Source organism: Euleptes europaea, chromosome 16 (genome assembly GCF_029931775.1).
Source record: "Euleptes europaea isolate rEulEur1 chromosome 16, rEulEur1.hap1, whole genome shotgun sequence".
NCBI lineage: Eukaryota > Metazoa > Chordata > Lepidosauria > Squamata > Sphaerodactylidae > Euleptes > Euleptes europaea.
Genome location: NC_079327.1, coordinates 33,436,712 through 33,580,890, shown reverse-complemented (window position 1 = coordinate 33,580,890; position 144,179 = coordinate 33,436,712). Strand labels below are relative to the sequence as shown.

At 43.7% G+C, this 144,179-nt stretch overlaps 3 protein-coding genes across 3 annotated transcripts; 1 reads left to right on the top strand and 2 right to left on the bottom strand.

Moving 5' to 3' along the window:
- Positions 1-7,764: 7,764 nt before the first annotated feature.
- LOC130488419 (cytochrome c oxidase assembly factor 5) lies at positions 7,765-11,992 on the bottom strand. The gene is made up of 3 exons (XM_056862093.1): positions 11,894-11,992; positions 9,429-9,512; positions 7,765-7,900 (listed from the first exon to the last, which is right to left on the bottom strand). The coding sequence occupies exons 1-3, from the start codon at positions 11,990-11,992 to the stop codon at positions 7,859-7,861; spliced, it is 225 nt and encodes a 74-aa protein (XP_056718071.1). The 3' UTR covers positions 7,765-7,858.
- A 5,305-nt stretch (positions 11,993-17,297) lies between these two features.
- UNC50 (unc-50 inner nuclear membrane RNA binding protein) lies at positions 17,298-25,861 on the top strand. The gene is made up of 5 exons (XM_056862092.1): positions 17,298-17,577; positions 20,831-20,951; positions 21,992-22,131; positions 22,224-22,325; positions 25,575-25,861. The coding sequence occupies exons 1-5, from the start codon at positions 17,298-17,300 to the stop codon at positions 25,709-25,711; spliced, it is 780 nt and encodes a 259-aa protein (XP_056718070.1). The 3' UTR covers positions 25,712-25,861.
- A 4,822-nt stretch (positions 25,862-30,683) lies between these two features.
- On the bottom strand, positions 30,684-122,385 carry MGAT4A (alpha-1,3-mannosyl-glycoprotein 4-beta-N-acetylglucosaminyltransferase A). The gene is made up of 15 exons (XM_056862091.1): positions 122,117-122,385; positions 72,918-73,085; positions 71,987-72,127; positions 62,742-62,875; positions 57,416-57,462; positions 56,617-56,730; positions 55,311-55,386; positions 52,930-53,044; positions 52,029-52,159; positions 50,919-51,026; positions 46,886-47,079; positions 35,508-35,586; positions 33,381-33,447; positions 32,508-32,620; positions 30,684-31,250 (listed from the first exon to the last, which is right to left on the bottom strand). Exons 1-15 carry the CDS (start codon positions 122,208-122,210, stop codon positions 31,224-31,226), a joined length of 1,608 nt encoding a protein of 535 aa, XP_056718069.1. The 5' UTR covers positions 122,211-122,385; the 3' UTR covers positions 30,684-31,223.
- Between the last annotated feature and the right edge of the window lie 21,794 nt (positions 122,386-144,179).

Sequence of the window (144,179 nt, the reverse complement as noted above, 5' to 3'; positions counted from 1 at the left end):
AAAGGTTCAATTGAAATTTTAGTTGCATACAGTAATAGTACTGGGACTTCTGTTATATTTTCAAGCTGCTAAAAGGCCATTAACCTTTTTAACGTATTGGACTTCATCAGGGGCCCACTTGCCATTGGGCAAGCTGGTGCCCTGGCCAATCCGCCTCTGCGGGCCCCCCCCCAGGTACATATTGAACATATGAAGCTGCCTTGTACTGAATCAGACCCTGGGTCCATCCAAGTCAGTCTTGCCTACTCAGACCAGCAGCGGCTCTCCAGGGTCTCAGGCAGAGGCCTTTCACATCCCCTACCTGCCTGGTCCCTTTCACTGGCGATGCTGGGGGTTGAACCTGGGGCCTTTTGCAGGCCGAGCAGAGGCTCCACCACTGAGCCACGGCCCCTCCCCAAAACAGGTGCAAAACAGAAAGGAAGCCTTCCTGACCAGTGGGGACACGGAGAGGCGTCGCCGCCGTCCGCCTCTTGCAGGGACGGCCCCGTGCAAGAGAGGGGAGGCCGCCTCTCCTGCCAGCCCGAGCCCACCCCCCGCCTCCCACCCCCCGCGCGCCTCTCCTGCTGGCCTGGTTCCGGCTGCAGGCCCGCTTGCTGCAGAGACGCCCCCCTTCACGCGCCGGCCCGCTTACCTGGCGGCTGCTGCTGCTGCGGGGTGCCGGCCAGCCCCTCCCCGCCTCACCAGGCTGGGCAGCGGCCGACCTGCCCTCCTCCTGCCCGGGGAGCCGCTGCAGCGCCGCCTTCCCGCTGCGGCTGCTCCCCACGCCCCAGGGCGAGGCTCCTCCTCCGCAGAAACCCCGGCGCCCCAACGCGCAGACGCTCCGCCGCCTATGACGCCACAAACCCCCCCCTCCCACTGCCCGGCTCCTCCCTGCAAGACGGCGGCCGGCCCTGCAGCCCCCTCCCCGGCTGCATCACGCCCATGGGACTTGGAGAGGCAGGTGCCGCACCGGTCGGATCTACCGATAAGCTAAACCGGCTGGGGCTTAGGGCCCCACTCTCTTGGGGGGGGGGGGGCATTTTTTTTTTTAAGGAAATAATAATTATTTCACTATTAATTTATGACCAATTACGATGGGATGAATATTTTATTAAGAGGCGGAGAGAGGTGATGGGGAAGCCATAAATTTTCCTCTAATTTGTTTTTTTTTTGTTATGAATTCAAGAAATTATAACAACATAGAGTTAGAATTTTGAATTTCATATTGCTTTTATTGTTATTTACTATCATGGAAAATTTGTATTATAAAAACCAATAAAATTATTATTAAAAATTTTTTTATGGTCGAAGGCTTTCACGGTCAGAGTTCATTGGTTCTTGTAGGTTATCCGGGGCTGTGTGACCGTGGTCTTGGTGTTTTCTTTCCTGACGTTTCGCCAGCAGCTGTGGCAGGCATCTTCCGAGGAGTAGCACTGAAGGACAGTGTCTCTCAGGGCGAAAATGCATGGTCACTTTATCCTCCCTTAATCCCTGTTTCAGCTAGGATTCAGCCTGGATCGAATGCATGCATTTCACTTAAGGTGCGTTCGATCCTGGCTAAAATGGGGATTAAAGGAGGATAAAGCGACCGTCCGTTTTCGACCTCAGTGTCAAGTGTGTAGGAAGAGTAATCTATAGTCAGAAAGGGGTTGGGTTTGAGCTGAATCGTTGTCCTGCCAAAAGTATCCAAGGTAATGTGCAGATCGTTGTCCTGTAAGTATCAAGATAATGTGCTAATGAGGGTGGGGTATGTTAATATGGAACCAACTGTTTTGTCCCATTGCACAGAGAAGCCGTTGAAATTCATAAACCTCAGCACAACTGTAACAGAAAAGAAGAGAGTTTAAGAATGAATAAGGCTTGGCTTCCTGTCCTGAAAACCTCCAGACTAACAAAGACTACAGTCCACAATAGCCATGCAGATTAGCTTTGGATTTCACACATTAACAGATCACTTCAGGATAAAATTGTAAGATAAAATCCAAGGAAGTACATGTGTGCAGCGCTATGCCTCCTTCCCATATTGACAAGAAACTGACAGTTTCTTTTACACATCTTTCCTATGATATTAAAAAAATCATTCAGAAACATTGGCATGTCATTGACCACATTTCAGGTTGTGACCAATTTCCAGTTCTAGGTTTAAGAAAGACTTCTGCTTTAAGAGACCATCTCATCAAAACTGACACTATGATGGCTAGACCTCGTATCACTGCACATGGGCATTTTAAATGCAATGGCTGTGCAGCTTGCCCATTGTTCCAGGAACGTTCCTTATTATGTTCCAGGAACGTTCTCAATATGAATCTCCCTCTTGGAAGAGAAAAATAATTTACAAAGCAGTGGGTAAGCTTTGGCATTCCACTTGGTCATCATCATTTTTTAAGCTAGTATAGTGATTTCTTTACTACAAGCCTCTGTTTATTATATTTAGATTCATTGCAACTTCAGTGAATGAATGGTGGTTCCTTTAATCCATTACGTGGTTGGCAAGCTGATGAAGGATTTCGAAATGCGTCCTTGCTTTGTACCCACCTGTTCATCCACCGGGTCAGGTTTTCTTTGTGTTGAATTATGGACTATGACTTTGAGCTTTTGAACCAATTATTTCATTTGTTCTTTATAATAACAGCCCGGTGAGGCTTCAGCCCGGTGAGACTTTTGTTTCCAGCTTTAAATACATTGTATATAAGCCTGGTGAGGCTTGTTTCAACTTTTCTTTACTGTATCCATTTTTTCAGTTTGTTTGAGGCATATACATTGTAACATTGTACACATTGTATCCTTATTCGCCTTGTTTGTAGTTTGAGGTTTCCATGTGCATTCCAACACAGATTATATGACCTCCCTCAAACTCCTGTGCATTATTTGATGTATGCTAATTATTCGATGTTGGTGTATTAATATTGTTTTGGTTTAGAATTAATCACCCTTGCAGTTCTTTTCATACATATATCCCAATTTGGGTTTACTTTAGTTTTATTATTGAGCCACGTGCTGCCTTCTCCAACAGTCTCCACTAGTTCCAGCATAGGTTATCCTCTTCTAGTTTACTAACCTCCAGGTAATAGCAGAAGATCTCCTGCTATTACAACTGATCTCCAGCCGATAGAGATCAGTTCGCCAGGAGAAAATGGCTGCTTTGGCAATTGGACTCTCTGGCATTGAAGTCCCTCCCCTACCCAAACCCCGCCCTCCTCAGGCTCCTCCCCAAAAATCTCCCGCAGATAGAGAAGAGAGACCTGGCAACCCTAGTTGTAATAGCAGGAGATCTCCAGCTATTACCTGGAGGCTGGCAACCCAATCCCCTTTAGATAGGCAGGGGGAATGACGGGTCACGCTCAGGGCCGGTGCCAGTTATTGTTGCATCCTAGGCACGGCTAACTACTTGTGCCGCCCCCATTGCTAACCAGTTTTTAAAAACAGATATCTTGTAGGGGGGAAAGCACAAAACTTTTTATAAGACGTTGTAATTAATTATATTCCATAACACTGTTGTGGTACTTATCTTAAAATAAAAATATAAATTGTCAATTGCATTTTTTCCAATAAACTAATATTTTTAAAACTGTGCCCATCAGGCCAGTTCTGCGCCCCTCTGAGGTCTGCGCCCTAGGCAAAAGCCTAGTTCGCCTAATGGTAGCACCTGGTCACGCTGTACCTCACTTACTCAAGGTGGGCTCTGAATTCACAAGAAGTTCCTTGTATACATCGTTGCAAGAGAGCCAGCGTGGTGTAGTGGTTAAGAGCGGTGGTTTGGAGCGGTGGACTCTGATCTGGAGAACTGGGTTTGATTCCCCACTCCTCCACATGAGCTGCGGAGGCTAATCTGGTGAACTGGATTTGTTTTCCCACTCCTCCACATGAAGCCAGCTGGGTGACCCTGGGCAAGTCACAGCTCTGTTAGAGCTCTCTCAGCCTCATCTACCTCACAGGGTGTCTGTTGTCGGGAGGGGAAGGTGATTGTAAGCCGATTTGATTCTCCCTTGAGTGGTAGAGAAAGTTGGCATATAAAAACAAACTCTTCCTCTTCTTCCCCCTTTTCTAGTTAGAAATGCTTCAAAAAGCAGGCATCAAGTGTCAGTTAAAAACTCTTCTTCACAAAAACAATACTGTTAATATGCCTCGCTTGGGCGAAGTTAGATCAGGATGGGTAGCCGTGTTAGTCTGTAAATAGCAGTATAAAGGGAGCAAGAGCCCAGTAGCACCTTAAAGACACAAAAATTTATGGCAGGATATGAGCTTTCGTGAGCCACAGCTTGCTTCTTCAGAGACAGCTAGAATGTGATTCCATCTATCCTTAAAGTAGATGGGGACACTGACTACCCCTCTGCATATCACACTTATTCCAATCTTGCCTGCTAATGTCATTTACTTGCTTTTGACATTTACATTGTCATTGTGTGTCTAGTTCACTCTTCTCTACTTAAGGATAGATGAAATCACATTTTAGCTGCATTGAAGAAGTGAGCTGTGGCTCACGAAAGCTCATACCCTGCCAGAAACTTTGTTAGTCTTTAAGGTGCTACTGGATTCTTGCTCCTTTCTATTGGGATAACTTAGCTTCCCTTTTACACCTAAGTGGGCACAGGCAGATGATCTGGTGAAGCTTTTTGTACTTACCTGTGAGTCTCTATTAAGGCCCAGAAAGAAAATGAGACTTTCTTTGGATTAAAAGATTGACAGTGACAACCTAAATACAGGTAAACTTTGCCATTTAAGTCAAAGGGTTTTGGCTTAGAATGTCACTGTAAGTTTCCAGCACTGACGCCACAAAAGACTAACAACTCAGATTCCATTAAAAACAAGCATGCAGAAATTCTTAACACTGATGTTTTGCAGTATCTACCACTAAGAAAGAAGAGCCCCGTGGCGCAGAGTGGTAAACTGCAGTACTGCAGTCCAAGCTCTGCTCATGACCTGAGTTCGACCCCAACAGAAGTTGGTTTCAGGTAGCCAGCTCAAGGTTGACTCAGCCTTCCATCGTTCCGAGGTCGGTAAAATGAGTACCCAGCTTGCTGGGGGTAAAGGGAAGATGACTGGGGAAGGCACTGGCAAACCACCCCATAAACAAAGTCTGCCCATGGGTCAGGAATGACCCGGTGCTTGCACAGGGGACCTTTACCTTACCACTAAGAAAAAACACTTTCAACTCCCTTCTTGCAAAGGTCAAAGGATCAAGGCTCCATAATTATCTCATATATAGAATAGGAATTCAAGAAGCTGTTGAGAGACATACTTCCACTGAGGCAGTACATGTAAGATTACATATTTATAGACCTATCACTAACCAGACTGGTTTGGGCTTTTAAAGGAGTACATTCCTTTTGTTTTCATAATTTTGCTCCCATTGATCAAAGGCTTGCTTTCAGGTAAATTTTTAAGAAACTGGAACTATGAGCCACCGTAGAACTTTATCTTGAGTAACAATTAGGAATTTTTTTAAAGCACATTACGAAACCTAAAATAGAAAGGCATCTCTGGAGTAAATAGGTACTTTGTGATAAAAACACAGGCTAATGAATGGCTTAAAAGAAAGCAAACTATAATAAAACACAACTAGCTCTATCCTTTAAAAGTAAGTAGAAATTAAGGTAACATCACCCAGTACGTTTATGAAGTAGCAGGAAAACTGGAACATCTGTTAAAATACCAGCTCTCTCTCTTACCACCTTAACTACATATGCAATCCAATGCAAATTTATCTGGGAGTAAATCCTACTGAACAAAGTGGAACTTATTCCTGAGTAATCACATAAGATAGCACTGAAAAGTCTTATAACATTAAGGTACATAGGAGAGCCTCAGTTCTGCTGCCTGGCGTGTGAAATAAACTTGATTAAAAGTTTACATTTATCCATACTATCCTAAATAAAATTCAGACTCAAGTAATTGCTCCCAATAAATCCTTAGGCCTGTATAAAGCCTTTGCTTGGTACTGAGGCAGTGCTAACAAATTCTCTTTGGAACCTCAGCAGACAGAAAGAATGGAAAATCACTACATCAAATAGCCAAGCTTGCCCCCTAAGTAGATAGCAAAACCCGCACATCGGGGGCAGCCATGGCTACCATATAGGGTTCCACCAACTTGAGGCTATCCCCAAGTTCACAGAAAAATCAAAAATGGTCTTCAATAAGGCACCACAGAAGAACTTCATTCTGATTCCTAACTCTAACTCTTACTATCAAAATCTGGATTCAAAAAGTATTGCAAAATTATCAGAATTTGAACAATTAAGGCATGGATTAATTAAAAAGCATACTTTTCTAACAGCTCAGAGGCAAAGACAACCAGGACAAACAGCAATAGAGGGGAGACTGTGGATTGTGAGGGATCTGCAATGACTCATGGGAGATTTGGCACAGGGCCTCAGAGGCAGAGACAACCAGGGCAAAGAGCAATGAAGGGGAGGCAAGAGGGCAAAAATAAGATTCCTCCTTTCCCATATGTGATCAGTTAAAAAAAAAAAAGACAGATTCTGAAAGACTAGCAAATTAATTATGACAACAGCTGCATTTATATTCACTTCTTTTCCAAGCAAAAAAAATTGCCTGAAAGGGCTTACCATAACATTTAAAAATAAAAAAAAACAATGGGAGGCCAAGGACTATTTCATTGGGTGCATACACATGTTTAGGAAGCTTACTTTGCCACTTCTAAAAAATCTTAAATCCCTTTTGTGAACATTTTAAAATTCCTAAGGTGTTTTGATTAAACTCTTGGTACTGCTCACGACCTGAGTTCGATCCCGACAGAAGTCGGTTTCAGGTAGCTGGCTCAAGGTTGACTCAGCCTTCTATCCTTCCAAGGTCAGTCAAATGAGTACCCAGCTTGCTGGGGGTAAAGGGAAGATGACTGGGGAAGGCACTGGCAAACCATCCCGCAAACAAAGTCTGCCTTGGAAACGTAGGGATGTGACATCACCCCATGGGTCAGGAATGAGCCGGTGCTTGCATAGGGGACTTTTACCTTTTTACTGCTCAGTTAATTAACTAGACATCAGAGCCACCCCAAACCCTGTAATCCAGGGGAGGGGCAGAGTATAAGTCTATAATAAAGCAAAGAAATAAAGTAAAGATGAGGGTTCAAATCCTAACTCAGTTGTCGTATGGTCTTCAGTAAGGCATTCGTTCTCAGCCTTAGGTCTCTGGGTAGTGACCTACCTCATAAGATGAATTAAAGAAAAACGTATGAATTACAGTGGATATGAATATAGCTAACAGGCAAATAATGCCTTAGAGCCCAAGGAAAGAATTTCCCCAATTCACTATTGGACAATGGCCACTTTTATTCTACCATAGCCACTGTACTCAAAGAGAATCATTCCAGTCAAGCATCAGTTGCGCATTACAATTAGGGGCCTTGAATGGCAATGTGCACCCCCTTCTGTATAAAACACACACAGCCAGCTTAACAGGGTCTAGATAAGTATGGTAATTGCCTTGTGTTGCCACACCAATCCCTTCCAGGTTTGAAGTGGCTCTTTCAGGAGCACAAACTACCTAAGAACTTCAGCATTTCAACAGCAACTATGGTGAGAATACTGTGTCACTTGGGAGGAAAGACCCATCCAAACATCAAACTCCAAAAAGAAATAACTTCAGGATGATGCAGTTCAACAGACAGCCACTATAATACCTATGCAGAAATATTTTATTAAGAAGTTATGACTACTACCACCACCACAAACTGTTAGTCTTGGTTTTCACTTCAGTGTTCCTGATAGTCAGCATGTTCAGTCATTCAGTGCTTAATCATCAGTCGTTTCCATGGGAATGAAGTTTGGGAAAGGCCAATAAGATAATTGGTCAGTCTTTTAACGTGGAGATATCAGAGCATCCAAGGTTGTTCATGCTTGCTGTTGCTTAATGAGTGGCTTCAGTATCCCTTTCTTCCTCTGAATCTTGCTCTGCTATCTAACTTTTAAGAAGAAACAAATAATTAAGTTAGAACTAAAGAATTCCAATACTAAAACCTTTAGTGGCATAAAATATACAGGTTAAACAATATAAATATTGCGTAAAAGATCAAATTAATGGCATAAAAATATAAATGAAAATATGAAAAAATGAAAATATTTCAAAAAAAGGTCAAATTAAATTCCAATTATAGAACAGCATTCATCTCTGGGTTTTGTCATATCGTACTTTTATGGCACTCTGAAAGAATTTGGCCAGTTTCTCCATTACAATGGAAGAATCATTGTTCAGAAGGAAGGACACCTTAGCAGAATCAGAGAGTCCTGTCTTGCCAAGATGGGAGTTAAAAGTTTGAATCAAATTTCTGCATAATAAGAACAGTAAAAAAGCATATGTGAAATTGTTTCAATACAACCCCCCCACCCCCGCAACAGGGACAATTCCTGGCTGAGTGACTGTGCAGCAAATAAAACTTGCTCGCCACTGTGCAGGTTTAATCTTTGCTATTTCATTATGACATCAGTTGTTAGCAGGGAGGGGAGTGAGGGGCCGCTTGCCAGGAGCTCTGCAGAAGGCAACAGCAGACCCAGCAGCATAATAAAGCTTCTCCTACTGGCCATGTGCTGTAACAGCAAGCATCTCCAAACAATTTTTTTTGCTTTTCAATAGGTGCAGCTACTTTGCTTTATTTCTGTTTTACCGTATATACTCGCGTATAAGCCGAGTTTTTCAGCCCAAAAGAAGGGCTGAAAAAGGTGGCCTCGGCTTATACGCGGGTCAATACGGTAGGGGAGGGGGGAGGAGGGAGCAGGGAGGAGGGAGTGGGCAACTTACCGCTGCCGCCATCGCCGCCGCCACCGGGCCCATGCGGCTCCCCCGGCCAGGAGCGCCCTGTGAGGGCCTCCTGCGGCCGCTGCAAGGCCGCGCGGCCACCGCCGCCGGGCGCGCCCGGCTCCCCCCGCCCTGGAAGGGCCGGGGGAAGCCTGCTGCCGGGCGCGCCTGGCTCCCCCCGCCCTGGAAGCCTCCTGCGGGGGGCCCACCGCCACCACCACCGCCGGGAGCCCTGTCAGGTAAGCCTGCGGGGGGGGGGGTTATAAGCCGACCCTCGGCTTATACGCGGGTTGGCTTATACATGGGTATATACGGTAATTTCATTTCTGTCCTATATCTTCAACAGTGAAGACAGATGAAAAGAATTCATCTAGTTTCTCAGCAATTGCTTTATCCTCCCTTAATGTTCCATTACTCTCATTGTCATCCAATGGTCCAACCACTTCCCTAGCTGGTTTCCTGGTCCTAATGTACTTATTTCTTATTGTTGGTCTTGATGTGTTTAGCAATATGTCCCTAAAAAAAAAAGTTTTTTTTGTGAATGGAAAGAAATCTTTAGATCCAAACCTGCAGTTTGCATCCAACTCATTAGTGCTATTTATACAAATATTTTAAAAATTTAACAAACCCAGTATACCATTTCTCCATAATCTTTCTCCTTTTAAAGGAATAATTTACAGTAGAATCTAGCTACTCACCAGTGACCTTTTGCATTCAAAAAATGAAACCCGTAAACCACTGCAGTATCCTTCCCTTAAGCAGTCTTTGACACTTTTCCCTTCCTGTCATAAAAAGACAGTAAAATAATCAGCCAACATATTTATTCAGTAGGCAAAGAGATTTTACAAGCATGTTCTTGTCAGAGAGGGTGTATTTGATACCATAGCTTCTACATTGTAAAAGAAAATAGTTTTAAGTTCTTTGCTACAGTGCAAGCACCAGGCAAACAGACAATACAGAAAAGTATTTATTTTCAAGTTGTAGAAAACAATTTCTAAAGTCAAAACCTTAATCACATCCCTAGAGAGCCAGTGTGGTGTAGTGGTTAGGAGCGGTGGACTTTAATCTGGAGAACCGGGTTTGATTCTCCACTCCTCCACTTGAGGCCTCTAATCTGGTGAACCGAATTGGTTTCCCCAGTCCTACACATGAAGCCAGCTGGGTGACCTTGGGCTAGTCACAGTTCTCTCTGAATTCTCTCAGCCCCACCTACCTCACAAGGTGTCTGTTGTGGGGAGAGGAAGGGAGGAAGACTGTAAACCAGTTTGATTCTCTTTAAAAGGTAGAGGAAGTCAGCATGTAAAAACCAACTTTTCTTCTTCTATGTGAAATAATATCTTATTGTATGCAAAATAACATTTTAAGGCAGATTGTCTTGTCACACTAGTGCAGAGTGACAACCTTCCTACTGCAATGGTGCAAAATGAAGACTCTATCCCATACTCTATAACTAGCCCATGGGCAGCCCATTCCTAAAGGAGGGGGGCAGATCCTCATAGGAGCCGGCGTGACTCCCCCATTGGCATCTGTGCCACTTGCACCTTGCAAACAGGCATGGATGAAGGTGGCATTTTCCTGGAGTAGCTTCCACACCAGCGTCTGGGGGGCATTACCAAGGGTGAGCTGCCTTTAGCCAGCTTTCTAACACCTTTTGGGCTAAAAGGCACCATTTTGCAGGCATCAAGATACGCCTGCAAAATTATGGCATAGCCCTGTGGAAATTTATGGGGAGTTCCATGGAGTTTTAAAAATAAAATCTTTTTTTCTGGCTTGCTGCACAGCCTTACCACCCCCACCCCGGAATGGACTCTTAGCTGATTCCGTGTACATTTGCTCCAAATTAAGCTGCAATTGTACACACAATTATTCGGGAGTGAGCCCTACCGAAGTCCACGGCAATAATTGCTTTGCAAGTATTATCACGATCAGGATACGGGCCTGTTATCCTAAATGCAATTACCAAGGACTGTCCCAGGCAGCTTAATGGGTCAGTTCTGAATAAATGATCACGCACCCCGATTCCACTGAGTTCAGCGGGATTCTGTCAGCAAGGGCAACCAGTCGGGTCCCGGATAAGCAAGCTCCGGGTTCTCCCCCAGCCCCCTCCCGGTCTCGTGGGAAAGTCTCTTCAGTTTGGAAGGAAGGGGCGAAGGCTGGAGGCACTAACACTTCCACGTCAAAGCCTTCCTATTGTAAATCAACTATCTGTTCTCAAGGTGTCAATTCGGCCAGAAACGTGGCACCTCTAGAAGCTTGAAAGAACACTGATGTTTTGCATTTCAAAGATTACATGTAATCAATTCTAGTGTGTTGGTTCTTGTAGATTATCCGGGCTGTATGACTGTGGTCTTGGTATTTTCTTTCCTGACCTTTCGCCAGCAGCTGTGGCAGGCATCTTCAGAGGAGTAACACTGAAGGACAGTGTCTCTCAGTGTCAAGTGTGTAGGTGCCTGCCACAGCTGAAGATGCCTGCCACAGCTGCTGGCGAAACGTCAGGAAAGAAAATACCAAGACCACGGTCACACAGCCCGGATAACCTACAAGAACCAACACACTAGAATTGATTACATGTAATCTTTGAAATGCAAAACATCAGTGTTCTTTCAAGCTTCTAGAGGTGCCACGTTTCTGGCCGAATTGACACCTTGAGAACAGATAGTTGATTTACAATAGGAAGGCTTTGACGTGGAAGTGTTAGTGCCTCCGGCCTTCGCCCCTTCCTTCCAAACTGAAGAGACTTTCCCACGAGACCGGGAGGGGGCGGGGGGAGAACCCGGAGCTTGCTTATCCGGGACCCGACTGGGTGCCCTTGCTGACAGAATCGATGAACTCGGACCGTGAAAGCCTTCGGCAATTCTAGCGTGTGTCCCCTATAAAGACAGCCTGTATTTTCCCCATCTGTATCCTGACCTTAAGTTTGTATAGAACTACTGACCCGTTTGCTTTCTTAATAAAAACTTTTAAAACTCTCTGCAACGTCTGGAGCGAAGCTTACTATTGCTGAAATAAATGCAACGAGGTCCTGAAGTCTGACAGATTCACTCACAAGTGCCCCAATGTTACAGGCACGGGAGCCCTACCCAGGTCAGGATTTAGCGATCCCTCCCCTAGCCGTGCTGTTTACACGACCCCTTGGATGCCCTCCTCCGCCGGATTTCCCCACCTGGATGCAGGGACAGTTGCACAAGCAATCCAGGAGGTCCTCGCGAACGCCCGCGCATGCGCGCTTGTCGGCCTCTTTTTCTTCGTAGTACTTGGGCATCGCGGCCGCGGACGTCCCCTTCCCGCCCTTCCCTCAAAGGCCCACCACCGCTCCACGCTGCGTCCAAGGCGAGCGATTCCCCTTCCGCTCCCCGCAGCCGGGCCCGGCCGCCATCTCCCACAACGCGACGCCCATCCGTGTCGTCATCACCGCGCGCAGATGGACTTACCCACCATGCACCGCTCTGGGACCGTGCCGGGGTTGCGCCTGCGCAGTGCCGCACTTCCGCCGGAAGTTGGGGACAGGGAGAAGCCGCTCGGCTGGGGTGAGCTGGCGCCGTCGGTCTGAGAGGCGTCGCGGAAGGGGGGGGGTTTCCCTATAGGCGCCCCTCTGGCCCGGAGGGGACCGAGGGGAAGACCAGAGGACGAGGGGCGGGGCGCCTCAGCCGTGCGTGAGTATAAGTGGGCGGGGCGTCCCGGGGGTTCTGTGCCTGAGTTCTAGAACGCGGGATCCTCTCGCAAGCCCCGCCCCCAATGCCTGGCACGCAGAAGGTCCCAGGTGCACTTCCTGGGATCTCCAGTTCAAGGGACTTGCCTGCCTATACCTATTATCTGACAACTCCTCGTCTCTGTAGAGCTTGCTGCTTGGCTAGCTTGAATGCTAACCCTTCTATGGTAATGCAGGGCAGAATTCTTTTTTTATTATTATTATTAATTTTTTATTAAATTTTTTATAACATAAAAAGAAAAATAATTGTTATAACAACAAGAAAAAAATAATCAAAGTAACAATAAGAAAAACCAGGAGTATCCATATATATTCACTAATACAAATAAAAGTATCATTATTAAATCTATTAAGATATCTATTAAGATATTCTGCAGGGCAGAATTCTGAATATACCCTACTCAGACAGGATCTGCCCTTGCTCTTCTGGCTCTATTGACTCCTTAGCTCCATCGAAGTGGTTATATGGAAGGTTTCAAAATATTCCCAAACATGAACGGAAATGCGAACGTGGCTCCAACTCTTTGGACTCAATCGAGCACATGTTGCTAGATTGCTCATGATACGCATCCGCTAGGAAGAAAGGGTTAAATGCTTGGATGCATTCTAAATATTATCTTCCTAACAAAATGTCAAATTTTATTGAACGATGCAGCAGCAGGGATCACTGTGGCGGTGGCCAATTTCTTAGTCGATATGTTAACAATGAAAAATTTGGGAAACTGTGTTATGATTTTATGTTTGTTTTAGCTGATAGTTGTATTTATACTGTTTTTTCCTCTTTGTAATATTGGATATGCCAATAAGGGATTATTGATTGATTGACTCATTAGCCCATGATCGCGCTATATTTCCCCCCTTTTAATATACAAATGCCTCTGTAGTAAAGCATCTGCTTGGCATGCAGAAGGTCCCAGGTTCACTTCCTGGGATCTCACCTGCGCAGTGTAGCGAATCTGGAACTGGGCCCATAGCCCTGAGGCGGATGCCAGCGGATTGGCAGTCAGTCCAGGATAACACCATCAGAAAAGTCCTCTGCTACTTAGAAAAAGTGTAGTTTATTTTCAGAAGAATACAGAAGCTTTATTGGCATTTACAGTAACAAAACAAACAGGTAAAGCAGCTAGATATGGATCTAAAAAAAGAATGAATACACACTTCATCAGTAAATTTTATAATAAACAATTAAATGAGGGTTCCCCTCCTCCTTTCTCCCTCCTTTAGGACCTTGGCCAGGAACTCGGCTGTAGTTTATTTTACAGTGCAAAGATATAATACAAATACTGGTCACACTCTCTCCGCTCATAGCATTCCACACTGAGCTTCAGTTTCACTCCATTATATACACTTGATGGTCGCAGCCACCAATCACAGCAGATGCCTAGTCATCATGACATTGGTTCTTGTGGGTTATCCGGGCTGTGTAACCGTGGTCTTGGTATTTTCTTTCTTGACGTTTCACCAGCAGCTGTGGCAGGCATAGTGTTACTCCTCTGAAGATGGCTGCCACAGCTGCTGGCGAAATGTCAGGAAAAAAAATACCAAGACCACGGTTACACAGCCCGGATAACCCACAAGAACCAATGAACTCTGACCATGAAAGCCTTCGACAATATTTCATCATGACATTGCTCATGCATTGCATCAGCCTACTGGTCATAACCGGATCAGGCCAGCTCCCTCTGGCTCTCCAGGGAGTTTCCAGGCTGATTGCATCATTTCAGATCCATCTGATCTACCATGCACCTGTCAAACTAATCTGATAGCCTTGCAATATCGACAGGGACTAGGCAAGTAGGTGATGTGAAAGACCCCTGCTTGAGACCCTGGAGAGCCGCTGCCGGTCTGAGTAGACAATACTGACTTCGATGGACCAAGGGTCTGGTTCAGTATAAGGCAGCTTCATGTGTTGCGTGGGTGGGGGGTCGGTTTGTGTGGCTGTATGGTTTATTAAGAAAATCTGTACGCCGCCTCTCTCAAGATCTCTGCAAGGCAGCTTTCAAGTGAAACTGTACAGTAAAGCCATATAAACGCCAGTGTGAAAACAAGCCCTAACAACCTTGGGGTTGAAGCCCCATGTGCCGTGACTTGGGATTAAGCCGCCTTGAACCCAGTGGGGCTTACTTGTGCAAGAACGTGCTTAGATTCTTTGCTAAAAGGCCCTTGCTTGGGCGTTTTCACAAGACTCAATTTGCTATGTCTCGCTTCACCTGGACATCTTGAATGCTGTAATCAAAGCACATCTGCGAGATAAAAATCCATTTTTTGCTTATAACATCTTAGATTGCCTTTATTGCTTGGTTGTTTGCCTGTCATTCTCCAAGTATTACAGCGTGGTGTCCATTTCCCTTTCATTGCATCTAGCGAGTGTGATTCCATGACAGTCTGTAAACTCCATGTGGTTGGGGCTTAGGCCTACCTTAGTGGCAATCTGTCCATAGCAGTCTTGGGAAAGGAGTGGAAAGTCTGTGAGCCAGTGTTGTGTAGTGGTTAGAGTGTTGAACTAGGATCTAGGAGATCTTGGTTTGAATCCCCACTCCACCATGGAAGCTTACTGGGTAGCCTTGGGCCAGTCCTGCACTCTCAGCCTAACCAGCCTCCCAGGGTTGTTGTGAGGATAAAATAGCAGTGAGGAGAATAATGTAAGATGCTAACTCAGGGGGTGTGGCTCAGTGGTAGAGCTTCTGCTTGGCATGCAGAAGGTCCCAGATTCAATCCCTAGCATCTCCAGTTAAAGGGACTAGGCAAATAGGTGATGTGAAAGACCTCTGCCTGAGAGCCGCTGCCGGTCTGAGTAGGCAGTACTGACTTTGATGGACCAAGGGTCTGGTTCAGTATATTGCAGCATCATGTGCTTGTGTGTGTGTTCATGCTTTGGGTTCCTATTGGGGAGAAAGGCAGGGTAGAAATGGAGTTAAATAAACATGCAAGAGGCATTCTTTGCCACTTAATTCTTCACCGTTTCATATTTTTGTTCTTGGTAGCCTTTATGCGGTGGTGAAGGTTGGCACTTTAGAAGGGCACTTAGGCATAGTGCAGTCAAAACTGGTAAATTGGCATCTGGGCAGTGCCACTGCAGCCTGTAGGTGAGCCCTTGTATAATTCAGTGCTTCTGCATATGAAAGAAAATGCTTTCACATCAAAGCTGGTATGCCAGGGAGAAGGTGAGATTAGAATCCTTTCCCATAACACCTCATTTCCTACACTGGAGGATTTTGTGTGTGTGTGGAGGAGTTTTCAAATCCCCACCTGCAGGCTGAAGTGGTACAGCCCAGATATGGGTTACTATATGAGTGAAAACAAGGCTCTTCTAAAAGTAAAAAAAACGTTTCCTGCCCCAGTAAAACAGAGGGAAGTAGTTGGTGTATCTGCATAAAACAACTATGATGTGTTTGTACAAAAGCTTCATGAGAATCACGATGAAATGTATATGGAGGGTAGAAAGCTGGGTTACAGAGACTTGGCTTCAACTCATTAGGTGGCCTTAGCAAGTTGTGTATCTCTCAATTTCACATGGCTTTGCAGAAGACAAAATGGGACAATCCCATCCATGCCCAACGGCAGCCAGTGTTTCTTAAAAGAAGGAGAGGCTCCAAATGTAGTAAAGATTTTTGGAAAAAAAACCCCACATAGATTGTGGTGCGTTAGGATTCAGTGCTTAGTCATCTAAAATCTTTGTGGACATGTTACTGAAGGTGCATAAATCAAGACAAGCAGAGGATAGTATTGCCAGTTGCTATTCCCCATCGCTTCCACTATGAAGGCAGAGGTCTGCTTAGTTAAGAAGCAAAAGCATACAAAAGAAAAGCAAACTATGGTATGCTAATAAATCGAGCATCCAATATTGCCAGAAACTAGTGGGCACATGTATTTATGTAACTAGGCGTGTGGCAGCCGTAGCTGTTGGCATTTGAAACAAAATTGGCTGCAATAGAACAAAGTTAACATAAACATAGGTTGCAATTCTAGGCACTTGTATACCACTGTCTTTAAACATGTTTACTGAGATATCTAGATTACAATACTTTTTTCAGGTATGACAGTTGAAAGTTTTACTGCAAATCCATGCCCTTTCTGCTCACTTGTTGATCCCTCCCCGCCATCCCACAGACTGCAGCCCTCTCGTACTCTCCATTGGCCTTTTATAGGTAGAAGAGGTAGTTCTGAGTCCGGTGTCCAATCCATTCAGTGCTATTTCTAGTTCTTGTGGCTAGTGGGCCCTGTCCCATTTCTGATTATGAAAGATTAGCAGCCCTCTGAAACTAGGGAAGGGAGAAGCACAGGAATGGTTCTGTACATGGTTCACTTTTGTCCTCTATAGAAGAGGAAGAGAGAAGAGTGCAGATGTTGCATGCCACTTGTATGTTCAGTGGGGTCACGTTTGAAGTGACATTCTCAAGCTTATGTGATTAATTGCAAGTTTCAGGTATGAAGTCTTGGCTCAGAAGGCTAAAACCATGCAATGACATTATATTGTTTTCAGGTAGGATTTTAAAAAAGAAATGGAGTCACATGGCAAAGTTCTACAATTTTATGCATAGTTATTTGGTCACAAGCTCAACTAGATGAAGTTACTTTCAAGTAAGCATGTTTAAGATTGGGTTCTAAGGGACCTCTAGTCTTATTGGCTAGTTTTGTTGCACAGGTAGTTATACTAATGTACATCTTGCGTCTTTTAAATGATAAGCTTAATGGTTCAGTTCTTCGCACTCTAAGCCCAGTGAAATCAATGGGCTTAGACTGTAGTAACTCTGTATAAGATTGCACTGTATATGTGATACATGCTCATGTGCAGCTGTGTTTTTTTTTTAAATCTCAAGTTTAAAATTATAATTCTGTTCTCTTTTCGTTTAGCAAAATGTTGCCTACAACATCCGTTAATTCCCGAAGTCAAGGCAATGGAGCTTTAAACTCCAGGGATGCGGGCAGGCACACAGCAGGGGCAAAACGCCACAAATACCTGAGAAGACTCTTCCGCTTTCAGCAGATGGATTTTGAATTTGCTGTGTGGCAGATGCTGTATCTCTTCACTTCGCCACAGAAGGTTTATAGGAACTTTCACTACAGAAAACAAACAAAAGACCAGTGGGCACGAGATGACCCTGCTTTTCTTGTATTGCTAAGTATCTGGCTGTGTGGTAGGTATCTGAGAACTTAGTTCCATAAGTGTTAATACTATTGAACATCTGTATTACGCCACCGAATTAGAGCCTCTAGAGCTTTGGGAAGGGGTGCTGTCAATATGTTGATGACACTCAGCTATACATCTCTTTAAGCGTCCAGATGTGGTTTTGTCCTGATTGTGGATCCTTCAGGTGGATAAGGGTAAATAACCTTCAGTTGAATGCAGATAAGGCAAAGTTTGATGGCAGTGGGGAAAGCTGAGGCTCTGGAAGGGACTGTCTACCTGTCTTGGATAGTGCCTGTTGTGTTCCTGTCTGAGCACGTGAAGTGTTTTGGAATGCTCCTGGACCCACCCTTGATTCTACAGAAGCAAGTTGGTATTGGTTGCAAGGAATACTTTCCTCCATTTACAGCTAACTCATAGGCTCCTCCCTTCTAGACTCAGCCAGCTGAGCATTGGTAATCTAATGGTCCTGTAGCTTCCAGGTTGATTTACTGTTGCATACTGTGTGCTTAGGTGTGTTTGCTTGCCTCAGGCAACAGCCTCTGGCCAATCTTTAAAGGATTTGGATGGTCAAAGTAGCTCATGGAAACAAGATATTTGCAATGGAAATGAGCTTTTTTTAAAAATCCACAAAATACACCAAGAGCACATCCCTTTTGATTGTTGGGAGCTTCCTACAGCAGCAGCTGTGCCCCTGAACCTGGTTCTACAGCACCTCCTGGTCTCTGATGAAAACCACTTGCTACCACTTCCTTTTTAATACTGTCTCCAGCCTGTTAGGTGCATCCTTCCAAGACCAGTAACACCCCCTGATCTGCTGAGCCATGCTGGCTTGGGGCTAATGCTTGCACCTGGAATTCCCTTTACTCATTATTGGTAATGCTGAATGACTAGGAGGAAGTAATCTTGTGACTACTTACAGCTGTGGAACTAGTTGTGAATATGCTTGAAGCCAGAATAAGTCACTTGACCACACCATCCCACATTCTCCTCAGGGCTTCTTCCATGTTGGCCCCAAAGACTGCCCTTGAAAACAGCTTGGTAGTTTGAGATGGTACATCATATAGCTACACATCTTTTAGGTGATGTTGGATTTCTTCTGTACTATACAACCATGATTTGCCTGACTCCCCTTTTAAAATAAGAGTAAAAGTTCTTAGCACTTTTTACAGTCGCTCACACCTTACACAAAAACACACTAAGGACCACAAATATCCAATTTCTTGCTATATGTATGTTTTTGTGAATATGATCCAGTTAAAAAAAGCCTCACATGACCACAAAGTTTTACAGATCCTATGGGTTCTAGTGACAAATGAATCTTCAAACATTTATGTAGATTTCCTATGGTGCTACATGAACCAATACAATATTAAAGGATTGGAAGGGAACAGTTGTGTGACTTCCCAGAAACTGCACACTGTTGTACATTCACGGTATATATGGACTGACTAGCTAGAGAACTTTATTTTTTAAAAGTAAATAAAGGCAATTAAATCCATTTCTGAAGTAGAATGTGGTAATTATAGAATCATAGAGTTGGAAGGGACCACCAGGGCCATCAAGTCCAACCCCATGCACAATGCAGGAAATTCACAACTACCTCCCCCCTCCACACCCCTAGTGACCAGAAGATGGCCAAGATGCCCTCCCTCTCATCATCTGCCTAAGGTCACAGAATCAGCATTGCTGACAGATGGCCATCTAACCTCTTCTTAAAAACCTCCAGGGAAGGAGAGCTTACCACCTCCCGAGGAAGCCTGTTCCACTGAGGAACCGCTCTAACTGTTAGAAAATTCTTCCTAATGTCTAGACAGAAACTCTTTTGATTTAATTTCAACCTGTTGGTTCTGGTTCGACCGTCTTGAGCAACAGAAAACAACTTGGCACCCTCCTCTATATGACAGCCCTTCAAGTACTTGAACATGGTTATCATATCCCCTCTCAGTCTTCTCCTCTTCAGGCTAAACATACCCAGCTCCTTCAACCTTTCCTCATAGGACTTGGTCTCCAGACCCCTCACCATCTTTGTTGCCCTTCTCTGGACACGTTTCAGCTTGTCTACATCTTAAATTGTGGTGCCCAAAACTGAACACAGTACTCTAGTTGAGGTCTAACCAGAGCAGAGTAAAGCGATACCATCACTTCGCGTGATCTGGACACTATACTTCTGTTGATACTGCATTTGCTTTTTTAGTTACAGCATCACACTGCTGACTCACGTTCAGTTTTTGGTCTACTAAGACCCCAAGATCCTTTTCACACACACTACTGCTCAAACAAGTCTCCCCCGTCCTATAATTATGCATTTGATTTTTCCTACCTAAATGCAGAACTTTACATTTGTCTTTGTTGGAGTGCATTTTATTAGTTCTAGTTATCTAGTTCTAGCCCATTTCTCCAGCCTGTCAAGATCATCCTGCATCTTGGCTCTGTCTTCTACCGTATTTGCTACCCCTCCCAATTTAGTATCATCTGCATATTTAATAAGCATCCCCTCTATTCCTTCACCAAATCATTTATAAAGATGTTGAACAACACAGGGCCCAGCACAGATCCCTGAGGAACTCCACTAGTCACTTCTCTCCAAGTGGACGAGGAACCATTAACTAGCACTCTTTGGGTACGATCTGTCAACCAGTTGCAGATCCATCTAACAATAATAGGATCTAACCCACATTTTCCCAATTTGTCCACTAGAATACTATGTGGAACCTTATCAAAAGCCTTACTGAAATCTAGATAAACTATGTCTACAGCATTTCCCTGATCCAGCAAGGTAGTAACTTTCTCAAAAAAGGAGATAAGATTAGTCTGACATGACTTATTCTTGAGAAACCCGTGCTGGCTCTTAGTGATCAGATCCATCCTTTCTAAATGCTCAAGGATTGAATGTTTGATGATTTGTTTGAACACTTTTCCTGGTATAGAAGTCAAGCTGATGGGTCGGTAGTTACCCGGATCCTCCTTTTTCCCCTTCTTGAAGATGGGGACAACATTTGCTCGCCTCCAATCTTCTGGCACCTCACCTGTTTGCCAAGACTTTTCAAAAATAATGGACAGAGGTTCCAAAATTACATCTGCAAGTTCTTTGATCTTGCAAATGTTTAAAAAGTATAACAGCTGTAATCTTTACATTGGTCAATGGTGTGACAGTAAAGCAATATAAAATAATGGATTGGAATGGAAATTAACAGCATCTGATGGTATGGCACTTTGTGTGCCTAGAATTAATGTCACTGTTTCTTGTGTTTCTCCTTCAGTATCCACGATAGGATTTGGCTTTGTATTGGACATGAGATTTGTCGAAACTATTAAGCTACTGCTTTGGGTTGTGTTCATAGACTGTGTGGGAGTTGGGCTCCTAATTGCAACTTTAATGTGGTAAGTCTCTCTAAACTAAAGTGATGCAGCATCTGTTTGAATTTTGTGGAATATGGTGTGGTGGTTACTAGAGAACCAAGACTTCGGGAATGCAGCCCTAAGCGTGCATAGTTATGAATATGCCCCATTGAAATCAATGGGGTTTACTCATAAGTATGCACACAGGGTCATGGTGCAGTACGTTTCTGAAGAAAAAATGTTTTTCAGGATGTGGATGATAAAATTGTGTATTCCCCATACACGGATTTTTGGAAAAACAAACATGGTACAATGAAAGAGAAGAATGATGTCCTGCACTCTGCTCCAAGCATTGGGACAAGAGAGTTCTCATTCTCATCCTGTGTTTGCTGGAACGTAACCTAATGTGTACCACAGACTCCCAAGCACATTTGTTCGTACCCATACTGTTGTCATAGGAACTTGCATGCTGTTTCTGTGATCTGTGTGCATATTGGCAAATGTTTTACTTTAGAAAGTAATATTAGCAGCAAAAGTCTGGTTGCTGTTAGAAGTTACTTTCCATCTTTGGCAGTTTGTACCAGTGGTAAAAGTACTACGTGTGGTTGATATCAGGCATCTCAGGCATTCAGAATACTTGGTTTATGTTCTCAGTTATCCTTAGAAAGCCTTTTATTGTGGGTCTGAGCCAAAAACACATTTGGCTTTGATATGAGTACTGCAAACTTCAGGTGAATGGAAATTAAACATAACTTTAAGTTTGATCCAAAGATGCCCTTCTATAAATGCAAGGAAGGATCAGTGATTTTTGAATATTCCCCACTCAGGCTGCAGCCAATGTGGTTTTTGACAATTCCCCAATTCTCAGAAGTAAATGGGGTGGGGAGTGGCACAGGGGCTGCAGAAGATAGGTGGAAGTGGGTAGGATCTATTCTAGTAGTGCAATTTCATTTGTGGTTCATGAGATCCTGTCCCCTGTCTGTGACTGTACTAAAAAGAATCAAGCTGCTATATATTAAAATTGCCTAGCTTAGTATGCAGTTGTTGGGTTTTTTTAAAATCTTTTTTTCTTCTTTCTGTAGGTTTATCTCAAATAAGTATTTGGTAAAGCACCAAAGCAGAGATCATGATGTGGAGTGGGGATATGCCTTTGATGTTCATTTGAATGCTTTCTATCCTCTTCTTGTCATCCTGCATTTCATACAGCTGTTCTTCATTAATTGTAAGTAAATCTTTCTTGCCCACCCAGATCTGAAGCAGTTTTGTTTTCATGCCATCTACTGATGGAACTCAACTGTCATTTTTCTCTTGCAGATGTAATTGTATTGAATTCATTTATTGGCTATTTTGTTGGAAATACTTTCTGGCTGATTGCTATTGGTTATTACGTCTATGTGACATTTCTAGGCTATAGTGGTAAGTAATGATTAAAGCCTTTATTACCTCAGTAATGTGACAAATTACTCATTTCCAGGAGTCCTTCCTAATACTCCTCTTGAAGCTGTTCAGTGTATGTAATTCATAATGTGCAATAAGTGTTTGGACAAAAGTATGTATCAAGTAGCCGTATGTAGTATAATGTGCATAAAACGTGTTAATATGTAATGCTAAGGTTTTGTTACTTTAGGTAAATCGCAGAGACAGTGTGAGTGTAGTTAACGTCTGATTGCAATCTAGGAGAAGCAGTTCAAATTTCCACTCCCATCGTAGAAGCTCACTGGGTTACCTTGGGTCAGTCATTCTTATCCTAATCTACCTCACTGGATTGTTGATGGGATAAAGGGAAAAGATGCAAACTGCAGTGGGGCCCCATTGGGGGGGAAATAGGTATAGTGTTTTTTTAAGTTATGTGTTGCCTTTGCAACAATATTTAAAGGAACTTTTCATGCTGTAAGCTGAGACTTGGAGCTAATAGACAGTGGATTCCTTTACTTAAAACTATACTTGCTATGTGAGCTAGGAGGAATGTCTATTGTAGACTTTTTCTTTTGCTGTCAAGTCACAGCTGACTTATGGTGACCCTGTGGGGTTTTCAGGGCAAGAGATGTTGGGAGGTGGTTTGCCATTGCCTGCCTCCACGTCACAACCCTGGTATTCCCTGGAGGTGTGCCACCCAACTACTAGCCAGGGCTGACCCTGCGTAGCTTCTGAGATCTGAGAAGATCAGGCTAGCCTGGGGCTATCCAGGTCATTTAACAAAATTAGTATAAGCAATTGTTTCAGGTCAAGAGTTCTCAAACTGGTCTAGTAAGCTTCGGTATAAATAATGAAGCTTCTAAGTATAATTAAGAGGACAGTTCACTAAATATTTACTGTGGAACATTTACTATGCTTAGTGCTACACAGAGCCTTTGTCATGGCTTCAGAAGGTGAACCATGCTGCTGCTCGTTTTACCTTCGTATACATTTTATGGACCAAGGGCTAAGCTCCCTTGCAATTCTCCCTGAATTGGACTGGCAAGCAGCAACTGCTGTAGCTTTTGCAGCTTGAAGACACTGTTGTAAGCCCATTGCTGTGTATATCTACTGTTCTTCTATGTAATGATCCTTAGTCTCATCTCTGCGAGAAGCAGATATAATGGAGGATAATGTAGAGGGAGCTATGGGTCTGAGGACAGCAGAATGCAAAAAGTACAAAGCCGATGGCACAAAGGCAGGCAGTAATCAGGCAGCTGTGTTACTGACTGGGAAGCTGACCCTTTAAACCCACTTCAGAAAGGAAGGAGCTTCTACGTAGTCTGCTAAATGGTGATTCTATACACATCCCTCCATAAGAGCCTGCAGTTACTATGATGAAACCTACGATCCAGTGAACTGGAGTATACTGCTAGTTTATCTTTTAAGGAGCAGCTTGTGACCACATGGTAGGGTGGGAAGGAATTCGGATCAGCAGATCCCTCACTTTAAAAAGTGTTTTTTCTACTGCAGACAGGGGAGAAGGTGGTAGGTGCTCTTCAGACAACACATGCTCAACAGCCTCTTTAAGTATGAGGAACTAGCTGTTTTCGGGATTCCCGAATTTTCCTGAACACTCATACTGGTATAGAGTTTGGGGGTGGGGGTTGGGGAATCTGAAAAAATTCAGCTCCATTATAACCTATGGGAATCTTTCTAGGGTTCTAAGGGGGCTGTGTTTTTTTAAGGAGAGGCAAAAAATTTTCAGCATAGCTGCTGGTGACTGTCCTTACAAGAACCCCCAAGTTTGGTAAAGATTGGGTCAAGGGTCCAATTTTATAGGCCCCCAATAGAGGAAAAATGGAGCCCATAAAATTGGACCCCCTGAACCAATCTTTACCAAACTTGGGAGTTCTTGTAAGGAGTCACCAGCAGCTGTGCTGAAAATTTGGTGCTTCTATGTTAAAAAACGGGCCTCCCAGAACCCTGAAAAGATTCCCCATAGACTATAATAGATAAAAAGGGAGGGGGGAGGTTAACCTTTAAAGCGCTTGGTGCGAATGTGCCGAAGCAGTTTTTCTTCCTTTTAAAAGGGGCTGTAGCCAGAGATCCTGAAATATCCCAAAAATGGATTTGCTGGCTACTGTTTAAAAGACTACCTTTTTGGGGTGTTCAGCTTTCTTGAATGCACACCCTTAGTAGTTGTAGAGTTTTGGATTAGGGTAAAGGTAGTCCCCTGTGCAAGCACCGGGTCATTCCTGACCCATGGGGTGACGTCACATCCCGACGTTTACTAGGCAGACTATGTTTATGGGGTGGTTTGCCAGTGCCTTCCCCAGTCGTCTTCCCTTTAACCCCAGCAAGCTGGGTACTCATTTGACTGACCTCGGAAGGATGGGAGGCAGAGTCAACCTTGAGCCAGCTACCTGAAACCGACTTCCATTGGGATCAAATTCAGGTCATGAGCAGAGCTTGGACTGCAGTACTTCAGCTTACGACTGCACCACGGGGTTCTTCAGAGTTTTGGATTACATATATTTTATTGGCCATAGCAGAGGGAAACAGCTGGCATTTTACAAGGTGTTCACTTAAGGCTCTTATGTAAAGAAGCCATGACCTTCCTAAAGAAGCAATTCTGGAAGTGTTGGAGGAAGAACAGTAGAAGATGCCATTGGCGGTATTGGAGGGAAGATATAAGAAGGTCCGAATAGAAGGCTTTGCCCTTGTGAGTCAGGGGATATAGAAACTTCAGAACATGTCTTGATCCACTGTTCATTCTATCAAGAAGTCCGCACAAGGGTTCTTTCCCCGATTCTTAACACTTGCCCTGACCAACCAGATGAGTTTCTGGCTAAGAAACTCCTAACTGATGAAAAATAACTGTTTACATTCTTGACTGCTAAATTCTGTGCTGCAGCTATTAAAATATGCCATACCCTGACAGGATTAGAGTAACAGAAATACTTTATTACTCAAAATATTAAGGGGGTCACACCAAGTTATACAATGTTTATATAAATTTTATTCATACTACAAATAATCTGAGCCTAAAAATTACATATTACATGTAACGGTAGTAGCTGTTATGGTTTTCTTATCTGTTGTGGCTTTCATTTGTTTTTGTTTTTGCTGGTCAATGACCGTATTAATAAATTATTATTATAGTAGAAGATGCAAATTGCTGTTATCCTCACCCTCAGCTTTTGGATAGCATTATCAGTGAAAATACAGGCTGCCTTGCGTTCTGACCTTGAACTCTTCTTCTTTCAGCATTGCCATTCTTGAAGAACACAGTCGTTCTCTTATATCCATTTGCACCACTTCTCCTTCTCTACTTGGTTTCATTAGCAATGGGATGGAACTTCACCCAAGCACTTTGTTCTTTCTACAAGTATAGAGTGAAATAAACCGGACTCTATAACAAAACGGGTTGCTTGTTCTTACCTCCTGTGGCAGTCTCAGAATAGGTAAGAGAGTAAGGCACTCTTGTAAATTTCTGTAAATACATGCTTTTCACTGTAGATCAGTGTGTAAAGTTTTTGGTTCTCTAAAAATTTATTTACAGCTTCAGATTTATAGTAATTCTGTATTCTTCTGTGGTATCTTCCTAATGGAAAACATTGTACATTTCTGTAATAAAGATTTTTTAAAAACTGTGCTGGGTGTTACTTTGAATATCTGATGCCTACCTCAGCAGATTGGTTTCATTGAGTGCATTCACAGTTTAAGATTTGAGTCCTGAAGTTGTTTTGGATAACTACTTGCATCTGACCAACAGACAACTTCTACCTTTCCTTACTCTTGTGTGCTAATGGCTTTAACAGAAAAGTGTAATATGAGAAAAAATACTTCAATAGTTTCTTTTCTGCTGGGGAGGGGGTAGGCGAAATCTAACCCTTCTCTCTTCCCCTCCTGTATATGAGATAAATGGAAATATATGTTACAATGATGAATCACACATTTTCAAGGAAAACCATACATTTGTGTGAGGAGCTGAGCGCTGTGTAATTTGGGTAGGTAGAGTTCAGAAGAGGTAAAGTGAAATGCTAATTCTGAAAGAAAAGAGATTTATCGGTTTCAGTACTTGTAGTTCTATTCTTTAACCAAATCAAGTACATACTTTTCTGCAGCAGCTGTGTGTCAGGGCACTAGTGAGCTGGAAGGTTAAGTATTTTGTTGCTCAATGAAAATTTTGTGCAGAAGGACAGACTAAAAACAAGCTGCAGTTTTTTTAAAATATTTATTTGAGATATTACATGGGCAGCTGTGGCACATAGAACATTGATGAAAGGCACAGTTAACATGACCCAATTAGGTTTTCAAATATAGCAGCAAAGTTAAAAAAAATCTCTAGCTCTTTAAAAAAAAGTATTACAGCAAGTAAATCTAGAATTGCTTAATGGAAGTATGTGTAATGTCCTAGGAAAAGATGATTCCAGGAACAAACTTGAAGATTCCACAAAAACAGGTACAAAGTGGGCAACCATGAAGCAGTCAGAATGAAAAAGGAAGAGCATCTTTTTAAGGAGAACATTATTTTATTATAGTAACGCAGTTACTAAAGAAAAATCTGTAAGCAGAAGCTATCAAACCTGCTGGTAATCATCTCACTCTGTTGGCCACTGTTAAGGCTTAAAAACATTCAGAATAGTATATTCAAACCTTAGCAAACAGCCATACACCATAGTTCAAGTAAAGCACATTGTTTGCTCTTTCAGGGAAAGGGGGTGACTGAATGGGAGGCCTGTTTAAACTTGGCTTTATATGCAGCCTTGTACACCTGCCTGGCCTACAAGCAATTCATGGATTAACACTTGCTGGGAAGAGAAGTGTGGGAGGGGATACAGAAGACCCTCCTTCTAACTTGTAACTTTAGCACCAAGGATGACCCAGCCAACACTGAATTAATTAGTAATTAAAAATTTACATTTGCCCCCTTCAAAAAGAACACATTTTCATGTATTTTAAATACTCAGTGACAAACCAGTGTGACTATTTGAGCCTGCAGTTAAACTGCACTTATATATCATCTACTCAAAGCATTTGAACTGTCTAGGGATTCCTTAATGCACCACAATTTTACCAAATTGTCATAGATCAGAAGGGGGAAGTAAGAGTTGACAGTTTTGTATAACAAATTCAGGCTTTGCTAAGCAGGCCAGATCTAACTTTCATGTAAGCCAAGGACTAGGTCAATACACACACACATTCACATCCCTGTGCTTGTTGACTAAAATTACTGCATTTGAGGAAATATGTTCCATTCAGCCAAACTATGCTTGAAGTATATTTTATTTACCTTTAACAAAAAATCTTCCAGAAGTCCCACATTTTCATAAGCTAAAGCTTTCCCTTTCCTGAGCTATAACTGCAGAAAAACTCAGTCTGAAAAATTACCTTCATCATTAATCCTTAAAAACAATTCTTTAGTACATCAGTAAATAGTTAACAAATATACATTCAGAATGCAGCCAAACCAATTATTCTCAATGAAGACAACTAATACCAAGGCAGGAAGGGGGGCTCATACACAGACACTGGTCATTGTCCCAGCCAAGAAAAATATGGATGTTTAGCATGGGACTTAAATTTCATGTTGTTCTACTGACTGATCAATCCAGACATCTTGCCAGCTTGCCAGTAGGGGCTGTTCAGTTCAGGTGTCAGCGCCTGATCTAAGCCTACCCCACAATCCTTGCTAAATCTATAATGTGGACAACAGCTAATTACAACTCCATTGAACACATGAAGCTGCCTTCTACTGAATCAGACCCTTGGTCCATCAAAGTCAGTATTATCTACTCAGACCGGCAGCAGCTCTCCGGGGTCTCAGACAGGGGGCTTTCACAACACCTACTTGCCTAGTCCCTTTAACTGGAGATGCCAGGGATTGAACCAGGGACCTTCTGCATGCCAAGCAGAAGCTCTACCACTGAGCCACGGCCCCTCCCCATGTAGCGCATGTTTCTTATTTGCAAGTATGCAATACAGAAGACTTCATTCTATGATCTTTGTCAAATGGAGTATAAACTGGAAGTGTTTTGGGTGGGAGGAACAATTTTGTCACTACAACTTTAAGCTGAGACGTTAGAAAGGAAGCCACATTGACTCCATTTGATCAACTGGCTAGCAAACCAAGGGGCGAAAGGTCGTGTATTCAAAAAGGGGAGAGATCTATCATGTCTCTGAGACTTGGCAAGAGAAGTGTCAATTCAAGTCTAAACAACAGAGCAGCAGAACATCAGATCAACTTAGAACTCACAGCACCAAAATACTGACCAGTTCCCACAGCCCCTATTAAAATTAGGAGTGGAGAGCAGGACTGTTAACGTGTGGTCTCAGGTTCTAATCCACTCTTAGGACCCAGCAGTTTTGCCTCCTGCCAGGGCTGCTTGTTCAGCTGTACAGCTTGTTCACATCAAGATAAAACCAAAACAATCCTTAAGGCATACCACCAAAGTAGCTTAGAAAAACTTTTAAGAACCATTTTCCCCCTCTCCAGGTCTTCAGACATCATGATGAAGGTCAGTCTGTGATTGGCAGGAAACAGCTTGTTGCTGTACTTGTGTGCTTTGCTCCCCTTCTTTGGATACAGAGCACAACTGAACGCTTACAGCTTAGCTCCTATTCACTAACATCCAAATGCAAACAGCTGGGCAAACTGGGGTTGGTTTAGAACTACTACTTGTAGGGAGGAAACAACCTGCAATATGCCAGTTCCTTGCATTTGGATGTCTTGATACTAAAGTCAGTTATTCCCAAACATTCCTAAATCTGTAATTATGTCTTCCTCCGCTGTTCAGTGTATGCTAATCTGGCACATTTAGTGAAAAACTATAATATTTGGGTGTTCAAAGCACTTCACATACATTATCTTAGTAATCATTACAACAACCCTGTAAAGTAGGTCAGTATTATCATCATTCCTCTATTGCTGATGGAGGACTAAGACAGAGATGATGGCTTGCCTAAGGCCACTCAGTTGTCTCATGGCAGGGAAGAGATTTGAACCTGGGACTTCCTAGTTAAAAACTCAGTGTCTTAACCACTAGGGTACACTAGCATACACGTGTGTATATTCCTATCCAAATAAGAAGGAACCACAGAATTTAAGCATAACGGTTTCATAAATGTAGAACAGACGTAACAAAAATGCAGTCATATTCTCTCTGTGTGAAAACATTCTCGTAAGTTGCTAAAAATATCACATGATGGTGGATTTTTTAAAAAGAAAAACAGCAGGCTTACAACAAACTCAAAAAAATAAAACAAGCAGACGACCCAATGGCATTGATATAATACATCGCATTCTCGAAAGAAGGCAAGACAACAGTTTTTGGCAAAAGCTTACATCCAAGACACAGAAGTATCTAAGAATTAGCTCACGACACAAGCTATACCATTTAAGTAAACTTTGTTTACCTGTATGAGTACCAGATGTGCAGTTGAGGTAAAAGCTCAGCTTCTCATATCTTGGCTGGGGTGTAACTAAGGGGAAATTTTTTGTTATAATATACTATTGCATGTTACTGTGCTGCAGAGCACAAAGTGCTTGAACGGCCTCTCTTCAAGGCTACTGACCAGGCAAGCATCTCTGATTTTCGTCCTTGAAGTACAAAAGACAACAAGCATTTAGATCTCACTTCAGTCAGCGGGAGTGCAATGCTTTGAGCGGCAGCTGTGCCCTCGCAAGGAAAAAGGAAGCCACGACAACAACGAATTAAATACTCTGACAAAGTCACATTTTAAAAGCTCAGCTGAGGTTACTGTGTATCTCTATTATTAATACTAATAAAATGGTAATCGGAGTCATTCCAAAAGACTGAACAGAGTCCATATAAAAGGAGATGCAAAAACAATTTTTTTAAAAAAATGCAGACACATCAGAATGCTCTTCTATCTTAAGGAATAACTTGGGTGTCTTCTGAAGACTCTACAAAGGTTAAAAAGGAATAGCCTATTATCAAAATTTCCCTTTAAGAGGAGATGAATCACACCTCAAGTCACCACGGATGTAACACCCCCTAATAGTACAAAATTTCCTCAACATGCTTTCTAGGATTACATGTTGTGGATTATGAACATGGGAAATGTTCTTCAAAATCATAGCATGTCATGGTTTTGCTTTTGAACAACATTACCTAGACTCTGGGCATAACCCACAGGGAAGAGCTCCTGTACAAGCCCTTTAATTTTAACAGGGCTCATGCAAGAGACGTTTCCCAGTAGATTTGGCCCATGGAATGGTACAAAAAGTGCTTCCTTTGCAAACTCAGTTTAGCTTTCCTAACCATGGCAGTATATTACAAAATATGGTTGCTTTATTTATCAAAGCAAAATGTAGCATTAACTCAAAGAAGTATGGTGATTTGTTTTTTTAAAAAACGGCATCAAGTTATTTCCTGCATAAAAATATGTACTTTTCAAATCATTTTAATAAATTAAATATCCCTAATGCTTTTGAATATATATCCCTGATAATCTATAAAAGAGGGTTTGCATTTAGCAAAATAAATGAACCTCCAAAAAGTACCCCCTTCACTAAATGTATTTTAACAACAGTTTTTCATCTTCAAGGAATGTAACAATATGTACAACTTTTACGTAGCATATCCTATCACCACTGATAGGTTCAAGAGATTAATATGATCCTTATGCAGCAAAGTCATGTTCAGATGGAGGAAATTGCGAATCTAGATAAATACAACCAGAACAGTATCAGTTTTAAGACTGTAATTAACCCTTATTGGGTTAGTCTTTCCATCTACAGTAGACTTCACAGGAGGTAGAGTTTCAGTGAGACAGAAGAGTTGGAAATAAGGTGCACGAGCAGTGTCTTCACTCTGTGATTTGAAGATTTAATAGAAAAGTTTACAAAAAGACCAATCTTTCTTCTTCTTCTTCTTTCCTCTTGACTGATCAATTGGGGAGCTTTTTAATATGAACCTGCAATGAAGAATTGAAAAGTGGCTAATTAAAAACATAGCCTGTGTTGACAGGGACTCTCCACCCACATCAGCAAAAGATGGTTCATTGTGATTTTTTTCACTGGGTCAGCTGCATCTTTTCTGTAACATTCGACATGCCCTTTCGAGAACCAGTCATTGTGACTTTTGGCCAGCCATTTACCGCATGTTCTTTAAAACAAAAATGCTGTATACAAAGAGATTATGTGTACCATAAATCAAAAGTGAAACATTCTGAATTAATCTAGCCTGTGGCTTTTCATACAGATTGATAAAGTAGATAAATAGAGATTGCAATGTGATACAGTTACTGCAGTCTAAACCCACTGATTTCAACAGGCTTAGACTGGAGAAAATCTGTATAGGATTTCACTGTTAGTTATTCTCAACCAACCTCCAAACAGCATGAGAATATTCTGAGTTAACATAGCATTGGGACATCATAGCACAGAATCTAGCAATGCAATTTTAAGCACACAAGCAGCATGCAAAAACTTGCTGTGTTTTTCACATGGAAACAGCATTCATGTGATATGCATGGCAACTGCAACTTGAAGCCACATACATGGACTCAAAATAAATTAAAAAAAATAACCTATGTGCCTGCACAGCCAATATGCACTAAGAAAATCATAACAGGAAATACAAAACTGCCTTATTCCAAGAAAGCTGGTCCACCTTGGAAAGTACTGCATACTCTGGCTGCACCCTTCCAAAGACTCAGGCAGAGGTTTTCCCAGATGTCTGTTCCCTGAGAAGCGTTAGTTGGAGATGCAGCAGTTTGTACCTGATATCTTCTGCATACATATGTCTTGGATCGACCAGAATGACTTTCTTGCCTCCCCCTTTCTACTGCAGTTCAAAATTGCTTCCCCAGATCCTGTTTCTGGGGGAACAGGCAAGCCCTCCCACCCCCAGGAAAAATATGAGAAAGAAGTGGGCAAAATCCACCTCCCCATTCTGCCCATGGAAATCCTCCACTGGATCCAACCCAAAGCCACGGCCCTCAATTTGCAAGACCTCAGCAAGACTGTTAAAGTTAGGATGTTTTGGAGGACACTGGTTCATAGGGCGGCACTTCACACACACACACACACACACAGAGAGAGAGAGAGAGAGAGAGCCCCTAATCCAATAAGGGCCATAGGATGTCTCACCATATTTCTGGTACTTAAAACAGAAATATCTGTAAGCTCAGTAGTCCTAATTAGAGAAGGGTTTTCTGTTTAAATCTTACCTCATTTAGAATTGCCCAGACAGAAGAATTCTGTATTACCACAAGTCGGACAGCTGCAATAGGATTTAGACTGGGATCAACTGTTCCTTCTGCTATACCATTTTCAAATTTGCCTTAAAAACAAACAAATATATTCTAACCAGGCATAAGAAAACGGAAGTGCAGTTACTGACAAATCTCAGTGAGCTTCCCTGTGTAACTCTACAGGAGCTCAGAGTCTTGTTTAAACCATGCTGCAACCAGTTCAAAGTCAATATATGTGCTTGCTTTGTATATCAGCACATCTGCAGGGACAACAGATCTCTGTAGTACACATTAAGCCAACACAAATCTGCTATTTAACAAACTAAACTCTTGTATATATCAAGTGGAATAAAACAAATAGTGTAAAAAGCTGATATGGCAAATAAAGTAACTTTCACACAAGTCCTAAACGCATTACTTTCAAATAATATATCAAAGGTGTCAAGAACTGCCAGAAAGGGGGAGGTTTATTTATTAAAGACTGATATATTCTCAATTCCAACTACGAAAAACAACATAATTGTATTCATTAAAAAATACCTTGCAACAAGGACACCTAGAGTCAGGTACCTAGAGTTGAAAGATGCTTTTGATGGGTTTTTTTTTCTTCTGCTTTTAACACCACATTATTTAGAGAAGTCTGGAATTTTAATCAGCCTGTAAAGTTGTTAGGGTGCCATATAGCACTTTTCTCTCCAGTAAGACAACTGTTGCACTACCATCTGATCTGTGACTGGCTCTGGTTCCTCTTGCCTGCACTTCCATGGGCCACTAACAAAACAGCAGCTAATAGGACTGACCAGAAGACTGAACTGCCATAGTTATTTCTTTAAAATGTACCAGCATTACCTATTCTGAAATACCCATCTTCTAATTGTTTCTCTTTGGTTTCTTTGCTTAATACCAAATCTTCACTCTGAAAAACAAGATGTACAATGTAATGACCAATCTACACAAGGTAGTAAGATACAAACAAGGAAACCCACTTTCTGCAGTATTTGGATGTTTATGAGCCTAATGACATGACACATTTTCTTAGGTCCCTGGCTCCAGTCAACAGATATGGTCTGGGAGTTCCAGGCTTCCCAGGTGTGCACAGACACAATTCAGATCAGGACCATAGCACGAGAGAAGAGGGGGTCTCAACCTCACAACCCAGTTCAGTTTTCCAGACCTGAAATGGTCCCAACAAGCTGCTATTTGCCTGCTTTGAAAACTTAACATGTAGTCCATCAGTAGATGTTAAATTTCTCCAATAAGGCAAATAGCAGCTGTGTCCTGGGATAATTTCAAGTCAGGAAAATGACATGGGTGGGGGGAGAAGACTGAAACTCCCTTTCTTTGTGCAGTACAGTCCTAATCCAAAACAGGGCCCCACAGGCCTGGGAAGCACAGAATTCCCAGACAGATGTGGGACCTAATTAGACCCTTAAGTGTTCTCAGATGGGTCTATTAAAAGATACTTATAAGATTTATTTTGCAGATTCTGCATATGTAAAGTGGCAGGGGGGACAGTGTTTTCTTTGGGGTCATGGCTAAGGGCACTGTTCTGAACTGCCTCAGAAAGTGTTTGTGCTCACTTATAGGATATGAATTTGAAGCAAGAAGAAGATTGGTACTACTCTGTACATTGCTCAGAAATTGAGCGCACGGCAACTGTTTTGTATTCTGCCCTGGTTCAGGGCAAAAAATCACCTCAGAGGGAAAAAATCACCTCAGAGAGACGACCGAAGTAAAAAGGAACGCTCAAAACTACAAATATGTCCTCCCTCCATGGCGGCAAAAAGAGAACTGAGGGGAGAGTGCTCCCCACCCCTCCATCACATGTCCTTTTGGGCAGCAAAAGCCATTAGGGCTTAGACACGTACAAAGGTGAGGGGGAGCGCTCTGTTCAGAACTGATCCTTCAATCTGTTCTCCACAGCTGTCCTGCGCATGCGCAGTTCCCATGTGGGACTGCACAGAAGCCATGACGATGAACTGTAATTTCATTTCAAGGTCAAGCTATGCAAAGCTAAGAAAGTAGTATACACCTGAAGATCTGTTCCCTTCATTGAATCTGTCCTTTCTCCCTTCCCACCCTTTATTCCTGAAACACTCTCCCAGAACACCATCATGATGCCACCTCTCCCACTTCCTTCAACATCATCTTCTAAACCCAGCTTTTCGTTTCACTCTCTTCCTTTATTTACACTAAGCTTCTCAACTGAAGACACATTCTGTCTTTTATTCTACTTTTTATCATCTCCATCCTCATTACTACCCTTTGTCAAGCATAAGTTTCTTTGTAATTGTTTACTCTAATGTTCAATGATGGCATTATGTAAACAACAGTAACTGTTAGGAATGTATAACATCAGAGTCCAGCTAGAAGTCCATGCGCAACAGAAGTGGAACCACTACCTTGAAAATATTTTCACATATTTAATTAAACACCAAGAAGGAAGCATCTGGCTCCAAGGACCAAGCAACAATAAGCAACTTTGAGGTAAAGGCACTGCAGTTTTGCAAAGCAGGACAGACAGCCAAGGTCCAAACACACAACTCAGAAAAATAGAGGTCCGATTTATAATTAGGGTTGTGGGTTCCTTGCACAAATACAAACAACATTGTGTGTCAAGAAACCAAATGCCACAACTTTAGTACGTATCCTTTAGTTATGTAAATTTGGCATCACTTAACCATGGAGTGGGGGTGTTAGGAGTTACATGGGGAGTAAAGAGATGGTGGGAACTTCTGAACAAGCTGTTATACACCTCTTCTGATTATCAGCAACTTTCCCCAAGCTTAGTTTGGATCAGGAGCTCTCGATTTCTGGAAATAAAATTTCTTATTTTGAACCATAACTTTTAAAAATAGTATTAGTAGGTTATCATTCCAGGAAAATAAGCAGCCATATTCTCATACAACAGTAAAAATGTCATGAACGTTCATGTTACTCTGATGAGGATTATAACATACTTCTCTGCAACCATACCTTGAAAGGCAAAACTTCTACTGATGTATTAACTAATATATCCCCTGGATGTTCTGGGTTACCACTGTGGAACAGGTATCTAGAAATACAAAAATACATAATATATGCACATCTGTCACAATTGAGAAATTAGGGGGTTTGGGGGAAGAACTGAAAGATATTCAAAGACATTTGAGATTTTAACAGTAAAACATGCAAACAGGCTGGGTGAACTATGAATGGATCAAGTTGATGAATGGCTCCCCCCACAGGACTTTGTACCTCCCCCGCTCCCAGGTCAGCCTCTTAAGAACAGAGTAGGATATGACACTGGGGCAGGGGGCTGAAGCAGGAATGGGAAATCAGTAGAAAGCATCACCTCCCATTTGTCAAGAGGTCAGGCAAAAGGGGGAAGTGGCTACTTCTGCCCCTTGAAGCCCTCCCATGTGGCATCCCACTCTCTCCCAGAGGGTCCCCTCATCCACAAGAGCAGCTTTCCATAAGGATACCGGGAATAAGGAAGAAAGGAGAAGAGATATTTCCATGAATCACTTTGCAGTTCATTGTATCAAACCCATTAAAACAGTAAATGTTCTTGCATACAGCTGTCAAAGTGATCATAACAGAATCTAACTGATCTAATTTTGAACAATGGCCCTAGAGTGCAGATCAAAAAATCCACACACAATGGCCATTAACGCATGGCCATTTTTGTCTTGCGAGTATCCTCCAAATGTAGCAAATGGAGCCTTGGCTTACCTGTGAGGGCTCCTTCTTCTCTGAATGAAGAGGACATCTTATGAGCGGGTGTTTCTCTTCCTATGCTCAGGGATAGGCAGGATCTTAAAACTTGCACTTCCTGTCCTGTGGTTGAAACGCCCCCGACTTCCAGTTCGAGGACTTCCAAAGCAGAAATTAGGCAGAAAGCACATATAACATATAACAGTAATAATTTTAAACAACATGAAAAAAACATGCAGCAACAAATGTAAACAACTGTGTAGCCATAACTAACTTGACAACAATCAAGGTGTTAGAACTTGGGAAAGCACACTTGGGATAGAGTGAATGGTGGCAAATACGTGCTTGTATCTTGGTGTTCAGCAGTGGTGTGCTTAGTATGTGCTGATCTTCACCCTGGGTGGGCAAGATGTCCTCTTCACTCAGAGAAGAAGGAGCTCTCACAGGTAAGCCAAAGCTCCGATCTCTTCTCTGAGACTCAGAGGACATCTTATGAGCGGGATTTTCAAGAGCTGTAACTTCTGGGTGGGATTAGTTATCCTCCATCACCTGCTGTAAAACTCTTCTCCCAAAGGACGCATCAGCGGAGGCATAGGCGTTGACGTAGTGCCTAACAAAGGTGGAGGGGCTTGCCCAAGTTGCCGCTCTGCAGATCTCTTCTACCGAGGCGTGTTTATCAAAGGCCGCCGAGGTCGCCGCACTGCGGACTGAGTGCGCGGTGATCCCCTGTGGGCAGGGGATATTGGAGTGACGGTAACATAACTGTATACATTGTTTAATGCATTTGCTGATCGTTGAAGGTGTCATTCTGAGTCCCTTATTTGGTGGATTGATCGATATGAAAAGGGCCTCCGCCCTCCTGAATGGCTTGGTTCATTTTAGTTAGATTTTGAGAGCTCTCCTTACGTCCAAGGTGTGCCAGTTTTTCTCTCTGGGATGTCCCGGGTGTGGACAGAATGATGGTAGAATCAACTCTTGCTGTTTGTGAAAAGTTGAGTTTGCTTTGGGGATAAAGGTTGGATCGGGGCGAAGGATGACTTTGTCTGCATGGAATATGCAGAGACTGTCTCTAGATGAAAGGGCACCTAACTCCGACACCCTTCTTGCTGATGTAATCGCAACTAGGGCAATGACCTTCATACGCAGGAATGAAAGCAACACCTCTCTTAGGGGTTCGAACGGTGGTTTCGTCAGTGCATTGAGCACAACGTTCAATCTCCAGGTGGGGAACCTGTGAACTGTCGGAGGAGTTAAGTATGAAACTCCCTTCAGGAAGGTGATTACATGAGGATGCCACGTGGTAGGATATTCATCCAGGTGGGTGACCACGGTAGCTATAGCCGCCACCTGCCTGCGAAGGGTGGCGGACCTCAGGTTAAGTAGTAGGCCACCCTGTAAGAAATTGAGAAGGTTAGCCGTAGAGATATTAAGAGGATCTAGGTGTTTTCTACCGCACCAACGGACAAAAGCCTTCCAGGTAAAGCTGTAGATGAGCATTGTTGATAACTTTCTGGCTTCCAACATGGTGGATACTACTTCAGCAGAATAACCTAAGTTCAGCATCCTCTGCCTTTGAAGGCCCAGGCGGTCAGTTTTAACCACACTGGGTCCGGATGCAGGATGGGTCCCCTGATGTAGAAGGTCCCTGGTTTTCGGCAGCTCCCACGGGTCTTGAGTGGATAGCTCCCTCAGCGCGGGAAACCACAGTCTTCGAGGCCAGTAGGGGGCGATTAGGATGACGTACGCCTTTTCCCTCCGAATCTTCCTGATTACTCTGGGGATTAACGGAAGGGGTGGGAAGGCATACAGCATCTCCCAAGGCTATGGTGTCTCCAATGCATCCACCCCTTCTGCCTCTGGGTGCACGAACCTTGTGAAGAACCTGCTTAGTTGTCGGTTCTCGGCTGAGGCAAAGAGGTCGACCGCTGGACAGTCGAATCTCGCGCATAGGAGTTGAAAGACTTCTTTGTTCAGGGTCCACTCCCCTCCGTCCAGCTGCTGCCTGCCTAGCCAGTCCGCTTGTGAATTTAGTGTGCCCTTGATGTGTTCTGCCCGTATGGAGGAAAGATGTTTTTCCGCCCAGTTTAGGATGAGTAGTGACTCTGCATGGAGAGATGAGGAACGTCTCGAGACCCTCCTTGCCTGCTCAGATGCGCTTTGGCGGACACGTTGTCCGTCCTGATCAGGATGTGTTGTTTCTTCAGCAGAGGCTGGAATTGTAGGAGGGCTTTGTGTATGGCCCTCAACTTTAATTTGTTGATATGCAGATGGGATTCTGTTGTAGTCCACTGACCCTGGGCAATGTGATTTGTAGGGTAGCTCCCCACCCCTGTAGGCTCACATCTGTAAAGATCTGAGTCGTGGCTTCTTGAATGTATGAGAGGCCCTTGGTTAGGTTGGATTTCTTGGTCCAACCTTGCAGGCTGGCTCTGACTTGCGTCGTTAAGGTAAGGCGAGGGTTCCGCTTCTGAGATATCTGGGTTTGATATGGTTTTAGGAACCATTGAAGAGTCCTCATGTGCAATCGTGCCCACGGTACTGCGCTGATGCACGCTACAATGAGCCCTTGAAGCCTCACTAGGGACAATAGTCCGGTTGATGTCGAAGTCATGGTGGTTCTGGCTAGAGCCTGTAACATGGATACTTTGTCTTGAGGTAGGAACATTTTGTTCTGAATTGTGTCTTTATGGCCCCCAGGTGATGTATTGATTGTGTTGGCGACAGGAGGCTCTTGGACATGTTGACCAGGAACCCATGTTGTTGTAGGGTTCGAATGACAGTCTCTGTGTGGAGTATCGATGTTCGTTCCGAGGGGGCGCTCACCAGAATGTCGTCGAGATAGGGGAAGATGTGGATCCCCTGCTCTCTTAAGACCACCACGATGTTGACTAGGACTTTGGTGAAGACCCTTGGGGCAGATGTAAGGCCGAAGGGTAGGGCTCGGAACTGCAGATGTAGCTGTCCGTGCATGAATCGAAGAAATCTGCGATGTGCTGGGTGTATCATGATGTGCAGATACGCCTCTGTGAGGTCTATTGATGTTAAATAAGCTTGAGGTCACAGCGCCTCTACTATGCACCTGAGGATTTCCATCCTAAAGTGCTTTTTGCGAACAAACCAGTTGAGGAATTTTAAATCTAGAATGGCCCTCCAGTCTCTGTTCCTTTTTGGCACAGTAAAGAAATAGGAGTAAACTCCAGTGCACTACTCTGAGACTGGAACGTGTTCTATCGCCCGAATGTCCAGGAGGTGTTGAATGGCTCCTTGTGTTCTGAGGGCCTTGTCTGGATTTTGGGAGACTGGAGAGACCAAGTAACGATTTAGAGGAAATTTTAGAAAGTCGATGGTGTAGCCTTGGGATATCAGCCGATGTACCCAGGCGTCTGCTGTTGAGGAGGTCCAGGTTTTTACGAAGAACTTTAACCTTCCCCCCACCAGTGCCAGATTGGAGTCATTGTTTGGACTGCTTGTCAGCAAATCTGCTCGCTTTGTCTGCCCCTTGGTTGTTGAACTGGGGGCCTTTTCCAAATCTGGATCCTCTCCTGAAGGCTCCTCTTCCGGAATTCCAAGAGTTTCGCCTCCCATCTGATCTGGGGCGTGTCATGTAGTGTGATGTCCTGAAGGGACTAAAGGAATGAGAGAAAGATGGTTTCCCATCCTTTTTGAGGTATTTTGGCAAGGGTTTTTTCTTATCCTTGTTTTCCACAAGGATGTCGTCCAGCTTTGGGCCAAACAATTTTCCCCCTTCAAACGGGTACCCCAGTAGGATGGACTTAGACCCGCAATCTGCCGACCAAGATCTAATCCAGGTGGCTCGCCTACCTGACCAGGATGCCGCCAATGATCTAGCGGTGAAGGACATAGAGTCCAATGTTGCATCGGCCATGAAGTTGGAGGCCTTTAAGAGACGTGAGAGACCGTCCAAGACTCTTTTGTTGTCCTGTGGGAGCAAATCAATGATTTTTCGAATCCACATTATGCTAGCCCTTGCCACCAGGGCGGCGGTGGCTGACGCTTGGATAAACAGTGCTGCGGCCTCATGTCCCTTCTTGGCTGCATAATCAATTTTCCTATCCAGGGGATCATGTATATTGCCTGCCCCATCCTCTGAGATTAGGCCTGAGGATTGGAGGTCTGTTACTGGTGCCTCTACCAGTGGTACCTGCAGCAGAGTCATGGCTCTAAGCTCCAGTGTATATAGCTTTTTTATGGAGGCTGGAATTTGCTTATTAGACATGGGTTTCTGCCATTCAGCCTTAACCAGATCCTCAAAATACTCTGGGAAGGTCACTGATCTTGTTTTGGTTTGGAGTCTAGTGAAGAACTCCTTGGATCCCCTAAATTTTGCCTTACTCTTGATGGCCTCAGTGTCCTCATCCTCATGAAGGTCGAGGGCTGCCATGACTTTGCAGAGGAAAGACTGATAGTCCTCCCCTGCGAATAAACGTGGGTGGGGGTCTTGGCCCTGGGTTCCCCCTTCTTGCTCCTCTTCTGAGGAGAACTCCCCTTCTTCTCTCTCTTCTTCAGAATAAAGATTTCCCTGAGACTGTACATCTTGGGATTGCCTGGGAGGATTGGCTGGATGAGCCTTTTGGGCTGCTTTAGTAGGCCAGGCAGTACTGGGACCTTGTGCTGCAGGCTCAGAAATCATTAAGCGCTCTGATCTTACTGAGCTTCTAGAGGGAGAAGAGGCTCTGGAGCTCACTGGCCCCCTAGAGGATGATTCTCCAAGGAGTGCAAACTCTTCCCTGAAGGCCCTTCGCATTAAAGTAATCATGCTTTGTTCACTCCCCACACCCGCCATAAGTTGGGAAAGAGGGGTTCTTACTGTTCTGGGTCCGTCACCCGTAGCAGGGTCTCCCGCAGGATCAGCATTACAGGCTGGTTGAGAGCACTCACCCTCGTCACCTTGCAGGGACAAACGGGGAGGTTCGATGGCTGTTTCCTCAGCGCGCGCCTTTTTCGCGCCATTTTTGGCTTCCCTGGCCGCCTTCGCATCTTCGGCCGGCTGCCTTCGTTTTGATTTCCCGGCGGCCGCCTCAGGCTCGTTGCACCGCTTACTCTTTCCCCCACCAGCCTCTGTCGTTTTTTGCCGGCAGGGGGGTAAGAGTCCCGTGTCCACGGCCTCGTCCACGGAGAGGAGTTCGTCTCCGGATCGCTCTTCCATTGCCGCCATTTTCCTCCGTGAGGGGAAAAAATGAGCAGGCTCGGGTCGGGAAGGCGATGGGGGCACAAGCGGGACAACAAGGCACAGACTTGACAAGGAGGACACAAAAGGACAGACCTTAGGTTTTAGTAGGGAAAAAGGGTAGGTTGAAATGGTAGCTCAGCTCAAAGCTTAGCAGTAGCTTGCTTTGATGATGCTTATCCCTCTGAGGCAGGATTAGAACTGGAAGTCGGGGGGCATTTCAACCACAGGACAGGAAGTGAAAGTTTTAATATCCTGCCTCTCCCTGAGCATAGGAAGAGAAACACCCGCTCATAAGATGTCCTCTGAGTCTCAGAGAAGAGAATCTGAGTTTTGCAAACGCATGCCCGCCTGCCTCCCACGGGATCAACCCCCCTCCCTCTGAAACTTACCAAGGTTTCCCCATCCGTGGCTTGTTGCGGCTTAAAAGAAATAATCGCTGCAACTCTGAGAGTTACCCGGTGCGTTTAAGCGCACGGGCTGACTCCCATGCTTGACACTTCCTTCCGACACCCCTCCCACCCCAAGAGAAACGGCAAGAGAGGAGCCGCCACCGAAGCAGGAGGAGGCTAGGCATTGGGCTGAGGCGGACTGGCCGCTACTGCAGCTGCTGCCACCAGAGCACAGAGAGGCAAGGCAGAGGGCAGAGAGAGGTGGACCAGCCGCCGCTGCAGCTGCCGCCACCGCCGAAGCACAGGAAGGCAAGGCGGAGGGCAGAGAGAGGCAGGCCAGTCGAAGTCGGAGCAGGGTAAGGCAGAGGGATGAGAGAGGTGGCGGCGGACACTTGGGGGAAACGGCCTGGCCAACAGCTGCCTGATGGCCTTCCCCGGCAGCCAGGCCCTCTACTGCCTGTCCGACGACTGAAGTCTCTCTCATGCATTCAGTTTTTTGCTCCCACATTAGAGGAGTGTGAGACTATCTAGCCATGCATTAACAGCCAATGAGGGCCTATTCAGATAGGGGAAAGAGTTTCTTGCGTGGAGAAAAGCACATTGTGCAGGCAGAAGGTGCTACCATTAATGCATCAAATCCATGGGATCCAACCCAGTAACAGACTGCACTGAAAAATCATTATGTTCACCAGCTGGTTTCTGATTGTTGTGATCTTTAATGTCAGGTTTATGTTTGTGTACTATTTTGCATAAGGACTTACCTGTTTGTTTAGTGTACAGATATAGAATTTCCAACCTCCTGCAAATATTATTACTCAAGCTATATTTCTGTAACTTCCCGTAGTATCTGCTTATCTCACTTCATGCTGCACTAGATTTCACATTTTTACCATCTAACAACAGTTGGAAGCATTTCACACCCACGCTGAGGTAACCAAATTCCCTTTGGATTGCATCTTGTTTCGAATCGTCCTTGTAACATCCCTCCTCCCACTTTTCTGTTGTGTAAATAAGCCAGGTCTGATGGATTTACAATTCTACACATCTAAATAAGAGAGCTCTGACTCACAAAATCTTATGATGGGATAAATATTGTGTCTTTAAGGTGCCCCTTGACTTGCACTCAGTTTAAGCAGCCATCAACTTCTAGCATGACCACTGCTTTATAACTGCCAGAAGTACAAGAATAATGATCAATGATTGCAGTTTCTCACATTAAGGTTATCAAGTGGTAACTACAAGTAACAGTGTGAACTCACTTTACATTGACAGTTTAACATGTCTATAATGTCGAAATACTTGCTCCAAAACAAAAGCCATATAACACCTTTCCTTAAGACCAACTAAAACAACACCCAACATCTCACAAGTTTTTTAGTTCTCCAGAATTCTTTGTCAAGCTGGGGGAGGGGAGAGAAAAAAGACATGTCAGGCCATGATCTTAAGGCTTCTTGCCTGCACCCTGTGTAAAATGCCAGGCAGATTTCAATAGACAGTGGTTCTGAGTGGAGCTGGTATGACCTTGCATCTTTGACCTTCTGGGAAGAAGGGGCAATGACAGCCTTCAATTGTAAAGATAAAAAGCAGTGGTAAAGATAAAAAGCAGTGGTTAATCCAATCTCTAACATGTTACAGGAAACACAAAGGTCCCTTAAAAGGCTAAGAACAGAGAGAAAATACAGAAGGCGTTATATTAATAATACTGGAGATTCGACGTAGATGATGCCCTAGTTAAACAGTTCACGGAAGCTAAATTGGGTAATATTAGTGTGTGGGGTGAGCAGAAACCCCCAAAGCAAAGACTATTCTCCGGTTGTTTCATCCAGTTAAGCAATTCCTCTCTTTTTATGGGCTAAATCAGTATTTTGAAAATATATACTGATTGGAGGTAGCCATATTGGTCCAAAGCAAAATCAAAACACAAAAATCCATGCAATAACTTTTATCAACACAAGCCAAAATAACAACACAGAACTCTGTATTTATGGGACTGCTTGTGTATGAATGCATTTATGTTACTTTATATTTGGGATACCTTTTCACTGGAAAGTGAAAAACTGAACATGCATACAGAAATGCTCTTATGCGCACCAGTGGTAAATAATGAGAAGAAACCTTTATATTATGCCACTAGGTGGTATCTTTGCTTATGAAAGAATGCCTCTTATAGCTTCTATAGAGTGGGCTTTGCTTTCATATTTGAGAAGGGTAACTGAACTATCTGGGCATAAAAGCTAGGATCACAGATACCCGTATACATTAAAAATGGCTTGGATTTCATGATAAATCTGCCAGTGAAACAGGACTTTCTTCACCTCCCCCATCCCCCAGAGAATAAGCTATTGGTGCAATGTGACAAACTCCTTACAGAGTAATATGCACATTTACATAGAAACAAGTTTTGTGCCTGGTCATATCCCATCATTTGTGTTCTAGTCATAAATATATGTTTGCCTCAAAACTGATTGCTATACAAATTAATATTGTGAAAGCAATTTTGTAAAATGCTGTAAAATCAACCATTTTCCGCTGAAAGGAGCACCTTGGATTCTGTACCCACTTTTCAAGAAAGAAGACTCTGTAAAACAGGCTCATTTTTCAGCATTTAAAGAGCACTAATTATATTGTCAATGTTAAACAAATAAAAACTGGATCTCCTAGAGAGAGGAAAAACTATAAAATTGAGTTTGTAATGGTCATGTCCAAATTACTGGTTAGCTGAGATGGGAAGCCTGTGGTTTTTAATCTAATTGCTCAAACTGAATAGAAAATCAATCTTACTCGATTTTGAAATAATTTCCCTTTTTTGCTGAGAGAGAAAATGCCTAATTTTTGGTCTGTTTCCCACTGTTATAGAACATCAGAAATACTTAAGTAGAGCTAGCCGATACAGAACAGGACATATTTAATGTTTAGTATCCTGAATATTATAGTGTGCTATATCATTCCTGCTGCAATGAAGGAGATGGCTAGGAAGACTGTGGCAGTATTCAGATAGCACAACAACCACAGGGTTGTCAATGATTGGTACAAACACACAGGCTGTTTCTGTGTTTGTGTGCTCCTCCGGCTCCTTCTCACGCCCAGAGCACAATTTAAAGCTTTCTGGTTTGGGGAGCCTTTAACTAAGCTCCACTTCGCTATGATGCCCAAATGCACCATACGGAAAAACTGGAGTTCATACTGCATATGCACATACAAATTGGGATTCTAAACCTTGGTTCATCTCCAGTTGTCTTTGGGAGGGAGGAACTCCAATTGACCCAAGTACTTGCATTAGGATATCACACCTAAATGACATTTGACTGAAGGCCTCTCAAACCAAGAAGGCTTCAATCATGCACCGCATGTGAGGGGAGAAGCAAGAGCATGTGATCACCACCACCACATGTGTCCATGCATGTGACAGACAAACCTCTGTTTGTCATGACATCAAATGCAGCCAGTAAAAATGGAACTTAATCACAATTGCATTCTGCAGTTAATATCTAGCCCATGCTTGCCAGAAGGTCTGACCAGCTTGATGTTGCAGGAGTTCAATTTCTGAAAAGGAAACATTCCATTTTGGTAGTCTGCAAAGCTGGTTGATCTTCGTACTTATACGTATCTGTCCCACAGGTAACAAATGCTAGCTGGTTTTCATTCTAGCTGCTTAATAGATGCCCAGTCAGCGTTAACTATCCTGAAAACAGCTCCCAAGGAATTTCTTCATTTCTATCCATGGTACCCTGGAGAGGCCTATGCAAGAAATTCTGCCCACCCTCCACCTATAATCAACCATTTGGAATGTTTAATTCAAATCAGTCTTCAGTAGTATGGAGAATAGAAACTTCCTCTTTGAAGAAACTGCCTGTTGAAGTCTATATAACCTGTCATACACTGACTGATTCACATCCTAAGTAGTAGGTGGTCAGTGCTTTCCCCAGTTATGAAGGTGCAGAAGGGTAGCAGGATGTTCATTTGTAGAGGTTCAAAGTACTGTGGAAGAAAGTCCCTTGCTCCCTCTTGCACATGCACACCATTTTGTTGATTGCATGTACATTTCCATACACAAATGGCAAAATGAAACAGCAATGAGAACGAAGGAACAGGAATAGGAGACTAGCTGGATGCTGGGGGGGGGCAGTATATGCTAATGAAGGATCCAGAGCTTGAGGATAAAAGGTGATAGGTACACACCAAAGGGAATGGTGGATTGGGTTAGGAAGGGGGAAAGCATGGGGATGCGTTTAAGCAAAAGTAATTTGGTAAAAAGGTAAAAAGCACATGGGAATCAAGGTGAAAGATTGGGGAGGGATAAATGGAAAAACAAAAATTTAAAAAAAATGTCTTCCAAAAACACACTCTTGCTTTTTAAGTCCCACCAAAAAGCCAGAGGATTTGTCTTAGGCAGGACAGGTAGACAATAACTGTCTCTACATATTAGCAGCAGCCAGAGTGGTCTCTGCTCTGAAGAACACAGACTCCCTAACCAGAGACCAAGCACCACTCTGCCAACTCTCATTAAGCAAGGGCAGAAGGTCAGTGCCTCAGATGGGACTGAAACTAGACAGCAGCGCATAATGAATTTGCGAAGGAGTGGATTACAGCCCTATTCTTTTTAATTAGAGATCACATTGCTGCCAATTGCACACAAACTAGCCCCAACAATGTATTTCAAAGCTAGCACTTACCCTAGAAAGCTATAAAGGAATGGACAATTCTCAAGCTGAGAAGCCTCTTTCTCTCACACACACTGTACTCAAAATTATTTTCTAGGTCAGCCTTAGGATTGTATCATTGTCCATTCCAAAATTAAGCTACCATCAAATTTCTGTATAGCCAGCAACATCCCTCTTACAAATATGGCTTATCCTTCCAGAGCAGATGTTAGTTATCTTGCATGAGCAGAAAAGCAGCATTGGAAGAACATGTTTTTACAATGAAGAACCATTATGTGCAAGCAGAAGAACAGAATCCAAGCTTACTCACTGTACTAGATCCTTTAAAGAGCTCGCTTTCCACTTGTTTACTGTTGCCCCAATTTTATTACACAACAGTATTCAAAAGAAGCTCCATTTCAAACTGCACAGACTTACCTTTCTATATTGACAGGCTTGTCAAATTTAAACAGGATGTAGTCCCCAGCAACTGGTGTGACAGCCCAGAAGAAGTCTTCACCCATGTAGGCCTTTTCAAGTGCATGCCCCTGATAGACCTTTAAAGTCGTTGAAACCTCAGCGGGTGGATTCACATGGATTTTATGCAGCAATGGTTTCAAGAAATCTTTATCCTAATTGAACAGAAGACAAGAAATACAGTTTAATTGGCCATGGACTTTGTTTAATTGTTTCTAAATGAGTGGATCAGAGAGATTTTTTTTACAAGGGGGGGGAAGGTACAACATTTATTTTTTTCAATTTTCTGCATATTCCCTTGCAAAACATTTACACTTAAAGGTCTGAGATTAAAAGCAGTTTTAAAAAAATAAGATCAAGGTATTTTGTCGCCTATTAGCAAACAATTTTACGTGGGCACAATTTTGTTACAGTGCTTTTCCTGTAAGAATTCATACTTGGATTGCACCACTGGAACTCTTCACAGATATGCAGGTGAAGCTGCTTTACACCCTTGGTCCATCTAAACCATTGGTTCCCAGCCTTTTTGGTATGGTGACCCACCAGTTCAAACTTACTTGATATGGTGATCTATTGTCACATGAATTTTGGACCACAGTTTTTTGACAGCCATTGTTTTAATGCACTTTAACTGCAAGTTTGCTTATTTTATAACCATTACTTAAGCTTAAGTTATCTAAGCAAAACTTTACTTAACACACCTCTTTTTTTTCCTTTTGTTAAAATAATTTTTATTATTTTTCTAAGTCAAGTAAACATATACATTTCAACAAATGCTAACAATCATGAAACAAAACACGTTATATTGTTGTTGAAAGTATATCCAATATAAAAAGAAAAAGAAAAAAGAAGAAAAAAGACTTCCCCTACATCTTCCTCCATCCATCTATAAGCCTATGCACTCTTTAGTATAGATAATTCCAATCCTAATATTTTTAATTTTATTCATTAAACTAAATCACATGCAATTTTAAAGATAAAACATTGAATATATTCGTTAAAAAATTAATTGATACTAACACACACAAAAATTAATAAATCTCATTAATAGTAAATAGATTAGAACACTAGGTGACATTTATTACCTCCTTTAAAAGTCAATTTCTCTGTAAACCCTCCATGTCTCCCAATCACCCATAATTGCAAATTATCTTTCTAATATATTAGTATAGTAGATTGTTCCATTTTCGCCAAAGCTAAACCTTTTAACCAGTTCCTTTTTTGTTTCAAAAAATCTAAACTCTTTTAACCAGACTCTTTGTCCGGAATTTCCAGCGTCTTCCCCTTTTCCTCTTTAACACTAAACGTCGAAGAGCATCCTTGGATATTGTTGGTTAATTCCCTCTGCAGACATAGGGTTCTTATAGTAAATCTGCATTGTGATTTCTTCCATCCCAAAGTCGTAGAGGGAAATCCCAGTAACTCCAGCCTTTCCACCCTTCAAGTCCTCGAAGCCAGCATTAAAGAGTTCTTCAGGCAGATTGCAAAGACAGAAATCAAAGTCTCTCACATTCAGATCCATTGTAGCCAGCTGATCTATTGCAGTTTCTTCTTGAAAGTATGAAGCCTCTGGTTGCTTATCATGGCTTTCCAGTTCCTTTATAGGATTTTTCTGTTCTTCAGCCGTCTTCTCAGTTAGAAAGTCCACTGCTCCCACATCTGGCTTCATTGTAGTAGCTTGGTTATTTATATCTTTAAATTCGTCTAAGATTATGTCCAATTTTTGGTTGATAGATTGATATTGAGAGTTTAACATAGCAAGCAGTTGATCCAGCTGATTAATCACACATTCCATGGTTGCTACTTTTAAAAATTCTATTAAAGCTTAGTTGGTAAAATCCAGACAGATACACCGAAAAAAGAAAGTTTGTAAATAGTTTAGGGTTCTTGTATTGTGGATAGTGCTTTAGTATTAGAATACCATCGAGTTGAAGACACTCTAGCATGGAGATGCTGCAGGAAACAGGATATACACAGGAAGTTGCAGGATCGCGGACCTTCCGTTACCTCCTCTTGATATCCAGGAACTTGGGAGATATTTGCCAGTTGCACAAGGGAGACACACTTCCGGTCCCACGATCGATGATACTGCGATGATATTGGATGCCTTAAAGAGCAACAAGTTTCTTACTGTCTTCCGGTTCTCCAAGATAAGTCGCTTCCAGGGAAAACGTGGCTGGAGGACCTACTTAAGGTGGAAAGACGTCACCACTGGGGTGGGGGGGGAATCTCCTCCTCCCCTTTCTGCTTTGTAGTGTCTGATTGGTAGTTATAGCATCTTTCAAAAGATCCTGTTTGTTATGTCTACCCACTGATCAAGTTGATAAGGTTCCTGCCAGTTTATCAGATATTTTCTTGTTTTCAAAGAGTCATTTATACATTAGGTGGGGAGACGCGAATTTAATAGATGTATTTAACAATTCTTCAGAGCTTCCAAATCCAGGTAAAACGAAAGAGTTCTTGTAACTTACTCAGATTTTAGAAGAGTAGGTATTATTGCTTCCATATAGTTGCTTAGATGGTAATAGATAGAGGAGATCTGAGCCTAATGCCAAATATTTCCCCTCGATGCCGGCGGGCCAGCACCCAATGTTCCCGAGAGACTTCCTGAAGTTCTCTCAGAAAAAATGGGGGTCAAACCGCTCTTCTAGGCTGCAGGGGTATTCCTGCTTCCCAGTCCACTATTTAGGAACCTGGGGGGGTGCAGGGTTGCACCCCAAATTTGAACGTTTCTTGGGTCCCTCGGGAGCTCCCGAGGAACGTGGCACTCAGATCAGCGTCTCTACCGGAAGTCCTATTTAACACACCTCTTGATGTGCAATTTGTCAAAATATTTATCACACTTACATAAGTTATTCACAGCTTTTTATGTGAATGTAAGAACACAACTATCTGCTTGCAGGTTATAGCTTCATGAGCTATACAAATTACAGACACTGTAAATTGATCTTGTGGAACCATGAAGGCTACGAGATCTATTTATTCTTTGGCTATTTAAAATTTAATTTAAAAAACAGCACCAAGAATTAAAGCATCTCTTCCACACCCGTCAGAATACATGATCCTTTGTATGTCTACTCAGATGTAAGTGTTTATATTCAACTGCCAGGTAAGCAGGCATAGGATTGTTTTGTAAGAAAGCCCCAATGAATTAAATGGGATTTCAGAAAAACACACAGAATGCCTCACCTGGACATACAGAGCCAGGGTCCCAGCCCCTGCCACCCCACTTACTCTTCTCTAAAGAAGAGACTGAGAAAGCAAAACATGGGGGAAAGGTTGGGGTTTACTGGGGTTGCTCCCTATTTAGCTGAAGGCTTCAAATCTGAAACCTGAAGCTCCTCCCTCTTAGTATACTGTTTCAGAATTGAAGGATCTCCCACCTCCCCAATTCCATTTAACTTCAGTGTAGCATTTCTCCTTTTGGGAAACATATCTAATGTTTCTACACATTAAACACCTTCTGTTTTCTTCTGATCATCAGCTCAGACCAGAATTTCTGACCTCTCCCATCATCCATTAAACTACCCAAATAGTTCAAGTACCCACGGAGAGAATCTCATTTATTATACTAGGCCTCTCTTTGCTCAACTCCTCCCTCTTTCCCCCATCCTTCTGCAATTTTCTGTCAAACAAGGTAAATGTTTTTTTTTCTTCCTGCTATATTGAAGAAGTAAGCTCCCTTTCTTGAAAGCCCATACTGTAATAAATGTTGTTATTCTTCAAACTGCCACTAGACTTATGTTTTGTTTTGTTGCAACAGACTACCACAGATGCCCCACTGTAATACTGATGCACAGACATTTCAACCTGGGACGTCTATATTATCAGAGAAGTTTAACAAAAGTCAATGTCCCGTTACCACTCTCCCACGCTTAGAGACAATTGTACTATGCAATGGACAACATTTTCATTACATCAACTTTGATCAATGGACCAGTTATTGAGAACTGATCTTGTGAGGAATTAAATATGTCATATTTAGAGTACTCACTGTGAGCTTCTGAATCTTCCCCGCTAGAGAGGAATGCAGGCCAACATGCTGGAAAAGAGAAGGCCTGAACCGTATTCTTAGGTTTGATTTCTGCCGATCACAATGTTTCTTAAAAGGAATTTGGGGGGGGGGGTTAGAATTAGTCATCCCTTATGCTGAAGGCACAAACACATGCGTTACAAGAGATGGAAACTTTCGGTGATAGAATCAAGTGCCCACATCACTTCACTATCATCATCCTGGAACAGCGCATCTTTCAGATGTTTTAGAGCGCACACTCAGAAGCGAACTCCTGTTTGCATCCCTGCTCAACTATGCCCTCTAACCCCTACAGATCTAAAGAAATTAGAAAATATTTGTTATCCATTGCTTTTTCAGTACAACACTTTTAAATGTCATGTTTTCTAAAAAAAAAAAAAAAAAAGACATTGGGTGGTATCCTACCACTTTGCATGGAAGGTTAATTTTCCCATATTCCTCTCAACTGATTCAGTTCTTTCTGACTTTCCAGAGTTGTGGGACCCACACAGAGGAACAGCCATTGGGCTGAGCATACTGGTGTGACGAAGAGCAAGAAGGTGAAACTGATCCTCCTTCCTCTTCTGCAAGCATAGCATACTTGAAGGGGGGGGAGCTATTTCATCCCCTTGTTCCTCCTCAGTACATCATGGTAGTTCCTCTGTATGCATTCTGCAGCCTTAGGAATTATCTTTCAGAGGGTTATCTTTCAGGAGCTTCTGTTGAATACTCTCTTGCAATAAAGTTGGGGCAACAGTAAACCACTGTAAAGAGAGCTCTTGAATATATCTAGTACATTGAGTAAGCATTGCAGAGCATGTTCTTCCAGAGCTGCAGCAGTGTAAAGGAATGTGGGAGAACTTGTGTGCCTTCCCACACATGGATGGTATGTGTTTTTCTTATGGAGACTAGTGACCAAGGATTCAGAGCCTCTCAGTAATTTCACTGTATAACACACACTTCCATTTGGTCACATAAGACCATAATGGGAAAGAGACACCTCTTGCCTTCCTCGTATATGTCATTTCTTACATTTACTTACAGCAATGCACCAGAAATATTAAATACAATTAAGCTTCAAAGTGAACTTACTGCATCTTTCTCGGGGTGGCAAACTTTCACCCAAAGAATATGATCCAAGAGCCAGTCGATAGGCTTTTCCTTATAAAACATAAATATGAACTCTACAATGAGAGTAATATCTGGAGACTGGAACATTTTACCTGCAAGAATTTAAAACACTATCAACAATTGACCTGTGCTTTAAAACTGTAAAACCAGCCTGTTACTAGAAAGGACTACTTCAGTTAGTTTGGCTAAAAGTGTTCTAACATAAATTACTAATAAAGCAACCTATAGATTATTATATCTGTGGAACTGCACTAAAATGATCTGGTGAATGCTGTTTAGACATTTTGCCAGAAATTGTTGTGTTGTTGTTGTTTTCTCAAAAGTTGGAACTAGAATTACTTGAGGCATAAGTACTATATAGACAGAAGGACAGGGACTGAAAATGTGGGGAACAGAATAGCAATGATGCTATCCAGACCTTCCCCTTGCCTTTTACATATTTAACAAAACAAATAAACAAGAACACCAGTGTTTTTTTCCTGTCTTCAAGAATGCTGGAAACATTCTTTTTTCAAAAATGAAGATTTTCAAACTCTGAATGTACGGTCCTCTTCCAGAACTTAATGGAGCTTAATGATTACAAGACTGAAGTCCATTCAAGTCATGCAAATTAAGAATCTGTCATTTATTTTAGGCCTGCAGCCATTACACAGATTATTCTAATTTTCATCTGCTGGATTATATCACAATGATTTACAGCCAAACATTTGAAATTACAGGATGAACTACTTAGTGAATCTTTTAAAAATATTAAACATATTGCATATTAAAAGACGTGCTGGGTCATTTTCATGCCTCATCTTCAGCACAATACTGTCAATTTCTAAGAGTTCACCCCCATTTCAGAAAGGAATTCCCTTACCAATGAATCCCAGCTGAGAAAACTCAAGAATCATCCAGTCTTCAGAAGACAACTGAAGCGCAAAATTTTTTATTGTGCTGAAGTAATTCTGCTTGACAACGATGTCATCCTCAAGCTAAGGAAACCAAACAGCTACATTAAAAGCAAGACCAGCAAAACAGAGAAGTGGTGAATTGGGAAAAAAGACAAAGCATATTTAAAGTCAAACATGCAGTTTAAACCTACCCATCTGATTGGCCTTCAGGGCAATGTACTATGAAGGCCATGCAAGAAGGACAATAGTGGCTTTATTTAAAAATTGTTCGCCTAGGGATTAAATGAATGGGAAGGAAACCATTGGATATATTGAAGGCTGCTTTGCAGAGTAGTAAGCTGCAGTACTGCAGTCAAAAGCTCTGCCTGCGACCTGAGTTCAATCCCGACAGAAGTCGGTTTCAGGTAGCCAGCTCAAGGTTGACTCAGTAATGACCCAGTGCTTGCTGTACCTTTTTTTGCCTTGACCCTTTACACTATCAAAAAAGGTAAAGGTCCCCTGTGCAAGCACCGGGTCATTCCTGACCCGTGGGGTGACGTCACATCCCGACGTTTCCTGGGCAGACTTTGTTTTCAGGGTGGTTTGCCAGTGCCTTCCCCAATCACCTTCCCTTTTTACCCCCAGCAAGCTGGGTACTTATTTTACCGACCTCGGAAGGATGGAAGGCTGAGTCAACCTTGAGCCGTCTACCTGAAAACGACTTCTGTCGGGATCAAACTCAGGTCATGAGCAGAGCTTGGACTGCAGTACGGCAGCTTACCACTCTGCGCCATGGGGCTCTTGCTGTACACTATCTAGTGCTTGAAAATATGTATAGAATCAGCAGGATCTTGCCTATCCTTGTGATAAAAATACTTTACTAATTAGACACATGGATCAAACAGACCCCATTAACTCATTTTAAAAAATAAGGTTATTGATAATTATCCCACCTAATAAAATAAAATATTAAATTAAGGTTTATAATACAGCCATCCAACTATGCAGAAATCATATCTACAGTCTAAAACAATCGACAAATAACTGCACTGTGGTGATAGAAACATTCAAAGAGTAATTCAGCAATGTTCTTGTACTATGTCCCTCCTTGACAAGGTCTTTATATGGTGAGACAGCAAGGTAGACTTCCTCTGAATGTGGAGGATCCACTTAAGTACTTTGATTGAATAGTTCTTGATAGCCTTTTCTCCTTCGCTGTGAATGTATTGAGACAGCAAGGGAAGAAGTTTGCTGCAGTACAAGACAGCTCTGTGTGTTGAGTCAGTGGGGGGAAAGTCATGGTAAATGATAACGGGGACTGGATAGAACCACTGTGCTCTTGTGCTCCCGACTATGTGAAGCTACCAGATAAGCACCAAATGGTGACGTGTTATGTCTTAGCCCGGAATTAGGATAAAAGTTCATTCCCCAGTACAATCGGGGCTCAGTCTTTTATGCTTGTTAAGGCGGCTGGGCCGCAGCTGTAATAAAACAGTTTTCTTGACTAACGGTCTCGGGTCTCTCTCCTCCACGAACCTCCGGTGAAAGGATACTACTTGGCTACCTGAAGAGTACTGCAGGAATATTGCATAAAGAATAAAATTCATTTTGGCAGGCTTTGACTGACTGGGGAAAAGGCCTCACTAGATTCACTGGCCCAGTTGATATGTCACATGCTGCGATCACTACATTATGGTTTGGTGATGAAGACCGCCTCGCAGGTCTGGCATATATTTACCCCTCCTCACAAATCCCCCTCACTCTTCTGATTAATAACAACAACCTGATCTTTGGACTTCTGCATTGGGACATTAAGTAGCTCATGAACAACCCACACTGACTCTGAGAACTAAAACCCAAGATCAAGATTAAACAGCTCTGCAGTTCTTTGCCATAAACCCCATCAGGTTCTGATACTTACAGTGTGTAAAACTTAGCATGTGCATCTCAGTTTCTCCGGCTGGCTTTACGGCAGTGCTTATGCAACAATTGAAGCCTTATTGATAAAACCTAGCCTTGGCAATTACAGATGTTTCTGAAGTTATAAAACATACTCTAGGCTTAATAACTAAAATCTGAAAGTCGACCTTGAGTCATTTTAAAAAACTGTAAAATAATTGTAATCAAAACTCAGGAAAATCAATGTTGCTTAGATGTATCTTCTTTATTGTATAAAAAAATCAGTTTAAAAATATGCATCAACCTCAGGTCCCAACTGGCTTGATTTTCTGATTTAATGTACACAAACACCTCCGAGCATATTACCTATTCTGATATATTATATCTAAGTAAGAAATGGCTAATAACAGTTCTAGCCCCACTCCCAAGTACCTTTATATATAAGCTTTGTGTAACTGAAATCATTTACCTGAATGTAGTAAACACCTTTTTTCTGTGCATACATCATAAGAAAACAATAATCCAGATTTTGCTTTGTCCGCCATCTACAATTAAAGATAGTTTGATAAATTTTGACGCTTAACATGCCTGTGGGCATTAAAGACATACAATAACCTAGAGCAGGGGTGTCAAACATAAGGTCTGTGGGCTGGATCTGGCTTCTTGAGAGCGCTTATTGGGCCCGCAAGCCAGCTACCCCCACTCTCAATCTGGGCTGGCGAGGCGTGGCCCGGCCTGACCAAGTGGCATTTATGTCATATCTGGTCCTCATAACAATTGACTTCGAAAACCCCTGACATATAGCATAATGTGGTCACTTGAGAGAAATTTGTGTGGTGGAGGGAGATAGGTCATTCCACCTCCTTGGCTCCCACTCCTACAGGCGGGGAGGTGGGGCAGAAGCAGCACAGCCTCCCAAAGACCTTCCAATTAGCCAGCTGCCAGCTCCCGGGAGACCACCACCACTGCCAATGAGATCCCCCAGCACAGTGTCATCCACAAAGCTTGTTTGAATAAACTCAAAGTTTATAGACAGAACTGAGAGAACTGCAAGTGGTGTTCTGCTCACAGAATGGGTTTCCCCCCCCATCTTCCTCTTTCAGCAGCAGCCCCCTGTGCCACCTCCAAAGTTGCAACCAAGGGGACCCATGGGAATGGTGTGAACAGTGGCTGAGGAGGGAATGGCTGGAGAAAGGAATCCATGGAGCCTTCCCACTTTTGCAATCAGAAGCAGTTTCGACTTGGTTTTGGATCAAGACTCTTCTCTTTGAAGATAACAATTCTTGTACAGTAGAAGAACAAGAACAAGAAGAGTTGGTTTTCATATGCCGACTTTCTCTACTACTTAAGGAAGAATCAAATGGGCTTACAATCCCCTTCCCCTCCCCACAACAGACACCCTGTGAGATAGGTGGGGCTGAAAGAGCTCTAAGAGCTGTGACTAGCCCAAGGTCACCCAGCTAGCTTCATGTGGAGGAGTGGGGAAACAAATCCAGTTCACCAGATTAGCCTCCACCGCTCATGTGGGGGAGTGGGGAATCAAATCCAGTTCTCTGGATCAGAGTCTACTGCTCCAAACCACCGCTCTTAACCACTACACCACACTAGCATACATAATGAAGTTAACATGCTCTTCAACCCTACTTTGGCATACATTCTGCTCATGAACATGATATGCAAATAAACCAGAATCTATCAAATCCATTTCTGATGTGTGCTACAAAATGATGAAGAAGGCAAATGCCTGCCCCCACAATCTAAAAAAATCTACTTACCTGACTCTCTCTTTTGAGTCTCCAAATGTCTCTTTTAAGTTTGTCAGGTCAGGATAGTATGATGCAGGTGGGGCTATTACTTCCACTAAGCCAGAATTTATTTCAGCAGAAAATCTATAAATCACAAAATATTTAAATAAACACACACACCCCTATATATTCTGCAAAACACTCCATTCTAAATACCCAGTATGGTGCAATGAACTAAATGTTGGGCCTGCGTTCAAACTTCCATTCAGCCATAAATTAGGCAAGTCACCATCTATCAGCCTGATAAAGGTAAATGCATAAAGCTATAAATGTTGCTTAGGATCAAAAAACTGAGAGGTGACTTCCTTGGCCACACTAAGGCTTCAAGCTTACTTTCCCCAGCTGTTCCCCCATCCCTTCTGGAGGGACCTGGTAGTGCAGAATGTAACAAAGCACAACGTACCCAAAGTAAAATGTAGCACAATTCTCTGGTGTGCTAATGGGACTTTGTGGTCTTGCCCATAATCTATCATTTACAACTGCAACAGATTATCAGATACTTGGCTGTTCTATATTTCAGTGCCAGCATATCAGGTTTAGGCATAGATGCCAAGCAATCCATTTATTTCATGCCAATGTAATCTGCTTATGTCATGCTGAATCCTTTAATCCCATTTACAAGTAAAACTATTTAGCTGCCCCATTTGATTTCCTATGATGTGCAACCCATAAACATATACAATTATTAATTCTAATCGCAATTAACTGTAAAAAGAAAAAGATGCTCATAATCAAAGTAGTTCCATGAGTTTATGTAAAGTTAACTTACTCCTTTTCTAGACTTGCGACAACGCCATTTACGTAATCAAGTTCTGTCTGAAAAAAGGAATGAACACTATTTTTAAAGTAATATTTTCAAGTGTGTTATAGATATTTCATTTGAATTAGTAGTATAACTCTAACAGCCTCTCTTTGTATTCAGGCAACAACATTGCTTTTTGTTCAACTAACAGTTATTGTAATGTTAAAAACCACATTTGTTTGTGAACATACAAGATACCAAATGATTAAAATCTCAGCCTCATTAGCCCTTCAGCACAATGTTGATTCACCAAATTGCTTTACAGTTTTACCATATGCTTCAAGATAAGCACATTACAATGTTAAGACTGTCAAAGAAGACATCACCCATGTAATACATATATCTTGCTTTGTTTATGAATTACACATGTACCATATTTACCCAAAAGGAATACAATTCCGAACGTAAGATGACCACCATAAAAAAAATTTGTTCACAATAGAGTTTGTTTTAGTATTCTACATATTAGTAACTTGTACGCAAATTTAAGATAACAGTTCCCCCTTTTTTTGATGGTGCACCTGGAAAAAACTTATCTTCGTTTCATATGCATACAGTATGTCTCAGTTACTGTTTTACTTGGCAAATAAAATGCAATAAGGACCAGGAAATGCATAGCTGCCTGATTTAAAGAAAAGTAGCAATTTAAATACACATGTACCATTCATAAATTAAGAATGTATTTTTGATAAAAACAACTTAAGGAGATGATCTTGGGGCCTAACTATACGTTACAACATTTAAGGGTTTTCTCCTTGTCTTGTCAGGACAAACTGCACTGAAAGTTCACTGTTGAAACTGAGGGTGTATGGGAGTCTACTTCAGGTGGGGACCAATGTGCATGGGGAGAGGGGCTTAAAGCCTTCCCTTTATGCCCTTTTCCCAATCTGAAACAGATCCAGGGAGCAGCTATTTTTTCCATTGGGATAAATTTAGCTTCACAGAGCAATGCAAATTTCCCCAGGGCTTACATCGGATCACACATGTAACTAGTATATTTTTTAAAGAAATGAGAAAACAGCAGCAAGGCCACTCAGTGACAGCTAGCCCAAGTCTCTTGCTTAACTTCGATGGTGGGCACAGATCTGAACAACTGTGAAAAATGCAATAACTTCTGCTACCAGATCTACTGGTCTGATCTAACACATCTAAAATTCATGCCAGGAAGCTGCTTCTGGGAATTTTAATGAAGAAACTATCTTGAGACTTTAGCTGCATTAAGCCTCAAAGTGAAGTTTCCTTTCCACTCCTTCTTTCCCAAACTGCCAGATCCAAGGCAGCAGCTATACCAACAATTTTTCATCAGCTGCTTTCATCTTCCATTGCCACTTGGGTGACAAGCATATAGCTCATGGGAAATCTGCAACATTGGCACTACTATACATATCAATAGTAGAAGCAAATGTAGGGTTGCCAATCACCAGGTACTAGCTGGAGATCTCCAGTTATTACAACTGATCTCCAGCCGACAGAGATCAGTTCACCTGGAGAAAATGGCCACTTTGGCAATTGGACTCTATGGCATTGAAGTCCCTCCCCTCCTCAACCCCACCCTCCTCAGGTTCAGCCACAAAAATCTCCCGCCCGAGGCAAAGAGGGACCTGGCAACCCTAAGCAAATAACAACCAATTTTGAGGATGAATCACATTTTCCCCAGGTACATGATTTAATGGGTGACCACAGAAATTGTGATCTCTCCATGTCACATGTAGATTACCTAGAAACATCTAATTATTCTAGCGCAGAGACTGTATTGTATTTAAAATCACTGACCTTTTCCCTCACTGGCAAAAAAACTTCCTTTATATGCTATTCAGAAGTAGATTGCATCAAATACAAATTGCATAAAACCTGGTGGTGGCTGCTGGCTCAATGCCAATCCAAGCTTCTATTACTAAACAAGCAATAGAAGATTACTGCAACAGCTTACCCAAGGATTTGCAGAGCAGGCCTTCTTGATTAGCAATCAAGGTATGTTTTTTCCAAACGGTAAAAAGAGCCCACAATACTCATTTTATTCTGAACAAGTCATTTTAACAAAAGAGCACATTCATACTTTTAATTAAGTTTGTTCATGCAACCTCTTCCAAGCCTCAGTTATGAATCTATATGATTAACAAAATCTAGGCTGAGAACTGGAATGTGCAATTCATCAGGTCATTAAATGGCATTCTGCATCATTAAGCAACATGTGCTCAACTGAATTTGGGGGTTTGCTTAAGTATCCCACATGCAGGGCTGGATCTAGGGGGCAGGGGGGCAGCTGCTCCAGGCATGGGCAGAGAGGGGCGCCGGTAGCTTCTGGGCTGCCCACTTGGCTGTTGCATGCACAGCACCCTCCTGAACATGTAATGCTATTAGCATCTCTCTGTTTGCCCTGTGGCTTCTCTCTCTGGGACAGCAAAAAGATCTCCCCGCACCAGCATGTCACAAGTTCTTCAGAAATGAACAGCAGCGGGTGTAATGCCCAGATATAAGGGCTGGTTTAGAACACTATGTATTCATACGCACACACATGGAAGCTTTGGTAAGTTGGCATCCGGGAGCCATGAACCAACAAATCATGCTCTCTGTGCTTGGTACGGCCTTTCACCAGTAGAGAACTCTGAATTACCTTCATCCTTAGGAATGTGTTTTCTAGTTACTAAGATCACAAGACCTAGAACTTGCTTAGAGACAGCCTTCGGCCAATATCTATAGGTTATGCTAATTAGAGTGAAGTAGACACTTAATGTGCATTGGTGCTTTTGTGTATCAATCTGCTTGTCAGCAGCCATGGACCTGCCCCATGTGAATGCATAAATGATACCGACTTTCCTTTGTTTCTCGGGTGAGTAACTCTGCATCTTATTTGTGGGTTATTCCACCCCCAGGTCTGTGTTTAGCTAAATAAAGAACTGTTGCTCTTTTTAACCTCCTCCTAGTTGTCTTCATTGGACTCTATAAGACAACCAGGGCACTTCACGGGCAGCTGGGGGGGCACTTTTCAAAAAGCAGTTCCTGCAAGGGCTGTGGGTTGCAAGGGGCTGCATCGGGGAGGGGATGAACTCAAGTGGCTTGTATTTGCGCAACCCTCTTCTCTCATGCCGCCCCCTGTAGCCTGAAGCCATTAATGCTTCCCCCCCAAACCCAGCGTGCTTGGGAAAGAAGGGGGCGGGGCGGGCCAAGCTGTAGTCTGGGCTGGCCCATGGAAATCTGGCCACTTGTGCAGTTTGCAGCAAGGTGGGGAACTGCTTCCTTTACAGCCTGGAAATCCACAGCAGCTGAGAAGTGTGGCATTTATGAAACCAGTTTCCTCCCTCTGCTCTTTTTAAATTAGTGGGAAATAATTGACAGCAAGCAAAATAAGCCCTCCAGATGCTATAAATTAAGAACCTGAGTGCTTCCCAACTCCCAACATAACTTTAAATAAAAGCAAACCCTCCCTAAACCCCATACCAGCCTTCTGAACACACTGCCAGGAAATTTCTGCATGGAGAAGGACTTTATAATCCAAAACCCCATATAACATACTCCAAATTACCCAGCTCTTATTTAAAACAATTACGGTTTTAATCTTTGGGTATTAAAAAAAGAGATTGTTCGTTGTAGTTTTAAAAAAGCTTATGTGCTTAGAAAAAGCCTCGGTCTAATTTTTATAGTTCAGGGTGAGGGGAGAGTGTTGTTGCATGATAAGGAATGTTGATGTGTGTGTGTTAAGTGCGGTCAAGTCACTTCCGACTCATGATGACTCTATGAATCAATGTCCTCTAAAACATGGGGAGGGGGGCGTTAAGGCAGAATGGTTCATGTACTGAGCTGAGGGAGGAGATAAGGTTCAAACTGGGGAAGGGGGGGTTCTGATTTATAGCACAACTCCTCTGCTATCCTGAAATCCTTATTCACCCCCTCCCAATTTAACCCTTTGAGACAGACTGGTTAGCATTATTATCCCAATCCTTCAGGGGTGGGGTGGAGCCGAAAGTGTGTGGCATGGAGAAGGTTCAAGCTGGGGATTTCCCGATTTGGATTATTACCTATTAAATTGTTCCCCAGTGTAAGCAACCCAGGGGGCCATTTGGAAAGTAATAGTCTTCAGGGCATGATATCTGGCCACAATTCCTTGCAAAATTGTAGAGGATGCTAGGAACAGACTTCTTGGATTGCTGCATGGTGAAGTCTCAGAAGGGGAATCAGGTCCTCGTGATGCACAAGGGGATTGGGGAAAACCAGGCAGGCCTTAGGACCAAGGTGGGACCAGTGGGGAGATGGAGATGGGGCAGAAGCTCCTGTGGAAAAGAAGGGATGAGTGGGAGGAGCAGGAAAACAAATGCTACAGCGACCAGGAAAAGGTGGTATTGAGGAGCAAGGCAGCCAATACTTATCCAAGCTACCAGTCCATATGTCACTGGATGTGACAGTGTAGCCTTTGGTTGCCAACCTCCAGGTGCCACTTCCTCCCTGTACCTCAAAAGACTGCCAGAGTGTTCTTGAGCCCCTAATGCCATTGTACATGTGTGCCAGACAGGAACTGCAAAAATGGGTTTCCCTCTGTATATCACAGGCAAGCTCTGCCTCCCCTTCTTCTGCACAGGATTGTAGCTCATGCATCTCAAGTCTCTGCTTGTTCTGTAGCATCTTCTGCCCATACTGCATTTTACTTTCTTTTCTTTTTCTTTTTTTGCTGTCAAGTCACAGCTGACTTATGGTGGCCCTGTAGGGTTTTCAAGGTAAGAGATGTTGGGAGACGGTTTGCCATTGCCTGCCTCTGTGTCACACCCCTGGTATCCCTTGGAGGTTTCCCATCCAAATACTAGCTAGGGTCAAGGCTGACAGGTGTGACTGGCCCAAGGCCATGCAGCAAGCTTCCATGGTGTGAGTGGGGATTTGAATCTGGGTTTCCCAGATCCTAGTCCAACACCTTAACCACTACACCACGCTGGTTCTCTGGGGAGGGGGGGGGAATAACAGACTTTCACATAGTCTTCAATTCAACCCACTAGGAACCCAGTTCTAACTTCCAGAAAACCAGAATTCCTTATCTGCACAAGTATCCCTGAATCTTTGTGGAATGTTTTAACATCTGTTTAATTCTCCCTACTGAGCTCAAGCCATACTAGATGCCGGAGAATGAAAGAAAATTTAATCCTGTAAATAGGTACAATGTGCCTTTTCATGAGAGAAAAACATAATCATTATTCCAACTACAGCATGAGCATTTATCAAAAGGCAATGAAGAGCGGTACATAGGAGGCATAAACATACTCCTTATAGAACTAATAAGGGACAGCCTGAAAAATGCAAGTGGATTTACCTCTCCTATGAAGACGACCATAACACAGTCTAGTTTCTCTTCCGGTGACAATTTATCAATCAGTGAGTGAAGAGTTTCAGTAAGGTAAGATTTTACTTTTCTCTTTACTGTAGGAATGCCCATTACTATAGAAACTGAAACAAACAAAAGTAATTCACTTGTATTGCTTAAACAGAGAAGTGAAGGTTGTGAATCAACATTTAGAAATACTTAGAACAAACAAAAAAGATAAACCACAAAGTAGGTTCAAAATTGCAGGTATAAATGAAAAGAGGAAATATTTTAATACTGAAAAAGTGGCAGAGCTTGAAAATGACACAAATAGGATATGTGCATCATAAGCTAAAAGTTTAATTGTACAAAAGAAGTATTCCATACCTTTTATCCTTTTAGCAGAGAAAAAAACATTAATTTTCTTTAGAAGTTGCAATATACAAATTTGGTGCCAGAAATTTTTTCCAACACTCTTATTGTACTTTGTGCTTCTCCTATTTACAAAAGTCTGTTGGCCAAGTATACAGTTCATACTTATCAGTAATATCACAACCCCCAGTCCCTCTAATTAAAAAACCCCTTGTTCTCAGTGTCTCATTCAGACAAGCAGCTTTCTCATCAGCCAATGAGGACTCAGGGGCAGCTGCTCCAGGCCCCACACTGGGAGGGACCCTGATCAACCATGTCCCTGCACCCCCCCCCCAGGGGAAGAGAAAAAGTGCAGGTTCCTGCCACCAATGTCTATCTATCCAGGGCTTGGACAATTAGTTTCTAATGGCAACAACCCTGCTCACCTCATATGGGGTTATGGCCACCCTTTACTTGGCCCGGGTGGGCTGCCGCTTCCTGGACTTTTGCCCACTGGATCACTACAATGAAAAACCTCGGCAGGAAAAAAAATCTATTATCTGAATTCAACAGATAACTGAGTTATGTTTTCTACCTATAACTTTATTCTTTAAAAAAAAAAGTTCAAATTTACATCCAGCCCACCCCCAAATATTAAATACAAGATGAGATTCAGAGGATAAAGGTGTGATGTTTGAATATGGTATTCGAAGGATGATATTGGACAGGCCACTATATTTCACTAACCTTGCCTCACAGGAAAAAAATTAGGATTTTAATTAACCTTTTGGTAATTTTCCTGTCAAAATATACACTAAATCAATTCCTGTTACGACAGTTTCTACACATGCATGAGCACACACACACACATACACACCCAGCACTTCATATAAAACCCATAATGCTTTACTATGTGACTTTCATACATTACATGCATTATCAAAAACTCATCTTGTCAAAACGGTACAAAACCCGCACGATGCAAAATCTCAATATATGTAATTATTCTATTTTTGACAAGAGAAAGAAAACCAGGAAAAGTTATTTGATGAAAACTTCAAGCTCAGAAGAGAGGATAGAAGTAGCTACACAAGCCGAGCAATACAACGGACTCGAAAATAATGCTTTGCAGGCAATCAGAATTACCAGCTGAATTCCAATAAATATATTTTGTGGGAGTGGAATTCAGCAGCAGCATCATATGCATAAAAGAATCAAAACAGCCACACACAGAACAGAGAACCTAGGCCCCAATTCCGGTGCAGTATCGTTGCCATACCCAGTAAGTGGCTTTTCACATTTTCTCAACAGCCTCTCCCCCAAACTGTATAAAATGCTACCCCTGCAGGCCACTTCATACACTAATTTTTCTGGGTATAATCTTTGTGCAGAAAATGCCCAGAGTTCCATAAAAGTGACAATGTTCCCTCACTAGGGAGGCCATGTCTCCCACTTCAGCGGGAGACCTCCCACCCTCACTGGCTATCCCTGTCACCATTAAACTGGGTGGCAGGGGGGAAGTTCTGGAAGAAATTGGGGGGACAATCAGCAGCTCCAACAATGCCATGATGTCATTTCTGCCACAACCCAGAAGTGATGTCATCACATGGGGCAACACTCTAGCTTCTGTCCAAAACTCTATGGCTAAACCATAGAATATAGAGTGCATGCTAGAGTGCCATGCCCTACGCAATGATGTAACTTCCAGGTCACACCAGAAATGGTGTCACTGCATTGCACCAGATAGAGCCCCCAAGGAAGCCTCCTGCCACCTGTCAATCTCAGGCCATCAACCCTAGTGCTCCCCATCTCACCAACAGTGATGGTATTTTACATCCTGGTGAGTGTATTTTAATGCAAAGGAATTTGCTGCACTGCACTTTTAGGAGCTTCCCATAGGGGTGCCAACCTCCTGGTGGGGCCTGGTGACCTCCCACTTTTACATTTGATCTCCAAACAATAAAGATCAGTTCCCCTGGAGAAAATGGCTGCTTTGGAGGGTGGACTCCACAGCTTTGTACCATGCTGAAGTCCCTCCCCAAACCCCGCCCTCCCCAGATTCCCACCCCTAAAATTTCCAGGTATCTCCCCACCCAGCTGGCAATCCTAGCTTCTTAGCACAAGCCTTGCCAGGGACTTTTATTTTCATTTTCAGCAGATGTTTTTGCGCATCTTAAAAGAAGTTTCCTTTCACTGTCCTTTCTGCTTTCCTTTCTCTATTGATATCTCTATAGCTGGAAGGGGGGGATGGCAAGAAACGGAGCCTTGTCTACTCACCGTGAAGGCTCCTTCTGTTCTGGGTTGAAGGTCATCTTGAACTCGCGGGTATTGCTATCACGTGCCCAGGGAGGCAGGACTTAAAGGATTTTTTCATCCACTTCCTGTCCCCTGGGCGGGAGATCCAGTTTTCGGACTCGCCAAGCTAAGGAGACAGTTAGGTGCAAAGTCCAGCAGGAAACACAACACCTTATGAAATACAAACATTATATGAACTCCAACAAACGGTCAACAAAGGAGAACAATAGATACAATGAAGACAATTGGAAAAAACAGGATAAGATGGCGGACGCCAACTGTAATTTATAACACTTTCCCATGTTGAAATTTCAACACTGTGAATCCTAAATAAAATTCTGTGCAAGTCTTGGCTAAATATTGTTGTCGTTATCAGAGTACAAATTGGGCGGGCAAGATGACCTTCAACCCAGAACAGAAGGAGCCTTCACGGTGAGTAGACAAGGCTCCGTTCTCGTTCTGGGTGAAGGTCATCTTGAACTCGCGGGATATCCAAGAGCCGATTATTTGGGAGGGACCAAGATCAATCCAAGACGTGCTGCAGAACCCTTCTGCCGAAGGCTGCATCCGCCGAGGCCATGGAATTGATCTTGTAATGTTTCGCAAAGGTTGATGCGGAAGACCACGTGGCCGCCCTGCAGATCTCCTCTAAGGAGGCCTGTTTAGCCAAGGCAGCGGAAGTGGCCGCGCTGCGAACAGAATGAGCCGTGATGCCAGAAGGTGGTGGAACCTTACTGGCTCTATAAGCCTCTGTAATGCATTGTCTCATTACCCCGCTGATGGCGGCACTAGACATCTTCTGACCCTTAGAAGGGTTAGACAAGGAGATGAATAGGGCATCGCATTGCCTGATGGACTGCGTGCGCCTAAGATAGGTTCTGAGGAGACGTCTTAAATCTAAATTATGCCATTCTCTTTCCCTTGGATGGGATGGATTGGGACAAAAAGATGGTAAATGAATTTCCTGGGATCGGTGAAATACTGAATTCACCTTAGGAATAAAAGATGGATCTGTTCTAAGGACAACCTTATCTTTATGAAACACACACAGCCCCTCTCGTGCTGACAGCGCCCTGAGCTCGGAGACTCGACGAGCTGAAGTAAGAGCCGTGAGAAAAATGGTCTTCATTCTCAGCATTCTCAAGGAAATGTCCCTAATGGGCTCAAAGGGAGGTTTCATGAGCTTTGAGAACCAGATTAAGGCGCCAGGTAGGAAAGCGGTGTATTGCAGGTGGACTGGTTTGAGCAACACCTTTTAAGAAGGTGGTTATGTGAGGATGTCTAGATAGAGGTAGGGACTGTGCGGGAGAAAGAACAGTGGAAATAGCTGCCACTTGTCTGCGCAAGGTGGCAACCTTTAAACCTTGATCCACTCCGTCCTGAAGGAACTGCAGGACTTTAGGGACACCCGGTGTAATGGGATCTGTCTGTTTACGTCTACACCAAAGCACAAAGGCCCTCCAGGAGGTATTGTATATCCTCCTTGTGGAAGGTCTTCTCGCCTCTAACATGGTATCTACCACCTGTGAGCTGTAACCCTCCTCTAGGAGGGACTTCCTTTCAATTTCCAGGTGGTTAAGCGAAGCCATGCTGGGTCTGGGTGGAATAACGGACCCTGATGTAGGAGATCTGGAATGTGAGGGAGTTCCCATGGATCCTGAATGGACAATTCCCTTAGGCTGGGAAACCAGGGTCTCCTCGGCCACAGAGGAGCAATGAGGATGACATTTGCTCCTTCCTTCCTGATCTTCCTGATGACCCTGGGGAGAATGGGGATGGGAGGGAAGGCGAACAGTAGTTCCCTTGGCCATGGGGACATCAGGGCATCCATGCCTTCCGCTTCCTGGTGTGCAAAGCGGGTGAAGAATCGTGGAAGTAGATGGTTGTGCCCTGAGGCAAATAGGTCTACCTTGGGATGCCCGAATCTGTCCATGATCTGGTTGAATATTGACCTGTTTATGGACCACTCGCCTTCGTCTAGAGTTTGTCGACTCAACCAGTCGGCCTGAAGGTTGAAGACTCCTCGAACGTGCTCTGCCGAAAGAGACAGAAGGTTTATTTCCGACCAGGAGAGAATGATCTCCGCTTCCCGATGGAGCTTGGAAGACCTTGACCCCCGTTTGTTCAGGTAAGCTTTTGCAGACACGTTGTCCATGCGGACCAGTACGTGTCTGTGTCTTAATAGTGTTTTGAAATGAATCAGAGCTAAGCGGATTGCTCTCAGTTCTAACACATTTATGTGCATTTTTTTCTCTGATACTGACCACACTCCCTGAGCCATTTGGCCTAGGCAGGTGGCCCCCCAGCCCTCCAGACTGGCATCCGAGTATACTTGGATCTGATCCTCTATCACGAAATTCATCCCCTTGGTGAGGTTGTGATTCTGGCACCACCAGAGGAGGGACCTTCGGAAGTCGAAGGGCAGAGGAATGTTTTTGTCTCTTTTCTGAGTGATCAAGGTCTGATAGGGCTGAAGTAACCTCTGCAGGGGCCTTGAGTGAAACCTGGCCCATGGAACTGAGCAGAGGCAGGCTATCATCTTCCCCAGTAGCCCGGCAAGAAACATAATCCTGCCTTGCTTGGATTTGATCACCAGTTGTGCCATAGATTGGATTTTGGAGATTTTTTCCCGGGGAAGGCAAACCAGATTTCTGCGGGTATTTATAATGACCCCCAGGTGCTCCAAACTCTGAGTTGGGGACAATTGGCTCTTTTGTAAATTGATGAGGAATCCGTGATCTGAGAGGATCTGGACCACTCTGGACGTGTGGTGGAGAGATTCCTCCTTTGAATTGGCACAAATCAAAATGTCGTCCAGATAAGGTAAAAGTTGAATCCCCTCTTGTCGGATCAATGCCACCAGCGTCACCAGAACTTTGCTGAAGACACGGGGAGCAGAGGACAGACCAAAAGGGAGAGCCCGGAACTGAAAATGTTTTTGGCCGTAACAAAATCTGAGGAAGCGCCGGTGGGCTACATGTATAGGTACATGGAGGTAGGCTTCCTTCAGATCCAAGGAAGTTAAAAATTGATTCACCTGAAGAGCCTCCATGATGGAGCGGAGGGTCTCCATGCGAAACCTCCGATATTTGACTTTTTTGTTTAAATGTTTTAGGTCCAATATAGCCCTCCAGTCCCCATTTTTCTTTGGCACAGTAAAGAAAATTGAATATACCCCTTTGCCAACCTTGGGGAGGGGAACTGGCTCTATTGCTTGGATCTGAAGTAAGTGTGAGATGGCCTCCATTGTCCTGAGATGTTTTTCCCGGAGGGTCGACTTTGGAGAGTTGACAAATTTGTCCTTTGGGGGAGACGTGAATTCTATGAGATAACCCGTAGAAATCACTTGCTGGACCCAGCTGTCTGTATAGGTCCCTTTCCACTGATGGCAAAACTGGGAAAGCCGCCCCCCCACTGGTTGTGACCTGGCGTCACTGTTTAGAATTTTTGGTAAACTTGTCATTTTTGTTGTTGTTGGGGAATTGATGGCCTTGTCCCTGGGAGGGACGAAAAAACCTATTTCCCCCTCTCCGAAAGGAGCCCCTATTGTTACTCCAGGAACCCCTACGTTGTTCCAATCTGAAGGGAGCCAATGTATGTCCAGATCTAAAATTAGGGAAGGAGGAAGATTGCCTCCCATCCTTCTTATAGGACCTTGGCAACACCTTCTTTTTATCTTTGTTTTCTATAAGAATCCTTTCTAATCTTTCCCCAAAGAGTTTGCCACCTTTATAAGGGTATGATAAGGTCAGAGTCTTATTTTTAAATTCATTTTGCCAGGGGCGAATCCACAGAGCCCTCCTGATTGCTATGTTGGAGGCAGTGGCTCTTGCCGCAAAAGACATGGCATCAAGGGAGGCATCTGCCATGAAGGCAGAGGCCTTGAGCATTCTATTCAGACCCTCCATAACTTTGCGGTTTTCTCCATCGTACAATTGTGAAATTTTCCTAAGCCACACTATCGAGGCTCTGGCCATGATGGATGTCGCTGCCAAAGCCTGGATGGCTAAAGTAGCTGACTCGTGTACCTTTTTGGAGAGAATTTCCGTCTTTCTATCCAGCGGGTCTCTAATAGTCCCCATTCCATCCTCCGATGGAAGATCCGGGGAATGAACGGCTGCCACAGGGGCGTCGATTAGAGGAAGCTGAAAGAGAGACATAGCCTGAGGAACCATAGTATACAACCTCCTAGTGCTGGCGAGGAATTGCCTGTTAGCCAGTGGCTTATCCAGTTCTGATTGAACCTGGTTTTCAAAAAATTCAGGGAATGGGATTTCCCAAAGCCTTGGTTTTGTGCTAGGAAAAAATTCCGCAGCTCCCTTTTTTCTAGGCTTAGAAGTGGGATCCACAGATGGAGTGGGATCCTCATTAAGGTCAAGGGCCAGCAAGGCTTTGCTCAATAAACCCTGAAAATCTTCCGCTGCGAATAAGAGGGGGAGTTGATCCTCTAAAAGGACCGGGGTGTCCTCGTCGGACTCAAATTCCCCTTCTTCTCTCTCCTCGTTCTCAGAATTAACAGAAGACACGTCTTCGAGAGTTTGAGCTAGCTGGGGGGGGAGGGGGGCTTTAAGCGCTGCTTTTGTGTGCCATTGGGAAGCAGAGGAACCCTCCCTTTCCCGCTGAGAGGCTTGAGTTGTTTTAGGTGCGGGATTCGAATCCGCGCCCTGAATAAATGGTGCCAACGACTCCTTAAGTGCCATCATCATTTGTGCCTGTCTATCAAGCACACCATTAAACAAGTCAACCATTTCCCTTCTAGTAAGGGGGGCCTCAGACTCGCAATTCAATACGTTACCCCCTTGCACAGACTGTTGAGCCGTAGAGGAGCCTTCCAAAATGGCGTCCCCTGCAGAAATTTGCGAACTGCGCGGCTCTCCGCGTTTCGCGCCATTTTGGGCCGGTTCACTTGAACGCGGCTTTTTAGGCGCTGAAGGGCCGTCCGCGCCCAGAGGGATAGCCTCAGATGCGTGGGCGGCAGAGCGGTCTTTTTGCCTCCGCCCTGCCGAAGCGACGAGGGCAGGGTCGCGATCCTCCTCAGAGAGGAGATTGGAATCCGAATCCCGGTTTGCGTCTGCCATCTTGCCCCGAGGGCAAAGTGGGGAGCGCGAGGGAAAGACGGAGACTGAGGGGAAAAACAGTGAGGGAAGGGAGGTCTTGCGGCTGGGGCCGCAAACAGAAAAAATGAAAGGGAAGGACGACTCACTGTAACACTAAGACAGAGGAACAAACAAAAACAGACCACAAAGTCAGGAGAAGGAACAAAGTCTAACAGACGTCGGAGTTCACAAACTACGCTGCCACCCTGATCAAGGCAGGACGGAAACTGGATCTCCCGCCCAGGGGACAGGAAGTGGATGAAAAAATCCTTTAAGTCCTGCCTCCCTGGGCACGTGATAGCAATACCCGCGAGTTCAAGATGACCTTCACCCAGAACGAGAAGAACGAATGTTCACATAGCACTGCTCTTTAAACATGTTGATGCTGATCAACTAGCAGGTAAGAACAGAGTTCTTTAAAAAAAACCACCAAAAAAGTTTTCCAAATCTGTGTTTCAGTGATGTTCAATCTGATCATATGCATATGTAGAATTTCCACTGGGTCTAATGGGGGTTTATTGCTAGGTCCAAGATTGTAGCCATGAACATATGAAACTGTCTTTACCAAATCAGACCATTGGTCCAACCAGCCCAGCACTGTCCATTCTAACTGGCAGTTGATTTCCGCTACAGCTCATTCCAGTTATGCTACCAGAAGATCCTTTTACCAGGACATGCAGTCTCTAAACTTGGGGTCTTACACACAAAACATGTATAATTTGTTACATTTAAATTATTGTTCCCTTTTTATTAACACCATTAGTATAAATTCCAGTCATTCTAGTAAGTATATTATTGTTACAAATACTATTATGGTGGATTTTACAGCAGGCTAGTAGAAAACAATAGTTGGCTATCAAGCCCAGTCACAATTTGTGGACGGCCAAACTGATCAGGATGTCTTAAAGGTTTTTCCTGCCGAACATACGTTGCCTATATCTAATGACTTCAGAGTGTCAGAAGCCATCTCGTTAATAGGGTGAGCTGTGGAAAAGAAATAGTAATCCCAACTGGAGAGTGCAAGTTTACAAATTCACATGAAAGAGCTCACTGGATCCAGATAAAATCATCTACTAAAAAAACGGGGACAGTTTGGACATTCACAAAAAGCAGTGAACAGCTAGAGATGGTCCAATTACCTATTCTACATTTCATACTCTATAGAACTTACACAGCATGGAAACCCTTATCTACTAAATTTATGAGCTTATGAGAAAACTCCATGCATTGTTATTTTTTTTAATCTTAAGAAAAGACATGCTATTTCAGATTAGTGTTTTTTTATTGTATACCTTAAAATCAAAAGGAGTGGGATCTGCATAAGACAATAAAAGAGAAGGTTGAAGACAAAACTTCTTTCGTCTTGGATTCAAACTGAATTCTAAGATACAATCAGCAAAAGAAATAAGGTTTCTTTATTGCTTTGGAAGTCACTCCAACTTATAGCTACAGCCACAAAGCCTGAAGGACATATATTTAAGTGTATCAATCATGTAAATCTGGTCAATTTACCTCCTGTTCTTCCAAGGCCGATCTGCACAGAAGGCCGAAGGCTTCCTTCATTTTTCAGCAAATGAGGCAAGTGGTAATATATATTTGGCACTTGAAGAGATTTTCTGCTTGTTAGCTCCTTCAACAATTTTAATGTTTCATCTGAAAACATGACACAAGAGAGATAACTACTTATTCAACAGTGAAGCCTAATAAAACTATAAGAATAAGATGCTTCAGGGGCCCTGACTTGGATGGCTCAGGGTAGCCCGATCTCATCAGATCTCAGAAGCTAACTAATGTCAACCCTGGTCAGTACTTGGATGGGACACCATCAAGGAAGTCCAGGGTTGCTATGCTTAGGCAGACAATGGCAAACCACTTCTGAATGTCTCATGCCTTGAAAACCCTAAGGGGTCACCATAGGTCAGCTGCAACTTGACGGCACTTCCCTCCACCACCAAGATGTTTCAGACATATAAGAATGTAATTTGTTTAATTATTTAAAAATAGATATTCTCCTCTTCTGCATGTTCAGGATGGCTTACAGTAGAACAAAATTTAAAAAATTCTATCATAGCATATTAAAATACAGTAAAACAGCATATAAAACCTATCAAACCCAGTAGAGAGATCAAAAATAATTTTTAAAATAGCATGACAGTTGTTCACTGTTTTTATACAGGAATAGCACCAAAACCCTGCCTGTCTACATAAAACTGTAAAGTCCCTAATGGACTCCCTTGCCTACCCAGGATACCTCCTGCCCCTTCTCCCTCTAGAACCCAACTCTCCTTTTTGTCAGTTGGTAGTTGGTAGTTAAACTGCCTAAATCCCCCCCATTCCAGTCAGCCTTTCAAATCTGATTGGTCCAAGCTCAATGGGGGGGGGGCAGAATCTTTTCCTGCCCATCACAATGAACATTTCACATTTTAAACACATCAACCTGTACCTGAAACGCTGCTCAGTGCATCCTTACTTCCATTTGTTTCTGCCACCGCGCGTCTGAACTGCTCCAGGATGGCATTTAATTCAGAGGAGCGCTGGAGGGTTCTGTGCTCAGCTATGCGAAGACGTTCCTTCAAAGCGTGAAATTCCCTTTGATAAGCAATTAGCCTTTCTAGAAATAAAAATAAATCAGGTCATTTGCTGTTAGAGAATAGCAGCTGTCACAAGTCAAACTTCAGTTTACAATTCTGCAACAAAATTTAAAGCACTTCATTCCTGATCTCAACAACGGACTCGCATTCACATATTCACAATTTTTCTGTTTGCTGGAATGACACAGACTACCAGTTTATTTCGCAGAAAAACAAGATGTATCTTTTGAATTATTTCGATTAAGAAATTCATCACCTCTAGAAATACATTTTCCATTATGTCCCGAGACGCTGTCCCAGCGTCTACAGCCCCCCTTCCCTCGCTGCAGAAGAAGTCAGAGGCGCAGGGAAACACCCAGCCTAGGGTTGCCAAGTCCCTCTTCACCACCGGTGGAAGGTTTTGGGGGCAGAACCTGAGGAGGCCAGGGTTTGGGCTTGGGAGGGACTTCAATGCCATACAGTCCAATCGCCAAAGCGGCCATTTTCTCCAGGTGAACTGATCTCTATTGGCTGGAGATCAGTTGTAATAACATAAGAAGAGCCCTGCTGGATCAGACCAGTGGTCCATCTAGTCCAGCATCCTAACTCACACAGTGGCCAAACATTTCCTCTGGAGATACAACAACAGGGCCAGCAAAGGCCTGAGATGCAGAGCAAGCAGGGGGTTAACCACCCATGATAACTTCATGGTGTTTGCATTCCCAATTCAAAGCATATCCTTTTCTGATTGAAGTTTTTTTTTAAATCCCAACAGTTCAAAAGGAGAGGACAAAAAAGAAAAGAAGATCATAAAGAAAAATCGTTTTCAGTTAAGAAACCTTGCTTCCACCAGGATCCTAATATAAGTTTCTCTTCCAGGTAGGAGGATTTGTACTTTGGTAACATACAGTGCATTCCTAAGGAGAAGAAGTGAGCTGTGGCTCACGAAAGTTCATACCCTACCAGAAAATATTATTGTTAGTCTTTAAGGTGCTATTGGACTCTTGCCCTTTTCTACTTCCTAAGGAGAGTTACTCCAGTCTAAGCTCATTGAAATGAATGGGCTTAGACTGGAGTAACTCTCCTTAGGAATGCACTGATAATCTACAAGCATCTACCTCCCTTTCTAGAATAAAGACTTTGAGTAGATTTTCTTTATTTGGGTAGTGGGCTCCCTTCATTGGAGTTTAATTTCCCCCCCATCATAGTGAAATCTCTATTGCATTTCTGTCTTACTGGAATACTGATGGCTTAAGCTTCCAAGAGCTCCTCTCCCTTCCAACATTCTTGCCATGAAATGATTCTCATCATGCCTCTGAGTTCATTAAAGTCTGTTTTCCCCACAGTTTTTTTCCTAAGATTTCAGATTTTTTTCCTGCAAACCTGGGGCCCTTTTCAGGTTTATAGAAAGATCCGTCTTGCCCATTCACAACTCCAGTCACTGAATTTAAGTATCGAAAGATTTGCCAACTTTGCTATTAGAATAGAAGATGTGATGCAGACGCACATTCAGCTTCACAGTGAAAGTGAAGACAAACCTCACCCCAAAGGGGGAGGGGGGAATGATGCTGGCTCCCATGTTTGTGTCTACCTGTATGTACTGCTGGGCACCTAGTTTGAAAAACAAAGCCCACAACATTTTCTTATACCTAAAGCATTCCTTTTTTTCCCCCATTACAAGAATCATGAGCCATTCAACAAAGTAATTCTTCCTGTTCATGCCTCTTCATAATAAACCTATCAGCCCTTTCCAGCCAAAGATAATAGAACCTAACTGTCATGACCTAACTGTCAAAGGATTTCAGTTGGAACAAACTCCAACAAAAGTAAGTGGGGCATGTGCCAGCTGAGTCCTTTCAGTGCTAGGATGCTTCTTTGTACTTCCAGCAGGCCGTGGTCATTGCTTCAAATAAGCATTTTCCACACTGCAAGTGAAGGGGAAACACAGAAGAGTTTCTACAAGCCTGTCCTCCATCCTATAAAGCCTGCCTTCAGCTTTCGTGATCTCTGAAAATGCATAGGTAAAAACAGAGTTAATGATAGCCAATGTTTAAAAGCCATTTTGGAACTAAGTTTCTGATTTAAAGACTTTCTGTGTTCCTTCCCTGACATTTAAGGAAGCTAAACTGGTTTCTTATTTTAAGCCCTAACAAAATTTAACACCAAAAAAAAGGTTCCAGAATCATTAGATTATTTATATTGCTATTTATAGTGTTGAAGATTGCACAGAAGGAGGGGGTCGAATAAAATTTCTGCAAGAACTCCAAACAAAACTTGTGTCGACCTTAACAGTCCTTTCTTACTGCTAAGCAGTAGCAAATGTTACAATAACAGGATCAGAATGTTTTATTTTTTTTGAAGTATTTTTATAAAGTGAAAATTTTCCAGAACTGGTTTCAAGATCCCAAAAGACACACGGACATAGTACAGCATTCAAGAACTGCCAGAACAGATGATATATTTCAAGAAATTGCACAACAGCACAAAGAAGTCGGTTACTGTACAATCCACAGTACTTTAGAAATTAAATGTAAATATTTGAACTGGCTGACATTTTGAGAAAAGTAGCTCTGTGCCTGCACCTTCAGTGGTTTCATTTTACAACCTTTTTCCATCTTCAAATCTGTTCTCAAACAGAGTAGGCCTAAAACACACATTTCCACAAGACAGACCCATTCCCGACCCTACTCTCACAGAAAGTGCGAAGAATGCTTCTGCGCTCCATTATAGCATCATCTCGTTCCAGAGACAGGCACTGATATTGGACCAAGTTAAAGAAATCAGATTCTGTCTAAGAAAGTGCCCATCGCTCCAAGAAGTGGAAAATATACCAAGTGGAAAATATACCAAGGTCACTTTCAGTTCTGTATCCACAAGTATCCATGACCAGAGATGACCATACCTAGTCCTTCAGTTGCATTATTATCTTCTGGTAGTGGTTGGACGAGATGCCACAAGAGAGTCCCTTTTGCTGGTTTCAGATATACCACAAGTCACACAACAATGCCCCCCAGGGCACATGGGACATTCACTTGGTTCAAAGGACATTTAAATAACCACCACTATAGGAATCAGTGTGTTTACATACTGATCACCCTCATGAACGCACCAATGAACAAGCAATGACTCCTCTCAAGCCCAACAATGGTCCCATATGCTCTTGTATGGGCTGCTTCATGTCAGAGCCAAAACCTATATTTCTATGATTCTTCTAAGACTGCTTTCTTATTAGGGTTTCCAGATCCCTCTTCACCACCGGCGGGAGGTTTTTGGGGTGGAGTCTGAGGAGGGCAGGATTTGGGGAGGGGAGGGACTTCAATGCCAAAGAGTCCAATTGCCAAAGCGGCCATGTTCTCCAGTTGAACTGATCTCTATCGGCCGAAGATCAGTTGTAATAGCAGGAGATCTCCAGCTAGTACCTGGAGGTTGGCAACCCTATTTCTTGTGAAGAAGAACTTGGCAAGTTGGGAATACTATACTATTCCTTAATCATACAGAGAACACTATACATATTCACTTCAATCCAAAGTACTATGAATGCAGTGGAGTTTGTGGAATGGATCTATGCCAATTTCCCATTCTCAGTGCAGGCCTCCTACACTACATTCCGATCTATCCATTCTCAAGCGTCTTCCAATTCCCAGGAGTAGCTTTTCTATTCAAGGGGTCAGCCAAGAAACATACTGTACACTTCACTGCATTTGCAGTGGATCTCTGGATCCAAGCCAATATACTCAAGCAATACATGATCAAACCATATATAATTTAGAAGCCTTGTTCAAATATAAATGTTTTTCTTGTGCTGCCAGACTCCTCAATCTTATAACCCAATCTTATAACCCAATCTTATGACTGTGCAAGGTATCATATGGGACTGAAAACCAATGTTTGCCATGAGGGCCTCCCTCTTCTCCACCAGTATCCTTCAGAGGAACACTCCAGCCTCACACAACTGTAATCAGCCTACTCTAAAAAAAACTCTGATTCCCAATACAAAAATCACATTGATTTGAGGCTTCATCTCTTTTTGCTACTGTCAAACCAACATGCACTTTACTGTGCTGCTTAAAAAAAAAAAAAAAAGGCTAGGCTTACCCTTGCCCTTCACTCTTTCCAGTTTTCCTTGAAATGCAACCCCCTAAAAGGACATCGCTTGTTTTGCAAAGGTATTTCAGGCCTATCTGTCAGATAGCAACAGATGGTGGTGTCTCGGTATTCTGGGGCTCTCCCGATCGGCTTGGTAGCATGGCAATGTCATTGGTGCCAGTACCTGAGTAAATAAAACATTATGCATTCAACAAGAGCAACTTTTACAAGGATAAGAGAGATTGGTTTGTTTGTTTTAAAGGAGAGCCCAAAAGCAAAGACTTAGATAAGAACCATAAAAATCACCCTCCAGACTGATCAGAAGGTAGGGCTAAATCCACTGTCTCCCGGGATCTGTTACAATTTTTAGTAGCAGTATATGTTGAACAGTAAAAGAGCTACAATGTAATATTTTAAGATTAACTGTGGACAAAACTAGATATAAACTTTGTTTGCGTGGCTTGTAAACCAAAGAGGATGCACTGTGGCTAAAATGTGCCTGACATGTACAACAGGTACCTGCAATTCACCCACAACTGCCTACACACAAAAAATTAGGAGATGATTAAACTAGGATTGCCAACCTCCAGGTGGTGGCTGGAGATCTCCCGCTATTACAACTGATCTCCAGGCAACAGAGATCAGTTCCACAAGCTGATTCAAATAACTGTCCTGTTAAGGAACAAATAAGGCTAATTTCTTTCTAAACACTGCAGAGTCCAAAGTAACTTACTCCCTCATTCATTAATAAGCCTGTTATGTGGTCTGTTCTCTCATTACATTTGAAAGGCACAGGTGCTTTTTTTGGAGTCACACCAACATCTAAAGTACACCAACCAGCCTCTAACCTGTATTTCTGTTTTTGACAGAAAATGCACACCAAACTTCTAGAAGCACATCTCAAATAGGGCATCTCATCTCAGATATACACATTGTAAGTTTGGGCAGTGCATTTTAATCCGTTTTTATCCAAGAGAGTAGTACACCTATGTGTTGGTGTGCGAAATGGAATATGAAAAAGAGGTCTACATGCTTGTACACTTCTACCGAGCACAAACTGCCCTTTTACAATTTTCAGGAACTGAATATAAAGACAGAATCCCATCATTATGAGAACTATAAGACATGAGAATAAGACATGAAAAACTAATCATTTTCAAAATTCTAGCTCTGACATAATTAATGTTGACTAAAAAAAAGCATTAAAGGGCCCTCCAAATTGGATTTATTTTGTATTCTCTTTTCACAGCCACCTACAAGATGGACACATAGCATGGAGTGAGTTGGATCCTGTCTAGATTTCCATCGGTACACAGGGGGGCAATTTCTACCTATTCCTGTGGCAGCCCAAAACACCCTGAAACGCTGCTCCTGAGGAAAAGGGGGGTCCCAGAAATAGTTTAGGGGAATCAGAGGTTTTCCATAGAAGGATCAACAAAAATCACCCCTTAGACCTGTGGAAATCTAGGTGGGATCCAAGCCAATATTTGCATTACACATGCATAAAATTTAGCCACATCTAATCAAAATGTGTGCAAGTGGCAATAGGTAAAGCACTGCAGAGTCTCCTCAGCAAAACAAAACAAAAATGCCCATCTACAAAATGACGCAGTAAAAGTCTGGTGTATCTTATCACAGTACAAAAAAAAATCTCACTGACCCAGTCAGTTTCAAAAGTCCGCCAAACAATAGGCTAGTTTTATGAAATGACTACTTGTGATCAGCTGAAAGGGAAACATTTAAGATGAGCTGCCATGTCAATCTGCAGCGGCAAAACAAGAGTCCAGTGGCACTTTAAAGACTATCAAAACGTATCCCAGTATAAGATTTTGTTATATTAAGTCAGAATTTATAATGTGAACCTAGGGTTGCCAATCTCCAGGTGGCAGATGGAGCTCTCCCACTATTACAACTGATCTCCAGGTGACAGAGATCAATTCACCTGGATAAAATGGCCACTTTGGAAGGTAGACTCTATGGCAGTATACCCCATTGAAGCCCCTCCCCTCCCCAAACCCCACATTCCTCAGGCTCCACCCCAAAATCTCCAGGTATTTCCCAACCAGGAGCTGGCAACCCTATATGAACCTAATGTCCATTAGTGGACACTTTGAACATATATCTTATTGATGTAATTTTTAATCCTTAAGCAGAACAGGTACTAGTTAACCAACATTTGAAAAATGTTACAACCCCAGGGACTTCTCAAGAATGGGTCCTGCCATAGAAATTATTGGCTAGTGTTGCTCACAGACCTCATATTCCCATAATATTTTCAAGCATATTCTTCTACAAGCAATCCTTAAGATGGGAATCACACTTTAGACACCAAGCTGCATTAACACTTGTCATCTTCATTCCTCCATTAAAGGACACTCAACTTTTTTAAAAGCCTCTTTAAAAATGCAGGCAATTTTTGTTTACTTCACTTTCTCACTGACAGACTCTATGAGCATGGGTGGGGAATCTCCGGCCCACGGGCCGTAAACAGCCCACGACATCAATGGCTGCAGCCCGCAGGCTCTCCCGCAGAAGCTGCTGCCCGCAGGCTCTCCCGCAGAAGCTGCTGCCATTGCTGCCGCAGGGCTGCCCACCTGTGTGTGTGTGTGTGTGTGGGGAAGCAGCGAAGGCTTCACCCCGATTGTGCCCGGCCACCTATGCAGCCGGGTGCTTGCAAGTGTGTTTTTTTTTTGCAGGGGGGAGAAGCTGATGAGGCTTGCCCCATTGCGGCCGGGAGCTTTCATGTGTGTGTGTGTGGGGGGGAAACCAGGAACCTCTCTCTTTCTCTCTCTTTCTTTCTTTCTCTCGCTCCCTCTCTTTCCTTCCTTCCTTTCCTTCCTTCTTTCCCTCCCTCCCCTTTCTTCCTTCTCTGCATGGCCTCTCCTAGGGTTGCCAACCTCCAGGTGGTGGCTGGAGACCTGGCAACCCTAGCCTCTCCCCTCCCCATGCCGGTAGATCTACGCCTGGTATGGCCCCCAAATGATGTTATAAATATGCAGAAGGCCCTTGGCAGGAAAAAGGTTTCCCACCCCTGCTCTATGAGTCTGACATTTTCACACAGATTCTGTGAGTCTGACTTCCTCACAGAGACAATTTCAAACAATGCAATAAGAGCAGAATAATATATAAATAGTATCATAAAGAACATTATTCCATAGTTGTTGTTTCACAGATGCAAGAAAAAGGAACACCAAAACCATTCAGTGACACCCTCAGCTCTAAGATATTTTTTTCATCTACATTGGCATGTGAAATTGGCAGCTTTAACCATAGTTTGCGTTCTGTTGTTGTTTTAGGGGATTTCTTTAATCTAAGAAAGCTGTCTGTTCAACCCTTCCTTTCCTTTCAGGAAGCAATAATCCACTGCCCCCCACTCCCCATATACAGAAGGGCGAAGATCAGGAACCCCGTGACGCAAAGTGTTAAGCTGCAGTACTGCAGTCTAAAGCTCTGCTCACAACCTGAGTTCGATCCCGACGGAAGTCGGTTTCAGGTAGCCGGCTCAAGGTTGACTCAGCCTTCCATCCTTCCGAGGTCAGTCAAATGAGTACCCAGCTTGCTGGGGGTAAAGGGAAGATGACTGGGGAAGGCACTGGCAAACCACCCTGCAAACAAAGTCTGCCTTGGAAAAGTCGGGATGGGATGTCACCCCATGGGTCAGGAATGACCCGGTGCTTGCACAGGGGACCTTTACCTTTTAAAATGAAGATCAGCTAACTGAACAGTCAGCACAAGAAGACTTCATGAACTGAAACAGCAGCAATGAGCTGAGATCCATTAGAAGTGGTCATATGCTTGAGGACTATTAATAAGCACTTCTGCTCTCTGCAAGAGATTCATCAAGCAAAGAGGGCTGACGGTTTTCATTAAGCCACCAGGCATCAATAGCCAACCTCAAAAAGTTCAGCAACTGCCACAAAATATTAATATCACAGTCCAAATTATTAGTAAAGCTTCGTTTGGAAACCACTGTGCCCATTTTTGATTAGCAGGGATAAATTCAAAATGAAATGCCAAACAAGAACGCAAAGAAGACTGAAAAAAATGAAGAGGCTGATCTAAGAGAAGCTAATAGTACTGGGCAGCTTTATCTTAAGAAAACAGGGAATGTGAGGCCCTTGAACAAATATAGGGAAGACAATATAGGGAAGACAACGTTTTTCTGCTAAATTCTTAAATCTCTGTACCTTTCAGCAACAATTTTCAGGTGGAACTTTACAGCCTGAACAAGTGGTAGAAAACAGAAAGGGTTCCTATGGTGCTGCATTTCCCTACAGTTTCATTGTACCCATAAATGCAAACTACTTAACTCCCCCTTCAAGGAGTGTGTGAGGTATTTGGCTCAATCATTTTGCTAAACATGCCTCTCTTTTGAAACCAACATCATATTTAGAAGGTGCTATGAGTGCTAACTGGTGTGAGCTGCATAAGCATTTAGGTAAGGGCCAGGGAAAGAGGGAATGTCTCCATGGTAATTCCCTATAAAGCACACTATAATAAAACACATTTCCTGCTGTGCAGCTGGAGGGAAATGAGTGTAGTAAAGGAGAAAATATAGGACAGATGACATTGTGAAATGGAAGAGAATGACAGAATTTTTGACAACATCGTTGTGCAGGATAATATTTAGAATTAATTTTGTAGGGACAAACCACATATTGCACAGGAGAGACATTAATAGATTTGAACATGATAGCAGCCACAGGAGATGGCTTAAATCAGATCAGAACGAAGTTACAACATAGGGAAATGGTTGAACATTTAGCTCCCACTAGGGTTGCCAGGTCCCTCTTCACCACAGGCTGGAGGTTTTTGGGGTGGAGCCTGAGGAGGGTGGGGTTTGGGGAGGGACTTCAATGCCATAGTGTTAAATTGCCAAAGCAGCCATTTTCTCCAGGTGAACTGATCTCTATCAGCTAGAGATCAGATGTAATAGCAGGAGATCTCTAGCTAATACCTGGAGGTTGGAAACCCTAGCTCCCACGCATCCCCCCCAATTTAACCACAGCATGCTTATTAGCCCTGACCTGGATGGCCCAGGCTAGCCTGATCTCGTCAGATCTCAGAAGCTAAGCAGGGTCAGCCCTGGTTAGTATTTGGATGGGAGACCACCAAGGAATACCAGGGTTGCTGTGCAGAGGAAGGCACTGGCAAACCACTTCTGTTAGTCTCTTGCCATGAAAACCCCAAAAGGGGTCACCATAAGTCGGCTGCGACTTAACGGCACTTTACACTCACACACATGCTTATTATACCCAATCTACAATCACTCCACTGCTGTTCACCAGTTACTGGGTTCAATTCAAGGTACTGGCTATCATATACAACGCCCCTCATGGCCCTAAACCCTCATAACTACAAGAGCTCCTCTCCTGCTATGCTCTGCCATGACAGCTCTGCTCATCTGAGCAGGGCCTTCTGTGGATGCCACCCTACAAATGGGCAGGATCAACAACTGCCCATGCATTCCTTATTATGGCCTCACCTTGCAGAATAGCTGACCTGAAGCAGTCAGGAAGGCGCCCATGCTTCTGTCATCCTGTAGATTATGTAAAACAGGATTGTTCAGGAAGGCGTTTTTATAAAAGTAACAGGGCTATATTATTGCAAAATCGTTCAGGAAGGTGCTTTTATAGCAGAAATGGGAGTGAGTGTATGGTGGGGGGGTGGTGGAAAGTGCTGACAAGTCGCAGCCAACTTATGGCAACCCTGTAGGGTTTTCAAGGCAAGAGTCGTTCAGAGGTTGTTTGCCATTGGCTGCCTCTGTGTTGCAGGCCTAGACTTCCTTGGTTGTCTCCCATTTAAATACTAACTAGAGCCAACCCTGCTTGGTTTCCAAGATTTAATGGGCTAGCCTGGGCCATCCAGGTCAGAGCACGTGTATAGTATATATGTGTTATCTATATGCTGTATTAAGGAGCCCCGTGGTGCAGAGTGGTAAGCTGCAGTACTGCAGTCCAAGCTCTGCTCATAACCTGAGTTCGATCCCAACAGAAGTTGGTTTCAGGTAACCGGCTCAAGGTTGACTCAGCCTTCCATCCTTCCGAGGTCGGTAAAATGAGTACCCAGCTTGCTGGGGGTAAAGGGAAGATGACTGGGGAAGGCACTGGCAAACCACCCCGCAAACAAAGTCTGCCTAGAAAATGTCAGGATGTGATGTCACCCCATGGGTAAGGAATTAGCCGGTGCTTGCACAGGGGACCTTTACTTACTTTACTTATATGCTGTATTATTATCCTATTAACACTGCTTTTTTATGTAATTATGTAATACCATTTTCTGCATTGTGTCAGATATCGTATCTGATTTTTATGCTTTGGTCTTTTACGCATGGGCACTTGAACTTACTTTCTCCGATGGTCTAACCTGGTTTTTCATTGGAGTTATGCATGACTTTTCCGTCCCTTAGAGATGACCTCGCGCCCAGCCTGCATAATGTCCAGGTCTGTTGTAACACGATTCTTCAATCTCCCCTCAGATCAGCCCAGATCAAATCATCCATATTTCCATACATAAGCCAAAGCGTGGAAGAGGGGAATTGTGTGTGTGTGCGGGGGGGTTGATGTTTTTCTCACAGTAAGCACTACAGCCGATTACAACGCTGTACAAGTGTTTTTAAGGGGCGGGGACTCAGACGCTTCTGGATTTTTGCTGGTGATTTGATTTGTTTTGTCTCCCTTGGGGAGTTTCAAGACACCCAGACTCAGTCTCTGCAGCTCATTATGAACACTTTAGGAGAGAGGCTGAACAGGCTGCAGTTACAAGCAGCCGAGGAGTCACGATAAAAAGCTGGCCTCAGGAAACTGGAGACTGAGAAGAAAAAGTGGCTGCAGTAGCTGGGGAGCACGGAAGAGGGGAGCTGGAGTGGTGATGATGACATGTTTCTCACAGTAAAATGGTGTTTGGGTTTCTCCCCACCCCAACCCGGTTCCTTTTAAAGAGCTCAGTTTTGTAAAATGAGCTTTAAAACAGCACTTGGGTTTCCGCCAGGGGAAAGGGGAGTTGGGGGAGTGACGTTTTTCTCACAGTAAGCACTACAGCAAATTACAAAGCAGCATTTTCAAGGGGTGAAACCTCAGACACTTCCAGAATTTTTGCTGGTGATTCTGCAGTACTCCAGAAAACCCAGGAATTTCTCCAGGGCAGACAACAACATGCATAGCATTTTTAGGATTCAGAACAGAAAAGTGTGGGTCAAGAGAGCCCTCGAACCCCAGGTAAAACTCCCATGCATAAAAGACCTTTGTTTCAGACTGTTATACTCCTAGCCTTAATGCACTGCTTTTTAGATGCCTTGTCCTACTGACTGTATTTACTTACACTATGTAATCTGCCTTGAGTCTCAGTGGGAAAGGTAAATAAATAAATCCCACCCCAAAAATCCTGATATTGGTCCCCTGGTACAGCTGGCAAGCACACAATACGGCAAACTTGCTGAATCTAAGCAGATCTGGGTCTGGACAGTGCCTGGATGGGAGATCAACTAGGAACCCTACATTTGCTGTTTTGAGTCTCAAGTGGGGTTACCAACTCTGGTTTGGAAAATTCTTGGAGATTTGGGGGGGGGGTGAAGCCTAGGGAGGGCAGAGCCTGGGGAGGTAAGGGACATCAGAAAAGTATAATGTCATAGACGCCACCCCCCAAAGCAGCCATTTTCTCCTGGGGAACTGATCTCTGTTGTCTGGAGATCAATTGTAACTCTGGGAGATATTCAGGCCCCACCTGGAGGCTGGCAACCTTAGTCTCAAGATGGAAGAAATGCATAAGCATAATTAATAATCTGCACACATGGGAAAAAACCTAGTGGCTTTTTACAGGTCCCAAAGCTGCTATTATTTCAGGGGGGGAGTAGCAATAGAAGATGATGATCCTGGTCACAGATCCTCTGGAGATGAGTGACAAAGGAACAGGAAAGATCCAGCTGCACACATTTCATTTACCCTCTGTCTCCCTTTCCCGGCCACACCAGAACAATGGGAGGCAGGCACTGCTTAAATAAAAGAACAACATATAATTGAAATTAACAATCAGGGGAACAAAATTTATTTGTTTTATTTATGATCCGCCTTTCCTGCCAAGCCTCAAATCAGATTACAGAATAGAAAATAATACTATCAGACACCATAAAATACACATTGAACAATGCAATAGGACTAGGATTACAGAATTAGGAAGCAATGCAAAGAATGTGAAAGGTATACAATGAACAATGCAGGAATTAAAATTGCAAGCAGAATGCTGTAAAAGCAAGTTGCTATCTACAATAAACATTGCAGTAGGCTACAATCCTATTCCAGTATAAAGACACCTTCCTGAACTGTTCCATTCTACTACAGTTCTAACTCCTTTATGAAAATGCCCTCCTGACCATTTCTGTTTCGCACATTCTGAGGCACGACAGAAGAGGGGGGAGGTCTTTTTGATCTCCTCAAGCGGGCCATTCCACAAGACAGGTTCCATTAAAGAGAATGAGTGTGAACCCAGAAGCAGCCAGGATGGAGGATGCATAAGATGAAACAGAAGGATGATGACCAAAGTAGGTTATGGGCTCTCCACAGCACCACTAGCTGTCCCCCCCTCCCCCTAGCACACAGCAGCTTTGGAGAGGGAAATTTACATTGGGAACAATGATGCAAGAGTCAAACCCACCAAGCCATGTAACTCTATGAGGCTTTGATATGAACTGGGTCCAAACACAGCTGCTACCATTTTGTTTTTCTAAAGACCCCATCATTATGCTAAATTTATTATAGACTTTCAGTGGATTCGTATTAATTTAATACTCATTAATGTCTTAGTGCACAGAACAAGAAGGTCAAGAACTCCCCTCCTGTCAGCCCTTGGCCCACAGAACCAGAAATCACCACAAAGTCATATAGAGTCCAAACAGATGGCTTTTACTGATCAAATAGGCATACAGTGCAAACGAATAAAATGACAGCTATGAAAGGCTCACTAGCTGGGAGATATTATAAGGTAGGAAAGGCGGGAGATTACACGCATGAATACAGTTTCCCAGGAGCTGAGTTCCCAGGCCTAGGTATGCGACCTTGGGGGGCAGACAATACAGCACAGAGACAGAGGCAATAACGAAACCGAGATAGCAGCCTGACATTCTGCTCCCTTCAAGGCCCCCTCCCAGTTCGCAAGGGGGCTGGCCTGTCCGGGTAAGCAATGTGAAAGGCGTCGACGAGGTCGGGGGCGGAGACATCCCGTGCGCGCACCCATTCGTCATAGGCAGGGGGGAAATGTTTCCAACGAACCAGATATTGCAGATTGCCATGGTGAATACGGGAGTCGAGGATCTTGGAGACTTCGAAGTGTTCTTCCCCCCCCACCATGATGGGTTGCGCAGGCGGTGGGTCCGGATGCCACCGTGGAGAAGCAACATGGGGTTTGAGGAGGCTTATGTGGAAAACAGGATGCACACGCCTCAAGGATTTGGGGAGAGCCAGTTCCACTGTGACAGGGTTTATGACCCGAGTAATGGGGAAAGGGCCAATGAATTTGGCGCTGAGCTTATGGCACGGTTGGGTGGAACGGAGATTTTTGGTGGAAAGGTAAACCAAAGCACCCACTTGCAGGTCACCCCCGGGGGAGCGATGTTTGTCAGCTTGCGCTTTGTATTTACGTTTGGCCCGGTCGAGGTTGCTAACGAGCCAGGGCCAAGTGGTACGGAGGGCGTGTGCCCAGGAGGCAATGTCGGGGTTCCCCTCCCCCTCTACATCACCTGTAGGAGCGATGGGACTGAAATCTTGTCCATATACAGCAAAAAACGGGCTAAAACCTGTGGATTGATGCATGGCATTATTGTAGGCATATTCTGCTAAAGGTAACAGTTCCACCCAGTTATCCTGGTGGTAGTTAACATAACAACGCAAATAACATTCAAGTACAGCATTGACACGTTCAGTTTGACCATCAGTTTGAGGATGGTATGCACTAGACAATCCCTGTTCCACCCCCACCAACTTGAGGAAAGCTTTCCAAAACTTAGAAACGAAACCACTTCCGCGGTCACAAATTATTTTACGCGGAAACGAATGTAAACGAAAGATATGCGTCACGAAGAGGCGGGCCAGTTTTTGAGCAGAGGGGATCCCTGCGCATGGAATCAAATGTATTTGCTTAGAAAACAAATCAGTAACAACCCACAACACAGTTTTACCCCCACTGAGAGGGAGATCAGTCATGAAGTCCATAGCAATCACTTCCCAAGGTCTGCTGGGCGTTTCAAGAGGTTGTAGCAGTCCCGGGGGTTTGCCCTGCGATCGTTTCGCAGCGGCACAAACGGGACAGCTGCGGATGAAGGAGTCAATGTCGGAACGCATTCCCCCCCACCAGAACTGTCTGCGCAATAAGTGAAGGGTCTTCAGAAACCCAAAGTGCCCAGCTGTTTTGGCTCCATGAGCTAAATGTAAAACGTCCTTCCGGAGAGCTTTGGGTACATACAATTTTGAGTCTTTGTACCAGGACCCCCCTTGTTCCAAAACACCAGGAGGTAGGGTATGAGCGGAACGTTCTAAAAGGCACTGGTCCCGAAGGACAGTTAAGAAGGATTCGGAGATGGGGATTTTGGAGGGAGCCCCCCCGTCGGTCTGAGAAACAGTTATAGGGTTAGTGCTTACGTGCGGCGGCGCGCAGACTGCAGGCGGCTGAGCGGTCGGAGGGGTAGGAGGGGCGGGAACTCCGGTCTGTTGCGGTGGCGGCTGGGCAGCCGGTTGGGCTGGCGGAGCTTGCGAGTTAGGGAAGGTGTGCTGATGCTGGGATCGGGTTTGCACAGCCAGCATAGGTAGGGCCCCACGTTGCATAGGGGTGAACAGAGAGTTGGTGGGTCTTTCGAGTTTTACCGGATATTGTGGTAAACGGGAGAGGGCATCCGCGAGAACGTTCTGCTTCCCAGGGACGTGCTTCAGGGTGAAACGGAACTGAGCAAAAAACTCCGCCCACCGTTGTTGTTTCGCCGATAGCTTATGGGACCCCGTGAGGGCAGCTAGATTTTTGTGATCGGTCCAAACTTCAAAGGGTACTTTAGACCCTTCCAAGAATTGCCGCCATAAAGTTAGTGCATGATGAACCGCAGAGGCCTCTTTCTCCCAGATGGGCCAGTTTAGTTGGGCGTGCGCAAATTTTTTTGAAAAGTAAGCGCAAGGGTGAAGAAGACCGTCCGGTCCTTGCTGGAGGAGAGCCCCTCCCATGGCTACATCGGAAGCATCGACTTGCACAATGAACATTTGATTTGGGTCTGGGTGCCGTAGCACCGGCTCCGAAGTGAAGAGGCGTTTGAGGGCCAGAAAGGCGGCTTGGCATTGCTCAGTCCATAGGATTTTTGCGGAGGGCAAGGCAGCCGAGCTTACTTTTCCCTTAGTTTTCAGCAGGTCTGTAATGGGTAGAGCCACTTGGGCGAAGTTAGGGATGAATCCCCGATAGAAGTTTGCAAATCCCAGAAATTGCTGTACTTGCTTACGGTTGGTGGGGGGAGTCCAATCGAGGACGGCTTGGACTTTGGCGGGGTCCATGCGAAGACCTTGATGGGAGATGATGTATCCCAAAAACGTGAGTTTGCTTTGGTGAAATTCACACTTAGCTAGTTTAGCGAACAGTTGATGGTTACGCAGGCGTTGAAGAACTTCTCTGACCAGAGTCACATGCTCGTCCATAGTTTTCGAATAAATGAGAATGTCATCTAAGTAGACCACCACCCCACGATATAGAAGGTCATGTAGGATTTCATTGATGAGTTGCATGAAGACCCCCGGGGCCCCCTTTAATCCGAATGGCATTACAAGGAATTCATACATTCCGAAACAGCTAGAGAAGGCAGTGAGGTGTTCATCTCCTTCGCGGATACGGACTCGGTAGTAGGCTTCCACCAAGTCTAATTTAGAGAACACACGGCCTTCCTGTAATTGTCCCAAAATATCCGATATTAATGGGATAGGATAGGCGTTGGTCTGGGTAACCGCATTGAGCTTTCTGAAGTCAATGCACAGGCGAAGGTCGCCCTCTTTTTTCCGGACGAAAAACGCGGGGGCCGAGTTTGGGGCATTCGAAGGGCGAATGAACCCTCTGGCGAGGTTTTTGTCCAAAAAGTCCCGGAGGACAGTGCGCTCGGAAGCGCTCATAGGGTAAATCTTACTTTTGGTTAATGTGCAGTCCTTTACTACTTCAATCGCACAGTCTGAGGCTCGGTGGGGGGGTAAGGCATCACATTCCCTAAGGTCGAAGACATCTTCGAAGTCCCGGTATACAGCGGGTAGAGCCGGTGGTACTGGGGCAGTAGAGGTTAATGCTGGAACGGGCGGAAATGGCAGAGCAAAGTTTTGCCGATGCTGGTCGCAGGTGGGACTAGCGAAAGAGATAGTGTTTGTTTCCCAATCAATACTGGGACTATGTCCTTTAATCCAGTTAATTCCCAAGACCACTTCAAATCGGATAGGAGCTATAGTGAAGTCTATTTGTTCCCAGTGGGAACCAATTCCCATTGCCACCCCTATGGTGCGGTGATCAACTGGACCCCCCTGGAATTGGTCCCGTCCATTTGAGCAAATTGGACGGGGGCGGGTAAAGCCTCTGAGTCGGCTTTGAGTGCAGCAAACGTGGCTTCGCTTATGAGAGTGCGACAGCAACCGGAGTCAATTAGTGCTTTGACGGGGATTTGTGGACCTCCGTTAAGTTGTTGTAAAACTGCATCCACGTAGACGGTGGAGTCCACTTCTTTGATTTTGGTAGGAGCATTCGGTTTGATAGGAAGATCCTGAGAGGTCTGTGGAGATGCTCCATTCACCACAGACCGGAGCCGTTTTTTGACAAGTCGAGGGGAGATTCCAGGTTTAAGGCTGGAGACATCCAAGGATTTTCCTCATCCGAAGAGGGAAAGCTGTCCCCCAATGGGGCACTTGTAATCCGAGACCCGGCGGGGTCGTTGGAAGCAGGCAGGGAGGCTGGGTCCCCGGCATGGAGTGCAGAGGGTGTGGGCCTTCCCGGAGCTGCGCTGCGGGTGGCCGCGGTGCCTCTGCGTGGTGGACGACCTCGGGCGCGGGTTGTCGTGCTGGGACGAAATAATTCCTGGCGGCGTGGGCAAACGGCTGCAAAGTGGCCCATTTCTCCGCATGTAAGACAGGCACCCCTCTGAAATCGGGCTTCACGTTCCTGGAGCGGACGTGGGGGATTTCGTGGGACGAGCAGTGGTGCCTTGGGTTGAGGCTTTTGGGTGCCCTTCTCCTTGTGCTTTTGACGGACGAGAGAAATAAAGCGGCGGCGGCTTTCCACTTCCTCGGCTAATAGGATCCAGCCTTCGAGGGTATCGGGATCGCCCCGCATGTAAGACCAGTTCAGAATGTCAGGATGCAAGGCTTCCCTGAAATGATGGATTAGGGTGGTCTCGGGCCAACCTACAATTTTACTTGCCAGTCGCTGAAATTCATCGGCAAATTCCCGAACTGTAGCAGAGCCTTGTTTTAATTGTAAGAGTTCCGTTTTGGCTCTTTCCCCCAGGAAGGGGTCCTCAAACCTCCTTCTCAGGGCAGTCATGAAGTTGTTGAGGGAACGAATCGCACGAGAGCGGGTGTCAAACTGGAGGACCATCCAGTCAGCCGCTTTGCCTGTCAGGAGGGAAGCTACGTACCGCACCCGGCTATCTTCCGTGGGGAAAAGTTGACCTTGTTCTCGCATATAACTGTCCACTTGATGCAAGAAACAAGGCAAAGTCTCAAGAGATCCGTCATACGTAGTCCTCAATTTGAGTTGCTTCCAAGGGCCGGGCGCGGGTTGACCCGGTTGCACGGGTGGTCCGGGCGGAGGAGCAACAGGAGCTCCAGGAGGCAAGGGTGGAGCAGGCACATTAGCAGGTGGTTGCACGGGTGGTCCGGGCGGAGGAGCAACAGGAGCTCCAGGAGGTAAGGGTGGAGCAGGCACATTAGCGGGTGGTTGTACGGGTACCCCCGGACCCGGTATCGGAACGGGCTGTCTCTGAGCTATCAGGGTTTGTTGTAATTGCCTGTTCTCTTGAAGCATAAGTTCCATTACTTCCTGGAGTTGATCAACACGGTCGGAGAGCTCCCGATTCTGGGCTCGTAAAAGATGAACCTCCTCACTTGGGCCACCAGTAAGATGAGGCTTACTGGTTCGGAAGCTCGTGGCCCATTGAGAGCTATCCCCATATAAATCCTCGTCTTCAGACTCATCTGAGTCTCGACGTCGGTCCGCCAAACGGCGTGCGCGTTGGGTCGCACGCGACGGGACAAACGCCGGGGAAAAAGTCAGACCTGATAGTCCCAGTACATAGTCCTTGGGGCGCGTGTCCACGTTCGCCTGATTCCTAATCCTTGCTGCAGCCGCCCTGGCTGCTTCCGCCGCCTCTCTCTCTCTTGCGACCCTAGCCGCTTCGGCGGCTTGCTGATCCGCAAGAACTTTGGCGTTCTCAAGTCTTAGGGCAGCCTCTGCCGTAATGCGCGGCAAAAGTTCTGTCTCGAGGAGCAAGAGTATGGGGTCAGGTTCCCCGCCCAGCAGAGGTTGTACTCGAACCGCCTCGGCTCCAAACGTCGGGGTCAAAACTTGAGCCAAGGTGGCTACCGGGGTGTCCTTTGTACATTCCACAAGGAGAAGAGCGGTGCTAATAGCGACTCGCTTGGCCTCAGCTTGGCAGCTGGCCGCATCCGGGATCAGGGAAAAACCCTCCGGCGGGGCTCCCGCCATGGTAGAAAGAGTTTGTCGAGAAATAAGATTATCCAAAAGTCCAGTTAATATTTGTAAATCCTCAGTCGCCAATCGGGCATCGTCCAGTAATTGATCCAAGTCCTGAAGATCTAAACGAGCATCAGTATCCTCCGATGTTAACATCCAGAGACGTCCTGTAAGAGATTGCCACTGCGCCTGTACCAGTCCCCTCAAGCGGCAAACCTCTCGGGTCGTCCGGAAAAGTTCAGCGATTAAGTCTTGTAACAGAGTAGGGTCCTCTGAGAAGGGCTCCAGGGTAGTAGATCACCTGGAGAGCTGCACAGCTCCCATCCAAGTGGCAGGCGAACCCCCCTGGGCTCCAGCCTGGCTAGGAGAACGGTGAAGATGAGAGATAGCTGTCATAATGTCAGCCCTTGGCCCACAGAACCAGAAATCACCACAAAGTCATATAGAGTCCAAACAGATGGCTTTTACTGATCAAATAGGCATACAGTGCAAACGAATAAAATGACAGCTATGAAAGGCTCACTAGCTGGGAGATATTATAAGGTAGGAAAGGCGGGAGATTACACGCATGAATACAGTTTCCCAGGAGCTGAGTTCCCAGGCCTAGGTATGCGACCTTGGGGGGCAGACAATACAGCACAGAGACAGAGGCAATAACGAAACCGAGATAGCAGCCTGACACCTCCATACTAGTTTATACAAGTTATAAAACTGGTAAAATTTTCATTCTGGAAGAGGTTGTGGGCTAGATAGTTCTGAGAGTACAATCAATACTTCAGTTAACATGCTAGAAGGTCAGAAGACCCTCAAAGTCAGACTGACAAATGACAGGCTTTTCATTTCATGTTCCCTTGTGGTTTGATTACTAGTAACAGTTCCATGGGTGTTATTAAAAGGGACAGAGAACTGCCACAAATGATCAAGTGGTGAATAAAATAGGTCATCCTGCTGTGCAGAGGAGGAAAATCCAAAGACATCCTTTTCAGGCTTGTTACATGGGGAAAAGCATTTCTCCACAGCACACTGCAAATCCTTGAATATAACATGGAGCAGACAGAGAAACGGGGACAGGACTCAACTTGGAAGAGCCAAGTAAAATAAAACAATGATTAAACACTCATCCCAGCCCTAAATAAGAGTTTTTATAAGGTGTACACAGATTTTCAGAATGATATATTTTAGCGTATACACAGATTTTCAGAAACAAATTCCAACTGGGCAGGATCTGCTAAAGCAGCAAGGAGGTTCTTATCTTAACAAACTTCATATTATCTTATGCATGAAATCATTAACCCACACGGCTGTATACAGTTGGTACAATTAAAAGGAAAAGAATTGCTCGGAGAAGTGAAAGAATGCATGACTTTTAAAAAACCAACAGAATGTTAGTGGAGTTAGCTAATTTATGTGATACATCAACTAACAATAGTATCAACACACCAGGGGTTTTGTTTTTTGTTTGTTTGTTGCCAGTTCTCAACTAGGAGCTTCATGCAGCTATGCTATCACTGTGTGTGTGTGTGTGTGTGTGTATAAAAACAATGTTATATATTGTATACACAGATACACATACACACACCATCAAGCCCAGATATGTTGCACAACGGAGGTCAAATCAGGCAAGCATATGGTTCTCTGCCTGTACATTGGTTTCACACAATAGGGATAATTAACTCCATGATATGGCTGGAAAGATTCGTTGTTTTATGACTGTTAAGCTTTAAGGGTTTATTTCCCAGAACATAAAGCTGCTGTTTTATTTTGATTGTATTTTACAAGCTTTCCAAGTTTGAATTATTTAATCTTGCTACAAATCTAAAACTGTTCAATGAACTACTTTATTCATGAGTTTCCTTGTGGAAAGCGTAGCTAGCTTTTTCGTACTTTAGCCGTAGACAAACAGTGCTAGTGTTCTCTCAGCACGAAAAGACAGCAGAGGCAGGCAAAGAATGTGTTCTCAGTACTGAGCAAGTACTCCAATAAGCCACCCTGCTGCTTCTGCAATGGGAAATATTGCAAGCTGAAGTCAATAACAGATCTATTGAGAACAGCAAGAAAACAAGCCCTCTCAAGAAAATTATGATGGATTACACCATGAATATCTTTTATAAAATATGAGCTCACCACACTAAACACAAAGCATACCCACAACACATTGTTTAAGCCTCACGAAAAGGAAGGGAAAGGACAAACCTTTCTTCATCCAGTTTTGCCCATGACAGGGCTGGGTCCAGAGTAGGATTGTGCATATCAAAGTACCCGAACCGAAAATAAACCCAAAATTAGCCATTTCGGCAATATCCGAGTTTTGGGTTGACTGAATACCAAAACCTGGGAACCTGCCCAAAGCCTAATAGGTGAATCCCAAAAAAGCCGAATAGGTATTCAGCTTTTTCGGGATTCACAGCTCGGATGCACAGCTCTGTACTTTCTCCCATTTTTCTATCTTTGACTGGTTTTGTTAGTAGGGGTCATGTAATCCATCACCATTCAGTGGAGTGATCTGGATCAGCATAGTCTGGAGGCAGCAGAGTCATTTAAAGACAGGGATCACCCAGTCCCGTCCAGAGGAATATACCCTCCAACTAAAAAGCACCAGCTTCAACAGCCACTAAACAGGCTTAGTTCTGAAGAAGACTGCTCACCCGTGTGCTTGAGCAATCTCCTTCACAAAATCTGCCTTGGTCATGACTTCGGCTGGCTCCAATATCACCCCCTCCAAAAACCTGCTCTCAAACTGAAGGTTGCCCTGAGCAGAGGCTTTGTTTCCCCGCACCGTGACCATCTTTTGAAATCAGATTTTTGATGACTGATGATAAAGGACTGTTCACAGGATGTCATTTGCCACCAAAATAAATGTTTTCCATGCCTTATTTTTCTTGCATTTAAGCCATTTTCCTCAGTTTGGAAGCTAATTTGCATGAACATCACGCTATGCGCCCCAGATACGAAGGGACTCCCCAGATTTTGAGGCACCAGCTTGGCAATCAGCTCTTTCCGTCAGTCCTCGACAATGATAAACTTCTGAACCTGAAAAACGATGGACAGCTCGGCTTGCAAATGCCTGGAGGATGGGGGTGACCCCTTTGTGGTCCCATGCAATTGGACCCCGTCCCAACATTCACCAAACTTTGGTGACTGTCTAAGGAGAGTCCCTTTCAGCTACGGTGCAAATTTGGTGACTCTAAATCCAAAAATAACCCCACAGGAGCTTTGAAAAAAATCCCCATAGACTATAATGGACCTAATTTTTTCCGGTAAACCCGGAAATAAAGCCGAAAATACCCCTTTACCGGTGTGGGTATTTGGTTTATTCATGGTTTACCAAAAAAAAAAAAGCGGGCCCAATAAACCCAAACCCGAAATGTACCAAATCCCCTCCAGACCCTAGTCCAGAGTAAGAATGGGAGAAAACACAAGGACACAATACGTTAGAGCAGCATTTTCTGCTCTACGCTTTGAAACTATGCCAACGGCCGTTTTAGTCAGGTGGTACAAACAAATCCTCAAGGATCAAAGCTTGTGTATCTGCAATACCCATGTGCAGGAGGATTTACCCCATTATTTATTTCATTGTCCACTCTATGCACAGCCCAGGATTAAGTTTCTTGATGGGCTACTAGTGGGTACAAACCTCCACTCAGAAAAGGAGAAAATCATATTATTATTATTATATTCTTGCTGTCTGACTCCAATGAGTATGTTTCCCATAGAACATCATTGTTTGCTCTGACAGCAAGAAAAATAAGAGCTAAGGTAGTTAGCTCTAGAGCAGAATCCCACAAATGATGTTGTTTTTGGTGGTTCATATCAATGTTAATTCTACTAGATTTTATTTTCTTGTACATGTCTTTTTTTAACACTGTGCTACTCTGTGGATGATGTTTTGTGAAGGCCTATGGCCTATATACAAATAAATTCTACTGCCTACCACAAGAACACAATTATTTAGGATAGAAGGCAACAGACCCCTCTTGGGCCTTACCTAAACAAGATACACTCCTTGCTTAGTGTAGCAATGCAACATTGTGTGATGAGCTTCTTTGTAAAAGAGGTAACTAGGATACTCCCCACTCCCTCCCTGAGGTCCTTGTACCTGGAAGTTAACTGTGCAGATTGCAGAACCCAAATAGTTTCTGAGGCTGTGTTGAAAGAGAGTTCAGAATAGTCTGATATAGAAAGAAAGAAAAAACATTCCAGTATGGCATCATGTATTTCTCCTTGTGAAAGAATTAGGGATGCTGCATATTTTACCAAAAAAAGAGCCTTGGTTCACTTACCGTGAAGGCTTCTTCTGCTCGTAGGTAAGAAGGGCGTCTTCATTCTGGGTTATTTTCCTTTATTTGCTAGGGAAGGCAGGATTCAACAAAAATGTAGGCCTTCCGGTTCCCCGGGGGAAATGACCCCCTCCCATCGGAATGCCTCAGTAGTTGAAAAGCTTAAACATTATACATTGGAAAAACTAGTACAATTCAATAGTGGAAAAAACGTCTTTTCCCCATCGATAAATTAGGTAACAAGGGAGATAACGATAGGTGACGACAGAACACCTTAAGGTTAACATGAACGACTTCACTCAAGACACCCTCCCAAAATTTCTCTTTTTTTTTTTTTTTTTTTTGATGTGCTTCTGGCAGGAATTAGGGAGGGGAAGACGCCCTTCTTACCTACGAGCAGAAGAAGCCTTCACGGTAAGTGAACCAAGGCTCTTTCTCGCTCTAGGTAAGAAGGGCGTCTTCATTCTGGGACCTACCAGAGCTGTAACAGAATTAGGGTGGGAAGTTAGACCTCCTGTACTGCCTGAAGCACTCCCAGGCCAAATGCGGAGGAATCTCTAGAGAAGGTGTCTACCTTGTAGTGTCTAGAAAAGGTGGACAAGGAAGACCAAGTAGCGGCATTGCATATTTGTTCCAGCGACACCCTATGCCTAAAGGCCGTGGTGGTGGCTGCACTCCTCACAGAGTGTGCCGTAATGGTGGATGGAGTTAGCATGCCAGAGTTTTTATAGGCTTGGAAAATGCAGGCCTTTATGGTACTGCTAATTGCTGCCCGGGACATAGCCCCGCCTTTATTAGGCGCTGTCAAGGAAATAAAGAGGCGCTCTGATTTTCTAATCTGTTGAGTTCTTCTTATGTAGATACGTAAGGCTCTTTTAACATCCAAAGAGTGCCACTCTTTTTCCCTTTGGTTGGAAGGGTTTGGGAAAAAGGTGGGGAGAACTACCTCCTGCTCGAGATGAAAACGTGTGTGAACCTTTGGTATAAAGGAGGGATCTGTCCGAAGAACCACCCTGTTCTTATGGAACACACACAACTCTGGCCTTACAGAGAGAGCCCCGAGCTCTGATACCCTTCTCGCCGATGTGACGGCGGTAAGGAAAAGAGTCTTCATGCGGACCCACTTGAGGTCGACAACTCTGAGAGGCTCAAAAGGTGACTTAGTCAGGGCTTGTAATACTGTGCGCAAACTCCAGGAGGGGAACCTGTGAACCACCGCCGGAGAAGACAGTTTAACTCCTCTAAGAAAGGCACAGATATGAGGGTGTTTTGACAAAGGATAACCGGCCACTCGAGGTACTAGGGTGGCTATTGCGGCCAGCTGGCGTCTCATGGTGGAAACTTTAAGGCCAAGCTTTCTTCCGTCTTGAAGAAAAGCCAAAATGTCTGCCGCCCTTGGTTTCAGGGGATCTTTGGTATTACGGTGGCACCACGTAGCGAAAACCTTCCAGGTAGCCCCGTATATTCGTTGAGTGGCTGGTTTCCTAGAAGCCAAGATGGTATCTACAATGCCTGAATTGTAGCCTTGACCTAAAAGTTCTCTCCTCTCAAGTGCCATACGGTTAGTCGATACCACCCGGGGTCCGGGTGGCAAATCGGTCCTTGGGTTAAGAGATCTTGTCTGAATGGGAGTCGCCAAGGTGGTTGGACGGACATCTGTTGTAACGCCGGATACCAAGGCCGTCTTGGCCAGTCCGGAACTACTAGTAGTACCGTGGCTTGAAGAGTCCGAATGCGTCTGATCACCCTGGGAATGAGAGGCAGAGGTGGAAACGCATACAGCAGTCCTGTCGGCCACGGGGACAGGAGTGCATCTGTTTTCTCCGCTCCGACCTGGTGATACCTGGAGTAAAACCTCTTGAGTTGGGAGTTGGCTGGGGTTGCAAACAAATCCACCTGTGGGATCCCGAATCTGATGGTGATCTGATGGAAGATTTCTGAGTGCAGGGACCATTCGGCCTCGTCGAGGTGTTGCCTGCTGAGCCAGTCGGCTTGAACGTTCTGGACTCCCTGTATGTGCTCGGCAGATATCGAAGCCAAGTGGGACTCCGCCCACTCTAAGATCTTGGAGGCCTGCTTGTGTAGGGATGATGACTTGGAGCCCCCCTGCTTGTTTATATGGGCCTTCGCGGCTATATTGTCCGTCCTGATGAGAAGGTGTGTTCCCACTAGTTGAGGACCAAAGTGTAAGATGGCTTTCCAAATTGCTGTGATCTCTAGAAAGTTGATGCTTTTCTTGAGATGACTGGGTTCCCAGAGACCTTGAGCTGGCTGACCGTGTAGAGTCGCTCCCCATCCCGCCAGACTGGCATCCGTGAACAGCTGGACGGGAGCTTCGTGAATGTATTGCAGTCCCCGAGATAGATTGTCGGGAACCGTCCACCAGGACAGGCTCTCTCTGACCGAGTCCGAGAGGCTGAGGAGCTTGTGTCTTTTCCTGGCAATGTCCTTCTGGAAAGGGCGGAGGAACCATTGTAACGGTCTCGCCCGAAATCGAGCCCATGGTACCGAAGGGATGCATGAGATCATGTGCCCTTGAAGCTTGGCCATTGCCATAAGCCGAAATGTTGGGGCAGATTTTGCTTGTTTTGCCAGTGAAGAGATGGATTCCACCTTCTCTGTAGTGAGGATGAAGGAGTTGGACGTGGTGTCGATGACTACACCTAGATGAGTCAGCCTCTGTGACGGTATCAGTTGACTTTTGCTCCAATTGATCAGGAATCCGTGTTTCTGCAAAATCTTGATCACGATGTTGGTGTGAGTCCGACTCAGCTCCTGCGTAGGAGAACAGATGAGGATGTCGTCCAGATACGGATGTACCTGGACTCCCAGTTTGCGGGCCTCCACCATGAGGGTCACTAGGATCTTTGTGAACACCCTCGGGGCAGATGTTAAGCCGAATGGTAGGGCCCGAAACTGGTAGTGGTCGTCCTGGCAGGAGAAGCGTAGAAACTTCCTGTGTTCCCGGTGAATGGGGACATGGAGATATGCCTCGGTGAGGTCCACCGAGGTCAGGAAGGCTCGGGGAGTCAGCGACTCTGAGATGGACTTTAGGGTCTCCATCCTGAACCTTTTGTAGATGACGAACTTGTTCACCCACTTCAGGTTCAGGATGGCTCTCCAGTCCCCGTTTTTCTTTGGCACCGTGAAAAACACGGAATACACTCCCGAGTAGCGCTGTGAGTACTCGACGGGCTCTATTGCCTGAATGTCTAAGAGGTGGCGAATAGCTTCTTGTGTTCGAAGAAGTTTGTCTTGGCCTAGTGGTTTTGTCTTGGATATGAATCTTGGAGGTGGGGTCGTGCGGAACTCTATCAGGTATCCCTGAGATATGATGGAGGATACCCAGTGATCCGTCTGGGATGACTGCCAGGCCGCCATAAAGCGGGTGAGACGGCCCCCCACCGGACCGATGGGGACGTCATTGCTTGGATTGTTGAGTTCCATACCCAGCTCTGTCAGTGGGCTGGGCGGAACGAGGGGATCTGGAATAACGGCCTCCCCTACGAAAGGAACCCTTGTAAGAGTTCCAAGAACCTCTCCGCTGTTCACCACGAAATCTCTGTAGTGTGTGGGAGGAACGAAAGGGACGAGAGTAGGATTTTTGATCTCTCCTATAGCTCTTAGGAAGAGCTTTCTTTTTATCCCTAGTCTCGACTAAGATAGGGTCAAGCTGGTCACCAAAGAGCTTCTTACCTTGGTAAGGAAAGCCCATTAGATCGGATTTGGAATGATGGTCCACTTGCCAAGGCCTAAGCCAAAGGGCCCTCCTGGAAGCCAGTTGAGTAGCGATGGCTCTGGCTGAGAAGGAAAGGGTATCTAGGGAAGAGTCTGCCAGAAAGGTGACTGCCCGTAGGATCCTGGACACTCCCTCCTGGGCTTTCTTATTCCTTTCTGGAATGAGTTGACGTAGTTTGCGTGTCCAGACTATAGCTGCTCTGGATACTAAGGCCGATGTGATAGAGGCGCTGATGGCTAAGGCAGAGGCTTCGTGTGCCCTCTTGAGGGAGATCTCTGCCTTCCTATCAAGAGGATCTCTGATAGAGCCCATGCCATCCCTGGCCACTACGTCATTGGAATGCAAGGCACAGATAGGAGCTTCCACCACCGGGGGCTTAAGCAATTGAGCCGAGGTGGGTGCTAGATCATAGAACTTCTTAGCTATAGCCGGTGCCTGTCTATTTGCTAATGGTTTTTCCCATTCTGCAGTGATTAGGGATGTGAAGTAGTCTGGAACCGGGATCACACGAGAAGGGTTGTTATGTCTGTGAAAGAATTCTTTTGATCCTTTCAGTGAATCAGAGGCTTGGGGTTCCTGTGTCTCAGACAGGTCCAAAGCTTCTAGAGTTTTTACCAATAGGGAGGGGAAATCCTCCTGAGGAAAGAGCCTCAGCTGTTTTTCTTCTGGTTTTGGAGGGTCCCCCTCTGGGGAGGAATCCTCCTCCTCCTCCTCCTCCCCATTGTCCTCCTCTGAGGAATCTGGGGGAGACTGGGGCTGAACGACTACCCTCCCTCTGGTCTGGCCATAGGCTTGGGCAGTAGCTTTCTCATTCCCATGCCCCTTATGTCTGTGAAGGGAACTGGGTCCCTCTAGAGGGTCCTGGTAGTCCTCCGCACCTCTAACAGAGGGGGTGGGGGTAGCCTGAGCCGCCTGGAGCCCATCTACAAAGACACTTCTAATGAGCTCCGTGAGCTCCGCTCTTAAGGCAGCTAGCCCCCCTTCGCTGGAAGCCCCCGCGAACGCTGGTACATTACCAGAAGCAGCCCCCTGCTGTGCAGCCATCGATCCATGGGAAGCCTCACTGCCGCTGGAAAGGACCTGGCTAGCAGCCGCGGCGGACATGGAGGGCCCGGCCGGCTCCAACGGGTCCGCGGAGCGGACGGCATCCTCCGAGGTAATTGGCGTCCGGCTAGCAGCCGCGCCTGGCGTCCGGCTAGCAGCCGCGCCTAGCTTCACGCGCTCCGCCACGGACATAGCGGCTGGAGCGGAAGGCGGCCGGCTAGCAGTCGCGCCCGAGTCCCTCTTCTTCTTCTTCTTTGTCTCCTCTTTTGGGTCTGTCTTCCCCTTTCGCTTGGGATTCTTCCCTTTAGGGGGACTAGAGGAATCCCGGCAGCTCGAGGCTGCCGCGACAAGGAGACCCGGGTCCAAGTCAGTGGGAGAAATAAATTCGTCCTGGCTAGAAGCCGCCATTTTGTTTTGGCGGGAAAGGACGACTCCAACCCTCCGGGCCCCACACAAGACGCAACAAGGAGACAGATAACAGACAAAGACAGAATGCACAAAGGTAAGAATAGAAGAAGGGGGGGGAAACACGAAGGGGAAAGACTTTGTATTTTAAAAGATTCAAGAAAAAATGGCGGAGCACCGCCACAAACCTGCTTCCCTGACAAAGGCAGGAAACAAAACTGAGGCATTCCGATGGGAGGGGGTCATTTCCCCCGGGGAACCGGAAGGCCTACATTTTTGTTGAATCCTGCCTTCCCTAGCAAATAAAGGAAAATAACCCAGAATGAAGACGCCCTTCTTACCTAGAGCGAGAATTATGATTTATATATCCAATTTGCTCACTTTTACTGCGAGAAGGAAATATACTTAAGTATATTCAGTGGGGCTTAGTTCCAGGAAAGTGTTCTTAATATTTAATTGTCAACTTGCCTCACTCAACTGACATGCCCAGAATCATGTGGATCCTTATTTCTAAATCTTGTGGCTGTTGCCATGAGGAAAATCTGCAAAGCTGGAATGTTTCCAGAATTTTTCAACACATGAAGGGCTCACAAAGCTACTATGAATGATAGGATACTGTCATGGTTCAGCCTGCGCTCCATGTTAGTGAGGACTCCTCGGAGGAAGACCAGACCCAGGCACTCTCGGAGGTGCAGCCTCTAGGCAGCCCAGAGGCACCTCCTACACCAGAGGCAGCAGCCCCAGACCCTGGCCCCAGCTCTCCAGGGTCACCAGCCTCCATGGAAGGCCACCACAGAAGACTGCGCAGGGAGATGCAGGAACGCTGGGGAAGCACAAGATTGGCTGCCAGGTATAAGCTACACGGGGGAAGCTCAGATGAAGAGTGTTGGCAGGATGATTCCTAGAGGCAGGCTTCAGCCATAAAGCTCCCGGGAAGGAGTTGCAGGGCGTGGTTGCAACTTGTTCGCCACACGTGTAACCTGCTGACCCTGTTGTCATTGATTCCTGAGCTTACCTGACCTTGGACTGATAACTGGCTTTGGAAACTCCTCTGGCTCTCTATTGACCTCGGACTGTTTGACTTTGCTCCTGAATTTCCCCAGCCTTGTTCCTGAGAGACGCTATATCCTGACTCCGGCCGCTGATAAGCCAGCTAGAACAGATTGCAACCACCTGCAAACAGCATGTTTCTCTCACCAGCATCATGGATGGGGCCGCTCCCTCGTGGGATCTAATTCTTTTGGTCTTGGACTGCACCCTGTGTTTCCTGTTAAAAAACCAGCATGTGTGCCATCTAGCAGGTAAAGACAGGATGTTCTTTTAAAACCTAAATAAATTTCCTGCTGAAAATCTTTTAAAAATCCAGTGGCTAGAGAATTTTAGTGATATGCAGTCTGATTCTATTCACATTTACTCAGAAGTTAATCCCACTGGGGAGTTTACTTCCAGATAGCTATGCAGAGGACTGCAGCCTTGAACATATGGAACTGCCTTACACTGACTAAGACCACTGGTCCATCAGACACAGCAATGTGTACTCTGACTGGTTGTAGACATCAGGGTCACAACGACAGATCTTTCCCAGCCCCATTACCAGAGACCATCTCACCTAGAAATGCCAGCACATGACTCTGGGGATCTTCTGTATGCAAAGCATGTGCTCTACCACTAAACTACAGCCCCACCCCTATTTAAAAAAAAACCTGCACCTGAAATGATTCCTGTCACCAAAAATGTAATTTAAGATGCCACAGAACTCTTGGAACATTTGCCATTCCTCTTCACTTTTGGAAAATACTTTTGGACAACAATTAAGCATTGCACTGGCCCTTTTAACAAAAAATATTTTACAGCTTGCACATTTTGTGGCACAATCCCCACATGTATTTTTTAATATAATCCTATCCTTTTATTAATACAGTTTGTAGAAGGACCTGTAAGTGCTGTCCTATAATTTTGCTACAGGTAATATTGTGCTGGAATCGACAGATGGCTAGTAGAAAATAATCATTGGCTACCACATCGTCACAATTTGCAGATCCCTGATTAGTAGTACATACATATATCAAGGTTTTCATATCTTCCTTCTCCTATTTTAAAAAGCTGTTAATTAGCATTACAAGGGATTTGAGGAACAGGCTTTAGTAGTAAACTAGGAAATCTCAAACCCTAATTTGGGGGCTATGCACATTAGAATCAGATGAAATCTAAAGGGCAATAAACAGCTTAATCTCAATCCTAACATCTTTCCCCCACAAAGAATCATAGTGGCATGGAGGCAACCCTTTGACTTGAACATTTTACATTAAAGAGAATATGCTGACAATGTAAACAGACTTAATTATCCTCTAAAAGACACTACAATCAAGTAGTACTAGCCATTCTGTACATCTCTCACAAGTAACATCTCTAACCTGATCAGAAGATGCTATTATTTCAATTAGTTTGTGTACAGATTATGTTTTACTTGTACTAGGTTCTCAGGTCAGAACTATATTCTCAAATAGCTTCAAAGCCTTCAACCAGTGATATTTCTCCTCCAAATTTTAACTAAACAAGTGTGAGATATGAGATCACGCTCAGCGACCTCTTCTCTCAGTTATAAAACCAGACATGATCCAGCACCTCACTGAATCCTGCCAAACGCTGGCATGTAGAATTTGTTCCTGCAGATTCTTCTCCTCAGTTGGACTCTCTCATGTGTAGACAGCTGTGCACACATAAGGCACGGCCTAGACCATGTCCTAAATATCCTATTAAAACAAATCCATATATCATCTCAACACTAATCATTAATAAAACACATCACCTTTACTCCTGCGACTCCTAAACACTGCAGTAGAAAAGAAAAAACCAGACACACTGGCAGAAATTCACACACAGACTGTTATACAGAAGAATTAACAATGGTCTTGGCTGTTGCCATCTATGACAGATGGTCACCAGTTTTTATCCGATATGAACAGTTGCCAGATACAAGCATCTGTGGTACAGGAAGATTACACTGAACTTTCCCAAGCAAAAAAGAAGACGTCTTTTATTAGGTTAAAGTTTTTCTTAGAACTCTTCATAGTAGAGGGGATTAGTAAGGAATGAGTTCTGTTTTAACTATCCCAACAGATGGGGGGAAAGCAGCAAGGTGTTTGAGGGTTGTTTCCTAAGGAACTGCAGCCATTGTTGGTTTTTTAGCTTCATATTTTAAAAAAAAATTCCCTTTACTATTGTGAACAAGCATTAATTGGTTTTTGTTTTGTATTCATTTTAATTTATTCTAGTGGAAAACATTTCAATGGAAAACACATATGTAATGTTAGGATGTAACGTCTGTTTTCTTAAGGGAGCTTCCCTGCCAAATTCAGGCAGATAGGAGAAATGGTCTCCGTTTTACAGGGAATGTAAATTCTCACATGGCAGAGCTGCACAGGGTGAGGGTGCTTGGCATACCAAGGAGGCAGCAGGAAAGGGCGCCACAGAGGCAGGAAGACAGGCAGGCAGGAGCAGGGCACCGTGGGAAGGCAAAGACTGTGCTTAGAACTCCTAGGAAAGTTGGCAGCAAGGCAGAGCAGGCACAGAGGTTGGCATTCCCACAGCCAGGAATTGGGCATAGAGTAGGGGTCACAGGGGATGTGTGGGGGAGGTAGTTGTGAATTTCCTGCATTGTGCAGGGGGTTGGACTAGATGACCCTGGTGGTCCCTTCCAACTCTATGATTCTATGGTGGAGCTGCTAGCATTCCTTGATTCCTATTAATGAATGTCTCTTGCTGCTGAGATTCACAGAGTTAGCTTCTGAACTGGAACACAGATGTATATGGCATATGGGGGCCCAAGAAAATATAGGCAACAGTAGTACATACAGTGGGCAGAATGGAGCAGCAGTGCCAGCCCTGGAGAGAGTCAAGGCAGTGTGGATGACTCCATCTCATGAGGAGCAGATTGACATAAAGAAACCACTAGCTGCTTTGTTGAAAACCTTGAACTGTGGGTACTAGGATGCCCTACATCATGCACATTTGCTGAGCACTCTGGCTGGCAAGCAGAGCATCTGCTCCTGAAACACCTTGGCCTGGCCCTGCTAGGAACACACAAAGCTGCCATATACTGAGTCAGACCATTTGTCTATCATGGTCACCACTTTCTGACTGGTAGTGGCTCTCCAAAGTCTTATATAAAGGTCTTTCACATCATCTACTACCCAATACTTTTTAACAAGCATTGAACCTGGGGCTTCTGCATGCAAAGCGAATACTCTACCACAGATATTCTAAGCATAGCCCCTCCACTAGTGACCCAATTATTTCCTCCAGGTCACTGGGCCACTGGAGGGAGCTTGACAGACTCAGTCAGACAGCATATCACCGTGGCCTCAGCACTGTCCATTTGGGTATTTAGACAACCCCTAGGAGACCAAATGGTGGGTGGACACATTGCTGCTGGTTGTGTCAATTTTTCTGCTGAGATTGCTGATGGCTGGAATTGCTGCTGGGAGTGCTGGCAGCTTGTTCCTTCCTCTCCATCTTTCCCTTAAAAATGTACAAGGCAGAGAATTGCTATTTAACTAGTTCTCCATTTCTGCCAGCTTCTTACTTGACCTTCACCCTCTGAGTAACTAGCCAATATTCCCAGAGAACACTCTACTTAAAAAGGCACTCCAGAGTTCAGCCAATTACTTCAAGTCAGAAAAGACAGGTGTGAATTCCACAACAGTTCACACTTTTCTTTTCTGTTAACATCAGCTTTCTGAGATACTCAAAACTATTATTGAAGTTTCCAGCAGCATTAAAAGCATTTGAATATCAGGTCGCAAGGAGGCAAGGAGATTTTCATGTAGCACACTGTCAGTCCTATGGACAAATTAGATAATGAAGTGTGAACCCTATTCTTGGAACAGAAGGTACACACAGCAATAACATATTAGTGGGATACTATTTCAAATGCCCTGTAGGAAACATTGGATGCAGTTATCACACGCTATTCAGGAGAAAAAGCAAAAAAATAGTCTTGGGATAACTGACAAATTGATATGAACGAAAAGGAAAAATTATTCAGACAAATAAAAGGGATTTTCTATAAATGGTGTTAAAAGTTAATGCAAATTTGCCTGGAGCTCTAAAGCCACTTTGCTGTGATTAGACAGCAGTTCAAAAAAAAACAAAAAAGCTGCCAAAAATGTCAATGCTTTAGTTTCTCATGCAAAAATCAAAATACATTTTACATCTCAAAGACATCCAAAAGCATCAATCTCTGAAATGCTACAAAAAAGATTTGTATCCCTAAACTGAAAGAGTTTAATGAAATACAGGTGAACATTTCCCTTATTAATGAGATGGCAGAAGAAAACATTGTAAAGGATGACACATATAACACCATTTCAAGTAGATTAAAGAGCTACAGAGATGTGCTTGTTCTTTGAAGGTTGGTGAACACATAACATATACTTGCTTAATTACAGTTAAGCAAACCAGGACTGGGCAGCAGGAACACACACTCACAATCCACTTAAGATCCAACAGCAGTTAACCATTTAGGGTTAGTCATAACCCTATATCCTGCAAACCCTATATCGAAGACACAATTTGAAATTGCTTTTGAATCCTGACTTAAGTCAGACCCCTGGTTAATACCAACCATAGTTAACAGAGATGCCAACATGAACCATGGTTAGACCTTTCAGAAGGAAATTATACCACAGAAGGGAAGGAGTGGATAAACAATGCAATCCCGTGGTTTTAACCATGGTTAACCAACTGTCACTATCGTGTCATCACCAGTCGTATTATATTCAGACTTCAAGAACAAAGCAGCATGAGTCATGGGTATGTATATTTGGATATTAACAAACCAACCAAATAAACAAAAAGCTCAATTTGTTTATACAACTAAAATCAGCGTTGATAGTATTTGATAGTCTTTGGACAGCATTTGGGGGAAAAACAGCTTTGATAGTGTCTGAATAATCTTTGGATATGGTTTAAGGTAGGGGTGGTAAGAGTGACTCATCACATTGATAAACATCCTGTTGCCTATCAGCACAGCTGCATACAGATCTTGCCACCGAAGGAGTGTGAGGCAGTATCTCTGTCTTTCCAAAATGTTAATAATGTAAGTCATATTGCTAGTTCATGGACTTAGAGAGGGCTTTGATTCAGTTCTGCAAAAGCAATGGCTCCTGTTTCCTTGCTGTTCTGTTCTCTTTGATGAAGTATCTTGAGACTATTGGGCAAATTTTAATTGCACCTACTAGCACACAGGCAGGTAACCCTGCATATAGTGGGGGAGATGAAGCAAAAGTTACAGTAGCTGTCCCCTACTACCTGGACACCATTTTATCTTCTCTTATCACATGCAAGCACATCAATCAGTAACACAGGAAGGGGGACACAAACAAGATGAAAACAATCAGTGATAAGGATCTAAGAATGACATTTTTAAAACTCCTTAGAAGTTGCTGGTGGAGGGGGGGATAATTTGGAAAGGGCTAACCATTCTTTCTTAAGAGCCCCGTGGCACAGAGTGGTAATCTGCAGTACTGCAGTCCAAGCTCTGCTCACGACCCGAGTTCGATCCTGACGGAAGTTGGTTTCAGGTAGCCGGCTCAAGGTTGACTCAGCCTTCCATCCTTCCGAGGTCGGTCAAATGAGTACCCAGCTTGCTGGGGGTAAAGGGAAGATGACTGGGGAAGGCACTGGCAAACCACCCCGCACACAAAGTCTGCCTAGGAAACGTCAGGATGTGACGTCAGGATGTGGTTGTGTGATACCTTGGAGTTGGCAGGCATGAGTTGGGATCTCTGCAATTCTCCAGGCCCAAGACATGGAAGGCTGACAAGACAATAGGAGTAAGCAAAGCCTCCCTCGCATATTAAATCAAGCACTTCTGGCAGCCACCTGGAAAGCGCTGGGAACTTTTAATCCCATCACTATTAATCAGGGCTATTCAGCCAAAGCCTATCTGTTCTTTGCATATCTGATACCGCTCAAGCTGTCATCAGGTATTCAGAGGAGATTGAATTAAGCATCTCCTGTCTGACTCCCACCCATCCTGAGAAAACCCCTCTGACATTTTCCAACTTTCTAATATCTATACAGAGCAATTACCAGCAATGGATCAAAGCGATCACTCAGATCTTAGTCCATTGGAGAGGATTCTACCCTTACCTTACCATTTTACTGAGCAAAGTTTATTTATATATATAGTTTCAGAAGGTAGCCATGTTGGTCTGCAATAGAAGAGGTAGATTCAAGTCTGGTAGCACCTTAGAAACTAACAAGATTTGGGGGGTAGGAGATTTAAAGAGTCAACAGTATCCGATGAAGGGAACTTTCACTCTCAAAAGCTCATACCCCAAAAATCTTGGTCTTTTAAGGTGCTACTGGACTTGAATTTATCTGTTATTAAAATATTTATACCCCACCTTTGCTCTTGGCTCAGGTTTGAAGCCTTCCTCTAGTCTAATGAACTTTCCTCTAGTCTAATGAACTTTTCTCCAACTTAAGTGGCTCATCCACTGGAGAAAGAGACGCTTAATTTGGAGGAAGGCTCCTTGGAGGATGGGTTGGGTCCACCCCAATAACACAAAGTAAGGGCCCAAGAATGAAACAGGGGAGCTAATCCCTCTCCCCTTCCTTGCCTTACCTCTCTGCATTCTAAAAATGGGCCAGGATGGAAGAAAGAAGGCTGAAAGCAACCAAGTGCAGCAAGGCAAAGTTGCAGCGAGAGGTACAAGGTTTACTTCCTCAGCCAGGCACTCAATTTTTCTTTAAAAACCATCCTCCTCCACTATATTTACATGTGAATGGGTGGAGTCATGCCATTACAGGAGGAGCCACCTATGATATTTGCTGGCCTCCATCAGCTTTCTTGGGTTGCTAAACACCCCTTTGTTCTCCTTCTGCAAACACAGGTTTTAATTGTCTGTAAATAAGGGCTGTTTTCTCCTATTTATTTGAAATAAAGCAGGAATGAGCCGATGGCCCAGGTACAATCTCTGAGAATCTCAACCAAATTGGATTGGGGTGGGTAAAGTTGCAAGCAGAATGTGTGCTTCCTAATGGAGAAAAAACCAAAAATTCAAAACTGAGTAACATAGATTTAATTAAATCATGATGGGTTGTCATGTTAGTCTCTCTGTAGCAGTAGAAAAGAGCAAGAGTCCAGTAGCATCTCAAAGACTAACAAAATTTCTGGCAAGGTATGAGCTTTCATGAGTCATAGCTTACTTCTTCAGATACCTAAGTGAGCTATGACTCACAAAAACTCACACCCTCCCAGAAATCTTGTTAGTCTGTAAGGTGCTACTGGACTCTAGCACTTTTCTGTAGCTTTAAATGAAACCAATTTCTTAAAAGAAAAATGGAAAATGGAAAAAAACGTCCACAATCCTAACTAATGTGGACATAAACTACAACAAAGGTTCACTGCTGTGTTTACAGAAACAAAGACCTCTACACTAATTTCTTCAATACTGCTAAAGGTAAAGGTCCCCTGTGCAAGCACTGGGTCATTCCTGATCCATGGGGTGACGTCACATCCTGACATTTCCTAGGCAGACTTTGTTTACAGGGTGGTTTGCCAGTTCCTTCCCCAGTCATCTTCCCTTTACCCCCAGCAAGCTGGGTACTCATTTGACCAACCTCGGAAGGATGGAAGGCTGAGTCAACCTTGAGCCGGCTACCTGAAACCAACTTCTGTTGGGATCGAACTCAGGTTATGAGCAGAGCTTGGACTGCAGTACTGCAGCTTACCACTCTGCGCCACGGGGCTCCTTAATACAGCATATAGATAACACATATATACTATACACGTGCTCTGACCTGGATGGCCCAGGCTAGCCCATTAAATCTTGGAAACCAAGCAGGGTTGGCCCTAGTTAGTATTTAAATGGGAGACAACCAAGGAAGTCTAGGCCTGCAACACAGAGGCAGCCAATGGCAAACAACCTCTGAACGACTCTTGCCTTGAAAACCCTACAGGGTTGCCATAAGTTGGCTGCGACTTGTCAGCTCTTTCCACCCCCCCACCATACACTCACTCCCATTTCCGTTATAAAAGCACCTTCCTGAACGATTTTGCAATAATATAGCCCTGTAACTTTTATAAAAACGCCTTCCTGAACAATCCTGTTTTACATAATCTACAGGATGACAGAAGCATGGGCACCTTCCTGACTGCTTCAGGTCGGCCATTCTGCAAGGTGAGGCCATAATAAGGAATGCATGGGCAGTTGTTGATCCTGCCCATTTGTAGGGTGGCATCCACAGAAGGCCCTGCTCAGATGAGCAGAGCTGTCATGGCAGAGCATAGCAGGAGAGGAGCTCTTGTAGTTATGAGGGTTTAGGGCCATGAGGGGCGTTGTATATGATAGCCAGTACCTTGAATTGAACCCAGTAACTGGTGAACAGCAGTGGAGTGATTGTAGATTGGGTATAATAAGCATGTGTGTGAGTGTAAAGTGCCGTTAAGTCGCAGCCGACTTATGGTGACCCCTTTTGGGGTTTTCATGGCAAGAGACTAACAGAGGTGGTTTGCCAGTGCCTTCCTCTGCACACGTTTCTAATCCTCCATTATGCATATAGAAAGGTCAATGGATGCCCTGACCCAAACTGCGATCCACCATTTAACAGCTGGCACATTCCTTCCTTAAAAGGCAAACAGATCATAGTATATAGTACCAATTTCACTGCAGATGGATGGTAGCCTCTACAGTTCATCACTTAGCATTCCTCTTTCATCCATCTCTGAGGAAAAAAAGAAATAAACAGGCTCCGGAAATGGGTGGAGCGGGAACAGCAGCACAGATCGCCAAACAGCAAACACATTAGTAAAGGGCTCTGCACTGATCTAACCTCCCTCTAAAGTCTAACAAAAAAACCCAAAACCTTGTTATGTCACCTGCAAAATGCAATAAGCAACCATAGGAAATGGAAGCATCAGAAACCTATGTGAATAACCCAATGGGGAGGTCTTATTAGTCTAACGTTCCAACGTTCTTTCCTCCCTTGGCTAACCTCAATGCATGAAATTTTAAAAAATTTAAATACTGCTGGGGAATGGGTACGAGAGAGGGGGAGGGGAGGGGGGAAGGCAACACAGTGGCAGTGTACAACGAAGGGAGGAGAAATGATGAGTGATTCAAACATGTCTGTACCTCAAGGGAAGTCATCTTTGAAACAGAGAAAAAGGAAACATCTCTCCACGATCAGAGGAGCATGCCTATTATTTTGGGTTCGGTGGAACACAGGCAGGATGGTGCTGCTGCAGTCGTTTTGTTTGTGGCTTCCTAAAGGCACCTGGTTGGCCACTGTGTGAACAGACTGCTGGACTTGATGGACCTTGGTCTGATGTTCTTATGTTAAATATCATGGTATAAGTGGTTGTAAATAACACAGAGAATAAACTATTGCCAAATGTTTCCACAACCATATGGGGGGGGGGGACAGTGTGGACAAGAATAAAGCATTGCATCAAATATTGCAACCCATTTCTGTGAAAATCCCCACAGTTAGTTCCCCATGCCCTGAGATGTCTCCCCTCAGCATTTCTGCTGTACTACTCTCACAAACAGCATATTGTTTTTCCTACCCCTTAACCACATGTGAGGTTTTCCTCACAGACAAACTGTCATTTCTTTTACTGTGGCTATGCTTTGTTTTTTAACCAACACCCCCTCTCTTCTCAGAATGCCTGTGAGTCTATCAAGGAAGCTTAGCCAAAAGAAAAGTGTTCACTTTCAGTTTTTGGTTTATTGTACATACAGAATACGTGTGGTAGCACATCCACCTTACAAGACATGTGTGGGGGGGGAAGGATATATATATGGCAGATTATGAAAAATCCTTTTTGTACAGTAATTGTCCTTTTATTTCTAATATTTTGGTTTATTTTCGTTTTTTGGATGATGCTTTCATGGTCCTAAATAATAAGCAACACTATGACGAATTAATAGTCTGGCTTAATTCAAAAAATCCACATATTCAGTGGACAGGACAGATGCACAAAAACAAAATTAATTTTTTGTGGCTGTTACCTCGGATTTAACTTTATCAGTGCAACCATTTAAAAAAATCACAGACAAAGGAGCACTCCTTCATTACAACTCTTTTCACCCAAAACATTTAAAGCAAAACCTACCCTATGGTCAATTCCTCAGGCTTCGTAGGAATGCTACAGAACAAGCTATTTACAATCAAGCAGCTGATGATTTGACCAAAGTACTTCTTTCTAGAGGTTATCCACATGAAGTGATTTCTCAAGCTAGAGCTAAAGTGGATAACATGGATCGTTCTACATTAATTAGTGACCAAAGAAGGCAAAGTGTGTTTCAAGGGATTACCTCATCTTTACAATTTTCTACCCATACCAGGGATATTCAAAATATCATATATAAGCATTGGCATCTAGTACAGGAAATTCCTGGCTGTACTATAAAGCCCAGATTTGGCTATAGAAAGACTTCCTCTTTAAGGGATCAATTAATTCATACAGATGCCTTACTTAAAAAATCTTCTACTATCCCATTGGGTCATTATAGATGTGGACAATGTAACATGTGCCCATTTTCTTTGCCAGTAAAAGAATTTACCAACCCTGTTACTAATTTTTGTTTTAAATTAAAACATTTCTCAAACTGTAATAGCAAAAATGTTATTTATTTATTGAGATGTCCATGTGGTCTACTTTATGTAGGAAAGACAACTAGACCCATTAAATTACGTGTGGGTGAACACAGGTCACGTATTCGCAATAACGTGGTAGAGGCCCCTTTAGTTTCACATTACAATGAAATGAGACATGCTGACACTGACATTCAGTTCTTTGTGATCTGGCAATATGCACCCAAACCTCACACAAAACAAAATATAGACAGACTTCTGTCTCAACAAGAAAATCGCTTTATTTTTATGTTTAACACAATGTCTCCTTATGGATTGAATACAGCCTATGATTATTCCTGTTTTTTGTAAAATGACCTGGTAGCTTTGAACATGTAATTGGCACAAGGCCTTCTCTTGTTTCTAAAATGTACTGTTTCTTTAATGCTAGTTGCACCTGTTGGCAATATAGCACATTTAAGCATTGCTATGAGTACTCATTGTTAAGAATGCTACAAGCCTTCCTCATGACAGATGTGATATTATTCACTGGCATTTGGTATGTATGTGTTAAGACTCCTCTGTATAATTATATTAGCAATATTAGTATTCTTAAGATTGTATAGCATATTCAAGTCTCGCATTTTTGTATTATTTTTCTTATATAGAGTCAAATATACTAGCTCAAGCCACCTTAAGCCCGATGGACAAAGCATCAGCGAAATAGGAAAATACCGGAATCCTATTTCGGGCTTAAAATATTCTAAGGAAATTCTCCTCAAAGTAAAGGGCAATTTAGCCCCAATTTTTGTTACAATTTACTTTAAAATCAAGTTTTGGCTCAAAATTCTTCGGCTACATACAGCCAATATCGATCTGCAACTACCTTTGCCTGCGGTACCTGTTTCATTTGCGGCTTGGCATGCCGCTAGTGCCGCCCCAGTGAACGGATCTCCAGCCTTCACCTGGAACTTGGCAACCAGGAGACCTCACCTGGCGAAAATTATTTTCACCACGGGACTTTGTTTGCTTCTGTTTCACTGTATAAGGTTTGATTTTTATGACTGAATTATAAAAAGTCTTATTGATGTTTCCAGTAGCCATCAGTGCTTGTTATTTTCCTTCAACTCTGTTATTATAGCACGAGGGACGATTTTTGAAACGTCCAAGTGTTGGCTAGAGAACTCCTGAGATTACAACTGATCTCAAGGCGACAGAGATCAGTTCCTCTGGAGAAAATGAAAGGTGGACTCTATGGCATTATACCCCATTGAAGTCCCTCTCTTCCCCAAACCCCACCCTCTTCAGACTCCACCCCCAAAATTTCCAGGTATTTCCCTACCTAGAGCTGGCTACCCTAGTTCCCAACCACAACTAGGGTTGCCAGGTCCCCCTTGGCCACCAGCAGGGGATGGGGGGATCGAGTTGCCAGATCCTATGGCATGATACCCCATTGAAGTCCCTTCCCAAAATCCACACTCTTTAAGCTCCACCCTCAAAATTTCCAGGCATTACCCAACCCAGAGCTGGCAACCCTACCCCGGTATGATGCCAGTGCTTCCAGGATGCAGCAGAAGCAACATCAACAAGGATTGCTTCTCACTCGGTTTTGCCGGCCTGCTTCTGCTCACCGACCAGATGAGCATAGGCAGGCAACAGAAACAAATACCCCCCAAGGCTACATTGTCAGTGGCAAGATTTGTTTCAATCCTTATATCCCTCCAACACTAGATATATGCTGCTCAAGATCAATTGATCAAGGAGCTTCTAAGGGATAAAAGGAAAGGAAACAAATACCAGGAGTTTGCCCACCATTAGCAAATACCTGGTAAGTCTAGGTCTGCCCTCTGAAGTTGCCATTTCCCGCCAAGGAACTGTTCTGTTTTCCAGAGGTCAGCTACAATTCCAGAAGAACTCCAGGTCCCATCTGGAGGCTGGTAACCCCAGCCGGGTGTTCGATAGACCTTGTATTTTTGTACAATCACCCCTATAAAAACAGAGGCAGGAAAACTTGCACCCAAAGATTACACAGCTGTGGCTGGCACCACACAACCCAGGGGGCCAGCATGCTTGCTAAGATGAGCTGACTCTAGTTTCAAATAGGATAATTAGATTTAAATAAAGGCTGGATATGCGCTCAAGACCTTTCCAACCGAGCACATGCATAATAATACATAATGAATAACTCATATGAAAACAGCATTCCTGGAAATGGATCTATATCAAATGTTATCATTGTCAAAACACATTTTAAATGACATCTTGATAGCCCAGGCCACAGCCTTCTAAAACTGGAAGCTGACTGAGGCTGATTTATATGCCTACGCTACGCTTCTTTGGATCCAAGTTTCACTGAAATAAATAGTTTGCTGGTGTTTCAGAAGTTCCAAGACTATGATACACAAAAATTGGCATGTATGATCTAAGTCACAAAGGTCAACAAATGTGCTCGTCAGGTAACCAGCAGTCACAATAAATCCTTTTTGGGGACCTGTCACCTGTGGATGCCCAGCACATACTCAAAGACCACTGATCCCAAGTTCCTTGCATATTGAGAACTTGGGGTTTCTCATTTCATGCAGCAGGGGACAAATCAATTCTTTGCCTCCCCCACAAATAAGAAAAATCTGCAGCAAGCTCAAAAAGGGTGGTTCCATATTATTCACACTAGATTTTGGAAATAATAATCTTTGTAGCTGCTCCTGAGCATCTCCAAAGCCTGGCACAAAGTGAAGAACGGAGTCAGTCTCTCCCTACAAACCTTTTGCATGTGCCAGAGAATTTGGCAGACTGGCAACCAATAGTGAACACATAATGGCTGGTTGCTAAGGCAGGGAAACATACATGGACCCCTGCTAAACCCACTGCTAACATACTGACTCAGTCATCTTGTGACTACATGCACATTCACCCTGAGCTGCATCAATACCACTTGCATGTTTTCCAGATCTCATTTAATGTGCTGGTTTTAACCTTTAAACCAAATACCCAAGGGACCACCAGTCGTGGTCAAGATATCAGGTCATGTTCTTTATGCCTTCATTACATAATCTGCAGCTAGGAAAAGGGCCTTTATCATGGTAGCCCCTGATCTCAACAATTCAATCAAAAAGTTCGTTTCTTTAAGGAGCTCAAGACAGCATATATAGTTCTTCCTTCCTCCATGACACTTATTTTTTTTTAAAGCAAGCATCTGCCTAGATACAAAGAGATTATTGTGATCTGTAATTTAGCAACATTTCCCAAGTGCGATAACTACAGTGGTATGTAGCCATAAATATGCCTTGTACAAAATCCAGATTAGTATGTGGAATGTCTAGCCCTGACCTGGATGGCCCAGGCTAGCCTGATCTCGTCAGATCTCAGAAGCTAAGCAGGGTCAGCCCTGGTTAGTATTTGGATGGGAGACCACCAAGGAATGCCAGGGTTGCTGTGCAGAGGAAGGCACTGGCAAACCACCTCTGTTAGTCTCTTGCCATGAAAACCCCATAAAGGGTCGCCATAAGTCAGCTGCGACTTGACGGCACTTTACACACACACACACATGTGGAACGTCTACCCCACCCTCTCTCTTTCCTGAATATATGGGATACAAAAGAACCACCAGGATCTGTGACAATTGAGATGAAGTAGTCAGAAGAGAGAAAGCCCAGTTAAAATGATAGTACACAGGAGTTCCCAATGAAGCGTGTCTTATTTTATTGTGTACATTCACTTTGCAGTTTGCTGAAATAAAACCAATGGAAATTAAATTGCACAGATTACAGAAAGGGCAGCTGTTGCTGCTATTAGCCAGATAAGTATTATAAGCACTTGGAAAAAATGCACAACAGCATGCTGCTCAACCAACAGTTTAGTTCTATGAAACTGAATACACTATGGCCATTTCCGCACCAATAAATTACTCTAGAGTATCTTCATAGTCAATCTGCAAGGTTTGGCAGTGCATTCAAATTTTTTGTCCGCACATTTTCCTAAGCAATATTGTTTTCTATTTGTGTAATCCTGTTCACACTCTCCTCTAAACGCAATGTTTTCTTTTGAGGAGCATCATGTCATTTGTGACGTGGTGGATGATCGCGTTGGACACTCCCTCCACTTCCCCCTGGAAAAGCTTGAACAAAATGGATGCCCTACACTGAAGCACAATCCACGATTAGAGACATCTGCACGCCACCCTCCCAAAAACAAGTAGAGTCCCAGTGCATTCATCTAGTTTGCTTTGCAAGCACCAAAGAGATCCTAACACCGGCTTAAGCCCCAAAGGGGTGTGTGTGTTTAAACTGTGTCATTTTTAAAAAGGTAGCTTCCTCATCTCATTTCAATTTCTGAAAGTATAGCCTTCCCTCTCGTCAACCTCTCCATGTGTGTTAATGTCTAGATCTCCCCCACACACACACCTTTTGTTTCATAACCCAATTTCTTTGAGTGGCTACAGGGGGGGAAAAGGCAGAGTGAATGAAACAAGTTGCACCCCCCCTTCTTTTTTAAAATATTTGAACACTCAGGTTAGTGAATTAACACTGGGTTGATCTATCATACATTCACCCCGGTGTTAATTTGCTAATCTGTGTTCAGAAAATTAAAAAATAAGAAGGTGGAGGGAAAGGGAAGAGGAGGAGGATGGGACCCTGTTCTTCTTACCTCTGTGTTTCAATTACTCTGCCTTTTTCCCCTGCAGTTTTAAAACTTAGCTGCTCATAGAAATCGGGTTTTTAAAGAAAAGCTGGGAGGGATCTAGGCATACACACACCCCTTGTCAAAAGAATTAAAAAGGTAAAGAAGAAAATGGGTGGAGGGAGCCACGCCCGGAAGGGAAAGGAAGGGCAGCCGTCGCTTTAAAAGTGGACAATGGAGGGGCGGAAAAATGAATGGTGTCCCAAGCTAGTCTGCACCTCAGGGGAAGCTGTCTTGGAAACAGAGTAAAGGAAGACATCGACATATAAGTGTTTGTCGAAAACACAGAGATTTAACAGTTGGAAAATGTATCTAATACAAAACAGAGGGGAAACGGTGCAGACACAAAAAGCTACGTTTCATTAAACGTTACAAACGTGCGGAAACGGCCTCATTAGCCCTAATGTTAGATATTCAAATTTACCCACCACAACAGTTTGTTCAAAATGCCACTTTGAATACATACCATTGTGAATGCATAGATTAATCTACTTTATATGTGTTCTGTTATATTTATGGTACAAATGAAAAGGCATAGGACATAATAATACACTCCACCAATTAAACCTTATAGAAATTAATAGACTTTTGCAAGATCTCACAGGTGTGTTTCTTCTGTAAGACCATAATTTAAACATTTACACAAAAGAAGAAATTCACAATGGATCGTGCCAGAGTAAATAAAGATTTCACTTTACACTGAATGTGAACCTTTGAGATTTTAGTAAAGAAAATATCTATACAAGCCAACATATTATTAATAGTATTAATACTACTAAGTATACCTTTTATTTCAAACTGTTTTTGTTTTCTGAACTTGGCTATCACTCTGTCTAGTGAAGAACTGCAAGATATAGTTGTTTTGGTAATCCAATCCAGGGACCAACTATTACAGATTAGAAGAAACAAAGCATATGCCTAACTACTGAGTCAATCTGCACTGCAACCCACATGTTCCTTTAAAAAAACCTTTCTGCCTGCTTTCAGAAACAAAACACAGCCCAGTTGCATGTGTATTTTCTTGCAAAGCAAGTTCCATGTCATTAAATAGGACTTCATGTCAGGTGTACACAGTTCACAAAATGCAATAGGCATAATGCAGTTTGAGGTGAAAAACATGAAACGCATGAAGAGGAGACGTTCCCCTCCACACACTTATTTAAGTATAAATCAGCCTTCAGTTGTCGAACCTGAAAAAAAAGCAGTCAGGAAACCTCATGCAATTCAGTTGCCTTGCACCAAGTCAAAATATTGGCCAGAACACCCCCTGCATTGCCAGCTCTAGCTGACAGCAGCTCCCTGAGATCTCAAAGCACACCAGTCTTGTTTAAAAGCAGACCAGCCTTTTAAAGTTTAAACATTTGAGGTAACCTGGTCATAAAAATCTACTACATAAAATTTTTAACCCAAAATCTTATATTTGCTTTTGGATATATTGCAGGACTCCAACATGCTGAATTTGGGGGCGGGGGGGGGGAGGTTCAAAAAAATAAGATTTTGTTATAGCTTGAAGGGCTTTCAAATTCTTCTTACAATCATCTTCTAGGAAACTGTTCCCATTTCTCACCCTTACTAGATTCAACAAAATAAATTTGTAGATCAGCAAGCTTAAATTCTTTCAGAACCTAGGGTTCTAATTAGGGTTGCCACCAGCCTTTAGGTGGTGGCTGGAGATCTCCTGCTATTACAATTGATCTTCAGGCGATAGAAATCTGTTCCCCTGGAAAAAATGACCACTTTTGCAATTGGACTCTATGGCATTGAAGTCCCTTCCCTCTCCAAACCCCACCCTCCTCAGGCTCTACCCCTCAAAATCTCCCGGTATTTCCCAACCTGGAGCTGGCATCCCTAGTACTAATTCTGCTTATTAATGGTAATTCATAATGTAACTGATTTAACATCTATTAAATTTATACCCAAGATCCTCATCCTTTTAAAATATGGAAGCCTTATTTAGAAGAGTTATGTGCTGCTTCTCTAGCTTGAGGATCTTGAGGATACCTCACAAGGTAGAAAAATATATAGTAAAATAATAAAAACCACCCTTACAAGAATTACCAGTATTAAAAGAAGACATAAAAACAAAATAACCTTCCCCTTTGTTACTCTCCAATCACCATTTCTTAGTTGTGTACTGTTTTATACACTACTTTTCATTGTTCTCTCTGTAGATTGTGCCATTTTTGTCCTATGGTATTTCCTTAAAAAGGTAAAGGTCCCCTGTGCAAGCACCTTCTCATTCTTGACCCATGGGGTGATGTCACATCCCGACGTTTCCTAGGCAGACTTTGTTTACAGGTGGTTTGCCAGTGCCTTCCCCAGTCATCTTCCCTTTACCCCCAGCAAGGTGGGTACTCATTTTAGCGACTTCGGAAGGATGGAAGGCTCAACCTTGAGCCAGCTACCTGAAACCAGCTTCCGTCAAGATCGAACTCAGGTCGTGAGCAGAGCTTTGGACTGCATTACTGCAGCTTACCACTCTGCGCCACGGGCTCCTATGGTATTTCCTTAGGAGTTTTCTTTTTAAAACAAGAGGACTCTAGGCAAGTGAAGAGAAGATAATTTGGCCATGCTGATTTTCACTGCACATTTAAACAAATAATGGTTGTGTTTTTCCCACCCAGTGACACACTGCCAGTAGTCTAGGCTGAATCACATAGCATTCTGCCTTACATTAAACACAGTTTTTAAGAACATAAGTAAAGCCCTGCTGGATCAGACCAATAGGTCATCTAGTCCATCACCCTGTTTCACACAGTGAACAACCAGTTCCCCTGGAGGGCCAAACATGGTACTGAGGCCAAGGCTCCTCCCTATTGTCTCCTAGCAGTGGTATTCAGAGCTGCCATTAGACAGAAGTAGTAATTTTTCAGTCAATGGTTATGTTCTTACATTTGTTTTCAATCTGAAGATGTTCTATTGGCACCATGAAATTTAATGAACAGATATTAATTCCTCTGTAATTCTTCTGCACAATGAATATTATTAGTCTGAACAACATGGGAGGTATTTAGCTACTGCAGTGCATTTTGCTTTTGTATATACTGTAGCACCAGTTCACATGAGCCTTACCAAAATAGGACTGAGGGAAGAATTTACTGGAACAACGCTGCTGTCGCCATGGACACTGCACACAGGAAACCGTTCTGGTGCACCAAAGCAAAAGAAACCTAAAGCTGTTATTAGTACTGATTAACTCACCACCTAAAATCAATAATAATTTATTATGATGTACCAGCATCATTTCCTATGGACAAAGATCTTCCTGGGCTCAATGTCAATATTACCAGCATCTTCTATTGTAAAAAGCAAACTTTCTGTTCGGAGGGGAAATACTTAAAATGCAATATGCTTTTCATCAGAACACTTTAGGCTTCTTTGTAGACATGTGTAGGCCACGTTAGAAGATAATCACAAACCTCTGTCGTCCTTCATTGTAAATTATAAACCAGAGATTAATTATCTTTTGTAGCCTTCAATCAATGGAAAGAGGCTGAAGACACGAGGGTCTGCATTCTCGTAACAATTAGTTGCAAAAGCTCAGAATGCTATGTTACTTTTGGATTCATTGTGTGAGCCAGTAACTGCCGCCTTGTGGGACCAGATCTCATTGTGAGAATAAGAGAGAGAAGTGAAAAGGAAAATTATTTCCTCTAGGGACTGACAATACATCTTGAAAACAAGTCAAATAGAAAGTAGAAACCGGTTCCATTTCTCAGACAACAGGAAACCCAGAGACCTTTTGCCTGTTAGACAAGCACCCACAGAAACCCACAGACTATTGCTCAAGAAGGGAACTGCCCTCTGCTCATTCCTTTCTATACTCAGAAGATTTAACAAAGACTGACTATAATCAGAGCTCTCTACTTCCATCGTACTTCCTTCTCAGCAGAAATAGTCACCATGTTGCTTTTCAGTCTATATAAGTATATCGGGGGGAAACCCAAAGATTGATCTGCAGCCTTCTGTCTCAACACATGTTTGAGTCACAGTTATGAAACGACTCTTAGGTCCCGAATATCAGAAAATTTGCTCGCTCACTCCGCCCGTATGTTCCCCACTTAAAATGGATTTCTCAATATTACCCAGAAAGACGCAGCAATACTTTAGTACACTTGAGGAACCTCTTCAACGGAGAGCATTTATGCTAGCTCGACTCAATTCCTTTCCATCTAAGGTTTTATACGGGAGATTTACTAAGACTCCCTTTAACAAGAGGGTATGTCCATGCGGAATGGGCCAGCCAGACGCCCTACATCACATCATCTTAGATTGTCGTTTACATGAAGAACCCTGTAAAAAATTTATATTACCCTTAATCAGCAAACAGATGACCCCTTATAGAACATCCACTTGCCAATTCTTGCTGAATGACATTACAACTGATGTTACGGTGAAGGTGGCGGAGTTTTTGGCAGAAGTTGTTAAGGTTAAGATTCAAACTTAATTTTAATCTAGATATGTATTATCTGTTTATCTCTGACCTTGTGACCATCAATATTATGCCAATAAAGGTTATCTGATTCTGAGTCACAGTTGCTTGTTTCCTTTCAGAAAATACTTAGCTTACCTTTCCCATTCTGCCACGCCGTGTACCAAGACAAACTGAGGAAAGAGGTGATGAAAATTAACGCGGTGGCCACAGTTCCATTTCGGAGCCTCATCTCATTTCAACATCACACTGGTTTATATTTGGCCAGCTATCAGGATTCAAGTTTCACCTGTTGGCTCGAAGCAAATATATTCCAACACTAATGCTGCTTAGCCGGTAGAAAAGTGGAACAGTGCAATCTCATTTCCAAGTCACTGAAAAGCCAGCAGTGCAGCTACACCATTGAAGAATGATACTCTCTCTTAGAAGCTTCTGTGGAAGTGACTCTTCGTTATTTTTAATTCCCTACACAAAGAAGAGAATACATTTCAGATTAAAAATGCATAATATAGATCAATATCAGGACAAAGTACAACATAAAAAAGTAAAGAGACTGACAGGAAGAGCTAAGCATTAATTGCATGTGCAGCCCCCCCTCCAGGCAAATAACACCCCGTTTCAGCTAAGGAAAATGGCATTGGGGGAGGCAGAAGGCCCTCATCTCCCTGCACTGTAGTCCTGATTTGAATCGGGTCCCTCCAGAACTTCTAAATGGAGTTGCTACCAGGAACTTGGAGCTGCAGTATGGCGGATGTAAAAGATTATTGTGTCGTTCGGCCCTGAGTGGTGAACCACTCAGATTCATACCTTTCTTTGGCCATGAAGTTGTTGGTTTTGTTTGTTTTTAATTTTCCAGAAGAAACTGATTACATTCAACATAAAATAGGCATGATAGATACAGATAAATTCCTCAGCACAATATAGCATTATCAACTTAGTTCAGAGTTATATCTGTTATAAGCTATCTACTATTATACTTTAATAAACCATCAAATCCAATACTATTAACCTAGCTAGCATATTAACACTGTTTGTTCCATGTGAATTAAGACCATATGCCATAACAAATCAGTATCACCCATGTCCTCACCCTTCCGGAGGGCAGTCAACCATACAAGGGTATAATAATCTTTGACCTTGTCCATAAAGGACCTTCTTGGTTTTTTTGTTAGTTTCCAGTTTGGCCAGAGTCATCCGAGTTGCAGTTATCATATACAGAGAAATCACTCTAAATTTCTTTGGGATGGGGGTAACAATGTTCAGTGAGAATAATTCAGGTGAAAATTCAATGTTATGTTCAGTTTCTTTTGTTAACATTATGGCCACAATTGTCCAATATTTAACTGCTCTAACGCATACCCACCACGTGTGGAGGAAGTCGGCAATGGATTCACCATGCTACCAAAACGATTACTAATACCATTATACGTTCTGGCCAAGTGTGCAGGAGTAAAATGCCATTGAGGTATCATCTTAATTGCATTCTCCCTTAAGCTTAGGCTAATAGAGAAGGATAAGCAAGGAGGCAAGATAAATTTCTCAACATAGTCATGTACCTCATAGCCAAGTGCTTGGTTCCATTTTTTTCATAGCCAGGGTACATACACATAGCATGTTATACATGATAGAGAAGAATTTCATTTTAGAAACAATAATTGTTTCAATGGGGGTCAAGTTTCTGTTAAGATATCCTTTCCACACTCTTACTATGAGTAGGCTCCTGACTTGCACGTGTCGAAAGACTGGAATACCTCCATCAATCCTTGTAACCAAAGAATTATATTTAACTATCTTCTTGTCATTTACCAAATTACAGTTGCAATCTATTCCAGCTCTCCCCCATTTAGAACAATCACTCTTACTCCATCCTGCCCTGGGGGCTAGTTCTCTTCCTACAGAAGCAAGGATAGAAACCCCCGGGGGGTAATATACTATTAGTCTCAAGCATATAATTAATAAAACAATTACCTTGTTTATAATGAGTTTCCCTCTTGGTTTTATTCAATGTAAACCAGCTCCTTATGGGAATCGCCACAAAATCTCATTCTAGAGTGTTTAAGTCTGATTCTGTATCATTAAACCATAAAGTTAGCCAATTCAATCTCACTGCATGGTAGTAAGTTAAGATATTTGGTATCACTAAGCCTCCTGGACTCCACTTCTTTTGCACAGCCTGCCAAGCCATTCTTGGTCTCTTATTTTGCCAAATACAATTGTTACATATTCTCTGCCATTTTAGTCATTTTTCCTCTGGTACGATTACAGGTGTATTTTGCATGACAAATTTTAGCTTCAGCAAAAGTAAAAATTTTAATACATTAAATCTATCCAAGAGGGATATGTGAATATTCCCACATAGATAAAGTGTCCCTAATTTTCCTCAATAGTAAATCATAGTTTAAGGCATATATTTATTATTTACATTGTTATATAAATGCCAAGATATTTAACCTGGGCTAAATTATATTTCCCTGTGTCGTGAAGTTCTATGGGCTTTGCCCAGACATTCCAATAAATTAGTTTGTTTAAACTCTGGATAGTCTCTACTAACTGCAATCAACAAATCCCAGTTTGTATATAAATATGTTTACTTCTTGCCCTCTACCACTACAGAAGATGTTTTCCCACTACTGCTGTATCTGTGGCCAGGCAACCACAAGAATTGGCAGTACTCAACAGATACTACAAGAACAGCCCATATTAACTACAGTTAACAAACCAGCTGTAAACCCTTGTTTGAAACTACAACGTGTTGCCAGCTAACACTGCCTTATTGGACAACCTAATTCACATGTGACAACTGACTGGATGACTGAACAGTATATAGATGGATGATCTCAACCATTTCTCCTCTGCTTGCAGTACATGGGTAATACAAACTTACTTTACAGGATTACTGACATAATGTATGTGCTTTGGATGCTGTACTATAAATTCTCAGTAGTAGTAGTAATGTTTGTGTGTGTGTGTGTTAAGTGCCAGCAAGTCACTTCTGACTTATGGTGACTTTATGAATTAATTGCCTCCAAAACATGCCCTGTGGTGCAGAGTGGTAAGCTGCAGTACTGCAGTCAAAAGCTCTGCTCACAATCTGAGTTCGATCCCGATGGAAGTTGGTTTCAGGTAGCCGGCTCAAGGTTGACTCAGCCTTCCATCCTTCCGAGGTCAGTAAAATGAGTACCCAGCTTGCTGTGGGTAAAGTATAGATGACTGGGGGAAGCTATGGCAAACATAGTCTGCCTAGTAAATGTCAGGCTGTGATGTCACCCCATGGGTCAGGAATGACCCGGTGCTTGCACAGGGGACTACCTTTACCTTTTTAAAACATCCTATCATTAACAGCCTTTCTCAGGTCTTGCAAACTGAGGGCCATGGTTTCTGTGATTCAATACATCTCATGTTGGGTCTTCCTCTTTTCCTAGCCTTGTGGTCTTTTCCAGTGACTCGTGTGACCAAAGTACGATTTAGTCATTTTAGCTTCTAGGGAGGGATCAGGCTTGATTTGACCTATAACCTACTTATTTGTCTTTTTAGTGGTCCACAGTATCTACAAAACCCTTCTCCAGTACCACATTTCAAATGAATCAACTTTCTTCCTGTCGGCTTTCTTCACTGTCCAACTTTCACACTCATACATATCAATGGGGAATGCTATAGCACGAATTATCTTGATCTTGGTCACCAGTGGCACATCCTTACCCTTAAGAATATTTTCTAGCTCCTTCATGGATGCCCTTCCCAGTCTCAATCTCTTTCTGACTTCTTGGCTGCAGTCTCCCTTTTGGTTGATGATTCCCAAGGTCACAATGCCTCAACTAGCAGCTATTTGGAACTAGTGATCATTATGGAAAAATAACAAGTCACTTCAGAAGTAACTTCTTAGCAAGTTTTCCACTTTCAAAATTAAAAAGTGAGAGTCCTGCCCTTCATAGGTTGACAAAGAACAGTTGTGTGTGTGTGTGGTGTGTGTGTGTTATATTTGACTCAAAAAGAAACTACAGTTCAGTGGAACTATTTAAGATGAGCAATATAGTCAATAACTAGCAAGGTATGGTTAACTGTGGTGAGGGACCCTTGAGAAAGGGAAAGGAAGTCATCAGTCAGAAATAAAAATCTGTATGACACTTGAAGCAACACTCAAAAGGACTATAAGAATGTTTAAAAGGGAAATTTAGACATCAGATTCACCCAAATAACAAGGCTAAAGGAATCAGAAGTAGAATCACATATACTGACATGTTCATTCAGACATAATGCCGGTGTAGAACTTTTACTACAGTTGGCTTACTCACAAGTACTCTATTCTCATAAGCAATGGAACATCAAAGAAGGTAAACTAATGGAAGATCATCCTATGATTTAAAAAGGGCACTTTTTCTAAAGATGGAGTATCCAGCATTAAATCATTCTCCACCTTTTTCATCCCTCAGTATAGGTATGCCAACCGCTGTAACATCTGCGCTAGCTCTAATTTGTCTTAGCCATTATGAATAAACAGCTTATATCAGTCAAAAGATTCACTCCAGAATAGATCTGTTTTGCTTTATGCTATATATGCACATGTAACAGAATTCTTGTCCAGATGACAAAGAACAACAGAGAAAATGTTAACATAAGTTAACCTGGCTGTTCAATGTGTATTTAAAAATAATATTGTGGGTTTTTAGATAACCTTCTTCTTTTTAATTGTAATTTGTTTATGCCCAAGCCTCAAAAGTAAACATCACGAAAAGGCAGTTCTGAAATATACACTTCAACTATTATTCTATATTAAGAACTGTGATCAATTTTTTGCTGATCAAAGACTACACAATTCCACCAATACACAGAAAGTCATCTTTCATGTTGTATTTTAAGTTTAACTGATTTCTACTAGCACAGACTACCACAACTGTAATTAATATGTCTATTAATACAAAAAGGTACATGATCGTCCTAAATTTGCTCTTGACCCATTTCAATCTAGCTTCAGGCCAGACTATGTTGGTAGCTCTGGTGAATGATCTCAAGTGACAGATAGACAGAAGAAACACTTCTCTGTTGATCCTCCTTGATTTACTGGCCGCATCCAACACAGTAGATCGGGGTCCCCAACCTTTTTGAGCCTGCAGGCACCTTTGGAATTCTGATACAGTGTGATGGGCACAGCCACAAAATGAGTCAGCCACACAATGGTGACTACAGCTTACCTTCAGTCATACAGTGAAGACCCTTGTGATGTGGTGGCAGCTGCTGCCAAAGCCACATATTTAAAAATCCACAGAGCCAATCTAATCTACAATGCTCAATCAGAAGCCTTGCTGGGGAAAGCACCATGGGCCCCCCCACACTTTCTAAAAACACCTGGCAAGCACCAGAAAGGTGCTGTGGGCACCATGCGACCCACGGGTCATCACACTGGGGATCTCTGCAGTAAATCATGCCATTTTGCTTACCCAAGTGCCAAGTCAAAAAGCATTTTAAAAACCAAAACCAAAATGGAGCTCTCTAAAAGGAATGGGGGGGGGGGAGAAACCCAAGCCTCATTTCTAAATGCCTTTCTTCTGCTCAGAAAGAACTCCCAGGAAGCATTTGAATCCCCGCCTCTTGACACACTGCTTTGTAGTTCTTTCTGTAAGAGAAACGTCACTCCCCCAAGCTTCTGTGTCTCGCGTTTTGCCTTATGCATGGGGATTTAAAGTGAGCTGAGCTCAGGGGAGATGGAAGAATCATGTTAATAGAGGAACAGGAAGTCCCGGGATTTGTGAGGTCTGGCAGCGAGGTCATCTCTAATGGATGGAAAACTCACGCATAACTCCAAGGAACAATTGAGACAGACCAGGGTCGAATGTGAGTGAAAGCACCCATGCATAACTGACCCATGTGAGCCTGGACAGACCTTAAGATCCTCCCCACAAGGTTTGATTTATCTCCCCTTCCTAAAAAGAAGCGAGAGCTTTGACTACACAGGCAAGAATGTTTTCTGTGGAAGCCCTGACTGTATGGAAGGGCTAGGGCTGCCATTTGAAGGGCTTCCTCTCCCCTTGTACAGTTTAGATTGATAAAGTCAGGCCAGGTAAAAGCCAATGTTATTTGGCATGAAATGTTCTGGCGTAGTTTTTAATTTGTGCCTACGTTCTCATGAAATTTAAATGGTTTATTTTTGGTTTATATTGGAAAAAACTATGAGTATCACGGAAAAGCAACAAAGAAGTATAATTTAAAAAATCAATGGTAACTATTGAAGAGCCTCAGGAGCAGGGGCTGCCTCCACCCATGTAGCACAACTTTGTGTTGCACTTGGATGCCATAGTAAAGGCAGAAGAAATAATCAGAGCAGTATCTGTCACAGTGCTGTGGGAGAGGGAAACAAGTCTAAGATTGGGATAAAAAGGTACAAAGGGTTGGATGAAATCCTTCTACACTCCAGCAACGCATCATTCATAAGCATTTTGTTGCTATTTTGTGCATAGTAAGACAACACACCTGCAGAGCATCTATGTGCATTCAAAAGACCTCTAGCACAAGAGGGAAAGATTAATCAGTACTGAAATATTACCTGTTTTAGAAATTTTGTTTCTATTTGAGCTCACCCATTTCTGTTATTTTGTTTTCTCTCTTTACTGCCAATGTAACAACCAGTTTGAGAGAATCAATCCAGCATCAAGGCCTACACAACAGAAATTACCAGTCCCTTAACTCGGATCTAGCAGTTTCCCCTTCACATTCTTTAGACAAACCACAAGCTCCTGCTTTCTCCCCTCCTTTGGTTCAAACAGCAACAACACTGGTATCACTGACACCTTGCATAGAAATGGAAGGTGTGGGAACAGTGTTACTATCTATACCAGTGGTTCCCAACCTTTTTTTGACCAGGGACCACTAGGACTTTTTTGTTCGGTGCAGGGACCCCAAGGTTCAAAATAAAAATTCAGGGAATTTGAAAATAAACTTTAATCATAACTGTTAGTTAAACATTAAACTTAGAATAATATTTGAATATATATATATATATATATATTATAATAGAGAACTTTTAATTGAAAATATTAATTTATTATGGGTTTATAACTTTGTTTCGCGGACCTTAATTTAGTTCTTGCGGACCCCTGGGGGTCCATGGACCCCTGGTTAGGAACCAGTGATCTATACAGATTCACAAGTACATATCAACTACACTCAACAAAACGAAGGCTAGGAGAAAGAGACAGATGTGTGCACCCAGAATTGGAAAATTTAGCATGGGAGTGACCGCAACCGAGAAAGCAACACGTTAGGGAGTCAAAACTTTTTACTTCGCTATAAATGCCTCTAGAGTTTTAAAAGCTACATCGCTACAAAAGAGGATAACCACTCTGACCCAGCAAGGATTATTCCATGACAGAAAATTGCTGCACCAGATCCCACATGCCAAAAGGGCATCCGTGCAAGAGTTAGTTCTGACCCCACAATCCTAGGTTCTACGGAGATGCTGGATCTTGCCCTTGTGGCTGCCCTTGGGCCCAGCAGAGGGTCAGCACAATCAACACTAGTAGCACTAGCTATGTTTTTGGCAGCAAAGGGGACTGAACGTAGGGAGCTTGGCTACCACACACACACAAACACAGATCCCCATGCACAGCAGCACATAAGAATCGGTGGACTGGACAAATACCACTATTTTCCACTCTAAAGTCAGGCAGCTGCCCTGCTTTCTACAGCGATCACCAAGTTCTTATCCCAAACAGTTTTAACAGTACCCAAGAACAGTGATGAAATACTGCGGAACCTCTGCAATGTTTACCATCCCTCCTCCTCCTTTCAGCACATACTTAGCATGTCACTGGATGGGGGAGTTGCATGCACAGAGAACAGGATGAACACAATAGCCTGAGGGACATGGTCACTCTTGGAGGCTACGAAAGAGGTGGAGTGGCAACGTGTTGGCAGACCACCACCCAACAGGGTTTTTCTCCTGCCTTCGCCTCCTTCCTTCCTTTTCCGTCTAGAGATTAGGAAGAATTTTCTAACCATTGGAGCGGTTCCTCAGTGGAACAGGCTTCCTCGGGAGGTGGTGAGCGCTCCTTCCCTGGAGGTTTTTAAGAAGAGGCTAGATGCCCTGACCTGGATGGCCCAGGTAATTTAGCAACATTTCCCAAGTGCAATAACTACAGTGGTATGTAGCCATAAATCTGCCTTGTACAAAATCCAGATTAGTATGTGGAATGTCTAGCCCTGACCTGGATGGCCCAGGCTGCGACTTGACGGCGCACACACACTGGATGGCCATCTGTCAGTAATGTTGATTCTATGACCTTAATCAGATGATGAGAGGGAGGGCATCTTGGGCATGTAGCAGGAGTCACTGGGTTTTTTTGGGGGGAGGTAGTTGTGAATTTACCCTGACCTGGATGGCCCAGGCTAGCCGGATCTCACAGATCTCAGAAGCTAAGCAGGGTCGGCCCTGGTTAATATTTGGATGGGAGACCACCAAGGAATACCAGGGTTGCTGTGCAGAGGAAGGCACTGGCAAACCACCTCTGTTAGTCTCTTGCCAAGAAAACCCCAAAAGGGGTCACCATAAGTCGGCTGCGACTTGATGGCACACACACACACACACAGATGGCCATCTGTCAGCAATGTTGATTCTATGACCTTAACCAGATAATGAGAGGGAGGGCATCTTGGGCATCTTCTGGGCATGTAGCAGGAGTCACTGGGTTTTTTGTGGGGGAGGTAGTTGTGAATTTACCCTGACCTGGATGGCCCAGGCTAGCCTGATCTTGTCAGATCTCGGAAGCTACGCAGGGTCGGCCCTGGTTAGTATTTCGATGGGAGACCACCAAGGAAGTCCAGGGTTGCTGTGCAGAGGAAGGCGCTGGCAAACCACCTCTGTTGGTCTCTTGCCATGAAAAACCCAAAAGGGGTCGCTATAAGTCGGCTGCGACTTGAAGGCACTTTACACACACAGAGTTGTGAATTTCCTGCATTATACAGGGGGTCGGACTAGATGCCTCTGGTGGCCCCTTCCAAGTCTATGATTCCACACCCACCGCGTGGACCTTCCCGCGTTTCCCGTCTCTGGCAGGCCCCTCTACCACCGCGCGCCTCCGGCTCCAGCGGCCCCCTCCCCTGCGCGCGCGCTCCCGCCGGGCAGCTCCGGCCTCTTCTCCTCCGAGCCCCCCCCCCCGCCGGGCAGACGGCGTCTGCGTCACCCAGCAGGTCACCCCGTAGCTCGCCCCTGCAAGGGAAACGGGAGCCCGCCTACCCACCCGTGCCCAGCCTGGGTTTCTCGCGGCTCCCTACGGCCAGGCGCGTTGCCCCGCCGGCAGGACCGGACCAGGCGCCTGCCCCCCACCCCACCCCACCCCGGCCCCTCTCGCTCCATCCTCGCCTCCCCAAGGCGCCTCTCCCCACGCCTGCGGGCGCGCGAGGAGCGCCGTCGCATTGCACAGCCCGCCTCGACCCCCGAGGCAGCCCCGCCGGCCGACTTGCGCAAGGGGACGGGGCGCAGACGCGGCCGCCGCCGGCCCCTGCCCCCCCAGCCCCACCACCACCCCCCTCTTGCAAACGGACACCTACCAGCCACACATTGCAAGCGGCTCTTCTGCGGCCCTGGAGCGGCCGGACCTCGGGCTGAAGGCGCCCACCGGGACGAGCCCCCCGCTCCTCCCGGCTGCCCTCGCCTCCTGCAAGGAGAGCCGCGGGTTGTTGCGCGCGAATGAAGCGGGCGGCGCGAGGAGCGCGGCTGCCTCTGCAAGGGCGACCCTCCCCTCCGCCCCCTGGCTCCAGCGCCGCGCCAACTCCGGCCGGCTGCGCTCGCAGCACCTGCCTCCTTGCACCTTCCCGCGTTGCTTATTGGCCCCGGCCGGTCGGGAGAGCCACCCAATCGCCGCCCCGCCTCGGGTCGGTCCTTTCCGACGGATGGTGCCGGCAGATGCCACTCGGAGGGGAGGGCTGTATATATGCAGAGATCTCGCGAGTTGCTGCTGCTTCTCCTCTGCGGAGGGGGAGAGCGCGGAGTTGGGTCGCTGGCGAGCACCGGCCGGCAGCAAAGGACGAGGCGAGTGACCTGGTGTGTTGGTGCTAGGGCGTGTAGTAGCAACGTTTGAGGCTCGACTGATCCAAAATCGTGATAGAATTGATTGAATGCTCTTGTCGTTTTGACTTCTTTGGCTAATGTTGCCCACCCAAGGTTGTATTTTGAGAAGGAATCTTAGTAAAAAAAAAAAGAAATAGTTGTTATTTAAAAATAACTTATTCTCTCCCCACCCACCCCCTTTTTTGGTAACAACTTAAACTACTTCCAAAGATGGATAATCATGGGGTTTGTATTCTCAAATGAAGAATGTTCCTTAAGCCAATCTGGAAAAAAGTAATGCAAAAAATTGAATAAACAGTTGTTGAGAGCATTCTGTATTGCTGTCTGCAGTTTACATGGAAGGGGGGACTACAAACTTCAATTATTAGAGAAGAATATTATTGTGTTCTTCTAGCCATTTTTTTGTCTGCTTCGCAGTCTGGTGTAATCCTGTTTACACAGAAGTAAGTTCATTTACATGGGTCTTATTTCCACAGATGCCTAAAACTGCAGCCATACTGGCATGAAATTCTAAACAGGATTGTATTAGTTAATTAGGGCTTCACTGAATTTTTGCCTTTGAAAATACTTGGGCCTTTGGGGGAAATGTTGCCAAGGAAAGAAAGATAGCTCCTGGCCTTGACGGGACATACTGAAACTAAGGACAGCGATTGCCCGTAGACAATACATGATTGCCAATTGAGAAACCACACTTGCCCGTAGGGAATAATGGAAACCACGATTGCCCACAGGGGATAATGGAAACCACACTTGTTCATAGGGGATAATGGGAACCATGCTTGCAAAATGTGGATAAAGTTTTTTTGTTTAAACCTTGTTTCAGCTCTATAACTGAAAAGCCTGTTCTACCATTTGGACTTTAAAATGCCCCAATTTGTCCTGTAGTATTTTTAGAGTGCCTAGGAGAACAAAAGTGAAACTTTTGTACCTAAAGTGAAAATGTCCCTGGCTCAACCCTCATCCTTGCATTCTAATAAGACACCCTGAGGAAGAGGGGAACAAGAGGGAGGGGGAGCAAGATCAATTAAATGCCAGAACAAACAGGTAAGTTTTTGTGAGGTAGAATTTTAGTTTAAATAGTTCAGCTTTAAGAAATCAGAAGCTGTCCAGCAGGAACTGGGGAAGCATAATAAATTTTCAAGGAAAAAAGAGGGAACTCAGGCAAAAGCCAGTAGAAGGGAAGGTTCTTTACTCCTCGTTTGAGAAAAAAACCATTTGAATGCAATCATAAGCAAAGCTGCAGCCTTCTAAGTCCATTTCAATCAATGGGCAGAAGTGTGTAACTGCAGAATTGTGCTGTTAGTGTTTTCCCCTTCCTTTCCCATTCATTCTTCTGTGACTTCACAAAAAAACAAAAATGCATTTTTCATTTGCTCCAGTACACTTAGGAAAACAAGCCAGCATACAAATGAAGTTGTCTGTTCTGCTTTGCCTTTCTTGTAGCGAAATTAGACATGATAGAGTCATCACTTATCTGGCTGCATGCAGACTAGAGGTCTTACTTTAACAGTGTAAGGAGCAAGGAGGAGAGAGACTCAAATGTGATCAATCAAGGGCTTTTCTTGAAGAACATTGGTAATTAATCAACACTAGCAAAGGGCACACACCAATTAAGCTAATTTATTAGGAGTGTTTGCAAAGATTCAAGTTAATGTATCTGGCATGCCTTGTAGAGGTTTCTTCAGCAGGCCAAACATGGGTATAGAACTCTGCTAGTAACTTTGACTAGTGTGCTATTTTCAAAGATGGCAAATTAATACAAAGTTCTGTCATTGCCTATATCTTACTACCTTGAGAGGCCTCCCTCACCTTGAGTAACCTTCAAGCAGAGCCAAATTTCTTTTGGGGGAAAAGGGTCCATCACCTTTTAATCTTTGGATAAGCTTTGCAAATAGTATGTTTCTGAAACTAGATCTGACTTTGATCGTTAATGCATGGGAGTTTTACCTGATGTTCGTTGCTCGCTGGAACCAGTTTCCTGTTGAGAATCTATGCACCAGCAGTCTCCAAGTTCAAATCAAGAAGCATTTGAGTCCCCACCCTTGATATGCTTCTTTGTAATTGACTATAGTGCTTACTGTGAGAGAAAAGTCCTCCCCAACCCAATTGCTGCATAAAAAAGCATTTTAAAAAACTGAGCTAAAAGGAACCGGGGTGGGGGGGGGGGAGACCCAAGCCTAGTTTCTAAAACCCTTTCTCCTGCTCAGAAACAATTCCCAGGAGGCATTTTAATGCCTTACCCTTGACACGTCAAGTTTATTAATACAGTCTATTTGACCAGCCAGAAGTTAGTTCATCATATTGTCCAGCTTGATAAAACTGTAAAAACGGTTACAAATTACAAAAATTGATTTTAAAAATCTGGTATTAATAAGATATACAAAATTAGTGCATGACATAAAAGTGGCTTGCCAACTTAAAGCTACTAAAAATATAAAAGTATAAGAGTTTAACAGTTTTTTCCCACCTTATTTTTGCGTATTTTAATTGCAATGGCGCAGAATTTAGCAGTGGGGAGCAAAAGATGAGGAATCTTCCCCCATCAGAAGCTTCTTAGTCTGGAACTCAGCCGACTTATCTGGGAATCCACTGATCAGGGGATCAAAAAATCTAATACGAGCCCCATGATAAAATGGATAGCTGAACAATACATGTTCGATAGTTTCTATGTCACCTGTCCTACAAGGGCACAGCCTTTCAGATCTTGGGATCTTCTTATATTTTCCATCTAAAACTGCTGATGGCAGGGCTTGCAATCGGGCTAAAGTGTAGGCCTTCCTATAGTTAATGAGTTCCAAGTGGGAGAGATAAGCCGGAGGTGTAACTAGGTGTCTAGATTTTTCTGGTGATAAAAAGATTTTCCCAGGTCTACTTGATGTACAATATCTTCTACCCTTTGCTTCAGGAAGCTTACTGCTTGGTCTATACCACTGGTTCCCAACCAGGGGTCCGTGGACCCCCAGGGGTCCGCGAGAACTAAATTAAGGTCCGCAAAACAATAAATTAATTAATTAATAAATTAATTAATATTTTCAATTAAAAGTTCTCTATTATAAACATATATATTAAAATATTATTGTAAGTTTAATGTTTAACAGTTATGATTAAAGTTTATTTTCAAATTCTCAGAATTTTTATTTTGAACCTTGGTGTCCCTGCACCGAACAAAAAAGTCCTAGTGGTCCCTGGTCAAAAAAAGGTTGGGAACCACTGGTCTATACCCATGGCTAATAGGGAAGGTGGAGAGAGGCCCAGCTGGGCCATATGATTGAAGACCTCCTTTAGCCATGTTGATTGGAATTTGTCCTGCACTAGCAGAGGTAGCAAGCCCTGGGGATTGAGATTTTACTTAAGCCATAAAGTAATAGAAGCCAAGCAAACCCTAGTCTCTACCCTCACCAACCCTGCCTCCAGTCTAGCTGTGCAACAAAACAAGAATCAACACGGTGACCAAGTTGCAATTAGTTATGTAATGAATGTGTAGTGGTTAGTTCCACATGGAAACATTGGTACTTCCTGAACTGCTTGTATATGGATATATGCCTTTTAAAGATAAATTGATGGCAAAACAACCCTTCTCTTGTAAGAGAGAGGATACTTTAGATAAAGTGGTCTTACTAAACCTTGGGACTCAGAAACTTACTAAGGCCCCTGAGGTCTAGAATGGGCTTTTCACCCTCACCCTTTTTGTTTACCAAACAAATACCTGGAATAGAAACCAGTCAGAACATCAGACTTGGGCACAGGTTCAATGGCCCCTTTATTCAGGAGCTGCAACATCTGTTATAATTCAGGAGGAGGAGGCAAAGAACATTTTAAAGGTAAACAGCTAACTGGTTGAGCAAAGAAATGTAGAAAATAACATTTTTCCACTGTAGAAAGCACCTATGTATCTTGGGTGATCTCATGCCAAAACTGAATAGAAGCTAAACCAAAAACAAACCATAACAAGTCTAGCCATTGTAGGGATTTTCCCCTGCTAGACCCATCCCTACAAGACTGGCGTTGCCAGCTCCAGGTTGGGAAATATCTGGAGAATTTTGGGGTGGAGCCTGATGAGGGCGGAGTTTGGGGAGGGAAGGGACTTCAGTGCCTAGAGTCTAATTGTCAAAGCAGCCATTTTCTCCATGTGAACTATATCGGCTGGAGATCAGTTGTAATAGCAGGAGAGCTCCAGATACTACCTGGAGGTTGGAAATCCTATACAAGACTGAAGGTTTCTGCTCGGCACACTGCCTCCCTTGCTATTTCTTGCCTGAATGGTGTGAACCATAGGAAGGGTGAAACTGAGTATCCTGGTGAGAATGGTGGAACCTTATAAGGCTGTTGGTACTGTAACTGTGCCCCATGTCTAAGAAAATACCTTGGCTTGAAGGTCTGGGCTGGAAGATAAGTTATGCCTAAAGTTTTTGTAGTCAACTTATTGTGCATCCTGTGTAATGTTTCATTGCTTTGCGCACTGAATAATTCCTTTCCCTCAAAAGAGACATCTTCCACCTTATCTTTCATATGACTACGCAAAGCCAGGAATGCCTTCTGAGAACAATTGCTGAGGTCACAAATCTACTTGCTGAATCAGCTCTCTCCCCATATCCATCACATGCCAGTTTGGGTGGAAAGACACCAGCGTGTACTAGAGCGGAGTGCTCCAATTCTTCTAGAAAGAGCTGGAAAGCTTTGAAGAAGTCCTCTCCACAGCTGGCCTATGCAAGCACAGTCCCATGTGGGACTGCACAGAAGCTGTGAAGATGAGCAGGCAAGATCAAACATTAAAACATAACTGGCAGGCAGAGTTACGAAGCAATTAATAAACCCCTTTCTAGGCTGGTGAAATGCCAGAGATGACAAGTTTGATAACTACAAAGGCTGTGTTGCCAGCATAATTTATGTCATGATTACAATGTCTCCATTCCTGTGATTCATAGCCTTTAAAGGAACAAAGCTACAAATCGTAAGATGTGACAAAGACACGCTCCATTCTTATTGGTCGGACATTCTTACAGCAGCATTCAGAAGGGTATGGTACATATATTAATACACCATTCAAAATCCATGCCTCAAGGGGTCTCCAGTTAGCAGTAATTGACAAAATTTTGTTGAAGATACATTATGCTATTAAAAGTAAGTGGGAAAATTTTCTATTCCTTGAAATGTTGGGAGGTGATCTTCTTTCAACCAATACTTGAGTCAGCACTATTGAGTGACTTTAGTTCCATTATAAAGAACATTGCGTGCATTTCTGTTTGATAGCAGGGTGTGACATCTTCCTATATCCCTTCCCTGGAACACAAATCTTGTTACAGAGCGTTTTGTATTAAAAAGAGCTCAGCTATAATGGAAAAAAATGTCTTCTTAAGACATTCTTAAGGTGGAATTGTGAGGTGTTCAGTATGTAAAGATGCTCGATGCAAAAAATTTAAAGCAAGTAATTTGTATGCTGTTAACAGCTGAAGGGCAATTTTCTGTGTTGCTGTTAGGCAGAAAGACTGCTTCTAAATAGAAAGCTTTGCTATAGGTATTTTCTGTGGCAAGATTTTAAAGAAACCTGTGCTGTGAAGGTACAATAATAACCTTTCCCTTCTGTGATCTTGGAATGAAAATTGTCTCTCTTCCTTTGCCTGAATCTATGTTTTGCAGATGCTCTGGACTCTGAATCAATATAGTAATCACCCACCACAGTATGACAACTTGCGAAAGCAACATTACAGGTCTTTTGCATTCTGGATCCTAAGGGGATTTGGTGGAATTGTCTGTGATCAAACTGGATAAGCAATTTTATTGATAAAAAAGACCTCATATTTATTTATTTACACTTGAATAGAGTACTGGTAAGACTACCAATCAAACTACTGCTAGCAACAACAACTGTGAAAAGGAGCAGAAATTCTCTCTCACACACTAAGAGCCCTCAATATTTCCCCTATAATCAAACTCATAATTGAGAGCACATTTTTATACATGAATTCCCACTGGGATCAGTGACATTTTCAAAAGATCCTAAGTGGGAGATGCTCCCTTTATCCTTCTGAAATTGATACAGACAAAACAATATATACCTAACTTACCTATTGTCAGTTATTTCATGCTCAGTTAAAATCAATATCTCCAAAGCTATCAGGTGGTCAAAAGTATGGAGTCGAGTGGTTTAAAAAGCAGGCACTTCTTTCAAAATCAACTAGAGGTGGTATTCGTCTTCAAAAGAAGTGTGCAACTGCTTCGAGCACAGAGTACCCTATTTTCTAAATTCCCCAACAGAATGTGCTCACGTGCAGAACCTGATTTTCAGGAAACTGACAGTTTCACCTGAGGCAGCCTAGCATCAGCAAAATAAGTACAGGAAACAGGCCTAAGGCAAAGAAGCTTTAAGCTCTAAGGAGATGCCCTACAGAGTCAGAAGTGCATTGCTAGCCACACTTATGCATTAATCCTGCTAATGGGAAGCATTCCCTATGACCCTGTGCTCAGCAAGAAATTAGTACCAACACCTGGATTTAACCAATTCCTTACAGTCTTACTCTTATTCTGATGTCTCATTGCCTGTGTCTCCAAATGATGTAATGGTTGTGATTTGACTGGCTGATATCATTTGGCACACCACACTTTCCCAATGGGTGCACCCCAAGAGCAGTACCGCAGGAGGTCAGTGATCCAAACGATGCGGCCGTGCATGCATCATAAGCACCTGCTCTTGGCTGTGAAGTCGCATTCCATCCACTCTGCCCTCATCAGTGAATCAAATGCTGCTGCAGTACATTTCTCCCACTCCATGTGTTACACGCACAAGGGTTTAGGTGGACAGTTCTTTCTTTTGAACCCTCATGGGATGCACATTTACATGCACCCAATGATTTGCTTACCAATATATATTCCAGCTGGCTGTTATACCAACAGGTTGTACACATGTGTATGTAGGAAAATGCATGCCAAATTCAATCAAACACGGGATAGGGCCCATTTTACGGCTTTACTGTGGAAACGATGGCAGTGAAGAACTCTTACTTCACTGCTATGACTGTGTCATAAGGTTGCTATTGTACACTGGTCCACATAACAAGTCAATAAAACTCAACAGCACAGCAATATGCAGAACATCTGCAGATAAAATTGATTGTATTTGATCTGACTTTAATTACAGGACAGCTGGATCTTGCTGAGGTTTCTGCTGGAGACCAGCATGCGTGTTGACCTCACAGATTCACATTTATGGGAGAAATGCTGGACAAAACTGCCATGCGTTTTTGGCTATAATTAGGCCACCTGGATATCAATAGCTTTTATCCCACTTTAAATCTGCCCTTTTGGGGTAGTCATGTTAATAACTACTTGGAACACCTGGGCTTTTTGTTTTGTTTTAGATGAAGCTGATAATCTAGACCCTTTTCAGTCTGGCTTTTGGCATGGCTATGGACATAAACTCCTTTGGTTGCCTTATTAGGTGGGTCACTTTTGCAGTGCAATTGTTGGGGGTATTTTTTTGTTAGTTCTTCTATACCTTTCAGCAGTTTTTGATACTATTGACTGGAGTCCTTCTCAGTTGTCCGGTGGAGATGGTTTGGAGGATTCTGCTCATTCATGAAAGAGAGGTGCCAGAAGATGGCCTTGGGAGGTGTCTCTTTCACCTTATAGCTTCAGGGTGCCACAGGGTTTCATCTCGTTTCCATGCTGTTTGTATGTGAAACTGCTGGGGGAGCTTATCTGGAAATGTGGTGTGAGGCAATCAGGTGTTTTGTGTGACTGCAAGTGTTGTGCCTTTAGTTAAGGTTGTTGGACTTCCTCAGCTTCTGTAGTTGGGGAGTGGCTGAAGGGGCTGAGTTCAGTGTTAGGTTGGCCATTTTCCAAGGCAATAAACTTTGTTATGGTCTAAGACAGGGGTGGGGAACGTCAGGCCCGGGGGCTGTTTAAGGCCTGCAAAATCATTTGGTCTGGCCCTTCGTGGGTCAATTCAAAAACCTTTATTGGCATAACAAATCGTACAAGGTATTCCAGAATTTGGCAAATGATAAAACATCAATATCGCAATCTGTAGCAATAGATATGAATAAAATGAGGTATGCCGGAGTACAGTGAATATAAGGTATATATAGAAAACTAGTTTCTACAAGTAACCGGAATAGCAGCTATTATATTTTTTGTTTGATTTTTATCATTAGAGCTTGCTTCAAAAACATGGCTACTATTTCTGTAGTTTCTGGATCATACCCGTTCAGTAAAAGTCTGAACAAAGAGTGGGGGGAAGAGTTCCTATCCAAAATTGATGGCATTAAAAATTTAGTACGTAGGTCCGCTAGCATTTCACATTCCAATAAAATATGATAAATGGAGTCTATCTGGTTCAAGCCACAGCCACAAATTCTCTTTTCCAAAGGGGTACCATTAAATCTCCCGAATAAAACTGCCGATGGAAAGGCGTTTAGTCTAGCTAGCATAAAGGCCCTGCGGAGGGAAGGATCACTTAGAAAGTAGAAGTAATCCTGGAGGAGTCCAAAATTGGCAGAAAGACCCAATTTGGATGAAGAACAAGATAAAGGAGTTGCAGGCAGGATTGTTTGTCTTTCGTGGTCAAGTAGTCTTTGCTTAATAACTCGGGAAATGGTTTGGCTGTCCAGCATCAATAAGTTGTCTATATCTAATCCCAAGGTTTTCAGTTTGTGTGGGATAAGAGTGAACCACTCTGTATCTGCAGCTTCTTTTAATAAAAAGGGAGTAAGACGATTTTCATTTGGAGAAAAATGAATCTTAATCCAGTATTTAAAAGTTGAGAGCCAAGCTTTGGTCTCTAAAGTCATCATTCCAGTTTCACTAAGGATAGATTGGAATGGGACGCAACTAGGAAGTCCTAGTATTTGGCGGAGGAAGGAAGTCTGTACAGCTTCCAAATTTTTATTCAGTGCTTCTATCCAGACAGGTATTCCATACAGTAGTTGCGCCAAAATCTTAACTGTAAAAACATGAATAGCTGCAGGTACATATTGGTTCCCTTTTAAGTAAAAAAATCGTTTAATCTGTGATGCTGAATATTTAGCTAAGTTGATGACATTATTTCTGAAGGGGCTGAGTTCAGTGTTAGGTTGGCCATTTTCCAAGGCAATAAACTTTGTTATGGTCTAAGACAGGGGTGGGGAACGTCAGGCCCCGGGACTGTTTAAGGTTTGCAAAATCATTTGGTCTGGCCCTTCGTGGGTCCTGGCAGATCTCTAGCTCAGAAGGATCTAAGACTGGTGATCCACCCCCTCCCGTGGACAGGAATAGCCTCTATTCAAGGCGGATGTGAGTTTGTTTTGCCAAGAAAAGGAACCTTTCCTCCCCCTTGCAGAGATGTCATTAGCTATGGAGCTGCTAGGACCGCCCAAGAAACTGTGTTAACTCTTTCCCACCCAGGCTGTGGAGAAACATATTCGCTCTGTACTACAAGAGGGCTGGGGCAGAAGTGGCAACAATGGAGGGGTTAAAGGGGGCAGGGCCAGAATTAGCCAGTGTGTTCTCATTTCATCCCTGCAGGTGGAGGTAGCAGGAGCTGGCTGTAGAGTCCGGCCCTGACCATGTGGAGCAGGAGCAACTCTGGCATGTGGCTGGACGGCTACGCCCGGCTGGTGCAACAGACCATCCTGTGCCACCAGGTGGGCGAGCGCACCACCAGTTGGATGACTGCCTGCTTGCCCACGGGGTGGGTGTCATCTGGGGCAGCTGACTGCTTGGGGCTTGGTTGGCTAATTTTTACGTTGATAATTTTGTATGGCCCGCGAATGATGTTATAAATATCCAAATGGCCCTTGGCGGAAAAAAAGTTCCCTGCCCAAGGTCTAAGACCTCTCAAACCCTCATGTCTTACTGCTATCAGATCTAGCATTAGGAGTACATTTTACTAGCTTAAACTGGTTAAACAGCTATGACTGTTTCTAGAAAAATATGACCTTTTCCGACCTTTAGAAGCCACTTCGCTCTCTCCCCGTGTTTCTGGCGGCATCCAGAAAATGCAGGAAAAACACGGGGAGAAAGTGAAGTGACTTCTAAAGGTTGGAAAATACTTGCATAATGAAAACGAATCCCCAAAGTAGTTGTGGGGGGGGGGTATTGCCACAGAAACAACCCATGCATAAAAGGCCGACTTGTACCCTGACCAGCTCTACCTCTCATGGAAAGCAGTTCTGCCTGCAGAGCCAGCATGGTGTAGTGGTTAAGAGCAGTGGTTTGGAGTGGTGGACTCTGATCTGGATTTGATTCCCCACTCTTCCACATGAGCGGCAGAGGCTAATCTGAGGAACTGGATTTGTTTCCCCACTTCTACACATGAAGCCAGCTGGGTGACCTTGGGCTAGTCATACTCTCTCAGTCCCACCTACCTCACAGGGTGTCTGTTGTGGAGAGGGGAAGGGAAGGTGATTGTAAGCCGGCTTGATTCTTCCTTGAGTGGTAGAGAAAGTAGGCATATAAAAAACAACTCTTCTCCTCCTCCTCCTTCAAAAGGAGGTGATGTTCAGTGATTCCCCCTCCAATCGCAGAACCTATTTTGGCCATGTTGTTCCTAGGGGGACACTGACTGTTGGGGAGAACAGCACGCTACATCAGGAAGGAGGAAATTCCCATTCGTCTAGTGTTGCTCATGCCAGTTAAGATACATCCCAATCTACGTATTGATAGAACTCAAGAATGAAGAATGGGGAGACTGGGAGCTTCCTCTGCTCAAGAGACCATGTTTGTACTTGCCATCAGTGTTGGATATCATGACTCAATTACAATTCTCCTTTTAGGGTACAAATTTTTTAAAAGTAATAATGAAAGAGGCCTAGGCCACTTAACAGCTAACAAATTTATTGAGCCATGAACACTTACATACAAGGGCCTACTTCATCAGACACTTGAGATTTTGTCTGATGAAGTAGGCACATTTCTTTAAAACTTCATGGCACAATAAACGTGCTAGTTTTAATTTAAAGTGTCACTGGGTTCTTTGCTATGTTTGAAGCAACACATCAACAGTGCCACTTATGCATATTTTTGAAAGCGTTATTTCCACTCCTTCCCTCAGTTTCAAAAACAGACACATCAGGGTAAGCAAGAACGAAGACAACAAATGAGCATATAGCCTTCACAGCTCAGTATACTCAAAGAATCCATAAACATCTTGAAGGGCAGAGCTGTGGCCAGTATTTACTGCAAAGTTTGTCAGAGACTCGCCTCTTAACTTTTGACAGCCTCATATCTCAGAACACAAGCTCACACACTCACTGCCCAAAGGCAATTGGAGCTAGTAGGAAGAGGCCTGTTTTTGCAGGAAAGAGAGACACTACACCCATCCAAGTCAAGAGTTTTTCTGATCATGTGCTGTTTTAGTAATTCTGAGAAAGTTGAGAGAGAAAATAGCTCCTGCATTTTCTCTCAGCTCCCATCTGTGTCAACATACTTAACTGACGTTTGCTCTCACTGAAATACAGTGTGCATAGCTAATATGACTGTCGATAAATACCCAGAATTCAGCTGATTTCTCAAATTAATGCATATAATTCTCCAGTTAAAGGCTATCATTGGGATGGTTTCAGCAACCTAGCAGGAGGATGTCTGTCATTAGAATTACATGGAGTACATTAATTATCCACCACAAAAAACAAATGACTTGTATGAAGTCAAAATAAACCCAACTAACATGGAATCCCATTTTCTAATAAAAGCAGAAGTGTACCTATAACAAAGACTATAGAAAGAGCAAGTCTAAATTAAGATGTCTACTTTCCATATTTGCTTTGCCACGAATAAATTTCCCATAGACCTTCACTGAATCACTACTTCTTTGAATTGTTGTTCCTGAGAAGAGGAAACCGACTAACATTTTCCTGGATGACCTCCACAAGTTCTTTTCAGCAACTCACAGGTAGGTGTGCTGGGAATTGAGCCAACGACTACAGGGAACTGGAAAATATAAGTGAAACAGGCACTGAAAGGTACTGTAGCAAAGAAGGCTATGTAAGGGGTTTCAGAAAACACATACTTTTTTGTATTGGAGAATGGCATAAAATGAAACGGAGCCTTGTTTACTTACATGAGGGCTCCTTCTGTTCTGGGATCAAAGGCATCTTGCAGACTGGGGGTTTTACCATCATGTGCCCAGGGAGGCAGGACTAAAAATTTCACTTCCTGTCTTCCTGG

Bases quoted from the DNA above. Each gene is read 5' to 3' on its own strand.
- LOC130488419 (XM_056862093.1), bottom strand. From the start codon at position 11,992: ATGCCCAAGTACTACGAAGAAAAAGAGGCCGACAAGCGCGCATGCGCG. The intron at 9,513-11,893 runs GTGGGGAAATCC...TTTTTATGACAG, and splicing joins GCAACTGTCCCTGCATCCAG to GAAGGGAAAAGTGTCAAAGA. The intron at 7,901-9,428 runs GTGAGTAGCTAG...TCTTCTTAAAAG, and splicing joins TTGAATGCAAAAGGTCACTG to TTAGATAGCAGAGCAAGATT.
- UNC50 (XM_056862092.1), top strand. From the start codon at position 17,298: ATGTTGCCTACAACATCCGTTAATTCCCGAAGTCAAGGCAATGGAGCT. The intron at 17,578-20,830 runs GTAGGTATCTGA...TTTCTCCTTCAG, and splicing joins GCTAAGTATCTGGCTGTGTG to TATCCACGATAGGATTTGGC. The intron at 22,132-22,223 runs GTAAGTAAATCT...TTTCTCTTGCAG, and splicing joins ACAGCTGTTCTTCATTAATT to ATGTAATTGTATTGAATTCA.
- MGAT4A (XM_056862091.1), bottom strand. From the start codon at position 122,210: ATGAGGCTCCGAAATGGAACTGTGGCCACCGCGTTAATTTTCATCACC. The intron at 53,045-55,310 runs GTAAATGATTTC...TGGTTTCCTTAG, and splicing joins AAGGTGTTTACTACATTCAG to CTTGAGGATGACATCGTTGT. The intron at 35,587-46,885 runs GTAAGTCTGTGC...TTGTATTTCTAG, and splicing joins AAGCCTGTCAATATAGAAAG to ATACCTGTTCCACAGTGGTA.